The sequence below is a fragment of the Chelonoidis abingdonii genome, chromosome 2 (genome assembly GCF_003597395.2).
Source record: "Chelonoidis abingdonii isolate Lonesome George chromosome 2, CheloAbing_2.0, whole genome shotgun sequence".
Lineage (NCBI taxonomy): Eukaryota > Metazoa > Chordata > Testudines > Testudinidae > Chelonoidis > Chelonoidis abingdonii.
Window position 1 is genome coordinate 108,629,750 of NC_133770.1, and position 144,179 is coordinate 108,773,928.

Below are 144,179 nucleotides of genomic sequence, written 5' to 3' on the forward strand. Positions count from 1 at the left end.
GAAATGAAGAAACAGATTGAGAGAGCCATAAGGGTACCCAGAAGTCACCTACTACAGGACAGGCCCAACAAAGAAAGTAAGAGGACACCACTAGCCATTACCTACAGCCCCCAACTAAAACCTCTCCAGTGTATCATCAAGGATCTACAACCTATCCGGAGGATGATCCCTCACTGTCACAGACCTTGGGAAACAGGACAGTCCTCAGTTACAGACAACCTCCCAACCTGAAGCAAATACTCATGAGCAACTACACATCACACAACAGAAACACTAACCCAGGAACCAGTCCCTGCAACAAACCCTGTTGCCAGCTCTGTCTGCATATCTATTCAAGGGACACCATCATAGGACCTAATCACATCAGTCACAGTATCAGAGGCTCGTTCACCTGCACATCTAACAATGTGATATATGCCATCATGTGCCAGCAATGCCCCTCTGCCACGTGCATTGGCCAAACCGGACAGTCTCTATGCAAAAGAATAAATGGACACAAGTCTGACATCAGGAATCATAACACTCAAAAACCAGTGGGAGAACACTTCAGCCTATCTGGCCACTTAGTAACAGACCTGAAGATGGCAATTTTGCAACAGAAAGACTTCAAAAATAGACTCCAAGGAGAAACTGCAGAGCCTGAATTAATTTGCAAACTTGACACCATCAAATTAGTCCTGAATAAAGACTGGGAGTGTCTGGGTCACTCCAAAAAGTAATTTTCTCTCTCTTGATACTCTCACCTTCTTGTCAACTGTTAGGAAAGGGCCACATCCACCCTGACTGAATTGGCCTCGTTAGCACTGACCCCACTACTTGGTAATGCAACTCATCTTTTCACGTGCTGTATATTTATACCTGCTTACTGTATTTTTCACTCCATGCATCTGATGAAGTGGGTTATAGCCCACAAAAGCTTATGCCCAAATAAATTTGTTAGTCTCTAAGGTGCCACAAGGACTCCTTATTGTTTTTGCTGATACAGACTAACCTGGCTACCCCTCTGAAACCTGTTTGTTTTAAAATGAGGCAACAAAAATGTGGATTTTCCTTATTTTAGTTTATGAAGAATGAACATAGTTGAACCATGTGACATATCTATTGTACTTAGTACAAAAAAAGAAGTGTAGCTGGTTCATTCCATTGGAATTACTGTTTTCACAGGCTTTTACATCATCTGTTAACATATAGTCAAAGCCTGCATGAATATGTGGTATGACCTGGACTAGAGCTAGTAATGCAATGTGTACCTGCAGGTAACATTTCTGACTGTAGATAAATAGTATGAAGAGTGATGACATGAGCATCACTGACCACTGTGAGTTCATTACCACTTGCCATTATTTCCAAACAGATTCCCTAAGTCAGCTATCACAGTCCTTCCCATTCAAACTCTGATAACGTTGCAGCATCACGCTGGCTGCTTTTACCAAGCCTGAAGGAAGCATGAGAATTTCAGAGCAGTGCAAATAAAGTGACAAACCTGAGCAAATGTGGCTGATAGCTAATGAGATTTGGGCATGCACTACCTTTTGTGCGACTTTGACAAACATCTCCAAAGCTACATGTGCATCACATTAGATCATGCCTGAACCCAGTGCTATTGCCTCCAAAATTTATTATCACAAGGCAGCAATGAATAGTAAGGGGTCTAATTGCCTTCCTTCTATGCAACCAAAAAACCTGTTAGACAGCACACAATATTACGATGAGACTATCAGAGCACATTTTAATCCAGGATATACTCACTACATATAATGCTTAGGCACTACAAACAGAGTCAGAAAAAAATAAGATGGTTTTCACTTCTCTCCTTAAAGTCAACCTAGAAGAAAAAATGTGTGCATGTGCGAAAATAGTTGATTAATATTGTTTAAATCTTAAAACAAACCTTGAATATTGGGGATTATGAGAAAGCTTTCCCTGGTTCTGGTTATCTCATAACTGCTGCTGCAGGTTTTTGGTTTTTTTTTGTCTGAAGAGCCTGGCCACTGTTGAAGACAGGATATTGGACTAAACAGACTACAGGTATCATCCAGTATGGCAATTCTTATGGCAATTCTGTCTCCCTAACCCCTCCTTCTACATCTCCAAGTTCCGGCAAAGAAGTGTGCCATGGCTTTAAAAGACCCACATAGGGCTGACACACAGGAGGGGTTGGAGAAGTACTGGGCTGGGAGGGCTCTGCCTATCAGGCACTGCTGAGCACACTTCTGGGGAAAAGGCCAGTATAAAGAAAGCTCTAGTAGCCCTGGCAAGTGGGGGAGAAAGAAAAGCTATTTCTTGGAGGAGTACAGCTCTGACAAGATGAAACCCCTACCAAGGAGCTCTGGCTGTGAGTCTTCTTCCCCAATCCCTTTTCAATTTTACCTTCAAGGGAGGGAGAACCATATGCAGGGGCACCAGAGGGTCACCTTTACTTCAAACCTCCCCCCCAGACTGTGGGGGTTTGAAGTAAAGGACTTTAACTCATAGTCAGCCACACCCTAAATGGAGGCACTGGCTGTGGTTGCAAGTGGCTCCAGGGGAAGAAGGTGGGATGAACCCAAGCCATCAGACACTGCTACACTTTCAGGGCCTTAGTCTGGGACCCAGTGGAATGGGATGTCCTGGGTCTCCCAACCTTCCCCTCCCAATTCCCCTACCTCCAGGATGGATAAGACCAAGCGTTAATGGCAAGGAAGTTGACCTAGCTGGGACTTCATCCAGAGGGTGTGAGATCCATTGAACTGAAATAGAGACTAGAATCAGAGGCCCAGCCCACTAGGCCTGCTGACCAAGGGAATGATCTCACTACAAAAGTGCCAAAATATTTTCACAAGGACCTATGCTCACAAGGCCTCAGGTCATTCTGCAAACTTTGGAGATTCCAGAAAAGATTCCCATAAACAGCCAATATATTAATCTTTCTGTTACTGGAAATTGGGCCAGCTAGTAAGCTTAGGGAGGACTAATGACCCACCAGAGTTTGGCAGAAAGTAGCATGTTTATTATACTGATAGCTAAGCTCAAAAGGAGGGCAGGAGGGTCACACCCACACTCGCATACTCATGCTTCCCGGCCAGGCACGGCACTGGAAATGTCAGGATCCTTGAAGATAAGTGTCCCACAGCGCAGTGATGGATGGTGTGATGAAGGTAAGTCTTCCCGAGGCATGAAGAATGCAACATGGCAAACCACTAGCTAGGCAGTCCGGGCAAAGGGCCTTCACGGAAGGTACAATCTTGTGGGTGCACTCCTGAGCACATGGCCCCTTCCCTTTTTAAGGACCTGCTACTCATGGGCTGTGACTAGAGATGACTTGGCCACTTCTGGTTGGTCACACTCCACCTCAGGCAGTGTCCATACAGTGTCCATACATTGAGTATGTGATTGCTGCCTAATCAGAGTGCCAGATACCTTGTCTATCTGGGAGATCTTCTGATCTTCCAGCTGCTCAAGCAGCCCATTCATCCCAGAAGCATTCCAGGAGGGAGGTGGAGGAGGAAAGCCACTTCACAGGTATTCAAAGAGGGAGAGGAGACAAAAGGGGGCAGGGGAAGGTGTAACAGACTTTTTGAACCTACAGGTTATACAGAGCATAGTCATAAAGAGCATACAGATCACTGCTGCTCCTACAACACTTTCATGGATATGATTTAGGTAAGTGTTCTTCTGTTTACCCCTGCATGGCTACCTTGGACCACGCACAGGTTGAGAGAGGTGGGGTAGCGGGAGTAAGCAAGCACTGTATTTGCTATCCCGATGAGTAAGCAGGAGCAGTATGGGCAAGCCTTGAATCTGCCCCCCCTTTTCCAGAGAGCAGGTGGCAATGTCTTACTGTTATGGGCCAATAGCAGATTACTTGCTCCAGAGGAGTAGTAAGTAGCAAGGAAGGAATCATACAGCTCTCACAATTCCATCCCTGGGGTGTGACTGGAGGAACACTGCTCTCCTCTACCATTTACATAGGTCAGATTATATCAGCACTGTCTAGCCAGGTATATGTGTTACATTAATACAGACTACTTTTATCTCCAAAGGCTATCCTTTCTTATGAGCACCACATTAAAGGTTTGAGTAGTAGAGACCATGAACTCTGTTTTCCCCTTCACATGTCTTGGTTGACGAGAAATAGAGTTGCATCAGAGCCCTATATGCCATTACCCTGGTCTCACTGTCCATCATGGATGTCCTTCTAAATTGGAAGTTAGTAACCCAATAAATTTTTAAATTTAATTTTGGGCTGTGTCTGGTCTGTGGCTGTACGCTAGCATTTAGTCCACAGAAAGTATGGTAATAATTTTGATTAAATATAAAGGGCAACATATTGGAAATATTCTTTATAATGAGACTTTGATTTATGCCACTGGCAATGTGATCTCTTCTAGTAGTGAGTTATTAGCAAATATTTAGTAGCTAAAAATATCCTGAAACCAAACAACTAAATCCATTTATTAAATGTCTTCATATATTTGTGAGGCAGCATTGTCAAATGTCTCATGGCTCAGTTCCTAGCATGTTTGGGCCAATGCTGTTTTCTGTATGAATATGCATCTCTTCCTATTTTTGCATGTTATATTTTATTAACCCTGCATACAGAATTTTTTGATAGTTTCTAAAATAAAATTTAAAAAATCTGAATTTTTAAAATATTTTTGCTAGATATTTTGGAGGGTAGACACAGTATTATTTTGAATATATTATTGTAAGTGCTGGACCCAGTGCTGTCATTGCTCATTAACTTCATTGCTCTAGTCGTAACCCCATAATACACTTCTCTTCCAAACGATAATCCATAGTATTTAACACAGAACCACCCATAATAATATGACTAAACGAATGAAGGCTCTATAAAGAAATTTTCCAACCAGCCCAGATTACCATCTGAAATGAGAACAAGGCTAGAAGGGAAAAGGAAGACTTTATTCCCAGATCTAAACAGAGAAGGAAACATGATAAGAAGCTGTCATCAGTGGAAAGATCCGTGGCCTGGGGGGAGAGGTATATGCGCTGCAGAAGAAGACAGCTTTTATAGACGTAAGTATTTATGTAATGTGATGAGGTGAAGAAAGGCATTGCTCCTGGGGACAATCATCCTAGCTGCTTGCCCGGTCATGGAAAAACATTTCCAAACAACAAATTAGCCCAACAGGAATTGCAGGAAAGAAAAAGAAAAAAAAAAAAAGCATGCTCAGCAATAAGCATATACTGGCTGAAGCAAAGGGAAAAAAAGCCCAGAATCCAACAACTCACACTTACTCAACATATAGAAACCTCCTAAAGCAGATACAGGGAAAGGCCTATGAATATCTTTGGCATTACAATCACTTGTTTTTCTTATCTATATTTTCTGTCTTCCTACCCCTTTCTTTCAACCTCACATACCACTCTAAGGTCCTAATCCTGCAAAGATTTATGCAAGTGCTTAACTTTATGCATGTGTGTAAGTCCACTGACTGCAATGGGAGTTCTCAGTACATAAAGTTACACATCTTTTAAAGCTTTTGCAAGATCAGAACCTTAGTAAAGAAACCTGCACATGAATTCTTATTTGGAAATAAAATAGACAATATACCCAGGACCTGATTTCTTCAGTATAATTTAGGTGTGATTATGTGGTATAATAAATAGAGCAGTAGACTGGGACTTAGGAGATCTGGATTTAATTCCTGGCTCTGTCACTTACTTATTATGTGACCCTGGCCAAGTCACCTCACATCTCAGTTACTATTTCCCCTCCCACACTTTGTCCATCTTGTACACTTATCTTGTTAGCTCCTCAGGGAAGAGACTATATGTCTTACTATGTGTTTGTGATGCTTCTAGCATAATGGAGCCTTTATTTCATAATGCGGCCTTTTATTTGGGTTATGGACACTACTGAACTATAAATAATAATTGTTCACCTACTTTGCACATGCATTACCTAAAGGCTGCATGTAAATCCCCGATTTGCATGTGCATGTGGCTAGATAGGCACCAGAATAGATAATAGTAGAGACCCTGAACTCTGTTTTCTCTTTCACAACTCTTAGTTGATGAGAAATAGAGTTGCATCAGAGCCCTATATGTCATTATGCTCGTCTCACTGTCCATCATGGACGTCCTTCTAAATTGGAAGTTAGTAGCTGTAAGGGACTGCGGAAGATTTTGTTACGGTTTAGCTAAGGCTGTTCGCCTTCTCAAGGACAGGTTATTAAAGGTTGCTGTATACTAGCCTATGCTGTTCGTAACTGGTTGGAACCGCTTAGCCTGGGAAGCCCGGCGTGTTTAGAAAAGCCTGGCCCTTTGCCACAAGAGATAGCCCAGTTGTGGGAAAGCTCCCACATGCCTATGTATGAACTGCTTTACATGCTATTAGCATAAAGTTATATTTATCAGAATTTGTTTTGCTGCTTTGGACTCGCTCCCCGCTTTGAGTTAGCAACATGCAGAGTCCCCGTTGCGGGTGTGTTTTCTTTACCTTCATTAAAAGCCATATCACTCACTGTGTGTGTGTGTGTGTCTCGTCCCTGCAGAGCACTTAGGCACGTAACAGTAGCCCAATACATTTTTAAATTTAATTTTGGGCTGTGTCTGGTCTGGGGCTGTATGCCAACATTTAGTCCAAAGAAAGTATGGTAATAATTTTGATTAAATATAAAGAGGAGCATATTGGAAATATTCTTTATAATGAGGTACCAGAATAGATAATAAAGGGATTTATGTGTGCTTTTCCATTTGCAAAGTGTACATACTATTGCAGTATTTTTCTCCTTACCTTCCTGTTTGTCAAAAACCATAAGGGAGGATATCAAGACTTTTTGGTCAAGGTTCTTCGTGGTATTTGTAATAAAAAACGCAATCTGGCCAGCCTGATCTCCGACATGTCTGCACTTCCCTGTTGCCCAGGAGCAGATAAGCCTTACTTGGGGTTCCAGACAGTAAGAGAGTGCAGGGTTGGTACTGATACACAAGTGCACCAGAATCTCTTTTAAATTAATGGATTGGATGTACCCACAGTATCAAGATGTATTTTCAGAAATGAATGGGAGGTTTTCTGAGTAAGAACCAAAAGACTGAACGCTTGGGTGGATGTGGGAGATTGTCATGATGAAGTAATAGGAACTGATGATAAATTAAAGTTAAATATGGCTAGCTTTGCTATGAGACATCTTAGGACCCTATGTGGGGGAGACAGCAATTTGTAGGTATTTGGAAGTGTAAAGACCAGCGAAAGAGAGAAATTAATTATATTTAGCACAATAAGAAGCAAGTATTACTGGAAATATTGGGATTAAATTCAAAAGGGAACATTTAGGTTGTGTATCAGGGAAAACCTCCTGACAAGGAGATTCATTAATCTGTATCACCCAGGAGAAATGATGGAAGTCCTGCCTGTTGATTAGAATTAGACTAGATAAACCAGGAAACCTTCTTGCATTAGCACAGAGAGAGATGTGATCATTTGTACATTCTGTGAATATCAGCCCTGATGCTGTGCACTCCTTTTATATAGTCAAGCCTTCCAGTAGTCCTATGCAAACTGGACCCAAATTCTACTAAAAGATTTCTTGTTTACTCAGGGAGAAGCTATAGTTAATGGCAGCTGGACAGGGATCAGCTACTGCTTTTCGCACCTTGAAAGCAATAGGAGGCATTTGGGGGCTGCGAATATGCACTTTAGGTGGGTTTTTGTTTGTTTGTTTGTTTTCTAAAATCATCAGCAGTGGAATTGTTAACTGTTAAATAGTCATCCTTAAATTTCAGAGTTAATAATACAGTAAGAAGAATGGGAGAAGTTCAAATAGTTATGGTTTCAGGCTGTGTGCAGACTCAACATTGGCACTACATTGTTTTACACCTGGTTTAGATTCCTAAAGTTTTCTTTGTAACTACAAGGACTAGAAACATATCTCCTTTTAAAAATGGATTCTAGAGCACAGTTTTATATTACTGGCTGGACTGTGCAACAAATTTGGCAGCTGTAGACTGCACAGACCGTACGCTATTACACTAGTCTTCATTTTTTAATTATTTTGTGACTTCAGTGCTAACGGGCAGTGACTATTTGACCGGCCTGGAAATTGAAATCCTCTTTACTTACAGATCAGTTATAACAAGGACAGCAGCAGTGCATGCTTCTCTAGATGTCTTGCCAATGTGCCTCACCTTATGGCCAGAGCTGATGAATAGTAAGTTCAGCCTCTGCATCTACTAATTCTTTGATCTTTCTCTCGAGGATGTCTAACAAGGTGCTGATTATAGTGGTAACTTTTGTGATATGAATATTTAACTACTGGGAACTGGACCAAGACCACTTGTGTACTTCATGCTGGCCACCAAACTTCCATCAAAAGGTAATAAATGTCCCTCACTGCTGTCCTGGGCTGGATTTCAGTCAGCTGTTTTCTGTAGTGGCACAAGACTCAAAGACCGCTATTAATCCCACGAACCACTCTTAAATGTCTCTGCATCTTTTCTTTCTTACACTCAGCATTTGTACCGGGACAGCAGTTTGTATTGTTGTAACTGCAATTTCAGTCTGTCCATTTCTGGAGAGTGCAGTTGAATGCCATACCTTCAACGTGGCATTTCTTTTTAATTGTTTTTAATTGATTTTCATAAGGAAACAGGCAATGAAAAGTACAAAAAAATTAAATAACTTACAGCTTGTCTATGTTTCCAAATTCCCTACACTTCATAGGATCACCAAGAGAATTATGCAATTTTACAACTTGTCAAAGCTGCAAGCCAGGCCATACAAAGCCAGACAATACTGCATAGATGCAATGTGTTGGGGTGGGAGCAACAGTAATAAAACAGAAGGCCTACACGGATAGGGAGGGGAGGGAACGCGGAGGTAGTGGGGAGGGAAAACGAAAAGGGGTTAAGCGCAATGGAGGTCTGGCGTTCTTTGAGCCATCTCAACTTTTTGTTATCCTAATGTACCTAGAAATGAGGTCTAAATTTCATTGAATTCATCTGCTTGCTCTCTACGGTGATAAGCTATTATTTCTTTGGCTGCTAACTCAGACAGGTCCGATTAACCTACTCCAGGGATAAGCCTACTCTTTCATTTTTGTAAAATCTTGAGCTTGGTGATCATTGCAGCCCTCAAGAACCAACATCTTTCTGACCGAGATAAACCCAACTTTGCAGGTAAATAACAGAGGATGTAATTTAAGGCTGAGGTTTGGCTGCTGAAGCCAAGCACTAGTCCTGTGTCCCGTACACAATATCTAGCTATCAGTGATTACTCTGCATATACTTAGGTTACTTATCCAGCTTTATTTCTCCTGCCTTTTGATTCCATTTATTCTGAGGGAAACTTTACTTTTTTTAAAGCTGAATTTATTATATATGTACAGTTTTTCTAGCAGGGATCATGAAAAAAAGAATTGCAACAGTTCAGTATCATACTCTGGGATATTCCTCTCTGTTGGTGCCAAAGTCCAGGTTCTCAGCTGCACTGCTTTTTATACGCTCCCCCATTGTACAGTTCCTCTCCCTGAAAGTTATGATGACCCAGCTATGTTGCTCAGAGGTGTGAAAAATCCACACACTCCCCCATTAGCAATGTAGTTAAGACAATCTAACCCCCGGTGCAGACAGCACTAGGTTAACAGAAGAATTCTGCGTTCAATCTAGCTACTTCCTCTTGGGGAGGTGGATTAACTATGCCAAGAGGAGAACCCCTCCTGTCACTGTAATGAGTGTCTACACTGAAGCGCTACTGCACCACTGTAGCATGTGAAGTGGAGACAAGCTCAGAGCTTGTTCAGAGATCCCATTCTCACTCAGTAAGATTTCCTTGAACTCCTTCCAAGTCATTGTCTGCACATATCGAAGTCAATTATTTAAATGTGTTCAGAGTCTAGCCATGACAAAAATTAATGAGAGGAATTATATTTCTCCATGGCCAAGGTGTTGAGCACAGTTGTAACAAAGAAATGGTAGCACCATTGTTATCACTGTCACCACTAGACTAGCCTAAACTTGAATTTTGGCCCAAATTGCTTGCGCAAGGACACAAAGTATGTCTACACTATGAAGAAAAACTCTCAGCACTGAGACTCAAAGCCCAGGTCAGTTGACTCAGGCTTGTGGGGCTTGGGTTGCAGGGCTAAAAATACGTGTGTAACTGTTCTAGCCCAGGCTCTGAAACCCAGCAAGTGGGACGAGCGTCTCCCACCGACATAGCACCTCCGAGGACAATGCGAAGCTTGCGTCACTCTGGGGTGGGGGCTTTTTCAAACCCAAGAGCAATGTAAGTTAGATCATCTTAACTAGTAGTATAGACCTGCCCCCAGTGCCACAGGTTTTCTTTGCAGTGTTCATCCTATAGTGGAAACTTGTGGCAGATCTAGGAACAGTACCCAGGGTTTCATTAGTGAAGCAATGTAGCAAACAGGCAGAGTAGTAAGAAAATAGACCTTGAAGAAACATACTGAGAGGACAGTGTTACATGTAAAGACTCTGTTTATCTCCATACCACAACTGGGAGCAACCCCTCCAGGCTTACATTCCTGATCCTATAGCCCCACACCCAACTATTTCCCTCCAGAAACCTGTTCCTCTTTCTCTAGTTCTACTCATCATACTGCAGCCAGTCTTTTGATGCTCCATCCCTTGTTCCATGCACTGGACCATGCTATCTCTTAGTTGTCATTCATTAAATAAGATTTTAAATTACCAAAAATGTTTCCCTAATTACATATAATTCACCATAATAAAATTTTAAAGATTGACTCCTTCAGCAAATTGATACTTATGAAAATTTTAACTTAAATAAAATGTTGAACATCTGATGGGAATAAAAGAGTAGCTAAATATTTCATGTGTATAAAAGGCAAGTTATTTTTCTGCGAGGTATTGGGATCCAGTGGTCTAATTATTGAGCTTTATCAAATCACAATATTGTTGCAAAGGTGAAAAGATTATCAATAAACCCTGAAATACTCCCTAAATAGGTGTTATATTGAGAAATTTGGAAACTCATTGTAGAAAATGACATAGAGTTGCCATGGAAGCAAGTCACCAGAGACAAAGAAAAAACGGTATGAAAAGGGACCATGTTGTTCATTGTATGTTTCAAAAATAACACAATCATGTATTAAAAAGAAAACTGTGGATTATTATAGTTAGAGTTTTAGAATAATGAAACGAGTCTTTGATTGCTAGGAACTTTCAGCAGATTAATGATTGCTAGCAAAAATTGTAATAAAATCCATGTCTGCCTAACCACTTGATAAAATGCTATTAAATATAGTCATTTGAAATGCTTTGTTTTCATTAGCACTTTATCACTTTACTTACATTACAACTTGTGCTTGAAAGAAATTTGGTTTCCATACTTCAATAAATTGCATAATGAGGAGATGTCCCGATTAAATGGGTCAAAGCCTATGCTGAATGTCTACCTTATTATACTTTTCCTTCAAATTTGCACTTTTGAAATGCTCTAGTAGCTTTTAGTAACATGTGCTAGTTCATAAGGACACTTAATCACAGGAATAACATGTGTGATGGGGCAGTGGTTGATGAAAGATATGATCTTAAACAGTTCTTCAGAAAATGAATGTTGAAAGTTTCATGATTTATGGCAGTCAGCACAAGGTTTACCATCAAAAGTTGCAGGCTATGGCAAGAAACACTGACAGGCTGGTGAAAAGCAGAATTCTCTTCCATTTCTATGCTATTTATTGCACATAGAATAAATAGTGGTGGCTAGAAACAAACAGGTTGTGCATTTGCAATGCACCATATAGCTGATCCAAATGAGGTGTGTGAAAACAATTTATTGTAAAGTAAATTTTCAGTTTAAGTGGCTCACACTTAATATAGACTATATAATTCTTAAACTACAGAGACTTGCTTTAATGCAATTTTTACTTTGCTAATGAGATCTAACTCAGTTGCACTTAAAAGGTTTTCAGTGGTGCTTTGCCTTTATTGAAATTCATGGGAACAAAAGTGTGCATTTTAAAAGTTATATTCTTCAGACAAATTGGGTTAAATCTCATTAACAAAGGCATTACTTCATTGCAAACAGATTCTATAGTACTGGCTAACCTGCTATTCCTTCAAGAGACCCAGACCAAATTGATTGAAAATGAATATAGGAACATGCCCCTATTCATTTGAAAAAGCAGCCAAAAGACTTTATTATTTTACAGTAAACAATCAGTAGTAAAAAATAACCAATGAAACCATTCCAGGTGAATCTGACTGAAACAACATGGCACAGGAAAGTATAATGTTTGATCCCTGATCAGGGGCAGCTCTAGACATTTTGCTGCCCCAAGCACGGCAGGCAGGCTGACTCCAGCGGCTTGCCTGCGGAGGGTCCGCTGGTCCCGTGGCTTCGGCGGACCCCCGCAGGCTTGCGGGACATCCACCAAAGCTGTGGGAGCAGTGGACCCTCCGCAGGCAAGCCGACGAAGGCAGCCTGCCTGCCACCCTCACAGAGACCAGCAGAGCGCCCCCCGCGGCTTGCCACCCTCAGCATGGGATTGGCATGCTGGGGCCTGGAGCTGCCCCTGTTCCTGATCCCTTACAGCTGACATCTTAATCTAAAACCAAATTTTAATTTTATTTAACCCTGATGCTAGCACTCATTAAAGATTAAGAGCCATCGATGCTGAAATCCTACCTACAATGGAAAGGTCTATTTCTAGAACAATGGAGTGAGTGGCAGATCAGCCTTCCCCTTACGGCCCTGATGTGGTATGCCTGAGCCTGAGCCCTCCTTAAGCCCGATATGTTATCAGAATGCAATTACCTGCAGGTCTTGTGATCGGCCCCATGCTGTCCAACCAGAGTTCATCCAATCCACCAGTGAGGACACACCCATGTGATCCCATGGGAGGGCACTGCTGGGGAAGTCTCAGTGAGTTCCTGCCACACTACCCCAATCAGGGGAAATGGATTAGGGCTGGGTAAATAGCCTAGTTTTTGCCTAATCACTGACTGCACCTGCCAGCCTGATTAGACAGGAGCTATAAGGCTGGGAGGAAGTGACTGAAAAAGGGGCAGAGACCAGGAGCAAAGAGTTGGCTACTCTATTGCTAGCCAGGCCTGTGTTAGATTAAGTTCTTGTAAATAGCCTGTATATAGCAGGACACTGGTGGTGGGAAGTGGATACAAATAAAGAGCATGGGAGTTGCACCAGCTTGGGGTATCCCTGAGTCTGTGAGGAGTAGAGCCAAGGGGCTGGATATGCAGGGGTGCAACCATCACCCTGTTACACAGGTATATAGAGTCCTAAAGGAAGCAGTCTCTCCAGCCTATTTGAAAAGGGACACTCCTATTGCTAGCAGTTTCAACAGAATGCCCTTGCTCCTACTTCAACCTTCTCCTCCTGCTCCACCTCTAGAAGAGCATATTTCAACTCAAGCCAGCCTGTGTTCCACCCTGCATCCATGCCTGCCTCAGCTGTCTGCCTGGTAACTCTGACACCTGACAGCAGGCCTGGTTATGTATGATGCTGTAGGAGAAATCTTGGCCCCACTTGAAGTTAATGCAAGTTTGCCATTGATTTCAGTGGACAGGATTTCACCTTGTGTGTAGGGAGGGAGTCCGTAAGTTAGCATACCCTGTGACCTGCACTGTGTGCATTTCAGCCAGACCTCAGGCCCAGAGAACTTAGAAATAAGTAAACAGAAAGGGAGGGATAGCTCAGTGGTTTGAGCATTAGCCTGCTAAACCCAGCATTGAGAGTTCAATCCTTAAGGGGGCCATTTAGGGAAGTGGGGTTAAAAAATCTGTCTGGGGATCAGTCCTGCTTTGAGTAGGGGGTTGGAATAGATGATCTCCTGAGATCCCTTCCATCCCTGATATTCTATGAAACACTAGTGTATGTAGAACTCAGTAATTCTGAGGTGGAGTGGTTACTAATGGAAATAGTAAAATGCTTTTGCCCAAAGTTACTGAAAATAATATATTATTACTATTATGTACATTTACACACCCACTACCATAGTGTCTGGTCATAATTTATGTACCTTGAACCAACAGACAGATGCATTTCCCCAAATATAGGGGCTGATACAAAGCTGACTGAAATCAAAGGAAAAATTCCTTGGGTGAAATCCTGGTCCGATTTAGGTAAATTGCAAACTCCCATTGACTTTAACGGGGCCAGGATTACTTACATACACACACTCACTAGGCAGGTTTTCAATGCAATGTAATGCTAAACTCCCAGTTCGGTTTGGAAAAAAAATGTTTATAAGGATTTATTATAAGCAGGCAAAGTGTAGGACATTAAATTATAAACATGTGCATTCAAGGAGGCAGATAAGGATATTAACTCTTATGGGAGCTTATCCACTTCACTGAGGAAGCTAATATAGCTTTCAAGAATGTTATGTAAGGAAAGAGAAGTTATGATCCTGTGATGGGCACGCTGCCTTTAACTACTCTCAAAGTCAGTGGGAGCTAAGAAGAGACAGAACTTTCAGGATCAGGATCAGAAATGGGGAGAAAATGGTAATGGGACATCTGTGCAGCCATTCTAGGGTAGTATTTGGGCCATATTGTATGCCAGGCACTTTTAACATATTGCAGCTATGTAAAAAACCTGCCTTCAAAAAGATGGGGCCTTGGGATCTGTGTGGGACCTTGACATAAAAGGATCAAAGTAAATGTGATTGCTAATTACTGGTGATCTTATTTAAAGTTTGGTAAAGCTTCCTAGTGCTGTGTTTGTGCATTTGTGCTATTAAATTCTGTAAGCTCAGTGCTGACCGTTCCTCATTGTTTCTTGATGGCTGGCTATCTTGTCATCTTCCAAGCATAAATAGCCTGCAAAGCATTTTCTAACATGCTGAATAACTATTTTTCGTTCATTTCCCTCTAATTAATTTATTGGCATTCACACATTAGTAACAGCATATCTTCCAAAAACATGGAGACTAATTTAAGCATTTTGGGAATGTGTACAGTTACATGAGGAGGGGTAAATATTTTCCACATAGCTTTATTTTTTTGATTGGCATCTGAGCAGTAGAAAGTTTTACAAAGCTTGATCACTAATTAAAATCAAATTTCACCAGTGTTTGCTGTCCACATATCATATATTAGTTTTCCACTTGCCATATATTCATTTAATTACAATTTTGTAGTAATGTTCAGTCTGGAACTACATGTATTAACCTACAATTTCTTAACCTCAGCTCTTTTGCTGGAGACTTTCAATAGGTAGTTGGATAGCCATCTGGGTTGGATAATTGAGACACAGCACTTCCTTCATCTGGGCAGGGGGTTAGACTAGATGACCCTTGTGGTGACTTTTAACCCTGTGATTCTATTATTCTAACCTCCAAAGACTTGAAATTTAGATTTTATGTAGATAAGCATTCAACAAAAGTTTGGATACGTATCTGAAGTTTATCTGAACTCTTTGTCCCCTCTTGCATCTGCATAATTATGTGGGAAATCTTAATAGAGCAGACTTAGTTATGATATTTCTAGTACGAATTGATCAGCGTGAAACTACCATGGGTGAATTCCTGGTCTCACTGAAGTCAGTGGGATTTTGCCACTGACTTCAATAAAGCCAGGATTCTCCGACTATCTCTTCCAGATGTGTTTCAGGATTTGTGCTTCCACCTCATCCCAGAAATATAGTGGTGTGGAATAATAATTAAAATAATCTTTACACACCTCATCATTTTGTTTTGAGTTTGGTTTCAGTTTTGTATGGATAGAGTCAGCCCTTATTTTTTCTGACACATTTCATCCTGGCCTTTATCTCCAGTAGAGCTGTGTGAATAGTGAATTTTTTTTGGAGGACTGAAAATTTATTTTAAAAAAAGGGGCATATGTGACTGGGTTTAATAATTTTTTGGAAATGTTTGACAAATAATTTTTTAAAAATATTTCAGGTTGAACAAAATGTTTCATTTAAATGTTGACATCTTTAAAAACGTTTTTGATTTTTTTAAAATAAAGGAAGTGATGAAGTAAAATCATTTCTAACTGAAAAATCAACATATTTCAGTTCTGAGGAAATTTTGTTTAGGAGTTTTTTAGCTGAAACTATTCAGCGAAACCAGCACAAAGTCGGAAAATGTTTCAGCGTTACTGAATCTGCATTCGTAGTCAGAAAAAGTTTTGTCCAAAAAATTTGGCCCAGCTCTAACCTGAAGCCTTTCGATTCCTACTGTAATGATTTCATCTCTGGAGGTGCCACTCTTTTGGCTTATGCAATACTTCAGGGTATTTGTAACATGTCACTTGTTCTCAGTGTCACAGTCAGTCAAGTTATCTATTGTGAATAATGGATACAAAGAATTTTGTCACTTTGATGAGCTAGAGAATTCATTGTCAAACAGACTGATAGATACTAGGATGATCCCTTTCCTTATTTGGCTAGCTCTGTTCAGTTGGCCTGATTCATCACTGTGCTAGTCTGTGGAGTTACAATGAACTAATTCAGTGGTGAGCCAGGATAGACACCTTCATTTTCAGAGATACCAATACTTCTGTGGGATGTTGGACCCTACTATATCTTTATAGTGAGGCATGAGGTTTGGGTGGGATTTTCAAAAGCACTCAGTATTAGCCTGACTCTGCTCACCTGACTCTGCTCACTCTGAAATCAGAGGGCATGTCTACGCTATGAACTTAAGTTAAGTGGACATCCAGCAGCTGCAGTAATAAAGTCAGCTGTGCATATCCACACCACGGTCCTTGTGTTGGTGAAGCACGACCTCACTAGTAGAACTTGCATCAATCCAGAGAGCTGTGCACCGTGAGTAGTTATCCCACAGTACAACTTGCCCCAGGGAGCTTTGGGGGAGGACTTGCACTGCCTCATGGGACCAAAACATTCTCACAGGGGTGAGTAGGAACATGGCTTCAGTGTTCATTGATGCAATTTTCTCTCTCCTCTGATTTCATCTGCAACCCATAGTATTTCACATCTTTTTTTTCAAAAAGCTGGCATACACCATCTGCAGAGAAGCATGGATCCTGCTCATATGAGCTGTACTGTGATGAGTGTTGCAAACACCACGTGCCTTATCTTGCAGTATTTCCTGCAAGAGGAACCACCAGGCAGATAATGGCAATGTCCTCCAAGTAGCCCTGCTGGAAGCCATGGAATGAAACAGTTCCTGGTTGCAGTTGGCAGTTGTGCAGCAGATGAATACAGTGGAGCGCTGGTTCTTGCCCTCAGAAACAAGCACTGAATAGTGGGATCATATTGTTGTGCAGGTATGGGATGATGAGCAATGGCTGCAGAACTTTTGTATGCACAAGGCAACTTTCCAGGAAATGTTTGCGGCACTCTACCCAGCCCTTCAGCACAGCAATACTAAAATGAGACCTGCTCTGACAGTGGAGATGCGAGTGGCGATTGCTGTGTGGAAGCTTGCAATGCCAGACTGCTACTGATCAGTGGGGAATCAATTTGGAGTTGGTAAGTCAACCACGAGGGTTGCTGTGATCCAAGTATGCAAGGCCTTTAATTGCCTTTTGCTAAGAATGGTTGTGACTCTGGGCAATGTGCAGGACATACTGGATGGTTTTTCCGCTATGGGTTTCCCTAATTGTTATGGGGAGATAGAGATACGCATGCTATCTATCTTGGCACCAGACCACTTTGCCAAAGAATATCTTAATGGAAAGGGATGCTTTTCTATGGTGTTGCAAGCGCTGGTGGATCATCAGGGACATTTTACTGACATCAGTGTGGGAGGGTCCAGGAAAGTGCATGACGCCTGCATCTTTAAGAACACAGATTTGTTCAGAAAGGTGCAAGCAGAGACTTTCTTTCCAGAGTGCAGGATCACCATTGGTGACATTGAAATGCCAGCCATGATCCGGGAGACCCAATCTACCCCTTGCTCACATAACTTATGAAGCTGTCCATCAGACACCTGGATGGCAACAAGTTCAGCAATAGGCTCAGTAAGTGCAGAACAGTGATTGAATGTGCCTTTGGCCATTTGAGGGATCACTAACCTAGTGAGCAAACTGCACCAGACCTCAGTGAAAAAAAAATATCCACATGGTTATAGCTGCCTGCTGGGTGCTTCATAATATCTGTAAACCAAAGGGTGAGAAGTTTCCGCAAGGGTGAGGTGTCTGCTAATTTTGAGCAGCCTGATACCAGGGTTATAAGAAGAACTCAGCATGGGGCAATGTGTCTCAGAGAGGCTTTAGTAATGACCCACAGTAATATGAGCTGTTTTTCTGTATTATGCTTACCCATAGTTTGAATGTTGCTGAGACAGCTGGGTTGCTTTCTTGTGCACATTCTCCCCAGTGCCTCTGTTTCCCTATCCTTCCTCCCCTGCTTTGAATTAATAAATATTTCATTTTCAAAATATGGACTTTTATTGCACACGGATATAGACATTGAAAGATCTGACAAAGAATTAAAGCTTGGAAAGACCATGGAATAAAAGTGGGAGGGGGAAAACACATTCATCTTGTCTTTAAAAGCTCAGTGGCCTTGCCTGTCATACATCAGTGCATGTATGGCTGTTCTTCTTGGCACCATCCCCTGGGACTGAGTGCAAGGAATATTGCATTGGCCCCCCTTCCCTATTCGATTGTTTGAGAGGGGGAACATTGAGAGGTTGGAATGCCATTCTGCAGGGGCTGCGGAGGGAGTCTAGCCTCAAGGTGTTTCTTCTGAAGGTCAACCAGATGCCTCAACATGTCTTTTTGTTCCTTCAGAATCCCCAGCGTCTCCTGTGTGACATGCTCCTTCTTCTGGGCTGTTCTCCTGCTCATAATGTCCATGTGTCCACTGTCCCAGAGGCATTCATTATCTCATTAAACATGTTATTACACGTTGTCTTGCACCTTCGTGTCATCTGGGAGATCCTCTCCACCAGTATAAAAGAAGAGCTGAAGGCCATGCTTATAGCTGTAGACCATGCAAAGCAAAAAGGACCCATTGTCAGTGCAGAACCAGGGTGTAGTGCAGAGTTTCTAAATAAAAATCACTCCCCTGAATCCATACAGGTGTAAAGCAGAACATTTTCATTTCTACTAGGTATACATTGAACCAGTTTGCTGTCCTAGCCATGGTGTGTATAGCCTGGGGGCACCAGACCATCTGCAGTATCAGGTGGGCAACCTGCAGTGGAACTGGAGGTGGTCAGGGAGCCATGCCACCTCCCTTTTGTAACATGGACATTGTTTGGAGGTCAATGACTAGTGTTCCCCTTCCAAACTGCAAGCTTCAGGGGAGCATGCCTGAAATGGCATGTGGCCACTACAATGTTTTCCTTCCCCTCCACCATCCCTTCCGTTGTTGTGGCTGCTCTCCAGTGCCAAGACTCGCAGTTTCTGAGGTCAATGCTGACCTTTGCAACCCAAACTATGACCATGTTTTGTAAAGCATGGGTGAAGGGGTGGAAAAATCACATTTGTGGGGAGGGGAGCTACAGCCACTATTGTTTGTGGTTTGAACAATTGAAATTAAAACTACCACCATCTTTTGAGGGTAACAGAGGATGCAAGGGAACAGCTGCTGCAAGCATCCAGGTACAGACTGGATCCTTATGCTGCCATGCTGTGTATTGCAATGATGCCAGCCAAATCAATACTGGATTAGTATGGGAAAGTGTCCTACCGTGGTGGAAGAAATAAGCCAGCCCTCCCCAGAAACCTGCAATGGATTGCAGAGTACCTCCATGCATGTTTCCTGGGGATCTCTCTGGAGGATTTCAGAGACATCTCTGGGTTCATAAACAATCTTTTTTTGCAGGGAAACCTCTGCCCCACTGGTGTGGCCTCTGGGATGCAGACAGCCATGCTAACTCAACTGGTTTTTAAAAATAAAATAGCGTATAAGAACATGACAAGACTCCAAAATATTGCTGTTGTGCTGTGACTGGCTGGACTGCTCTGTGGTTACAAACAGCTCCTACTCTCTGGGACAATGGATCCTCCACTCACCTGTCTCCTATTCTCCTCTTCAGTGTTGCCTGTAGTGGCCTGGGACTCTGACTCCTCAGAGGTTTCCACGCTGCTCTTGAGGGGTCATAATGGGTTCATCACTGAGAATAGCATGCAGCTCCTTGTAAAAAAAAAAACAGTGGCAAGTCTGCAGTGCTGAAGCAGAGTGACTGCTCACGTCCCTTGCCATCTGGTACTCCTCACACAGTTCTTTGATTTTCACACCGCACTGCTGCATATCTCTGGTGTAGCCCTTCTCCCCCCAAGCCCTGAGCAATTTGCTCATATATATGTCTACATTTCTACATGAAGGGTTAAAATCCATGTGCATTTTATATAACAATCTGATATATGGATTGTGCCAGCTCTTTTCCAGACCCAAATTCCAGTGTTTGATCAAGAGACCAGAGGCCTTGCAAATAATGATTAGCTAAGAGAAAAGCTAGGGTAAACAGATAACATTGCCATTGCTAAGATATGCTTGGTCAGTAGAAATGCCAGATGTTGAAGCAATAACTGAATAATCATGAACAGGTCTGACTACCAAAAGGAGGCCGCCAGACAACTCTCCAATACCAAATTCTACAGGCCACTTCCCTCAGATCCCACTGAGGAATACACTAAGAAACTGCACCATCTACTCAGGACACTCCCTACATGCAACACCGGAACAAATCAGCATACCCTTAGAACCCCGACCGGGTTATTCTATCTACTACCCAAGATCCATAAACCCGGAATCCTGGACGCCCCATCATCTCGGACATTGGCACTCTCACTGAGACTGTCTGGATATTGTGGACTCTCTACTCAGCCCTATGCCACCAGCACTCCCAGCTATCTCCGTGACACCACTGATTTCCTGAGGAAACTACAATGCATTGGTCACCTCCCAGAAAACATCATCCTAGCCACCATGGATGTAGAGGCTCTCTACACAAACATCACACACACAGATGGAACACAAGCTGTCAGAACGTATACCTGATGATGCCACAGCACAACTGGCTGCTGAGCTCTGTCCTTTATACTCACACAACTATTTCAAATTTGATGACAATATATATTCCGATCAGTGGCACTGCTATGGAGCACGCATGGCCCCACAATATGCCAATATTTTATGGCTGACCTGAACACGCTTCTTCAGCTCTCGTCCACTCACGCCCCTTCTCTAACCTATGCTACATTGATGACATTCTTCATCATCTGGACCCATGGGAAGGAGACCTAGAAAATTCCACCATGATTTCAACAACTCCACCCCACCGATCAACCTCAGCCTGGACCAATCTTACACGGGAGGTCCACTTTCTGAGACACCACGGTGCAATAAGTATGGTCACATTAACACCACCTATAATCGAAAACCTACCGACCCGCTATGCCTACCTTCATGCCTCAGTCTCCACCGGGCACATCACACGATCCATGGTCTACAGCCAAGCAGTGAGGTACAACCGCATCTGCTCTAACCCCTCAGACAGAGACCAACACCTACAAATCCCACCAAGCATCTCAAACTACAATACCTGCACGAGGAAATTAGGAAACAGATCACGCAGAGCCAGACAGTACCAGAACGCCGCCTACTGCAAGACAAACCAAGAAAGAAACCACCAGAACTCCACTGGCCATCACATACAGCCCCAGCTAAAACCCTCCAATGAATCATCAGGATCTACAACCCATCCTGGACAATGAGCCCACACCTCACAGGTCATGGTGGCAGGCCAATCCTTGCCCACAGACAACCTGCTAACCTGAAATGTATTCTCACCAGCAACTGCACACCATACATAGTAACTCTAGCTCAGGAACCATCCATGCAACAAACCTCGACGCCAACTCTGCCCACAATCTACACAGTGACACCATACAGGACCCAGATCAGCCATGCATCACCGTTCATTCACCTGCACGTCCACCAATGTAATATACGCCATCATATGCCAGCATATGCCAGCAATGCCCTCTGCTATGTACATCGGCCAAATGGACAGTCACTACGGAAAGGATAAATGGACACAAATCAGAATATCAGGAATGGCAATATACAAAAACCTGTAGGACAGCACTTCAACCTCCCTGGCCACACTATCGCAGACCTAGGTGGCCATCCTGCAGCAAAAAACTTCAGGACCAGACTTCAAAGAGAAACTGCTGAGCTTCAGTTCATCTGCAAATTTGACACCATCGCTCTGGATTAAACAAAGACTGTGATGGCTTGCAATACAGAACCAGTTTCTCCTCCCTTGTGTTTTCACACCTCTACCTTGCGAGAACAGGGCTCATCCTCCCTGATTGACTAACCTCGTACCTCTACGCTGCTTGCTAGCAATATATACCTGCCCCTGGAAATTCCACTACGCTGAGTCTGACGAAGGGGGTAGCACCAAAGCTCACGCTCCAAAACGTCTGTTAGTCTGTAAGGTGCCACAGGATTCTCTGCTGCTTTTACAGATTCAGACTAACACGGCTAACCCTCTGATACTTGACATCATAAGGGTAGTGGAAAGACACACAACACCAGTAGGATCTCCTGAAAGTCCTGTGTTTGGGTTGGGCACAATGTTAAAGGGGCCAGTGCACTATCTTTTCCAAAGTTTTATGGTTTGTTTTCTCACTGATTGCCGTCCCTGCTTCTCCTCTCACCTGCCCTTGGGAGGTTTGCACTAGCAGCCTAGTGAACCCCGGGAGGTCTGGGTGCAACCCAACCCTGCAGTAAAAAGTGTAGCTTGCTTCAGCTAAAACTGAGTTCCAAGACTAAACTAGACATCTGTCATAGTGTTCAGAATTAATTAGTACCCTACAGCTGTCCAACCATCTACCCTCCATTCAGGACAGGTCATTGTGCTATTTTCTCTAGAAAGATAGGGAGAGGTTTAACCCTCCCCTATTAACCAGTGGATGAGGACTACGCATCCTCTTGCAATACAACATTACTTGTTGAGCAAAGCAAATGATATTTTCCTGAATATATATGGTTGTAAATTCTACTGAAAATCTTGTCCCTAATTAGAACACATTTATAAGGAAAAAAAGTGGGCTTTTTCTCTGAGGGTTTATCCAATAATTAAATCTAAGCTTCCAGATGTCTTGCCCTTGATCTCTCCTGGAGGAAGGAAATAATAACTTACTGAGAGAAAAGGACACCTTAAAAATCTGCAATATTTAAAGGACTAGAAAATAATTGAAATGCTTCTCATGTGCAGATGGGCTGCTGACCTTGTAAATCCCATGAATTTTAACAGAAGATGCATTATGCACATTTTCAGGTATCATTTCACAAGACCATGCCATTTTAGCTTCTAAAAATGGGTGCAGACTGATCACAAATTTTATTCTCACTAACAGTTTAGATGTATCTTTACCAAATGCTGATGATGATGCCTGGCTTCTAAATTCAAGAACATGCCTGACTTTGTTTTCTACTTGGGGCTCTGAGAAGAAACCCAAATGATAGCCTCCATTCATTGGCTGTTGCTAATGCATTCATTAAGAACAAACTGAGGACATTAGCTGTGGTAATAATATGACAGACATCAACAAGAACCCTCTTTTGAGATGTGGCAAATCGGAAGTACCGGTCTATTAGCTATTCAATTTACCCAGTAGCCAGGATTCCGCATCCATAAATACTGCATTGTGAACAACAAAAAACCGGTCACAGAAGTGTAGGTGAAAGTCAAAAGAAATGTGTGCAAAGTGAACCATAGTTTGCTATCAGATTGAGGGTATGTTTACATAGCAAAGAAAAACCTGCAGATTGGGAGGGTCCCACAGTCCAGGCTCCAGCAGGAGCCCAGAAATCTACACAGCACCGAAACAGCCCCACAGTCCGAGTCCAAGTTTTTCTGTGCTATGTAAACATACCCTTATACTCTTGCACAGGTTTTTATTATTTACTTGCCATGCCATGGCCTAAACAAAACATTTTGAAACAAAATTCATAGCATTTTTTAGTGTATTCCACATCCCAAGAATGGGGTTTTGGGAATACTTCTGCAACCAATCTTGATTTCTTCAACAGGATTCGAAATAACAGGAACATGCTGACAGTCTGGGTAGAGGGATCTTTGAATAAGATTGCATTGCAACACTTTTTAATGCTGTGCTGCTTATTCACACCTCTTTTAATATTCAGCATTGGCTGCTTTTTCACTGTATTATATATCTTTAAAAGAGCTGTAAATGAGCAGAATTAAAATTTACAAAATTGCTAAACAAGGCTAGTATTTTGCTTTGTTCTGTAGTCATGAGTTCATTAGCAACTGTTCAATTTCTAGACAAGATACTATTTAGTTGTTAGATTGGAAAGGTTTTATCTCCTTCTCAATACAGCCAATCTTCTAATGAAGTATCTTACACAAATAAAACCAGTGGTCTGCTCCTGAAAATGTTCATTCTCCTAATTCTTTGGAGTTTGGTTTATATTTGTTTAAGCTCTCCTGTTTTCTTTTTGAGATTTCCCAGGACATTAAAGAACTGCACCACGATGCAACACTGAGCAAGGGATGATAATAGCAATGTTGTATTTATGAATTACTCAAAACAATCAATGTAAATATTGAAATAGGGTTCCCCTGTTTTGTGATTTTGTTGTTGTTGTTTCTACTAAGGAATAGAATAAAACAAAAGATCATTTCACCCTCAGTGTTTTACTTATCGTTAATTGATGCTGTTGCAGGTGTCATTTTGCTTTGTCTTAGATTTTTATCACTTTATAATAAATAAAAATATACTTTGCATTCCTAGTGTGTAGCATCTTTCATCTGATTTTCTAAAAGCAGTCTACAATCACTTATTCATGAAGCAGCATATCTTCTCTAGGTGTAAATATTATTATACCTAATAATAAATTAATAATAAATACAATAAATTAGTTACAGAGATGGTAAGTCCACTGTTGAGTTTGGAACAGAACCTGGCATTCTTGCCTCTCATTTCTTTGCTGAAAGGCACCTGATGTTCTTTTATCACTGCTTATTACGCTAATCATAACAGTCTCACTGTTACCTAGCACTCTGCTGTCTGTCCTGTTGTATCCCTCTATTGTGTCTGATTTTAGCCTTAGATCCCCAGTCTATCTTATCTATGAGCTTTTTGTGACTAGGGTTGTTTTTCTTTATATATTTTCACAGTGTTTTTCCCACTGGGGGATCTACAGCAAAACAAATAATATATAAAAGACATCACCACCTTCTCGAATGACAACTTCCAGATGCAAACATGGGACAAATTGAAAAGAGCTAATACCAGATCAAATACTTCTTGATATACTCACGCCAACATCCTCATTGCAATCACACGTAAAATGAGCAGGATTCAGACCATTATTACGATTGTCTCTAATGGGACTACTCGCATGTTTAAAGCTAAGGCTGTGTGTAAGTGCTTTGCTGGATCAGAGGCAGTGTTTTACCTGCAGGAATTACAGAACCAAAGAAGAAACAGCAAATTCTGAACTAAGTGCTGACTGATAGAAACATTCTTTATTTTCAAGGGGATCATTGTGGTTTCAGGTTCCTTGGTCAAAAGTTGTGCCAGGAGGATGGCCAATCAGCCTGGGGATGGATATCCTTTTTTTTCTTTGGTAGATTCTGTAGCTCAAATAGAAGTTACAGGCTTGATGCAGAAATTATTGGGTGAAGTTCTTGGGTCCGTTTTTCAGGAGGTCAGACTTGATCATAATAGTCCCTTCTGACTGTAAAATCCATAAGCATATGAATCAGGCTGGGCCATGCAATCAGAATCATTGCTGAGGAAGTTCTGAGAGGCAGAAGTTGGAGCTGACATGTCAAAAAATGAAGAGATTCTCTTAAAGAACAAATTAATACTTGGCTAAAACCATGAAAATATATTCATAAAAAATAACGTGTTTGTACTCATATTTAATTTTTGCACATTAGAGGACTGTTATGGTTCAGGGGTGAGCTATAACTGTAATCTGTCACTGTCTCTGCACAGATACTTTGAAGTGACAGCTTTACACCTGCACTTCTTTCAGAATGAAAGCCTGCAATTTACCTCACTTTTGCCTGGACCACCGGGCTATAAATGCCTACTGCTTTTCCAACTATATTATCTCCAGCAGAGTCTTTCAGTTAGTATGAGTCTCTGAGTTCACAAGAAATCTTTTAACCATGTCAAGGTACTACTGTCTGTCTTTGGGGCCCTGGCCCTGATCCAGACTGGATTATGCATCTTCACCAGGATGGTAGAGGTAGTCTTCATAGAAAATACTTGGAATCCACTCTGTTAGAGCACCATAAAACTAGACTCTGTCTAAAGTCATTGTTTTGGGTTCCTGTAGGGCTTACCCTTTGCTACCTTTCAGACAGCAATACAATAATCACCAAACCTTGCCAACCAATGATCAATCAGAAAAAATGGTGCTGTTAAGTGGCTTGTCAAATACATAGCACGCATAAGCAAAATTCTGAAATTTAGTTTCTGGAAGGTACATCTAGCAGGTTGCAGAGCACCAGAGACATGGATGAAAATCACCACTGTGCAAAGATCCAGCCCAAGGTTTATATACCACTTAATCCTATATAAGCCATAGTGCGTGTGACCTTGCACACCATATGTTTTATGGAAATATGCTTATGAGTGTGAATATGATGTAACTGGAATATGCTTTATGCAAAAGGTGTCTTGTAAGGTATCATTACAAATCTTATAATCTACTGAGTGTGTTCATCCTATTTGTATGCATGTATCATTCTTGTATCTGAAGCTAGAAATATGAAGTATAATTCTGAAGGTCTGCTGTAATTATGCAAAGTGTGGGCCATTAATGGTGGCTTAGAATTTTGATGGGTTCCATTAACTAGGACAATTGGTTGTGAATGGGTTTATTTTCCTGCAAGCCTTCCTGTGTATGGCCAGCCCATGGGTAGTGAAGAATGAGGTCTCCCAGGACATGTGATCATGTCACCTGATACTGGAATCCATCTTAAATCTGGTGCTTTTCCATTTAGAAGGAGGGGGGGCGACCCAGAGAGACAAAAGATTCCTGCCTCGTGCCAAAGCTATAAAAGCGGGTGGGACAGAACAAAGGGGGCTGCCAGTCATGAGAAAACCCCTAGTTTTCACCTAAGATGTCTTAGGCAACTAACAATTACTGTACCAGGGGAAAGGATTGGGCCCAGACTAGGAAAGAGTCTAGTCTGTGAAAGAAGCTTATTGGAACATCTCTGAGGGTGAGATTTAACCTGTAATCAGTTTCTTAATGCATTAGGCTTAGACTTGCGTGTTTTTGCTTTATTTTGCTTGGTGACTTACTTTGTTCTGTCTGTTATTACTTGAAACAACTTAAATCCTACTTTCTATATTTAATAAAATCATTTTGGTTATTAATGAACCCAGAGTAAGTGATTAATACCTGGGGGAGCAAACAGCTGTACATGTCTTTCTATCAGTGTTATTGAGGGTAGACAATTTATGAGTTTACGCTGTATAAGCTTTTACAGAGTAAAACGGATTTATTTGGTGTTTGGATCCCATTGGGAGCTGGATGTCTGGGTGCTGGAGATAGGTGACCTGCTGAGCAGTTTTTGGTTAAAGTCTGCAGCTTTGGGGGCATAGACCAGACCTAGGTCTGTGTTGCAGCAGACTAGCATGTCTGGCTCAACAAGGTAGGGTTCTGGAATCCCAAGCTGGCAGGGAAAACGGGCTAGATGTAATTCTAGCGCATCAGGTGACAGTCCCAAGGGGATCTCTGTGACTGAACCCATCTCAGTGAGGTCTAAGTAGTCTAATGTTTGTGCTGGCACTCTGCACAACGTGAATTTCATGCATGACTGTAACACCTCTATAAAAATGATGCGATTATTTCAAATCTTGAATGGCTAGCATTTACTGCTACTTTACCCATTCATTGGTTTACTCTGATCTCACTGATTAGTTACCATGGAATTATTCCTTACTTCAGACTTTCACCTTTGTAACTGGGAAAAGAATCAGGCACCATAAATGAAAATGACATTGATTTAAAGAAAAAACTCCAAACAAATATTTCTATGCATTTAAAATTATTAAAATACACATGCAATTTTAAGTTCTTTTCTTCTTTTACAATGCAAGAGATTTCCCTATGATTCAGTATCAATCTTGTTAATCCCTGACAAGCTGACAAATTGTGAAATTCATCCTTACTACCATGATAAAGTCATGAAATGCTTCATCTGCGTCCATGATCTACACAAGGCAGTGATTATAAGAATTAATTAATATTAGAGTTGCATTGAGCTATTTGAAACTCTGCCAGATTGACTCCCAGACATATGTAAAAAAAGAAGAGTGAGTTCCTGCACACCTTTCACCCACTGAATGTGTGCTCTAGAATAAAGCTTCTTTGAAATTTCTCTTATTGCTTAGCTGAGTAAGACAGACAGACAGGTGCTAACTTTAGCCAAGTCTCACTCTGAAATTTCTGGTTAAAATTAATAATACTATTATTTTTAAATCAGCCATCTAGCCTGCCAACATAATAATACTAAAAATGAAATATTAAAATTTACCTTAATGAATAATAAAACCACCCTCATTAATGTTAATAATTCAAACAGATTTGATGGGTGTAGCAGGAAGATTCCATCTGTAAGCAAAAGGGAAGAATAAAAATAAAAATAAAACATTTGAGTCCAAGGATGGAATGCTAACATAAAAATAAAATCCTTTAGGTGGGAGGAAGGTTTTAAGTACCCTTTCCAAGTGAGGAAACTTTTCTTCTTCAAACTTAGTACCTACGTATGCAGGTGCTATTGCTCAAATAGAGTCAAATTCATCCCTTCTGCAGTCTCACAGACTATGTTGCACTTAAATCCTACTTAAGCTGTATTTTGAGAGCTTAAGTTGTTTTTAAGGCCTTTGTGGGCTCTCTATATAGAGGTTAACTTCACACACAATGTGCATGCATACAAATGCAGGCCACAGTTACAAAAATGGTGTCCCATAATGTTTATTAGACCCATTGAATTAATAAGACCAATGAATAAATTGACTAAGTATTCATTATATTAATATTGTAGCTAACACCAGCTCTATTTGAAAAGTTTTATAATAAGAGATTGTCTTTCTTTGACATCAAAGATGTTAAATTTTGGTACGGGAGTTTTACTACTTAATTTATTAATTCCTAAGTTGTAAATGGCTTTGTATTCCCAGTTGGAAGATACTATACATGTATAAAGTATTATTACTGAGCATATAACAACAAGTCACACATATAAATATTTAAGACGAGAAATTAAACCCGCTCTATATGGTGTTTATCCTGGAGAATTAAAAGCACCACCTGGCTCTTTCTCATTATGAAAAATATCGCAGAAATAGAAATCCCATAGAATATATGACAGATTCATTTTTACTCCCTCTGAGTTTACCATCTGGTGTCCTTTATTCATTAAGCTGTTTATAAAGGCAGAGGATTAATGTAAAACAATTCCAGTAAAATGTATGACTTCTGATTTGTCAACAAGATAGTGAACTCCACCAATAATGTGCCAAGAGATAGCACCCTTGCTGTCCAGAATAATGTGTGAGCTTCTTCACACAGATTCCACAGACTAAATTGCACTAACACAATTGCTATTTAATGGCAAAGCCCAAATCTAATGGAATAGAAAAGACTCAGAGCTGCTTCCTATTAATCTCTTTTCTTCCTTCCACGACAACCAGGCCTTTCTTCCTGTGACAGGTTTGGACACAGTAACCCCCTTGGGACTGCCACCTGATGTGCTGAGACTATCTCTAAGCCCGCTTTCCCTGGCAGCTTGGGACTTCAGTATCCTGCCTTGTTTGAGCCAGACACGCTTGCCTGCTGCAAATACAGATCCAACTCTCAACCACGTCCCCCACAAGCTGCAGGCTTCACTGAAAACAGCTTAAGAAGTGTTCCTGTCTCCGGCACCCAGATACCCAGCTTCCAATGGGGTCCAAACTCCAATAAATCTGTTTTGCCCTGTATAAAGCTTATACTGGGTAAAGTCAAACATTGTTCACCCTCTATAACACTGACAGACAGAGATGCACAGCTGTTTGCTCACCCAGGAATTAATTACTTGCCCTGGGTTAATTAATAAGTGAAAAGTGATTTTTTTAAATATAAAAAGTAGGATTTAAGTGGTTCCAAGTAATAACAGACAGAACAAAGTAAATTACCAAGCAAAATAAAACAAAAACACACAAGTCTAAGCCTAATACACTAGGAAACTAAATGCAGGTAAATCTAACCCTCAGAGATGTTCCGATAAGCTTCTTTGACAGGCTAGACTCCTTCTAGTCTGGGTCCAGCAATCACTCACATCCCCGTAGTTACTATCCTTTGTTCCAGTGTCTTTCGGGCATCTCTTTGAGGTGGAGAGGGTATCTCTTGAGCCAGCTGAAGACAAAATGGAGGGATTTCCAGGGACTTATATAGTCTTACTCTTGTTCCACATCACAGCCACAAGATGGAGTCTCTAGCCACCTGGGCAAGTCACATCTCTATGAATGATTCAACTTTTTGCAGGTCAATGCCACTGTTTACATGTTAGTTTGACTGTTCTCAGGAAAGCTCAAATGTGGATTGACATCTCCAAAGTCCATTGCTAGTTAAGTACTCCTAATTACTTGAATAACCCAACTCCTTCACACAATGTTGACCAAATCTGTCTTATGTGCTTCCTCCAGCAAACACTTTACATACAAGCATAGAGCCAACACTCATAACTTCAGATGTAAAAATGATACATGCATACAAATAGGATGAATATGTTCAGTAGATCATAACCTTTGCAAAGATATGTTACATGGCATATCTAACATAAAACATATTTCAGTTATGTCATATTTACACTCATAAGCATATTTCTATAAAGCATTATGGGGTGAACGTCACACTCCCTTCAGTACCAGCCTTGCATTCCCTTAATAATTACATCTTATTGAAGCACCAGTAAGACCACTTTCTTTCACTATCCTAATTCTTTTTCCTGACCCAAAAGAGGTCATCAGGCCAACACATACACTCCTAATAGGCCCTGTAAGACCCTGATGCCCCATAGGCCCTCTCTGGCCCCCAACAGGCTGTTAGATCTGCTTATATCACATGCTCAAGTGCATTGCACCTAGATGTCTATTCTACTCAAATCTCAGCTATACGCAAGAGTCCTTCCATGGTCAGTGATATCACAGAATGCATCTACCCTCCTTCTCCATTCCTGCACCAGGAAAAAGCCCACAGTTACAAAATTTAATCACCATCAGCCCAGTAGACAGCTGAAACTGAGAGCTCAACTCCCTGCAAAATAAGCAGCCTGTTAGGGAGTTCAGAGAAAGGCATGAGTCTACTTAATGGTTTAGATTCAGTTTGTTTCAAGTTTTAACTGAGGTTCTGGTCTGTTCTTATTGTATTCTGAACAGGCTCATCCTTCACTGATAGAAATGTTGGAAACAAAATACCACATTTGATATTTAAGATATTAAATCAGCTTGTTCCTGTATTTTATTATAGTGACAGAGGATGCAGTGATCAGTCACAAGGGTACAGAACTCATCTTGCTATCTTGATAGTAATTATTAATTTCTTTATTTTTGCTCTCAGTCATTGTTGGCCATTAAATGTTGAATCTATCGTGAAGAACATCACCTTTAAAACTGGAAATTAACCAATCTGTCTATCATAAATTCATTACAGATATGTATAGATATTGAGAATAAGCTCTTTCCCTTACAGATTTTACAATATTAGTGCACATTCTCTAAGCCAAGCACATCATCATCTGTGTTCCTCCAAGTGATGGCAAATTAGTCATGAAATGCCAGAATGACTAATTTTTCTGCACAACCGCTCCAGCCACAGTACAACAAGCTAATTCTTTTTTAATACACTACTGCTGTTATAAAAACTCAAGCCAGTCATTAACTGTCTGTAACAATTTGTATGGATTTATTGCTTAATTAGATTTTTACTTTTTTTTGACAGGGGTTATTGAATATATCTTATATTCCTCCTATAAAGTCAGTGTAAAAGTCTAAGTAAGTTTTTATATGAGCTTATATTAAAATACAATACAGGAAAATACATTAACCCACTTCAGAGGGTTTTTATAGGGCCCCTTTTAACACAAAGTTATTTACATGTTTGCATAATTTTCCCGGTCATTTTGCTAATTACCAAAGATATGTTTGTAAGGTTTAATGAGGATTTTTCTCCTTTACAGCCCATCCGCTCTTCCTTTGTAATGCTGCAATTGAGCTATAATGCCGAATTTGAAGTATTGTGGCAACTTCCAGAATGAAAGACAGCAGGTTTCAACCATAGAGACCTCTCACTTCCATTCTAGGGCCAAACAGAAGGTGAAGGTGAAGCTATGTTTAGTCACATATCTTCAGTAGTTAATCATAAGGATGGGAGGAAAATAAAAAACTCATGAATATTAGAGCTATCTTTTGGGGAGATATTTCCAAAGCAGAGCAAATTTGATCCTTAATTTAACTACATTGACTTTTGTATGTGGAATTTAAATATAGCTTCATTTTGATAATTGTACTCAGGGCCAAATTCTGATTTCCTTATTTGGGTAGCATCATTACCAAAAAAATGGCAAGCAGACTTGGTCCTTTGTGTTCACATTTCTCCGTCCTCTGTGCAACCCCCCGGCACGTCTCCTGTGCTCATTGTTTATGTGACCCTACCATGGAATTAATCCAAAACTTTTGCAGCAGATTTAACATTAGCTCACTGCACTGTCATTGAGCACTGCATTAAAATCACTCACATTCACATTCAGCAGTCATTTCAGGCCTGGAATGTGGGAGAAGAAATGCAAGTCTCATAAGCATTTCTAGGTCTCCTGAGATCATTATAGCCAATCAAACGTTGCGGAACTAAATTGCTATCTATTAAAATGGAATGCCTTTCAAATGGATTTTGTTTGCACCATTATAAATAACCGTTAATAAAACTTTAGAGAGGATGAAACCTATAAGCAGTAACATAAGGATCATTGATATAAACCATTGTAAATCTTCAAAGAGGCTCATATGCCCAGACTCTGAGGAAAATTCATCCCTGCACAGAGGGCCAATAAAAACTTATTCACCACTTAAACCTTATATTGAGGGTTTACGAAAAAAATAACTAATTCTATGTAAAAAGAGATACTGCAAGTTAAGCTCCTCTGAAAATCCTGGCCTAAGTAAATAATTCTACAAAATGTCAACAGAAATATTATTGACTATGAGCATGACTCTGCTCCCATTGAACCTGTAGCTGTGATTAGACATATATGAAAAAAGGGAAAGGTGGCTATAGCTAACTAGTGAGCAGATTTTTCAGGGAAATGCTGTGAAGAAACAGGAATCACACTTTTCAGATAAACTATGGAAATGAGATGAAAACTGGTAAAGTTTTCAACCATTTTCCAAGTTTATTCAGCCTGGCAGGGCTTTCCAGGAGTAGAAAACAACTAAGGCCTGGTCTACACTATGAGTTTATAGCGAATTTAGCAGCGTTAAACAGAATTAACCCTGCACCTGTCCACACAACGAAGCCCTTTATATCTATATAAAAGGCTCTTAATACTGATACCTGTACTCCTCCCTGACAAAGGGAGTAGTGCTGAAATCGGTATTGTCATTTCAGATTTGGATTAGTGTGGCTGCAATTCGACAGTATTGGTCTCTGGGAGCTATCCCACAGTGCACCATTGTGACCGCTCTGGACAGCAATCTGGACTCGGATGCACTGGCCAGGTAGACAGGAAATCCCCACAAACTTTTGAATTTCATTTCCTGTTTGCCCAGCATGAAGCGCTAATCAGCACAGGTGACCACGCAGAGCTCATCAGCACAGGTAACTATGCATCTGAGAATCAAAAAAGAGCTCCAGCATGGACCGCACGGGTAGTACTGGATCTGCTTGCTATATGGGGAGAGGATTCTGTGATAACAGAACTTCATTCCAAAAGATGAAATGAAAAACCATTTGAAAAAATTTCCAAGGCCATGATGGAGAGAGGCCACACAGGGACTCAGTACAGTGCCATGTGAAAGTTAAGGAGCTCAGACAAGCCTACCAGAAAACCAAAGAAGCAAACAGGAAGGTCCGGGGCAGGGCCGCAAAACATGCCGCTTCTACGCTGAGCTGCATGCAATTCTAGGGGGGTCCGCCACCACTACCCCACCCCTGTCCGTGGATTCCGAGGTGGGGGGTAATCTCAGCCATGCCTGAGGATTCTGCGATGGGAAGATGAGGAGGAGAAGAGGACGAGCTTGCAGAGCACACAGCACTCCGTTCTCCCCAACAGCCAGGAGCTTTTTCTCAGCCTGACAGAAATTACCCTCCCAGCCCTCCCAAGCCACTATCCCAGACAATGAAGCCATGGAAGGGACCTCTGGTGAGTGTACCTTTGTAAATATAAAACATGGTTTAAAAGCAAGCGTTTTTTAATGATTATTTGCCCTGAGGACTTGGGATGCATTCGCGGCCAGTACAGTTACTGGAAAGTCTGTTAACATGTCTGGGGATGGAGCGAAATCCTCCAGGGACATCTCCATGAAGCTCTCCTGGAGGTACTCCAAAAGCCTTTGCAGAAGGTTTCTGGGCAGGGCAGCCTTATTCCGTCCTCCATGGTAGGACACTTGACCACGCCATGCATGTAGCAAGTAATCTGGTATCATTGCATGACAAAGCCTAGCTGCGTATGGTCCCGGTGTTTGCTGGCATTCAAGCAACATCCGTTCTTTATCTCGCTGTGTTATCCTCAGGAGAGTGTTGCGTCACAATCGAGTGTCGGGCCAAAGGGTTCCAGGCTGGTTCTATACCAGTTCAGAGAGCTCCCAGACTGTCCTCCACAGCACAAGGGGCTCTCGGACTTTTCCTCCACAGCTGTGGGGTTCCTGGACCTTTATTCCCAATGGCTGGGGGCTCCCAAGAGCTCCGGCGCGGGGGGCGACAGGCTTCTCGTACTGAGATTGTAGAGAGACTAGGAGAGCAGGGAGACAGCATGGTATATATCTTACACTATTTCATTCCAGTCTTTTCAATACTTGACGTTACAGATATCAATTATATATATATAATTGGGCATCATTATGGTTGATGGGGTATCCTCTTTCCTCCACCATTCTTGTTCACCAATGACCTGTGCATCACTTCTCATTTCACATGATTGGTCCTCCATGCCCCGTTCCTTGGGGACTAGTCAACAATGGTTGGTCCCGTGCCTTCTGCCCTGCATTGAAGAGCATGCAGGGGTACTGCCCGGAAACTGCCAGGGCGCAGTGGACATCGGGGAGCAGGGCAGGGCATGAATGGAGTAGGGTCTGGCGCAGGCAGAGGTGTGGGCTGGGTTGGAGACAGGGGGTGTGGGGCAGGCTGGCTTCAGGCAGGGCCACAGGGGGGTGCAGCAGGGGTTTGTAGGGCTGGAGACAGAGGAGTGGGTGACTGGCTGGCTTCAGGCAGTGGGGTGCAGTAGGGGTTGACTGGAGACAGGGCAGGCAGTGCGAGGTGGGCAGAGTGTGCAGGGCTGGTGCAAGCAGCAGTGTGTGTGGGGGCTGGCTGGCTTTGGGCAGGGCTGCAGGGGTGTGTGGCAGGAGTTGGCTAGAGACAGGTAAGGGGGTTTGGCGGGGGCTGGCTGTGGGCACGGGGTACAGAGCTGGCTGCAGACGGGGGGGGACAGACTGGTGTGGGCAGGTCAGGGGATGCAGCAGAGGCAGCTGGAACCCCAGTCCTTTAAGTAGCCCCCAAACCCCCTTCTACCCTGCCCCAGACCTTTTAAATAGCCTCACTGCCCCAGGGCTCTGGGGGCTATTTAAAGGGTCCAGAGCTCCAGACGGGAGAGTGGGGCTTGCCGTGCTTTGGCCAGCGCTCCAGCTGGAGCGCGGCAAGCCCCGCGACCCCGCTGTCCCAGCCAGAAGAGCGGCAAAGCCCCACTGCCCCGCTCTCCCAGCTGGAGCCCCAGCCGGAGAGCACCAAAGCCCCGCTGCCCCGCTCTCCTGGCTGGAGCCCCGGCCGAGCGTGGCAAGCCCCGTGACCCCGCTCTCCCGGCTGGAGCGTGGCAAGCCCCGCCGCCCAGGCTGGAGCTCTGGCTAGGAGAGTGAGGCCGCTCCACGCTTCTGCCGGCGCTTTGCTCAAAGGAGCAGGACCATGGAAGACCCTGGAGCAGACTGTAGCCAGGGACCAGGGTAAGTGTAAAAAAAAAAAATTAAAAAGGTGCCTAAGGTGCGGGGCCCTCTTAGGCACGGGGCCCAATTCCCCAGAATCGGCGGAATCGGCCTAAAGCCGGCCCTGCTCGCCATAAAAGTCTCCCCCTTACTCTCACAGAGATTGTGGAGCACACAGCAAGCAGCAATAACAATGGGGACATTAGTTTGGCTGAGGTCTGAGCGAGTCAGTAATGTGTGCCAGCATGCCTTTAAATGTCCAAATGCACATTCTACCATCATTCTGCACTTGCTCAGCCTGTAGTTGAACAGCTCCTGACTACTGTCCAGGCTGCCTGTGTATGGCTTCATGAGCCATGGCATCAAGGGGTAGCCTGGGTCCCCAAGGATAACTATAGGCATTTCAACATCCCCAGCTGTTATTTTCTGGTCTGGGAAGTAATTCCCTTGCTGCAGCCATTTAAACAGAGTAGTGTTCCTGAAGAAGTGAGCGTCATGAACCCTTCCTGGCCACCCAACATGGATGTTGGTGAAAAGTCCCTTGTGATCCACCAGTGCTTGCAGCACCATGGAAAAGTACCCCTTGTGGTTTATGTACTGGGTGCCCTGGTGCTCCGGTGCCAAGATATGGGTTCCATCTATCGCCCCACCACAGTTAGGGAATCCCATTGCAGCAAAGCCATCCGCTATGACCTGCACATTCCCCAGAGTCACAACCTTTCATAGCAGCAACTTAGTGATTGCTTTGGCTACTTGCATCACAGCAGCCCCCACAGTAGATTTGCCCACTCCAAATTGATTCACGACTGACCGGTAGCTGTCTGGCATTGCAAGCTTCCAGAGGGCTATTGCAACTCGCTTCTCAACTGTGAGGGCTGCTCTCATCTTGGTATTCTGGCATTTCAGGGCAGGGGAAAGCAAGTCACAAAGTTCCATGAAAGTGCCCTTACACGTACGAAAGTTTTGCAGCCACTGGGAATCGTCCCACACCTGCAACACTATGCGGTCCCATCTGTCTGTGCTTGTTTCCCGGGCCCCAAATCGGCGTTCAATGGCTAGAACCTGCCCCATTACCAGCATGACCTTCAATGCGCCGGGGCCCGTTGTTTGAGAGAATTCTGTGTCCATGTCCTCATCACTCTCGTCACCGCTCCGCTGTAGCCACCTCCTCCTCACCTGGTTTTTCAGGTCCTGGCTCAGCATAGACTGCACAAGAATGCACGAGGTGTTTAAAACATCCATGATTGCTGTCTTGAGCTGAGCGGGGTCCATGCTTGCCGTGGTATGGTGTCTGCACAGTTCACCCAGGAAAAAAGGCACTAAACGGCTGTCTGCCACCGCTACTTTCATGGAGGGAGAAGTGAGGCTGTACCCAGAACCACCAGCGACAATGTTTTTTGCCCCTTCAGGCATTAGGATCTCAAGCCAGAATTCCAATGGGCGGGGGAGACTGTGGAAACTATTGGATAGCTATGGGATAGCTACCCACAGTGCAACACTCCGGAAATCGAGGCTAGCCTCAGTACATGGACGGATACCGCCGAATTAATGTGCTTAGTGTGGCCACATGCACTCGACTTTATACAATCTGTTTAAAAAAACGTTTTCTGTAAAATCAGTATAATCCCATAGTGTAGACATACCCTAAGAAACTGCTACTGTTATAAAAAGGTCTAAGGATATGCTGGAATAGGGCACAAACAATGAGATATCAGTCCATTTACCTTCAGCAACCATAGCAATTTAAAAGATTAGATGAGAAAGCTTGCAGACAACAAGGAGTCCAGAAAAGAACCCTATGTCTGCCTGCAATAGAGTAAGATTATTTCAGAGTTATTAACTTACCATAAACAATATTATAAGGAATATCTGACTGATTTCCCATTTCTGAGCTGATTTGCCATTTCTCAACAAGAATCTCCTCGGTGATCTCTTCCATATTGTTCCTGTGTGAAGTGGGATGGGTCTACTAATACCATGGTCTAAGTTGCTATGTACCTCTCCATACTTGAAGAAGCCTAGAAAGCCAGGGCCATCAATGGGAAGACCCTGCACCTCCTCAGGTCCTCTGGTTCTGGTTAAGTAAAGCTGTGCAAATAACTGATTTTTTTAGTTTGCTGGCAAGTTTTTGCCACTGGAAAATGGAAATTCGGGTCAATTTCACCAAATCATTTGAGTCAGAAACAAAACAAAACAAAAAATTCTAAAATTCTAAATTAAAAAATATCCCTGGGTGCATGGCTCCAATATTTTCCTAGGAATTTAAATGGGGGATAAAGTGTATTCCACCCATCTCTGCCATTGGGCCATCCTCCATACCCTTCCCAAGCACTGAGCTTGGACCTATACAACAATCACCATGAAGTCCAGAGGAAGGATAGATGGTGTTGCAAAGGAAGAAGCTCCATGAATGGAGGGTCCCGTTGTGTTGATGGGAAGATAATCCCACCCTATCTATATGTTTATGTTCTCATATTGTATCTCTACTCCTATTTTAATTCAGTGGAACTTTACTCACATGTGCAAATATTTGCAATCCTAAATGACACAAGGATACTGTGGAACACAATTGCACGTGCTAATATAATTAAGGACTTGACTGAAAAAGCATTTAGAGAGGATGGAGGTAAGGTTGCATGTGCAACATAAGTTAATTTTAACTTTCCTAGTCTTTTCAGTGATTCTTTTTGCCACCTTCACATTTTACCATTCAGTATAATCTATTATTTTGTTTGAAAAATTTTATTGCTGGAATGAGCAGATTTCAGAGGATGCCAGTGGATCATTTTTTTATGTTTAGATTTTTGAAAATAAAGTTCAAAAGGGGCCCAGTTTTTTTAATGTGATTTTCACTCTACTCTTAATAACCCATTTTACTATGAGCCACGTGGTTTAAATGCATAAACTCATCAAAAATGCATAGTCTACTAAGAACCATTGCACCAGCCAGATTGACCCTGGTTGATGGCATCATACCAGACATCATGTAGTCAAGCTCCCAGATCTGGCTCAGTTCTGTGAATCCATGAATCTGTGGGGCAGCCTCACAGGTGGCACCAGGTAGGGTCAAAGTGTGTATCCTTTTGTGTGGCAGTGGAGAGTTTGAGAGCACAGTGTACCAGAGTGTTTTTGTCCCTTCTGGTGACATGGCTGAAGAACATGCAACCCGGCTTTTCAGTATAATGAGTGACTGAAAGCAGGCCAGATCTTCACAACACTATGACATTTCACACAAAGTCAAGCCACTTTATGCTCAGGATTTGGTACTGACAGCACATATGGAACACCTCTAGTTGCATCAGGTCTGCCTGCAAGAGGACCCAGGTTTCTGAACCATATAGCAGAACACAATACACAGATTTGATAAATCCTGAACTGTGTCTCAGAGCAAAGACTTTTTTGTGTCCATGGAAGACATGGAGGCAACGAGACATCTTCACTGAAGAACATCTGGTTTTCTGCAACCATTTGAACTCTGCTTGCAGCCTAGGTAGAGAACTTGTCAATACTCTCTGAGGCACTTGACCCTCCAGATGCACCGGGAGTTCTAGTAACCAAGCTTCAATGTTCTGGACATTGGTCTTCTAATAATGAGATGTTCAACCCCATAGTGGTTTAAATTTCTGCATGAGAATTTCATACAAACTCTTTTGGCATACAACATTTGACCTCTATGAAGAGATCATAAAGGAAAGGTATTTGGAGTCCAACTCCAACTGGATTTGCCATCAACAAGGCATAGACTTAGAGTTCCTCTTCAAGAAAATGTAAATATAACAAAGGTCTAATTCAAATGATGCATAGGAAATGCATAAAGACCAGAGACAAGAACTAAGAATAAGGTAACAATTTCTGCAAATGAAGCCCTCCGAGTCTTCATTCAAGAATATAAACACTGCACAACTTTCGTATTGGATTAGCTTGGTTCCCTATTCAAACATGCTCTATTCCAGTTATTTGTAGCATTGAAAAAAAGTCAGTGAATAATTTACTGAATTAATTTAACATGTTTTTTCTGCTCATGGAATGTCCATAAGAATACTAATTTCTAGCAATATACTTATTGGAAGATACTTGGCATATTTTTGCAAATATTTTCTTAATCTCTGGATCGTGAATAGATCAATGGGAATAGCTGATAGTCAAAACTGAAGCTATATTGATTTGTTGTAAGTAGTTACATAATCCACATGGTATTATTTCTGTTCCCTGATTGGCTGAGTGCAATTTATAATCAGGGGAGGCTTCAGGGAGCCAATGGAACAGTGAATATCTTAAAGAGGGATAGCAGAAAAGCAACAATAGAACTTCTTTTTGAAAAAGTTATATCTTTTCCTTTTCATTTCATGCAGCCCTTGCCACAGGAATAATTCCTAGAAAAAAACAGCCTTTTGCAAAATGTATTGGCTAAGTTAGAAATTTAAATTTAATTTTGTCTCATCATATTCATGCAAGGTAATTGTGCATGCCTGGTCCTAATTGCAAAGATGAGGTCCGATGCTTGTCTGATTCATTTATTTGTCAGAGCCATGGAATACTGAAAAGGGGCTTTAGAAACCTTGTGCCCCTGCCATTTTAGGAAGCATCTGAAAATGAGTTTAGGGCACATGAGATTAAAATTCACTATCAATGAGTAGTTGCATATGAAAGTTTAAATTTTCGCCCTGTGCCCTATATATTATTTAACTATTTATATTTTAGAGGAAGGTGCATACAAATTAGATGCGAGTGTAACACATCTTTTCTGTTCTATTAAGAATACACGTCAAGGTTATCATATCATTTCTTAGAGTCTTCTTTTCCGGAGAATACAATCCTACTTTCACTAGTATTTTAACATAACTATATTAAGAGAATTCTTAAATAATTTGAGCTGCCATATGCTGAGCCTTCTAATTCTCCATAATGTCATCTTTATTTGCAGTATAATAAAGCAGCCTGAAATCAACTTCATATTTTAAATGTGGCTTCAATAGCTCCCTCATTTAGTGTCAGAAAAACTTCCTGCAACTTGTATTCAGCACTTCTCATTATACCTTCCAGAATTATGTTTGTCTTGTTTTACTGCTTCTAAGCGTTGTGCTGATTTTGATTGTTGTCACTCTAACCCTGTAATCCTTAGCCGGCTCCGTGATTTATAGCTATGACTTTTCAGTGAATATTTATTTTATTTGTCCCCAGATTTATTACTTTGTTTGCTACAATGAATTGTATAAGCAGCTTACTCCTCTCATACTTTCCATTCTGTTGATTCTTCTGGACCTTCTTAGTTGAATTTTGCATCACATTTGCAGTCATAGGCTAGAAGAACAAAATTACTTACACTTGTGACTTCCATCATTCACCTACCCACAAACTCACTGTTTCTATACATCAGTACTAGAACTTGTTGAAAATTTTCCATCAAAATATTTTTTCAATGGAAAAATTGGTGGGGTTTTTTATTAAATGATTTTTTTCCCCACAAAGTGTCTGCTTTAAAGAATCATTGGATCATAGAAATGTAGAGCTGGTAGGGACTTTGAGTGGCATGACCAAGTAAATCCAGACTATCCCTGACAGTTGTTTGTCCAACTTGTTCCTAAAAACCTCTTATGATGAGTGCCCTATCACCTCCCTTGGAAGTCTATTCAAGAATTCAACTACCCTTATAGTTTAAAAGTGTTCCCTAATATCTAACCTACATCTCTTTTGCCACAAATTAAGCCCATTATTTCTTTTCCTACCTTCAGCGGGCATGGAGAACAATTAATCACAGTCCTTTTTATAACAACCCTTAACATATTTGAAGACTATCAGGTCCTCCTCAGTCTTCTTTTCTCAAGACTAAATATTTTAACCTTTTCTCATAGATCAGGTTTTCTAAACCTTTTATCATTTTTGTGGCTCTCCTATGGACTCTTTCCCATTTGTCCACCTCTTCCCTAAAGTGTGGCACCCAGAACTGGACACGATACTCCAGCTGAGACCTCATCTTTGTTGAGCAATGCAGGGACAATTGTTTCCTGTTCCTTATATATAATTCTTCTGTTAATACATCCCAGGATGATATTAGCCTTGTTTGCAACTGTGTCGCATTGTTGATTCATATTCAGTTTGTGATAATCCCTAGATCCTTTTCAGCAATACTACCAATTAGCTGGTTATTCCACGTTTTGTAGTTCTGTTAGTTATACTGTTAGTTATGTAGTTATATTGTAGTTTGTAGTTATACTGTTCCTTCATAAATGTGTACTTTGCACTTATTTGTATTGAATTTCATCTTGTTGATTTCAGACCAATCCTCCAATTTATCAAGGTCATTTTGAATTCTAATCATGTCCTCCAAAGTGCTTGCAACCTCTCCAAGATGAGTGGCATATGCAGATTTTATAAGCACACTCTCCACTCCATTATCCAAGTCATTAATGAAAATATTGAATAGTACCAGACCCAACAGTGACTCCTGTGGGACCCCACAAGATACGCCCTCTCAGTTTGACACTGAATCATTGATAACTACTCTTTGAGTATGGTCTTTCAACCCGTTGTGCGCTTACGTTCTAGTAATTTCATCTAAACCACATTTCCCTAGTTTGCTTATGAAACTGTCATGTGGTACTATATTAAAAGCCTTACTACAGCAAATTAAATGCTTTCATTAATATCTTTCAATTTTTGTTCAAAATTTTGTTCAGATTGTATCATACTCTTTGTAATATTATACAAACAAACAAAACAAAGCAAACAAAATTAATTTCAACATGTGATTCTCCACCTACCTATAAACTCACTGTTTCTGCTCGTAAGTAGATTTTTCTCTGGTCTCCACTCTCTTGGCCAGTTCTTCTTCCATTGATGCATCTCATCTTCTCTGCCATTCATTGTTCCTGTAAAGCTAGTAAACTAATAAAAGTAATTACCACTTTGTTTTTCAAACACCCTGTACAAGTCTTATCTAATTAATCCTTACAACATCCTACTGTACATGGTAATAGTGAAAAGACTGGTTTATTTCAATCAGATAAGCAGTTAGTACTCAAAAGTTTAAATGTTGAGGATTTATCCACCTTTCTTTATTTCTGCCCCCTCCTTCAAAGTCCTTTCTCTTCCTCTCAGTTGCTTACAGTGCTGTGACCACCTATTACTGTCTAATTCCCTATCCTCCTCTACTTCTTCCAATACATCTGCTACTGACAGACTACCCAGTCTTCATTCCAAGAGATCTATGACTTTTCCCCTGTTCCTCAATTATGCTAGAAATTTCCTTTTCCCCTACCACCTGAAGCTGCTTTCCAGACCTATCCCTTCATTTCTTTTATCATGTCACACACATGTCCATAGACCCAATACCTTGGAGGAGTTGCATGCTTGGGGGTTTTGCTCATCTTCAGAAGAGTCCAAGAATGTCTGGAGAACCTTTGACTGTGAAATTTGAAAGGGGAGACAACTTCAGATCCAGATTTCATAGGCTTGTCTGAACTCATAGGTCAATTTACTGGCTGTACTGCCTCATGCAAGAGAGAGAGAGAGAGAAAGAAGGGATAAGCTTACTAGGTTGACAAGGAATGAAAGGAAGGAAGGAAGGATCGGAAGGCCTAGTAGAAACACAAAGGAAAGCAAAAGGGGTATAGTCCTATTGTCCAAAATGATACTGTATCAGCCACTGTTAAGAGGTCAAGGATTGACGGGAGTCAAAATCCCTTTCTTAGTAACAGTAGGGAATTTTTTGCTCATCGTGATTTCCCCCATTCCTTGGATTCCGTGCAGGGATCTTTCTGTTTCGTAGGCTTGCTTGCAAGTTTGGTTTAATGAAAATGCTTTTATCTTCCTCAAACACACAAAAAATGTAAATAGTTTAATTTTAATTTTTGTAAAGTCATATATATAGACAATGACATCAGACAGTCAATTCCAGTCATGAATAATCCACTGTCTGCTTCTAGCACTATATATCCTTGATACAATCTAAAAAATAGTTAATGACATTATTACTGTGTTTGTTTTCAAGTTAATTAGTTCATCCAATTCAAGTTGTAATATTCTTAGAACATGTGTGAATATAATGAATTAAGACTATAAATTCTCTCCTTCATTTTGGGAAATAATTCCCCTAAAAGTTTAGTATACAGTAATCATTTTGTTTGGTATATTTTCCATTTGGAAATTTATGCAGTTCTAGGTCAGCTCCATGTAGCTCATGACTACAATAGAGCTACAAGAATTTAAACCAGCTGAGGATCTGGCCTATTGTTTTTAATCAAAGTGTATTGTATCCCCTTACCTATTCCTCTAACTGTGTCTGATCTCTTTTGTAGTCTCTGTTGCCCAGTGAGTAAATATTTAACAATTGGAATGCTTTCCATTCCATTCCCTTATGTGTTAAACCAGTTGTTTTAGCAGAAGAACAATATTCCTTCTAGCTCCCTTCAGTTTGAGCTCTGTATCTCTCTAAATATTAAAGGTGAAACCCTGGCTCCATTGAGGTTAATGGCAAAACTCTCATCAGTCTCAACAGGGCCAGGACTTCACTCTAAAATGGCACCAGTGGTTTTCTTGTTTCCCGGTTCTGTACTATAATGTGAATTGCACTGCATTAAAGCTAGACACTTGCAGCTGAGCAGCACCATCAGGAAACACTAACTGCCCTCCTTTGTTATATCTTTTTTGGCCCTCTGGCCCCTGGGATATTTGTATATTAGCTGTTGATTCTGAGGTTCTTTCATACCAGGACATATGGCTCTCTCCAATGGAAAACCTACTCTTCACATGTTAAATATCTCTTTAAGTAACATATATGGATTATTCTTTTCCTTTTTATCCACTATCCAAATGATCTAAAATGGTGATATATATAAATCTGATTGAATTCTGTTGAACAAATTCATTATTTGATTAACATTACTTTTCATCAAATAATTTATGCAGGGAATACATTTTTGTTGCAACAACTTGAATTTTTCCGGGTTTTCTTGAATAATTTATTCCAAGAATCTTTTTTATTTTCTCACCAGCCAGCGATGCAGTCATTTCTAACATCTACGTATAGAAGCACATATTTTCCCCAATTCCATGATAAGGTCCTCAACTCCTATTCTGAATCTCTCATGAAAAAGAACCCATGTGTTATTAGCTCTGGATTTCCTTGCTTTTGTGGATGTCTGTCACGACCTTAATATATTTTTCTTGTTAGTGCATTGAATTAAAATTGTAATCAGTACAGTTCAATTGGCTTATTCAGACACTATATGATCAATGAAGTGCTGCTGCCTTTAATATACTGCCATTACAGGAGCCCTATGTAACCACATCAGTATAACTGAATAGCATTTATTCCAACTCAATTTCTCTTGTCAGCATTATTTACTGTGATATGACAGGAAAAAAAATCCCAAAAGGTCAACTGCAGTTCTGTGTAACATCGTGTTACATTGGTAATATAGAACAGCCATATTTGCAGTAAACTGGCATACATGGAATTAGATACAGAAAAAAAAGTTAGGAGATAGAGAAATATAGAACAGATGAGCTCTATCGGCAGGATGATGCTGGCCCCACATATGTTACATTCGCCTTTCATATATAAGAACAGACAGGGAAGAGAAGTAGGTTATAAATATTATGGGCATTATTTCCATATTAGCTTTTAGCCATGAGCAGCATATCTAGTGGTTCAATCTAAATGTATCGACTAACAAAGAAGTTTGGAAATTAAGTCCAGTCAAATTGCAGGAAAAGGTCCTGTCTTTACACTGGATTTACACCAGAGTAAGTCTAGTAACTTCAATGGAGTTTTTCCTGATTTACGCTGATGTGGGATCAGCAGCAAGCCCAAACTGGGTAAGGATTGATAACGAGTAATGAATATACTTATATTAAATTATTGAGCAAACTCAGTGTCAACTGGATGTTTCCAGGACTCCAAATGAGAGGACTGCTTATACACATAATCAAAGTCTCCCCTGAGAATCCTGGCTCCTTGTTACTCAATATTACAAACGGCACATTCATTATGGTTATAGAAATGTTACAGAGGCTCAGATTCCTTTTCAATAGCAGAAAATACTGCTCTAAACATCACTAGGTGGCATTTCTAGTTCTTAACAGAGGAATGACAAACCAGGGAGATGTAAATGAGCCAAGCTACTCATAGTAAATACAGAAGGAAAAGATACATTATGCCACCTTGTCCATCCTGTCCCAATACAGATCTCTTCCCTACAGTGTATTCTCCAGTGCTCTCATATTAAGGTCTGGGTTAAGGCAATTGGCTGCATTTCTGGGTATTAAACCTATTTATTGCAGTGATTTTTACTCTTAGTTAATGGAGATTGAATGGCTCTTATGAAATATAGTGCTGGAGAAGAGTTCAAAAGAGCCAAATTAGTGATTTCTCAGTGGAATATTCTGCAATGTTACCAGATTTGCTGCTATACATATTCTGGACTTTATACATTAACTGGGTTTCAAATTATGTTTATATTTATTTTTCCCCCCAATTTTGGTTTCTGGTTACTTTTTCACAACACTCCAACTTAAAAATTGATGACCAAGATGGTTATAAAATGAACACGGTCCCAACACACTATATGAGTAAGGTCCTATCATATTCCTGGTCCATGTTGATCAATTTCATGGACAAGGGGTTTTAAAATTGGCCAATTGCAGGATTTCAGATGTTTACATCTGAAATTTCATGGTGTTGTAACTCTAGGGGTCACAACCGAAAGGGGGGTTTGGGGCAGGGGGGGGTCACAAAACTGTTTCAGGGGGATTGCAAGATTGCTACCCTCTCTTCTTTGCTGCCTTCAGAGCCCAGTTCTTAAGGCAGTAGCCATGGAGTTTCTTGCAGCAGGAGACTCCTGGAGGTGGAAGTGAGTCTGATCTCCCCCTGCTGCTGAAAGCACTCCAGCCAAGGGCTCCTTGTTGCTATTCCTGGCTGGCTGAGGAGGGACAGGACTTACCCATCCCCTGCACGGCCCTTCTCAGAATTGTTATAGAGGAATGCCTTTGCATATTCTGGCCAAATGGTAAGTGTGTTAATAAATATAACCAACATTTTCAAAAGTGATCAGTAATTTTGAGTGCCTCAGGTTTGGGATGCCCAATTTGAGACGCTATCAAGAGGCTTGATATTCAGTGGGTGAATATTCCCCTCACCTGTTGGTGGTCATTGTTTCAAACTCTTACAACATTTGGAGAGCCAGAAATTCGCACAGGAATTTGCTCTAATGAACCGATCTAAGGGTGGGAATTCACAGGACTCTGAGAGAGTGGGGATGACCAAAAGCACCCCTGTATTCACACCTTACACACTCTTGTAATAAACATTTTGCAAAATATGCCTTGTGAGGTATCATTGAAAAACTAACAACAGAGATCATCAATATTTGTGTGTAATGTATATACTATGCATATTAAGAGTTATGACTATAAGCTGAAATTACGACTGGAATGTGTTTACCAGCCAAGACTGGGGAAGGGGTAAACTGCTTTCTCAAAGACAAAGGACAAGCTGATGCCTCTAACCAAGTGTCATTGAAGTTGATTGGCTATGTGGCTCTTCTTTGGCAATGAAGGGAGGCAGGAAAAATCACAGAATATGAAGGGACCTCAGGAGGTCAGCTAGTTCAACCCCCTGCTCAAAGCAGGACCAGGTCCAATCCCCAGACAAATTTTTACCGCAGTTCCCTAAATGCCCCCCTTAAGGATTGAACTCATAGTCCTGAGTGTAGCAAACCACTGAACTATCCCTTGCCCCCAGTTTACATTTTGGCAAGAAACAGCATGGAACCCCTTTCACCACTAGACTCCATGTTTCCATCTTCACAGTTGGAATGAACTTTATCTAGGGGTAACCCTCAGGAAAATGCATTTCAAAAGGTGACAGGACTATAAAAGTGAGGTCAAAACCATCCCAGGTTCTCTCTCTCTCCCTCTTTCACCTAAGATAACAAAGGAACTAACCCTTTGACTTTGTGAGGAGATCCTGACCTGAAAATTTGGTCATCCCTGTTGCTGGGAACACATGGTAAGGATTTTACTTTGAATCACATCTAGCTCATTAAATTTTAGCAGTTAGATAGCAATTTACCTTAACCATTTCTGACTTTAATACCCTGTATTTGTACTGACTTAAAATCTCTTTGTAGTTAAATAAACTTGTTTTATTTTTAATCTAAACAAAGCCAGTGTTGTGTTTAAAATAAATTGTTTGGTAATCCAGTTACAGTAGCAAATGGTTCAATATTGGCCCTTTAGAGGGCAACAGACAGACCTTAATCTGAACTATCCAGGAGAGGGTTGGACAGTGCAGAACACATGTTTTGGGGAAAATTCAGCACCGGGAGTGTGTTGGGGTCACCCTGAAAGCAGTAACCAAGGCTGATGAAAGTCAGAGTGTGGCTGGTGTGTTGCTGACAGGCTGCTATGGTCAGAGCTGCTGGTCAGGGCCTGTACCTATACACAGACACTCAGGATGTGACCTGCATGTTGTTTGGTGGTTTGTGAGTGGCCCAGGTTGGGAGCTACAACAGCAAAGCATTGTGAGGCACCCAAGGTTGTGGGCCAAGTCGTAACACAAACCCTCGCTGGTCTTATTACACCCAGAATGTGACAGGGTATATATGGAAAGGCCACTTTCTTCTCCAGTCAAGGTTGTGGGGGCAGAGGAAGCCTTCAGAACCCCACTTAATTTCCACACTGAAGTCCTCACACAGCAATATGTGATGGTAGCAAGAGAGGAGCAGGAAAGTGGAACCCTAGTACTGTTCTGAGAGTGCTCCATAAAAAAAAAAGCTGTACACATGTAGCTAGAGCATATGAAAGAGTGCTTTGTATTGGTTCATATGATTATGTAGCATTGTCTATGAGTTAGTAGGTTCAAGAAAATTGTGGTTGTTATTAGGTGAGCAGCAGACACCATCGATTTGGTTGACTTAATGTATCCTCTCTACACACCTACACTTCATACTTCATTTGAAAGCTGATTACGGCTACTAAGATGAGGTCAGCTGTGGAGCTCTCAAGTGGTCCTCTTGCCATAGAAACAAAGATAAACAATGACACTGTCAACATGTTAAAATGACTACTTGGAAATATATGCATTCGTTTATCTTAGAGTCATTAAATTATTATTATTTCAAGACATAAAATCAGATTTCTTTGTAACCCCAAAGCATAACAATACTAACAAAATGTGCTAATGAATTTGTACAGGCATCATTGAAATATAATAGTGCTGGTGCCATTTCTGGTACATATTATTATCATCATGTTGTTCATCGTTATGATCTCTGAGTGAGTGGGTTACCACAGCCTTCACTGCCTTGGCATGTATACAATTCTTTGCAGGGAAGATTGTTCTGACTACAGACACAGTTGATTGTGAAGCAACTTATATTGATACTGGCACAAATAAGGTCTTGTAGAAGCTCAGATGCCTTTGGGCCTTTGAAGAATACAAGAAGTAGTTCATCATCCACATTTTTCCCTCCATGTTGCAATGGTGCTCCCCTATCTGATGTGAAGACCTCCAAATCTTAATGTGCTAAGATGATCTTTGAATATGCTCTTCAAAATTGTTGTCACGTGGTGGGAGTTTGACCAGTGACTTGTCCTTTTTGATGATTAAAATGAGGCACTAGCAATTCAGGTCTCTGTGGGTGTCCTTTTTTTCTCCACTCTGGTCATACATCACTGCTACCAAATTTCTTGCTGAAGAAAATGCAGCCTATCCAGTACTCTCTCCCAATTTTGCAAGATCTCTGAAGTGGTAAGCTCTCTCTATTTTGAGAACACAAAAACACAGATTTAGGGAAGACAGAAGATAGCATGTTGCCAACATAAGTTGTAGCAGGCAAGAGTGAGTATGTCATAAATGTCATGCAAGGTATGCTTGTCCGTTTTGGTGGTAATGGTGCCTGATTCAATTCATATATAGTCTATGTGTTACGTTTCTGGGAAGTAGTGGACAGCAAGGATCAAAACATCTGTATCCAGTGACCTAATTACCATGATTCTTTTGACACCAAGAGACCCAAAAGCCATATTAGCATGTACAGCACAAGAACGGCCATACTGGGTAGGACCAATGATCCATCTAGCCCAGTATCCTGTCTTCCAACATAGGCCAATTCCAGATGCTTAAAAGGGAATGAAGAGGACAGGGCAATCATCAAGTGATCCATTCCCTGTTGTTTAGTCCCAGCATCAGGTAGTCAGAGGCTTGCAAAAGCTGCAGAAACATCCTTGTGTCTAGTTCTTCTTGAGTACCGTACAAGCCTTGTGCTTCAGTTCGCCACTGGAAAAGTCTTCAGCAAGGAGTGTTTGTGTTGGGTGTGTTTCTACACTCTTAGGTGCATTTTGAACCCTATATTCACAGAGGAATTTTACAAGTGACTACTTGTTCGATGCCAGATTTAGAAACTTTTTCTAAATTACCGGCTATTTCTTGCATCCAACCTTACATGCTGTCCGGCACTGTCTTTCTGCAGTTTTCCAAGAGTTACAGTTGTCATTTCTGTCAGAGTACTGAATTACAGAATTAGCATTGTCAGATACTTTTAGGAGCTGCCTCGAGTACTCAGCAGCCAATCCATCAAATGTGTGGAATTTGTCTCCAGTTATCATTTGTATGACAGCCACAGCATCTCTGGTGTACACTGTTGCATGCTTTTAGCTCATGGATTCTTTCTACTTGAACTTCCAGCTGATCTCCTAATTCAGCTTTGTCTGTTCTTCAAATTGGGCAGGTCTACACTACAGTGTATGTCAATGTGATTTATGTTGCTTGGGGGTATGAAAAAGCCACCCTCCTGAGTGATGCAAGTTACAGTGACCTGAGCACTATCCACACCAGCACTACATCGACTTACTATTGGAGAAGCATTCCATTTGGAATTCCCATACATTTTACATCTACCCACTCTCCAATACAAACTGTGGGCATGCAATCTACAGCTACTGGTGAACAACCTTCAGTATGAGACCAATAAAGTCAGCAAATTTGAATTGAAAATATAGAAAACTATTATAATAACTTATGAGATACTTTGACAATTAACAACATACAGTGTGAAAACATTTCATGTTAGTATATTGCAAAATGTTGATATTCACTATTTTTATAATATGCTAAATAGCTTCCTCATTTCTGGAGAAAAAAATGTGCTCATGCAAAACCAATAAAAATCTTTTAATACATTGTCATTTGGCAGGTATGACTAATAAACACCAATTCAGGTGTTGAAATTAACTTAAACGCTAAAAATTGTAATCATAGTCATATTGCAGTGTTTCTGGTATTGTTCAAAAAATGATACTTTCTCATTGTGGGTTCCATTGTTTCACCTCACTTACGGCACCACTTGACAGCTCCACATTACTCCTCATCTAAACATCCATAAAATACACTTTCAATGATTTATATGATATCTGATGTAGGTGTATGTAGGACATAAAACAAAAAAATATGGCCCTTTTCAGATAATTGGAACATGCTAAAATGCATTGCAAATGTCTTTTAGTGTGCAGCTCTTAGCAGGCAGCTGCTCACTATCACCAGGGGAGACTGCTGCTGCTCCCAATGAGGGTGGAGATAGGTTTGGACTGTGGACGTGAATAGCAGTAGAGTGTAATGTGTGGTTTGTATCGTGGAATTTTTTATTTTTTTTACACATTAGGATTTTCCTGGACTTTTGCCACTCCCAAAAGAAATAACACTCTTATTTTCAACTTTAAGTAAGTTTTGCCTGTCTCATTGGAAGAAATAATGGAGGAATAATCTGAAATATAAGAACATGCAAAACCCAGCAGCAGCACTCCAGGCAAACAAAACACATTATGTATGTATGTGTGATTTTTAAACCAATCTGTTGCTCAAAGATTAAAATCCATGCCATTCTGATAAAATATTAAAAGTAACAAAGTATACAAAAGAAAACCCTATTACTTCCTTCTCCTAGGTATTCACCTTTGCATCTAAATATAAGAAAATGCACAGACCCCGGCATTATATTTGCAGACACTATCATGTGTCCTTATTAGGACAGTGCATAAGGAAGGAGCGCAAGGCACATTCTGAGTCCCAAGCTCCTCACACGGCTACTATTCTCTCATTCTGTGCTGGTGCACAGGGAGTGGTTGGCCCAGTAGAGCTGAGCCTGTGCAGATGGGAGAGTTAATGCACTAGTGGTACAGGCCAGTAGTATATTATTTCCCCCCAAGACAAGGGAGCAAAGGCGGGATATTATGACTCCCTAATCTGCGACTGAAGTGGTGCCCCTATGTTTCACGCCAGGCTCAGGGCAGGTTGGAATAACGACAACAGATTCAAGTTTGGTTTTGATAAGGAACGAAATGTTTGGAGGTAAAATCCTGGCCCCTTTGAAGTCAGTGCGAATTTTGCCATTAACTTCAAAGAGGCCAGGATTTCACCTGGATGTTTATTTAAGACTGTGGAGCCATCCCCTCACCTCCCACTTCACTCCAAAATGCCCACACACTACAACCCAATAGATCTTGCAGGATCCATCTCCTCCCATGATGTTTCCTCCGTACCTTCATTTCCCTTCCTCCATAACAACAATCCCTTTAAACAAGAGGTAAACTATTTTCCCTCTTAAAGTGGGGTCTGTGTTAGGAAATAGTCACTAGAATAACAATCTTCACTGACAGCCCCATTCCCTGCCCTGGCTGGAGATGATAAAATAGTGACAGGTATTTCTAAAAAAATTACTTACAACATTTGTTTTAGTCTATTTTTAAAAAAAAAAATAGTAAATAGGCATTTAGTATTACAGCAGAGTCTCAGAGTTACGAACATCTCGGGAATGGAGGTTTTCCGTAACTCTGAAATGTTCATAACTCTCAACAAAACTTTATGGTCATTCTTTCAAAAGTTTACAACTGAACGTTGACTTAATAATGTTTTGAAACTGTACTACGCAGAAGAACTATGCTGTTTTCCCAGGAGCGGTGCCAGCTCCGGTGGACCTCCCGCAGGTGTTCCTGCAGATGGTCTGCTGGCCCCGCGGCTCCGGTGGACCTGCGGATGCTCCACCGGAGCTGCGGGACCAGCGGACCGTCCGCAGGAACGCCTGCGGGAGGTCCACCGGAGCAGTCTGCCGCCCTCCCAAATCCTGGCTCCCTAGGCAACCGCCTAGGTCGCCTAAATGGAAGCCCCGGCCCTGTGTTTTCCTTTTATTTATTTATTTTGTAGTTTACATTTAACACAGTACTATACTGTATTTGTTCTGGGGGGATTTTTAAGTCTCTGCTGCTGCCTGATTGCATACTTCCAATTCCAAATGAGATATATGATTGACCAGTTAGTTTGTAATTCTGGTGTTTATAACGCTAAAGTTCTACTGTATAACTAATCACAAGAGTATTCAATTAAGAGGAAAAGGGCATTTCTTGATAAATTTTGTCCCCACACTTCTAGTGTCATTCATCCCTTAAGGTTGTTTTGCACAGATCGTACAAAGGATTTGTTTTACCAAACTAACAATTTTCACCTGGTTTTTGCTAACCCCTTAGGACTTGAATAACCTCAACTGCTAAGGCAATTTGAGCTGTAAGCCAATGATCAGCATCTGTTATTTCCCAGTACTGGAGAGTCTAAAGCTGTCTCTCAAAAAATGAGAGCATGGGAAGACAGGGCTATTTCTCTCGACATTTTACTAGAATTTTGTGGTAACTTCTCATTTTTCTATTTTAAATTAGGAGTGGCAACAGTGCAAGGCTGTACTTCACTCACACAAAGTGGTATGGAAGATGACTCTCACCACCCATAGCACAGCCACAGTTGACTGTGTATCACTTTAAATCTGCACCTCTGGGCAAGATTTGACCTTTAGTATAATAAATAAGTATTTCCTGCTTTTGAACTTGACTTATCCAGAACAAAATCATATAATAATGATATCCTACGTGTGATGAGTTAGATCACAAAACCCCCTTGGGAGCTGCCACCTGATGTGCCAAGACTACCTCTGCCCCTGCTTTCCCTGCCAGCTCGGGATCCCAGCACCCTGTCTTGCTGAGCCAGACAGACATTCTCATCTGCTTCAGCACAGGCCCAGGATCTGAATTACTTGCCCCAAAGCTGCACACTTAACTGAAAACAGCTAACAGAAGTGTTCTTATCTTTAACACTCAGATGCCCAACTCGCAATGGGGTCTAAACCCAAATAAATCTGTTTTACACTGTATAAAGATTATACAGGGTAAACTCATAAAGTGTTTATCCTCTATAACACTGATAGAGAGATATGCACAGCTGTTTGCCCCACACCCAGGTATCAATACATACTCTGGGTTAAGTAATAAGTAAAAAGTGATATTATTAAATACAGAAAGTAGGATTTAAGTGGTTTCAAGTAGTAACAGACAGAACAAAGTGAATTATCAAGTAAAATAAAACACATCAGTCTATGTTTAATCCAACTGAATACAGATAAAATCCTCACCAGTTCCAAAATGCTTCCTTTTACAGACTAATCTCCTTTCAGTCTGGGTCCACCAATCACTTACACCTCTTGCAGTCACTGTCCTTTGTTTCAGTTTCTTTCAGGTATCTTTGGGGGTAGAGAGGCTCTCTCTTTAGCCAGTTGAAGACAAAATGGAGGGGTCTCCCATGGGTTTAAATAGATTTTCTCTTGTGGGTGAAGACCCCTTTGGAGTCACCTGGGCAAGTCACATGTCCATGCATGACGGAGTTCCTTACCAGCCAACCCGCATTCCTGGGACAGCACAGATGTGGATTAGTGTCTCCAAGTTCATTGTTGGCTTAAGTGTTTCTTAATTGGGTACTTACTGAGAATAGTCTTTTTTCAGGAAGCTGACCAACTGCTTCACTACAGCCTACTTAGAATCAAACAATTATGCAGCCCATATTCATAACATTGAATAAAAAAATGATGCAAATAGGATTAATAGATTCAGTAGATCATAACCTTTACAGAGATATGTTACATGGCCTATGTAGCATACAACAACACATTCTAGTTCTGTTATATATATACACATACATAAGCATATATCCATAAAGCCTTATGGGGACCGCCAACCGTCACACTACCTATGGAGCTTTACCTTTCATCCTTAAGAATTCCAAAGAGATTTACAAAACTGGGGATTTGTGCAAGCACACAGAGTAGGGTGAACACAAATTATTTGCACCATACAATGTGTGCCTACAGATTTATGGCCTGGTTCAGTTCCAATTAAAATTAATGGTAGGAGTCCTGAATGAAAATATGGCTGCAAATGATATCCGTATATGACAATCGGGCTGTATGTATCCAGATACCTAATAGTTCTTCCTCACTACTGCAACAGAAAGGACAAGGATAAATCTAGACCAGTGAGATGTCAGGACATAGTAGCAGTTGCTGTTTTCATTTCCTTCAAGTGGGCAATATTTAGCTCTTGCATCAGCAGATATAATTTTGATTGATGGGAGGGTGCTGTGCCTGCTTACAGCAGCAAGGAACTAGATAGTGAACCTCTTCTTTTCTCCATATATAATATTTAGTTGAATTTTCTATTACAGAATTGGAACAGCATTCAGGAGAAAAAAAGGCAACATGTAACTGTAGAGGCTGCCATAAACCAGTCTTGGTTTCAAGGCTTTCACTTTGTTAAGAACTCCAAGTTTGGTTAGCTGAAAAGATCAAACAAATCTGAGAGAACCTGTTTCATCCTAAGGTAGCTAGTTGCAAGAACAATAACCTTCCCTGACAGAGATCTACCCAACTGAGCAACTGGACATCCTGAAAGTACCATATGAAATCCCACCCGCCACATAATCCACCAGTGGTTAGTGAATGCCAGCAAGAGGCACCTGGGTCTGCTGTGGAATCTTGGTAATGCCTCTTTCAAGGAGGGCAACCTTCCAGCCACATTGAAAATGCAATAGTTTGTCCAGTGCATAAAAAGCATTTCTTAATGCAAAATACTCTTGCCAGCTACCATCTTTTATCTAACATTCCCCTTCTAATCAAGATTTGGTAGCAAGCTGACCCGAGCAGCACCTCACCACCACTATCTTACATCTTTCCCAGCCATACTTCAGTCCAGGCTATGGTAAAGAGAAGACACTAGCAGACAATCTCCATACAACCATGGATGAAAGAAAGTAATCCATGTTAGCTGATATCAGGTTGTCCTTTTTGGTTCATCTTTGAGACAAGATAGGGGTAATTGGACTTACACTATGGGCCTTTCTCAGAAAGATCCCAAAGAGCTCTGCTGAGCTAGTCTTCCTTTTCACCCTCTTCTGCTCTGAGGTCACATGGGAATGAACCTTGTGCAACACCAAGCTAATTTTTCCAGTACCCAAGTCAGATAAGCACTTTGGCAAAAAGCAGCTGGTTCAAGTTCAGTCTAAATAAGGAAGAATGGATGTTGGTAGAAAGGGGAAGGGCCAGGTTAAGGGGAAGGCACTATAAGTCCCTGCCTAAGGTCCTTGTTCCTGGAGTCATGTGATTATACAGGAATCTCAGAGAGGGCAATTTAAAATAAGCTTCTAGATCTCAGCATAGCAAATAAAAACTTGGAACTGGACCTGAATTCAACCAATGCAGAGATTTATGCCTGAGTCTCAATACAGGCTGAAACAATAGTTCTGAGAGGGGTGAAGTGCATCATCCATCTAATTAGGGTGTTATCTCCAAGACCCACTTCTCCGTGGAGCCTGGCATCATCACCCTAGCATAAGGTTCTGTGTGTGGTGGGAGAAAAGAGTGTAATTTCCCCTGACCCATCCACCCTAGCACATACACTCTGTTTCTTAGGAGGTACTGGGGGCTGTCCTGCTGTCACACCTGCCTCTCTGAATCTGGGAAGAAGGGAACCTTGCTGGTATTCGTGGGGAGAAATGGGCTGTATGCAGCTGCATCTGTCTTTCTGGAAGGGGTGGGCATCACTGCTATTCCAAGTGGGATCAAGGCTATGGTGTGGAGGCAGAGCCAGGGTAGGGGAGTGTAAAGGAGTTGGACTTACCCCTGCAGTGCCTCCTGCTGGTGACTTCGTGAATTAGCTCAATTTCCAGCATGGAGCACCCTCTGCAGGCCAGTGATCCACCTGTCCTCTGGCTCCAAGTCCCTCCCTGGACCCTGGTGCCTCTTTCAGCTGGGTCTCCTCCTGCCAGGGGAACCCCCACCCCACTATCCCCACTTTGCCTCAGTATTGGCTACTGCCCAGTCTCCATCTACCCCCTGTTCACTGGGGCAGACTGCAGTATCAGCCACTTATCATAGGCAAAGGGGTTTGGACCTGCTGCCTTTACCTATCCCTGGGTTGCCCCTTACAACGCCCAGTACCTCTTGGCCTAATGCTAGGCGGCAGCCTGGGGCCTTCCAGGCAGGAGCTCCCAAGCTCCTCTGCCTTTCCCCAGCCCTGCTCCTCTCGAGGTACCTTGTCTAGCTCCCTGCAGCCAGACCCTTCTCCCTCTACAGCCAGAGAGAGACTGACTGGGCTCCTGGATCACTGCCTTTTATAGGGGCCAGCTGGGCCTGACTGGGACCCAGTCAAAGCTGGGCCTGCTTTCTCCCAATCAGCCCAGGCTTCTTGCCCCAGCTACAGCCCTCTCCTGGGCTGTTTTAAGCTCTGAAGGGCAGGAGCAGGGGATCACCCTGCTAGAGGGAGCCATGTGTAATCCCATGTTTTCCATGCCTGGAGCTCCATTTTGTCTTAATCCAGCCTTACAAAGAGCAAAATACTCCAAGGATGTAGTACGAACTCTGAACTTACCTCCTTTGAATCTAGGGTGACCGGGTGTCCCGATATTAGGGGCTTTGTCTTCTATAGGACCCTATTATGCCTCCATCTCAACTTTTCATCTTTACTATCTGATCACCCTATTTGCACTATGAGTGTCTGAAGCAAGTCAAGCTTTTTAAAGCTGCATATGGTACCAATATGACTATACTTGCAACCAGAGCTAAGTGAATTTTCAAATTTCCCTCCCACAGGAAATTCCACCATTTCAAATGTTTATTTTCACCCAGAAATGAGCCAAAAAGTTGTCATTTCAAAATTTTCTGTGGAATGGAAATTCCTCAAAAAATTGAAACAGAAGTGTCAAAACATTTCATTTTCACGTTTGACATTCCTGAAATCAGCATTTTTTGGTTTGTTGAAATAATTCAGAATGTTTCCTTTTGAGTCAATTCAACATTGAACTATATTTTCCATAGGCTTGTTGCCTTGTGGGAGTTGTAGTTCCAGTCTCCTGTTCATTTGCAAAAGTTAAAAAAAATCTATCAATAGTATTGGATTTTCAGTGTCCTTTTCTGAAAAATTACTTTTCTAAGATTTTCAGGAATTTCTAGGTGTTGCTAGCTTGGCAGGCACAGGGTTAACAACCCGGTCCCGTAAAAAACAAAATATGTTACGGAAACAGCGGTGGAGAAATCAACCATTACTGTATGTGATGGCCTTCAGGAGTCAATGACCCATATGACTGCCAGTGGTGAAAGCCAAAAGGAAGCCACTGGCATAAAGACTGAAGTGCTTCACACCAAGACAAAAACCAATGTACAAAACAGGGAAGCTAGCTCAGGTCACAGCAGAGATGAGATGCTACAGCTTACACATCCTGAGTGTCAGTGAGAGCAGATGGACGGGATCAGGAAGATTAACAACAGCCTCAGGAGAAACTGATTTCATCACCAGAGTAGCAATAAGATGGACACCTGAAGGCAAGTGAAAACAAGGCAGATCAAAAACAACATGGAGAAGAGCTGTGGAAGCAGAGCTGAAACACCTAGGGCAGAGCTGGGGAACCATTGAAAGACTTGCCAGAAACAGATAGGAGTGGAGGAGCTTTGTCACTGCCCTAAATGCCAGAGGCATAATAGGAATGTGAGGTGAGGCTAGCTTGGCAACTTCAGAAATGTTTGATTATTGGACATGACTGCTTTCAGGTGTTTTTTCCTTCTCTTAACAGAGGGCCTGTTTCTTCCTTCACAGTAGTTATATAGTGGTATTACTCCACTGACTTCAATGGAATTACCTCAGATTTACCCCAGTGAAGGGAAGAGGAGAGTCAAGCCCAGTGTATCTAAACCTATATTCTTGAGCAGACATTTTTCTTTCAGGAAAATATTACTGGTCTGTCAGGAAGGATGTATACAAGCTAGTGCCTTATCCCATCTTCTTGTTATTGGATGCGGAGCTGACAAGCCAATTGTAGCAGCCTCAGCAGTGAAATGCAAACCCCTCAAACCACCATCAAATCTGGTCAGAGGGCAGACGTTCATTGAGAAAGGTATTGAGTTCTTCAGCTGCTCTGGTGTTGTAATGATGGAATATTCTCAAAATTGAATTGGTCACACTTCCTTGTATATGCCACTGACAACAGCCATCTTAATCAAACCAGCATTTAGGTTGTCTTTGTGTTCTGGGAATGACCATGCTGAGACTCCAAAAACAAATGCCATCTGTGTACATGAACTTGCAGAACTGGGTAAGTGGAAAGTCATTTGTGTACAGGTTGAAAAGCATCAGTGATGGAGTAGACCCTTCGGGTAGACCATGGTTTTGCCTTTTCCATGTGCTAACTTTGTTTCCCATGTGCACTTGGAAACATGTTGCAGAGCAAAAGGCCAATGAAATTGACTACTTGTGCAAAGAGTGCTCTTGACAATCTGACTAAGAGCTCCATGTGCCATACTGTGTCACAGACATATGGCTCCCATTTTCAGGTTCTTCTGAAAACTTTTTTTTATGTTGTCAAAGCTAGCACTTGATCACAGGTGCTTCAACCTCTCCAAAAGCCTGGATGCTCTGTGTTGTGTATTGATTCCACTTGTGGAGAGAGACACTGAAGAATGAGATGCCCAAGCACCTTGAATGGCACAGACTTCTGTTGATATCTCGTAAAATTATGTGGGTCTTTCCCCAGTTTCAGGAGAACAATGACTTTTGACATTCTCCATGTCTTCAGAAGTTGCTCTTCATTAACCACTCACATGAAGAACTGCACCAGCCTCTGATGAGCATGAGTTTCAAGGTGCTTCAAGAAATCTGGCAATATGTTGTCATAACGAGCAGCAGTCCTGCTCCTAATATCACTCAGAACTTTGTCTAACTCTGTGGTTGTGAACAGCCCTGTGAGCTGCCAAGTGGTGTTTCTCCAGTGGAATTGACACCATTTGTCATGGACCTGTCATCTAACATGCTTCTCATTTGGGGCCTTTGACACATTCAGCAGATGGCTAGCAGTTTGATTTGGCGTGACAGGTGGTCAGTTTAGTGCTGGTTTTTACTGATCTGTGCCGAGATGATGAATCAAATTCTAGCATTTGCAACTTGAGTATAGATTGACATCTAGATTGTGAATCATATCTTCTCATTGTGCCCATCTAGCAGCATCCAGTCACTCAATTAGATCAGCAATAACTGAATCACCAGAGGATTCATATTGACTGAACAGATAAGCATCAGATTTTGGCAAAGTGTCAATATCATTAGAAAGCCAAGATGCAATAAACGGACTCCGGGATGCCAGGTGATAAATGTAAAATTTTTAGACAGTGAGACAGCCATCATCTGAAGGACGTCATAATCTTCAAAGACTCTGGTTCATACACTAGCCCAAAATAAAAAAGCAACAATAGAATGTTTGTTCTCATGGCATCCCCCATTTTAAATATTGGGAATAATGCTAAAACTGAAAGGAGATGTTTAAGTGTGTCTACTGAACATGTAAGGTGGTGTAGCATTACCACTATAATTGTATTGACTTTCCCAATTAATAAATGAGGCATTATAGCTTAATGGGAGAATTCCTGTTTTGTTTCTGGTAGAAGTAGATGAAAATATATTGGAAAAAAACCAACAATATTTTTGTCTTTCTAAATCATTATCTCATATGAACATAAGAACATCCATACTGGGTCAGACCAAAGGTCCATCTAGCCCCGTATCCTGTCTACTGACAGTGGCCAATGCCAGGTGCCCCAGAGGGAGTGAACCTAATGAGTAATGATCAGTTGATCTCTCTCTTGCCATCCATCTTCACCCTCTGACAAACAGAGGCTAGGGACACCATTCCTTACCCATCCTGGATTATTTATCCAGTTCTCTTTTTAATGCTGTTATAGTCCTAGCCTTCACAACCTTTTCAGGCAAGGAGTTCCACAAATTGACTGTGTGCTGTGTGAAGAACTTCCTTTTAGTTGTTTTAAACCTCCTGCCCATTAATTTTATTTGGTGGCCCCTAGTTCTTGTATTATGGGAATAAGTAAATAACTTTTCCTTATCTACTTTCTCCACATCACTCATAATTTTATATACCTCTATCATACCCACCCCCCTTAGTCTCCTCTTTTCCAAGCTGAAAAGTCCTAGCCTCTTTAATCTCTCCTCATATGGGACCCGTTCCAAACCCCCGTTATCTCCAAGTATTTAATAGACTCCCTCATCTTATTTAGTAAATCTTGAGAGAGCGTGCATGAGGGAAAGGTGCCAAAAGTAAGGGTTTTGTTTTATTCAAATTAAAAGAAAGAATGGGTATTTCTTTCAATTATTGCTTAACTGGAAAATATAAATTGAGTTTATGGGGCTGAATTATACTGTATCATAGCATGAGTTTATATTTAGTAATATTATGTAATAAGTACTAATTTTAGTATTTCAGTACTTTACTACTTAGGTAGTATTTGGGGTTCATTTAGTACTACCAATAAGTAATAAACATTTTAAAACTGATATGCTGTGAGTTCAAAAAAGAAAGAAAGAGTTTTGATTACAATGCTGGAAAGGGAGGCAAATCCTGGGAATCCTAGTAAACTCAAGAGCACAGAGGAATATAAGATGATGTGAAACAATTTGTGTGTATCTAGCTAACTGGTTTGATATATATTTCAATCAGGGTCCAGACACTAAAGGGAGAACAGGGGATTTGTACCCCAAAGAAAAAGCTGTTGAATCAACTGATTGTATACGATGTTATTGTGCATAGGTGGTGCATGAATTTCTCATTTGGAGAAGCTACTCCCAGCAGAGTTGAAAGCTCCCTAAAAGTCGGGGGACCACCGGACCTTCATCAAGGCCCCACCTATGCTCCACCCTTCACCCCAAGGCGCCACCTTCACTCTGTCTCTTCCTTCCCCTGCTTTGCCTCTTCCCTTGAGGCCGTGCCCATTTCCTATTCCTCTCTGCCTCCTCCACCCCATCGCTCGTGCTTAAGACAGGAAAAAAGGCATAGCCTCCCACTTTTAAAAGTGATGAGGCCAGTTCCAGGGTGCAAAGGTGGTGGGCTGATGTGACTCCAAAGGGAAGTGACACACATCTGGCATTTGCCCCCTACATGGCCAGCCTTTTTTATTTGAGGGAGGCTTAGCTTCCCCAAGCTTGTTATACACTCCATCCATATTATTGTGCTATAAAAATATGTTAAGGTCTTTTATAAAAGCTTGTAATGCTCTAAATTTAAATTCATAACCATAGCCTGTGTACAAAGCTCATAAGGATGGTTTGTGTGTTTAGAGAACTGGTCTCACAATCTTCAGCATCACCTCACAGCAGGACAATGATATAATTGTCAGAACTGGAAGGGCTGTTGGTGTCGTCCTGCGAGGAGTAACTAGGCTGGTGGAAGCCAGTGTGAGACTTTATGGTTGTGGGCATGCTACTAATGTCAGGGATCAGAGCCATAGCAGCAAAATGTTAAGGCACCCTAAGGTAACAGGACAGATGGTGACAGAACCACTTCCTGGTCTGGGTAATCCCAAAATGTCACAGAGTCTTAAACCAGAGATCACTATTCTGACCTTACTTTCTAATACAACAACACATCATACTATTTAATCAAAAGAATTTAAAACAACCAACGGATTTTAGACAGTTTGGCAATTTTTTTGAAAGTTTCTGAAATACAAATTGGTTCTGTTATGTCAGGGCACCTCCTACAACCTTCACTTCCTGTTCATTGCAAAAATACCACCAGAAAGATTTTTCTAACATTTTCTACCATCCAGCCACAGCAATTCTCTTGATAGTTCATCTGACTTCAAACTGGAAGCGACCATTTCAGTTTGGGGACAGGATCAAAACCAGTGGAGCTGATCTAGCTTTGGATTATAGTCAGTCAGAAAAAAAATTCATTGGAAAAAGGTGTTTTGGCAAAATTAACTTTTGTTTCATGAAGTCATATCAAATTTGACATTTCCCACAAACGAAAACATTTTTCAAAACAATATTTCATCATTTAGGAAAAATTTCATTTTAGAAAATTTCATTTACAATTGTATTGCTTTTTCACTTTTATATTATTGTTAGGTTTACATTATTTCATCCTTCTAACATGTTTTAATATGACATTATATAATAGTTGAAATATATTATTTTTATTTTAATTTTAAAATGAATGGTAGCTGCTATTTAGCAGTGATTGAAACATATCTTTTCTATCTCAAAATGTCTCCTATTTGTGTTATATTGAAGTAATTTGACAATGTGTTCAATAACGGACTATTTCAGCTATTATACTATGTCATGTTACGAATCAGTAGCACACACGGTAGTAGTGATTGTGCGTATTTAGTAGTGGTGCATAATTACTGATGTCATAAAACAATGTAAAATAAAATATGTAAAAATGTAAGTCAAAGTAAAAGTCTAAATGAAAATTTGAAACAAAATGTTATACTTTTCTAAAATGAAATTTTTCCAAAATCAAAAACTTTGAAATTTCTGTTTCCATTTTGGTTTTGTTCCAATTTGGAATGTCAAAATTTCCTGCAAAACAGGAATTCTGGCTTTCTAGTTTACAGCTCTAGTTTGGATGAATACTCTGTAACTCAGCAATTTTCATCTGGTTTGAATACTAAGCTATAGCTTTGTCCCATTTCTATCAGTCACCCTCAAAGATTAGGATAAGAGCTACAATGGGAAGAGGAAACAGAGTACCCATTCACCTCCTGAAAACTTGACAGCACAGGCTGGCTGTATGGCCATGCCTTCATGTAGTCCTACTAATAAGCATTTAGAAGATCATTGTCAAAGCATAACCAAACCTTCTGAGATTCAACCCTCTGATGAAAAAAATCCTGTGCCCAGCCTACTCCTCCTTCTCTGGATTCCTAGGGAAAGATATGCTGTGGTGCAAAGTTCATCCAGCATCAATCCACTTCTAATCTGAACAAAAAGTACTTTAAAAATACATGCTTGTGTTCATGCTTCTTTTATTTGTGAAAGTGTCAATCCTTTCAGTGTTCCCTGCAGATTTACAAACCTTGGTATCAAAGCCCCATAGGCTGATATTCCTGAGACTTTTCTGCCCCTTAGTAAAGGAAATTACCTAGAGAAAATTAACTACAGAACATAACAATTGAACCACAGCAGCTGGCAAAGGTATTTATACATATTCTGGTGAATAGATAGTAGTTTCATGCACTGAACTATGCAAGCCTTTTCATATAACTGCCACAAATTCTATGGGTGGTTAGACTTCTTCCTTAAAGTCAAGTGCCATTTCACTGTCACCTTTTTGCTAGTGAGTGATGTCTAAATTTAAACTGGGGATGAACAAAATAGAGCTTATTTTTCCCTAGGGAGTACAAGGAAAGCTAAAATGGAATCTGATGAAGATAATATGCAGATGTATGTACTATAGGTGGGACTGGTAGCTCTGCCTGCTGCTAAGGTTGCCCGACACTTCTCATTATAAGATCCAGTTTTCAGTGGAATCTAACTTTGCCAAACTTCAGCTGTTTAAATGAAAATTTTCCTGCTTTGTTTTTGCCTCTGGATGAATTGTTTTGAAACATTTCAGCCAAAACAGTCCAGCCATTTCCAGAAAAGAGCCTAGGGGAAATACATTGTTTGGTCTACATTAAAAATTTCTTGAGACCTTTTTTTGAAATGCTTTGGAACAAAATCTAAAAAAATTATAAGTCTTTGAAAAATCACAATGTGCATACGTTCAGGGGAGACTTACTAGACCTTAGCAGCTAAAATCTCTGAAGATTCCAACCTTGCTGAGGAAGCCCATCTCTCTTACGGCTCCTAGTGCTGACCTGTCTGTGCATGTGCTATCTCCACAGCATGCTCCAGCATAGGGTTACAGGGCAAAACTGGACTTTCCCACTAATGGCTGTTTAGGGCTGGGTTGGGACTTGGAACTGGAACTGAGAGCAAAGGAATCTGCTTCTCCTCTACTTTCAGTGATCTCTGTGCTCTGTGAAGTCAGCGCAAAAGAGAACATCCTCTGATTCAAATGCAAAAAGGACAAAAACTGGACCAGGAGGAAGGGAAATGATTAGATTGGGAAAAAGAGTCTTAAGAGACTGGAACTGGAGGGAGGGGAAGAGAAAATGTGACAAGAAAGTGGAGGGGGGAGATTAGGACTACCTGGGCAAAGAAATTTGGGGCTTGGGTGGAGGGGAAGGGAGGCTGGGACTGGTTGAGCCAGGAGACTGGAAGAGTCTAGGACTCAGTGAGGAAGGACCCAGCACTGAGACTGGACTAATAGGTATGGGGAGGTGAAAGACTGGAACTGGCAACCAGTTGTGGGGAAGGTAGAGACTCATTTGACAATAAACTGGAATGTGAGGGAAGATCTGGGTGAACAAAGAGTGTGGGAAAGGAACTAAGAAGAGGCAGGGAGAGACTCAGACTGGATGTGAAACTCAAGGAGGTAGCAGGGAGAGAGGCAGATTGGAAAAAGGGAACTAGCAGTGTCTGGGTAAGATATGGTAAGGGAGAAATACTGGATGTTGGGGGGAGATTGGAGTTTGCACACTGAGCCCAGAGGAGAGACTGGGGCTGGGTGGACAGATACTGGGATGAAAGGCCTTATGAGTGGGAAAAATAGCATTTGATCACTTAATTAACATCTATATAAAAATGTGTCACAGAAGCCAAATTAATTACTTCTGGTATTTCCTAACTTTTGAGTGCTCGATGTTGCAATCTTAATAATGTTCCTTTAATGTATTTTTGTGTAATGTATGTTATATGCAATATCTAGTTCAGAAAGAATATGCTGCCAATAGCAATTATATTAAATAACTCCATATAGTAAATGTAGGTCGGGGAAAACCTGTGACTAGATAATCATTTGAATTAATATATAATGAAATACATCAAGATAATTCTAGCTTACTTTAGTGGCAGTGTCCCATTGACCTCTCAGACTTGACATGTTTAAAGCTAGATATTAAGGTTTGAAGAAGAATGCATGAATAGTGATACTCTGTCTGAGTGAGACTGAAACAAAAAAAACGAGTTATGTAAAGGGTGCAGAATAAGGGGGTTCATATGGGAGCAGGCAGCGGGTCTCAATAATTGAATGGATTGAAAAGTTCTGCCTGAGGTGGTTAGTTCGTGCTTTCCAGACAGACCCCAGCAGTCGTTTGTAATAAGGAATCAAAACAGTGCAGGAATGGTAAGCTAGATATATGAGGTGAATGAAGACTTGCCGAAGGGATAAGAATAAAAAACCTCTAGTACAGAAGCAAGTCTGGGGCTGAGTGCTAGCCAATAAGACTATGAGTAGGAAGGTGGATTGTTTTGGTACAATTAGTTTGGGGTTTCCTAAATGTTTTATAATTTATCTATATTATAATTTATGTGTAATCGTATTCATTAGTAAGCAAGGGCCATGCCCTGTGAGTTGCTGAACTCTCAGCTGGAATTGTGGGTGATCGAAGGCTTGCAGGTAACATTCAATCTTTGCAAAGTCAGGCCATATGTTACCATTTATAGAATCAAAACTGAATGAAAGAAACAATCAAAGCAGCACCATGGAACTATATATGGCCTTTCCTTCCAGCCCTACAATGAAAGATAATAATCCTAACAATGAGGCAATTTATCAAAAAACCTTTTAAAACCAGTCGGGGAGTTCAAATGGCAAGAAAGTCACTGAGACAGAATCACCACAACTCAAGGAATAATTGGCAGAACAGGAAGTCTCTGTTCAAAAGGATTCTGAGAGCTAAATGGGCAATTTTACTGAAATTGACTTTACATTCAACTAGTCCTTGCCAGGTACAGTTAGGAAAAATTATCGGAGAAATGTCATTGGTTTGATTACATTTATACACCAGATGCTGCCTAACCTGCAAGTTCACACTGCTCCAAATTCCCCCTCCCACCTCCAAGTTCTAAACTTCATCTCATTTTTTATGAATCATTTGTAGCAGGACTTTAGTAATTTAACTTGACCTACAGTTCAGGTCTTCCATTTTTTGTTCTTTGCCTCAATTTTATATGGGACCTATTATTGCTTTCCTCAGAAAGTGCTACACCACAGTGATTTTTTTTCTTATTCCAAGTATAGGGAAAATGCTGAGGGATAGTGACTGGATTACACTCTATGTGCAGGGAAGTAAGAGGAGTAGGACCCACACACTCATGTGTCTGCACAGTTTACAAAATTTTGGTCCAAAAGCATGCTTGCTTATTGTCCTGTCCTCAAAGCAAGTAAGACTTCACCCCACCCCCTCCCAATTTGCTATCAGCACAGCTGACTGAGCACAGGGCTATTGTAATAGGTTGCTGATATAGGCCAGCAGTACATTATTATTCCCCTAGGTCAGTGTTTCCCAAACTTGGGATGCCGCTTGTGTAGGGAAAGCCCCTGGTGGGCCAGGATGGTTTGTTTACCTGCCGCGTCTGCAGGTCTGGCTGATCGCGGCTCCCACTGGCCACGGTTCACTGCTTCAGGCCAATGGGGCCTGCTGGAAGCAGCACAGGCTGAGGAACGCACCTGCGGATGCGGCAGGTAAACAAACCGTCCTGGCTCTCCAGGGCTTTCCCTACACAAGCGGAATCCCAAGTTTGGGAACCACTGCCCTAGAGTAATGTGGGAAGCAGGGAAGGAATTATGCCTCAGAGGCAAAAATTTGGAAACACAATTTGTGGCTTCTGGCATTCTAAATTACATTCTTTACAAAAAAATAGGTTTTTGCCCTCTGAACTTAAAGACCAAAATACTGTGTTGCCCTGTCTTCCTGAAAGACTTTGCCTTCAGAATCATTAGGGGATAGATTATGCCTAGGCCTACTATGAGAAAGGGGAGTAAGTAATGCATCCACCCTATGTACAGCTGCAATACGGCTACTTAGATCTAGGTAGTTCAGAGCTGCCCCACATCAAAGAAATACCAGGAGGCACTAGGAACATGCCTGCTGAACTAATCCTTAGACGGGCACCGTACATGATACCATCAGCATTTGGCTAGCTTCACCAGCCAGTGAGGAGGACAAGGGGATGGATGGCCCTGCCCCTTTTCCTCCCCGTTCAAGGTATCTAGCTCGTAGGGGAAATGAGCAGGGAGTATTCTCTGTGTTTTAATATTACAATAATAGCTACACATCCCAGTCAGCATCAGGGCCTTATTGTACTACCTGTCCATATATCTCTACCCCCAAAGGATATATAGTTTGAAGGCTTGTCACTGTGAATAATTAGCTGGGGTGTAAATCTAACTTACACTAGCCTGCCACTCATTATCTCCCCATGCATGAATCTATGGCCTGGTCTACACTACACGTTTAAACAGATTTTAGCAGCGTTAAACCGATTTAACACTGTACCCGTCCACACTACAAAGCCCTATATTGATATAAAGGGCTCTTTAAATCGGTTTCTGTACTCCTCCCCGGCGAGAGCAGTAGCGCTAAAATCGGTATTACCATATCGGATTAGGGTTAGTGTGGCCGCAAATCGACAGTATTGGCCTCTGGGAGGTATCCCACAGTGCACCACTGTGACCGCTCTGGACAGCAATCTGAACTCAGAATGCTGTGGCCAGGTAAACAGGAAAAGCCCGCGCGAATTTAGATTTCCCTTTCCCTGTTTGCCCAGCATGGAGTTGATCACCACGGGTGGCAATGCAGTCCCCAATCCAAAAGAGCTTCAGCATGGACCTACAGGCGATACTGGATCTGATCACTGTATGGGGAAACAACATCTGTTCTAGCAAAGCTCCGTTACAGACGGCGAAATGCAAAGCTTGAAAAAAATCTCCAGGCCTACACAGTGCGCGTGACAAGCGTTATGGGAAACCAAGAACCCAAATGGCACACTCCCTGGAGGGAGGGGTATTGAGGCCTCCCGCTATCCTATCAGTTCATCAGCAGTCCTCTGAAAAGTATTTGCATTCTGGCTGAGCTCTCCAGTGCCTGTAGTTCAACCCGATTGTCGGTGTGGTTCATGGATACTTCTCATTTACCCCCAACCACGCACCATACGTGAAAGAAAAGGGAAAAGAAAATCATTCTGACTTCTTTTCAATGCACCCTATGTCACTGAATGCCGCTGGTAGAAAAAGCGATGGCGCAGCAGTGAAGCGCAATATCATTCCCTCGTTCACCCCCCGGTGGCAGATGGTGGAGTAGGACTGGTAACGGTCTTATCACCAATGATAGTGCCTCCAATGCTTGATAAACTGCTGAATACCCCTGCTGGCTGAGGTGAGGCCCGCGGGGGGACGCCTGGGTAAAATAGGAATCGATTCCCGATCATTCCCCAGTAGAGGGACAGAACGGCTGTAAACCATCTTTATCATAGCAACTGGGGCTGAGCTTCAATCAGCCCCCTCCCTTTCATGTATAAAGAAAAGATTCTGTACTGCCTGGATATCATAGCATGCTGGGCTCCTCTCCCCACACCGCTTAATGTCCTGCCTGGACTATCATAGCACCGGGAGGCTTCCTCCCCTCATTTTTATGTCACTAAAAAAATCAGTGTTTCTTATTCCTGCATTCTTTATAACTTCATGACACAAATGGGGGGGACACTGAAACGGTAGCCCAGGAAGGTTGGGGGAGGAGGGAACAACGGTGAGTTTGTTGCCCGGGCACCCCCCTGAATGGCATGTAGCTCATCATTTCTGCGGGTCTGACACAGAGCAGCTGTGCTCTCTGATACACCTGTTCTCTGTACACCTTTCCATATTCTAGGCAGGACTGAATCTATTTTTAGAAACCATAAAGGAGGGATTGACTAAGGGAGTCATTCCCAGTTTTGCTTTTGCGCCCCCAGCTGATCTCAGCCAGGGGCACCCATGATAGCAGCAGACAGTACAGAACTCATTGCCAATTTACCCCGGCAGCAGACAGTACAGAATGACTGATAACCGTCTCTGCTATCATGCAAAAGCAAATGAATATTGCTGTGTAGCATAGCGCTGGATTATTGCCTCTGTCCGCAGCATCCAGTACACATACGGTGACTGTGAAAAAAAAAGCTGCATGGGCTCTATGGTTGCCGTGCTATGGCATCTGCCAGGGCAATCCAGGGAAAAAGGGCGCGAAATGATTGTCTGTCGTTGCTTTCCCGGAGGAAGGAATGACTGACGACATTTACCCAGAACCACCTGCGACAATGATTTTTGCCCCATCAGCCAATGGGCTCTCAACCCAGAATTCTAAGGGGCAGGGGAGACTGCAGGAACTATTGGATAGCTATGGAATAGCTACCCACAGTGCAATGCTCCAGAAATCGACGCTAGACTCAGACCATGGACACATCGCCAAATTAATGTGCTTAGTGTGGCCGCGTGCACTTGACTTTATACAATCTGTTTTATAAAACCGGTTTATGTAAAATCAGAATAATCCGTTATGTAGATGTACCCTATGAATCTATGTAGATCCTGCTGCCATGCACTAGAAGTTCCATTGTGTGCTTTGATCATGTCCTGTTTCAAAGCAGGGAACTGTTAATTCATAGCAGCAGTATCCACATGGATAGTTAGTTAGTGGCAGCCTAGTGTGAAGTGGATTTACACCCCAGCTTGCCATGAACTAACTTTGTATAGACAAGCCCTGAGAAATGGATCTTGAGACTAGCTGGATTTATTTTATGATTATGCTACATGTTTCTTGCAAGACAAGTGTGCACACATATGTCTAGTATTGAATGACTGTCAAAACTGTATATATTTTGGAGGAGTCTTGGACATCTAGAGGGGTTGACAATCAAGAAAAAATGTGGATGAATTCATGAAGGATAGTTCTGTCAATGGCTATTAGCCAGGATGGGCAGGGATGCAAAACCATGCTCTGAAGTGTCCCTAGCCTCTGTTTGCTAGAAGCTGGGAATGGGCAACAGGGGATGGATCACTTGATGATTACCTGTTCTGGTCATTCCTTCTGAAGCACCTAGCATTGGCAACTGTCAAAAGACAGTATACTGGCCTAGAAGGACCACTGATCTGACTCAGTACAGCAGTTCTTAAGTTCAAAATGACCATTTACCACTTTGTTTGTAGTGTTGTTGTAGCAGAATTGGTTCCAGGATATGAGAAAGAAAAGGCAGGTGAGGTAATATCTTTTACTGAACCAAGTTTTGCTGGCGCAAGAGAAATGCTTTTGAATTCTGCAGAGCTCTTCTTCAGGTCATTTACACACAGTCTAAGTATATAGTAATGCTGTGATATCTGAGATATACCTCTGCAGTAACTGTGGGTGATGGTGCCTGCATTACGTCCCACAAAGACATCTAATTTGGAAATCTGATTGCTCAGAATGGGCTAAGTACTGCTTTAAAATATACAAGTAATGGTTCAGAATTCATTAAACATTTGATCAAAATATTTATCATCTTAAAAATATCATGTTGCATAAGCCATTGTCTTTACTGCATCATTTTACTATAAAGTGCAAAGCTGATTTCAAGGCACTGAGGAGTGTTTTAGATCTTGCAAATCCAATAATTAGGCTAATTATTCTTAACTGGAAATAGGCTCAGTTTACACATGGAAAAGTATGTCTTTCTCTTGTCTCTCAAACTGTTAACTTACAGTACAGGAACTTGCACTATTTAATTTATCTGACCAGAATGTGTGTTAATGGTAATAGTAGCCTATGTGGAGATACTCTTCAATGATGCAAGCAATTGTAGAAATTTACTGTTTTATTTCAATCAGTCCATATATAGTTTAAGACAGAAGAGATACTGAGCTGGATTCTCTGGTATGATCAGGCCGTTTTGTGCAGAAGAACCAGATTATGGTCCTGAAATATCCAGCGGAGACTTCTTCATGAAGGCATAAAGGTGGCAGAGTCAGCTCCTGAATTAGCTAATCCACATTCATTCCAGCATAGCAATTGTGCTGGATAAAGGAGGGGTCGTTGCAGAGCTCTACTCTGCTATGCGAGTCCTCTACTGGTATAAAAACAATTATGGACCTTATACCAGTGCAGAGCCCTAGGGCTGCTCTAATTGAAGCAAGGGTTGGGCCAGCACAGAAGCAAGGAATTGTAACTGTGATCTCAGATGCAGAGTAGAATCAACCCCTTTGTACTTGTGAAATAAGTCATGTTTCCTTTGGTGGGCTTCTTTATTTTTAATAGCCTTACAAATCATTTTTGGTCTTACTTTTCACTAATTACTCCTGCCATTTATATGTCTCTACAATTTGTAGAAAGGCACCACATGAAAACAACATTTCCAATGACCTTCCTATCTGAAAAAAACCCTAATCCAACTCACTAGTGATTTATTATCTTGTTTACAAGGTAGCTAGGCTCTGCTTTTAAAAGGGAGAACATTTCGCTCCATTTATGATTTTATAAATTATGTTTGAAGGTGTTTTTTGTTTCTGTCACTTGGTGCAACTGTGCAGGGACTTTGTTGGGAGAATTTGATATATTATTGACATTATTTTATGAAAGTAGTGTCAGGTTTTATTTGTGCAGATGATCGCTGAGAGACCCAAGTGACTGTCAGTTATTACTGGGAACATCAAAGAAAATAAGCAGAAGGGAATGAAATATATTCAAGCATGGGACAAGAAAGTTATGCCAATTTGTCATACAGTATGTCAAGATGTAGTGCACTTAATCATATTGCAGTTTTCCAGAACAGGTGACCTCTCTTACACTGGCTAGCCTTGTTAAATGGGAGAAATGGGACAATGTATCGCCTGAGAATCTCTACATAGTTAGTCTTGAGATATCCGGTTATTCTGAAAATGCATACCTTAAAATTAAGACCATTCCCTAGAATAGACTGACAGGGTCTGCATAGTCTTTCATGATAAGAGGGCTAGGTCGTTTAGTCAAGTTATTTTCACAGAAGTAAAACAAGTCTGCAGTGGTGTCAGCCTGGTAATTGCATGGATAGGATACAAGTTTGTCAGATATTTGGTTTATGTGACACTGCCCCAGCCAACCCATTTATCTCCCACACATTTTAACCTGGCAGCATTTGTCCAGTAGTACTTCAACATTTGGTTGATTATGTCTTTAATATGTTCCTCGGTTCTTCCAAATATGGCTAGGTGACCATCTGTCCAGACCTTATTCGGGTATATCTTTCAGGAGTTGCAGCTACCTAAGGAAGTGCAAAAGGAGTGTGCAATATAGCCTGATGATGTTCAGAAGATATTTTTCATATTCTCAATGCTGCTGTGTTAACAGAACTTTGTGTGTCCAGACCTTGGTCACACATAGTTCTGACTTTATTTGCCCCCTCCCTAGGTGTGCACATAAATCCTTGAAAATAGACACAACACACCTACAACATTCACTGCACCTGTGTGATAGAATCCTTGAACATCTGGATCTCAGTCTTCTGCTGTTGATTCTGCATTGCAGATGCCGTGCAGCTGTATTCTACCTGCATTCTATTAAAGCCAGCATAACATTCATATGTAATCAGTGCATTCAGCTACATTCACTGGGTGCATTTGACCTGGAGGTACCTGAATATTCAATAACACTCACATATTTATTTTTTTATATTTATGTACAAGAACCTCACAAGACAGGAATGAAAATGTACCCCTCCAGGCACAAAATATACTTGCCCACTGTGACCATGACCACTGCAGGGGCCACACGGAGAATGCTCAATCAGGGCAAATGACAAAGAATAGGGCGGACAATCGCCAGAACTGGTGGTTGATTCTTATAATTAGATTCACCAAGCCAGTAAGAAAACAGTTTCTGTAACACTTTACTGGTTACCAAGACGCTAAAATACACTTCCCTTCAAACAATCCACTCTGGGCTCCCATCCAGACAGCAAAGTCGATATAGTGAGGTTATTTAAAAGCTTATTCACCATATGTAGAGTTATACCAATCCAAAGATATTGGACACAATTAACCATCATGTCAATAAATATTTCAGATCTTATCCAAACACACACAGCCAATTCTCATTAATTAATCTAAGATTTACTTTAAAAAAAGAAAGTGTTACAGTGGCTAAAAGATCATTATACATACAGTTATGAATAAAGTTCTTAGGTCAATTTTATAGTAGAGATGGTGAGGATGCTGATTTGTAAAAGCCCTTCCTGTATCAGTTCAAAAGTTTACAGTCCAATAGGCAGTCCAACTGTAGAATTTGTTCATATTTTTCCATAAGAATTTACAGGGATAATCAAGGGTACACCCGGAGACCTCAGTCTTGTGACTTGAACTTCCCCTGACAAAATTTAACCAGATTTGAGATAAAACAAGATCAAGCCCAAAGCTTACTTTATAGCTGAAGCTCAGCTGATCAGCCTCTTGTCAGCAAATGACCACAGCAGGCACTCCTTGGATGAATAACAGGTAGTGCATATTGTTGCTTTGAAGTAAATCCCTATTTCCTAGGCATATACCTGTAACTAGTTGCATTGAGATGATTACGGTGATTAACCTTTTAAACAGTTCATAGGCAGTTTATTACAAACTTCAAAGAGAAATAAAGACAATGATATTATTACATCACAAGTTTCACCTAAATGTTAATATTCTATTTTGATCTCTGAATCAATAGAACATAGGAATGAAACATTACACAGAGGAATGGAAGTTTAGCATCTACAAGGAAGAATAGTAAATATGGCAGGCTTGGCTTAACAGTGAAATCCTTGCTGATCTTAAACACAAAAAAGAAGCTTACAAAAAGTGGAAGATTGGACAATGAGCCAGGGAGGAGTATAAAAATTTGCTCGTAGGCATGCAGGAGTGAAATCAGGAAAGGCCAAATCAAGCACTTGGAGTTACAGCTAGCAGAGATGTTGAAGTAACAAAAGGGTTTTTTCAAGGTATGTTAGCAGACAAGAAGAAAGTCAAAGGAAAAGTGTGGCCCCTTACTGAAATGAGGGAGGCAACCTAGTGGTATAGAGGATGTGGAAAAAAGTAATGTATCAATGATTTTTTGCTCTGTTTCACAAACAAGCGTCAGCTCCAGACTACTGATGGGCAGCACGGTAATGGGGAGAAGGTGACCCAGCCCTCTGTGGAAGAAAGAAGTCCTTCTGGATAGTAGAAAAACTGGACAATCACAAGTCGCATGGAGCTGGATACGCCTAGCATCCAAGGATGATAAAGGAGTTGGCAGATGCGATTGCAGAGCCATTGGGTCATTATCTTTGAAAACTCCTGGTGAATGTGGGGAGGCCCGGATGCACTGGAAAAACGGCGACTGTAGTGCCCATCTTAAAAGGGAAGAAGGAGATCCGCGGGAAGCCTTCACCTCAGTCCCTGGAAAATCATGGAACAAGTCTTAAGGAAGCATTTTAGAGGAGAGGAAAGTGATCAGGACAGTCACAATGGATTCACCAAGGGCAAGTCATCCTGACTAACCTAATTGCCTTCTATGGGGAGATACTGGTTCTGTGGATGAGGGGAAAGCAGTGGATGTTTATTCGTTGACTTTAGCAAAACGCTTTTGATGTGTATCCCACAGTATTTCCTTGCTCCAAGAAGTATGGGATAGGATGATTGGATGTAAGGTGACTGAAAGCTGGCGCTAGATAATCGGGCCTCAACACGGGTAGTGATCAACAGCTCCAATGTCTAGTTGGCAGCCGGTTTCAAGTGGAAGTGCCCCCAAAAAGGTTGGTCTGGGTACAGTTTTGTTCAATATCTTTCATTCAATCTCTGGAGGATGCGTGTATTGCACATCTCACCGAAAGTTTGCAGATGACACTAAACTTGGAGGAGTTGGTAGATACACTGGAGGGTAGGGTTATAGGATACAAGAGGGACCTACACAAATTAGAAGGATCGGGCCAAAAGAAAACCTGATGAAGGTTCAACTAAGGACAAGTGCAGAGTCCGGCACTTAGGATGGAAGAATCCATTCGCTGTTACAGACTAGAGGACCTAATGGTAGGAACGCAGTTTCTGCAGAAAAGACCTATGGGTAAACAGTTTTGGGAAACCCAAAAGAAACCTGGATTTGGAAAATCAAGAGTGTGTGCCTAGTTGCCAAGAAGGCTAATGGCATTTTAGGCTATATAAATAGGGGCATGCCAGCAGATTGAGGGATGTGATATTCCAGCTCTATTCAACATTGTGAGGCTCTCATCTGGAAGTAACTGTGTCCAGTTTTGGGCTCCATCACTACAAGAGGATATGGAAAATTTGGGAAAGACAAGTTCCAGCGGAGGGCAACAAAAATGATTAGGGGGTGGAGCACATGACTTACTGAGGAGAGGCTGAGGAACTGGGATTGTTTAGTCTGGCAGAAGAAGAAGAATGAGGGGGGATTTTGAATAGCTGCCTTTCACTACCAGAGAGGATGGATTAGACTGTTTTCAGTGGTACCTGATGACAGAACAAGGAGTAATGGTCTCAAGTTGCAGTGTGGGAGGTTTAGGTTGGATATTAGGAAAAACTTTTTCACTCAGAGAGTGGTGAAGCACTGGAATGGGTTACCTGTGGAGATGGTGGAATCTCCTTCCTTAGAGGTTTTTGAGGTCAGGCTTGACAAAGCCCTGGCTGGGATGATTTAGTTAGTTGGGAATTGGTCCTGCTCTGAGCAGGAGGTTGGACTAGATGACCTTCTGAGGTCCCTTCCAACCCTGATATTCTATGATTCTATAATTGGATCACAAAATGTTAAACTTCTAGTAAGATATAGGTAAACACACATAAATGCAATTAGTATCTGCTTCTAATTTTCTAACAATACAGGTTTACATTTCAAGAGCTCTGGTCTATTTAACGTGGCTTTGCTAATTACCTACAAGTAATGGTCATGTTAAAGATTTCAATACTTTTCTAATATGTCCTTATAGGTTGTTTTTGTGTCACCCAGCCTGCTGGTTGCTTGACCTTGTCTGGCTCAGCATCACACCCACACTTACTAAAGTGATAGTGCTAATGGAAAAATGATTGTGTATTTTTTATTGCAGCTCCAAAAAATTTCCCCACACAATCCCTAAACAAGATACTCTCACTAGAGGAGCAGCTGTACTGAATTTTGAAAGTTTGGTGTTCAGTATTGTTGATCCTATTTTTAAAATCTTCCACAGATATTCTTTGAACAGTCTGCTTTTCAAACAATCTGAATACTTCTGACACAGTGGAAATAGAGGGCTGTTTCAGTAGATCCCTTCACATGGAAAGCAAGTGGAAGGAGCATGCACCAAATGTGCTGATGTTTCATGCATTGTAGTAAAGCCTAACTTGCTTTGTAATTTTCAAAGAGAGACAAAAAACAGATTCTTAAAAAAATGAAGCTAAGCAGATTTCATTGATATAACAGTGAGTATGAAAGAAGTGCTGGAAAAACAACTGCTTTTAACTATTTAGATCATATACATGTATCCAAGAAACAAAAAGATGGACAAAAAACAGGACGTACTATTACCTGAAAAAGGGTTTAACTAGATATCGTTAGAAGCTATGTTAAGGGAAAATTATTTCCAACAGCTCAATACTGTATCATTCACATTTATGACATTTTAAATCCAAGCCATATATATTTATTACATTATATTTGACCATACCCTCTATATGAAACATGTCTGAGATAAGAAAAACATTACAGTAGAGCCAACCATAAGTATTCAAAAATTATGAATCAGCACCCCCAAAATCATAAATTTGGCTTACAAATCACAAAATGTTTGGATTGTTTTTATTTACCTTCTAGTTTTTAATCTTTTGAGGTTCACATTTTCAAGCTTTTCTCTGAAACCATAAGGCCTAGAAACCTTTTTTAATGAAGTCTGAGCTTCTTATGCAACAGCAGGACTCCTGGAGCTAGGACTTTAAGAGAAATGCCAAATATCAGGAGACCCATAATAAAATCTGACACTAGCAATAATTTTCTAAGGTTAGATATCTAAAAATGGTGCTGAATTACTAATTTCTGGGCTAGATCATCTGCTGATATAAATCTATGTAGCTGCAATGACTTGAAATTATTTTGATTTTCATCATCTGAAAATCTGGCATTATGTATTTCATGTTTATCATTATTGTAAAATATGTGGTAATAAAATACAGGATTAAGGCCCAATCCTACTCTAGATGAAGTTGACTGGAGTTTATTGGCTTCCAACAAGACTAGATGCAAGCCCTCACTAATTAACAAATTACTTTTTCTTGAGTTGTCTAATATAGCAACAAGCTATTTTCAATCTAGTTTGGTTTCTCGTCTTCCTCTGTCTACTTTCTTCATTAGTTTAACAAATCACTTCTTTGATGACTGATGTCTAATCCCATATTCAGCTGCATCCATGCTTAAAAAATTGTAATCATATATATTTTTATGATCATTGTAGATAATTGCCAAGCCAGAAAAGTTGCTTTTTATACTGAGAAGTGATTTCAAATACCATGACATTTAAAAAAAAAATATTGCCTGTATCTTTCATATCAAACCTGCAAAATACATTTGATTTTCAACACCAAATTCTTTGCACATTTGTAATGTTTCACCCCAATATGAAAAATGATATGACAAAAATATTGCATAAATTACATACTGTTAAGCGTCAAAACCACTACAAATAATCTCTATATTTTTCTAATTTATACTATCTGTAGATTATCTGAGCATCATCAAAATGGGAATTTTTCTAACACCCAATTGTAAATTTAGTCTTGCATGTTTATATTCATCACATTTTCGGGGGGGCTCAACAATGAAGACGTCTGTGTGCTTTATCTGCTCACATAAGGCCAAATTCATCTGGGATAAAAGATGTCACAAAGTCATTAAAACAAGTGGCGTTACATACACTTAAAAGGGGTGTGAATCTTCCATACGGTTTATTAAAATCTTGAATTTAGCATCACGTTATCAAATAGTAATTGTAGTTTTTAACTCATGCATATATGTGTACACATAGACTCATTAGCATTCACATTTGAGTTCCTTTACAGTTTATATGTTCTGTAGCGGCCAGTTGCTTCAAGGCACAGGGTTCCATACACTTGATATGATCTTAAATTTCATCTGGTAGAGATAAGTGTTACATTAACTTGTGATAAGACAAATCCAGAAACATAGCTTATTAATACCTATATATAATCTTTCCGTATATTCAGCCTAAAAGATTTCCATCTGTGTCAAATATTTAAGAGCTAAAATTGGCAGAAAATACGCTGAAGTGCAGATCTTGCAGTAATGCCTAGCAAAGAAAATGGTGAGATCCCCAGGTCCACACTCACAGGGCCCAGGGCAAGGACAGAAAGGTGGTTCTAAATGGTCATCTAGGCCAGTGGTTCTCAGCCTTTCCAGACTACTGTACCCCTTTCAGGAACCTGAAGCCTGAGTCCCACCGCTCAGGGGTGAAATATGTAACAGCTTTGTGGGGTTCACTTTAGTGTGCGGCCACAGGCAATTTCCCTGTTTGCCACCCCCCTAACACCAACCCTGCATTTGTAACCCCCCTAAACTCATCCTGCAACCTCTCTGGGTCTCACAACAGCCCAGGTTGAGAAACACTGATTTAGATGAGTTGATGTACCTCTGGAACAACTCTGCGTACCCCAGGGTTACACATACTCCTGGTTGAGAACCACTTGTCTACCTAAGGATCACCAAAGACCAAGGTACTCCTCCCACACCTGCAGCCCTTTCAGGAATATTCCGTTCAGCTTTATGCCACCTGGAGATTCCTCTGCACTTGGAGAATCCACAGATACCCTGTTAGGGCATCTATCTGTCTATTCTTTGTCAGTACATCAGTTTAAAGAGGCTGAAGTGGACCAGGATCTGGATGACTAAGGAAAAATTGGTGCAATGCAAAGTAACACCATAACTGGGAAGGGGAAAAAACAGAAATGTATTAAGCACTGTGACATTATCCAGGATACAATCTAGATTCTCCAGTTCTCCAACTTGTGGTGACTTCTGCATGACTTTGCTGTGAGAGCAGCCACTTCTGATCTTCTCATACACAACCTGCAGCATGTCAATTACTCCGAGCTATACTGTATGAGTGCTATGGCCAGCCACTCTTGAATTACACTGTAGAGCAACACCATCAAATTGCCAGTCCCAGAGTTATCCCCAGAAATGTGCATCGTATAATTCTCAGCTCTCTCCTGGACAACAGAGACTCATATAAAGTTTGTTATTTCATTAAAAGAAAATGATATGAACAAATCCTGTTACCACATATGAAGTTTCTCAAACACCTCAATCCAAACATACATTGGTTTATATAAAATAAAACAAGTTTATTAACTCCAGAAAGACAGATTTTAAGTGATTATTAGTAATGAGACATAAGAGTCAGATTTGGTTACAAGAAAATAAATGATAAAATGCAATTAATATTTAACTTAACAAGGTAAATGATTTTAAAACAAAGCTTTATTTTATCAGATAGTTCAGATGTCTTACTGGCTGGATTCCTTTCAGCCAGTACTCTCCCCCAGTTCAGTATTAATTTCCTTGTCCTTCAGGTGGTGTTGATGCTATGGGCAGAGAGAAATGGAGGAGTATTTTGAGGCATATGTTCCCCTTTCTTATATTTCTCTTTTTTCCTTGAAAATCATCTGCAGCTGAGGTTCAGGAAACTGCCAGTCTGTGGAGATAGGAACCTTCATCTGTTTTGTTTTTTTTCCCTTTTTTTGCCAAGATGTAAATTTCTCACTCACAACCTTTTTCCTACCAAAGAATGACCACGTAACCAGGTGACAGTACATTTGATTTTGCTGACACCTGGCTGAGTCAGTTTGTCTTTTGTTTTTGAGGAACTGGTTTGTGCCTTTTCTAAACTTGGAACATGTCTCAATAATATTATACAGTAGAATCTTATAACTTTACATATGATGTTCCCACACATAGCTTACCAGGACAATAATGATCAGCAAATTATGAGTTTTTGAATGATACCTCATGAGGCATACTTTTTACAAAATTCATTACAGTTTTGTAAAAAGGTTGAGCATAGGGATACAGACTGTTACAAGCACTCACTCTCAGTGTTTCTGTCTGTGTTAGTCACTCAAGTATAACTAACAGCCTTCTTTCTGCTTCCGAGGTGCACCATTCCAGGATTTTTAACAGAAACTGGAAGCCTTGGCATATCATTGATGCACAAGAAAGAAAGCAACATATTGATAAACAAACACTGGCAGAATGATGATGGTCTGTGGAAGGTGTTGAAGGGCTCAGTGGAGAAGAACAAAGGTTTCTGAGGAGGACGGGGGGATACTGAAGTGAGAGAGGGGACATAGAAGTAAAGAATTTCCATTGGATCAGGCCATTCTGTTGTAGTACCAAATAAAACAATCTTGTGTCATTTATCAGATTTTGGCCAGATCCCCAGTGGGTGTACCCAGGACCGGCGCTAGGGTTTCTGGTGCCCTAGGCACCAGGACATTTCGCCGCCCCGCGCACGGGTCTTGCAGCTCCAGCGGAGCTGCCGCAGGCGTGCCTGCGGCAGGTCCACTGGAGCCGCGACTCCCTGACCCCGGGGGCGGGGTGCCCTGGGCTTCCGGGCTGCGGCGGTGGCTCGCTGACCCTGGGGGGGGCACCCTGGGCTTCCGGGTTGTGGCAGCAGCTCCCTGACCCGGCGGGGGGTGCCCTGCGACGCTGGCAGTGCCTGCGGCGGCGGCTCGCTGACCCCGGGTGGGCGCCCTGGGCTGCCGGGCTGCGGTGGCGGCTCACTGACCCTGGGGGCGGGGGTGCCCTGGGCTGCCGGGCTGCGGCGGGGCTCCCTGACCCCGGGGGGGGCACCCTGGGCTGCCCGGTTGCGGCGGCGGCTCACTGACCCTGGTGGCGGGGGATGCCCTGGGCTGCCGGGCTGCGGTGGCCCTCATGATCCCGGGGGCGGGGGCACCCTGGGGCCGGGCTGCGGCGGCAGCGCACTGACCTCAGGGGCGCGCTGACCGGCAGCGCCCTGACCCAGGGGACACCTTGGGCTGCCGGTGGCAGGCAGCTGCTGCTGCCAGCAGCTCAGCCCCTCCAGCAGCAGCGGCTGCAACCATTTAAAAAAAATTTTGGGGGCGCCACTTTTTGGAGCCCCCAAATCTTGGTGCCCTAGGCAACTGCCTAGTTCGCCTAAATGGTTGCACCGGCCCTGGGTGTACCCATTAACTTCAGTTAATAAGGCAATTTGCAGCTCCAGGGATGAGGCCTTTTTCCTGTATTAGTGAAAAATCCTCATGAAATTGGCTGGAAAACCCAGCCCCACAAAAAATAAAGTCATGATGAGGGTTAAAAAAAAAAAGAGTAAGAAAAATCTAGATGCTACAGATTCATAGACTTCAAGGCCAGAAGGGACTATCATGATCATTTAGTCTGACCTCCTACACACTGCAGGCCTCAGAACCTCACCCGCCTACTGTAAATAGACCCATAACCTCTAGCTCAGTTACTGAAGTCCTCAAATCATGATTTAAAAACTTCATGTAACGTAGACTCCACCATTTATTCTAGTTCAAACAAACTAGTAACCTGTACCCCATGCTGCAGAGGAAATTAAAAAGCCTCCAGAGTCTTTGCCAATCTGACCGAGGGGACCCCAAATATGGTGATCAGTTGAATACTGAGTATGTTGGCAAGACCCGCAAGCCAGACACCTCGGAAAGTATTCATTGTAGTGACTCAAAGCCATCCCAGTCTAGTGTCCTGTCTCCAGCGTTTGGAAATATTTGCTAGTAGCAATCACAGATGGGCCATATGCCACTGTAGGCAATCTCATCATACCATCCCCACCATAAAATTATCAAGCTTGGTTTTGATGCCAATTAGGTTTTTTGTCCTCACTGCTCCCCTTGGGAGGCTGTTCCGGAACTTCACTCCTCTGAAAGTTAGAAACCTTCATCTAATTTCAAGCCTACATTTTTTGATGGCCAGTTTATATAATTTGTTCTTGTACCAGCATTGGATGTTAACTTAAATAATTCCTCTCCTTCCCTAGTATGTCTCTCTCTGATGTATTTACAGAGGCCAATCATAGGCTTCCCATACAGAGGCTTCCCATAGCCTTCTTTTGGTTAGATTACACAAGCCAAGCTCTTTGAGTTTCTTCTTATCAGGTAGGTTTTCCCATTCCTCTGATCATCTGAGTAGCCCTCCTCTGCACTGTTTGAGTTCATCTTTCTTAAACATTGGAGAGCAGAACTCCACACTGTATTCCGGATGAGAAATCACCAGTGCCTTGTATAATGGTAACCACACTTCCCTCTCTGTACTGGAAATACCTCGCCTGATGAATCCTAGGATTGCATAAGTCTTTTTCATGGCCATATCATACTGATGGCTCATAGTCATCCTGTGATCAACCAGTACACTCAGGTCTTTTTCCTCCTCTCTCGCTTCCAACTGATATGTACCCTGTTGCTTATAGCAAAAATTCTTGTTGCTAGTCCCAGGTGCATGACCTTAGACTTTGCACTATTAAATTTCATCCCATTTCTTTTACTACAGTTTTCAAGTTCATCCAAATATTGTATGATATTCTCGTCTTCCTTCATATACAGCACATATTCATCAAAATAAAAAAAAGGCTAATGTCAGAATGTGTTAAGGGAGCCACTTGCACTTCCAGGTCATGATCTGATATTTTACAGTAAGTTGAACATGAGCTATGTTTGTTTTTCCTGAAGTTGAAGATATTTCCAAAAATAAAACAAAATAAAAAATAACATATTTCTCTTGCTTATGCACAAATAACCCTTGTGGAATTGCAATATTCTTGGCATTTCTTATATTATAAGATGATCTTCAGATAGAATGAAAAATAAGCATATCTAAAAGAACAAATTTTGACAGCCTGAAGCCACATTCATGCAACTTTAAAAAAACAACAACAATAGAACTACAAGTTTCCAAATAAAAAACATTGTGGACAGAACTTCTATCACATACTTCCGAAACTATCACTACCAGCTTTGGTTGAATGCCATTTGTTGAATAATATATTTGAAGAAGAGCTCTTTAATTCCTTGAATAAATTATTTAATAATTTTTTTTTGCATTATTCAACTAGCTCTACAGCTGATCCAATACTATTGGACAGACAATATAGTTAATGAATGATACATCAGTCATAAACTATATTATTTGATGTGTGATTGGCTATAGTGCTCAATCAGTTCTAATTGCCCAAACTCACCAATATGGGATGAAGATACATCAGCTTAATGCATCTTTTTGTAGCTGATATGATGCAATAGGTAGCAAGATACTTTTGCAATCCATGAACTACCCAAAAAGCCAGATCCTTTTTGAACTAGGCCATGCTTTCCAAACTGTGGTCTATAGAGCATATGGAAAGAAAAGCCGGAAAGCTATCTGGCCACATGGTGCTAGCTCTCCTTGTTTCCACAGGTGTGTAGACTCCAGGATCCAGGAGTTGCGCCAGGGTTTTTGGCGCACTAGGTGGGGGTCCTTCCGTGCTCCTGGTCGTTGGCGGCAATTTGCTGGCGGGGGAGGTCCTTCCGCGCTCCTGGTCTTCGGGGGACTTCAGCGGCGGGTCCCGGAGCGAGTGAAGGACCCGCTGCAGAATTGCTGCCGAAGACCCCAGAGCGCGGAAGGACCTTCCACCGCTGAATTGCCGCCCCCCCCCAAATCCTGGTGCCCTAGGCAACCGCCTAGGTCGCCTAAATGGAAGCGCTGGCCCTGTCAGGTTTTTCACTGAAAAGAGGAGCTCTGGAGCATGTCAAAACAGTTAGAGATAGGGAAAGAGGAGCATAGATCATCTATTACTGTTCTGTACACAGGAGGAAAGGAGACAAAACCTGCCCCCAGTAGCTGGAGCCAACAGTAGGACTGAAGCTTCCAAATAGTAGCTGAAGAGGAATCCTCAAGAGAGAAGAAAACAAGGCAACCTTGGATGGTATCCAAGGGAGCAGGGGGTGAAGAAGACCATGTGGCCAAGCAGCATGGTCCTAGGGAAAAGGGAGCCAACCATGTTCAGAGGGAAGGGGGACCAGACAACAAGAAAGCATATGCAGGTGGAGAGAAGTAGGGAATCAAGCTGCAGAGGTACATTTCCAAGGATGCAGGATGAAAGAAGATTGGAACAGATAGGGAAGGAGATGAAATGAAGAGCAAAACTAGATAGTGTAATAAATTTACAAAAAACAAACAAACAAAAAAACTAACATGAGTCTCAAAGTATGGACACAGAGAGATGGCCAAGCTGCTAATCAGTTTTTCCTCTCTTTTTTGGTTAACAGAAAGATGTATTCAGTATCTGGGAGTAAGACTCCTCATAGAATTTCAGGTTTGTGGGTTTATAATAATGGAATCCTTTCATTAATCCACAGAAAGGATGTTGATTTCTCAAGGCGGTAGGCATTCCCTCTGCCTTTATTTGGAAGGATCGGTCTCTTAAAGATGATAAAATAATTTCGGGTTATGGATCAGCTACAACTGCTGCCAATTATATTGCAAAGGAAGGCTGGAAGGGACACAGGAAGATTGTTCTCTCAGTTTATTTGGAAGTGGGAGGAAATGCTACACATGCAAATGAGCAGTCTTAAAAAATTCATGTCAGAAGGGAAATTGATTTTCCATGCACCAAACTGTAGTGTTCCCTGCCAGCTTTGCTTAACGATGGATTGGCTGGACATGCAAAATCATTTCATTCCTTCTGGCATGGAGTGGACGATTTGCCTTCCAAAATTGCTTCTGATACTTATTGTCTCAGAGATACCCAAATATATGTTTTAATATTATGATGGGGACCCAGTTTGGGCATGGACAGGAGAGTAAGAGCAGATAGGTGAGCTCCTAACACCACCCCTGTTGTGAGCCATGCACAACAATAACCTTTTGTCCAACCACAATTTAGCTAATCCTGATTTCAGATTTTGGAAGATGAATAGATTAAAAGTTTGTTTGTGCTTTTTGGTAGACAGGACATCACTCCTCTGAGGAGTTTCTATCCTTTAGTACTAACAGACCATCTTTTTTTGCCTGTACTCAACTCAGGCGTTTGTGGACAAAGCACTGGATTGGAATTCAAGGGGTCTGAGCTTATTCAAAAATCTCCCACAGACTTCTTATGTGATCTTGGACAAATCACTTAGGGTTGTGATAAACTCAGGTCAGGACAGACGGTTGAAAGTGGGATGGTGGCAGAAAACAGTCCCAGAAGATTAAAAGTCCCTCCTCCATATCAACTGAGGAGGGGTGACTACAAGTCAATCGGGTTCAGTTGAGAAGGAGTTTTCAGAGATCAGTTAGGATCAGCTGAGAGGGAGTTAACTGAGGTCAGTTAGGATCAGCATATTCCAACTAAGGACTGCCTGAGACCTTTTTAAACCCTCCCCTGTTGGGAGACACTGGGGGAGGGTGGAAATGGGGAGGAGGAAGGAGTTAAGCTTCCAGTAGGTGAGTAGCAGCAAGGGAGCAAGCATCTCCAGGAGGGGAGCCTGCATTCCCTCTCATAAGGGAGAAAAACAAGCCCCAAACCCTGGCTGAGAGAAGGACGGACTGCTTCTGTGCAGCCAGGAAGGACTGTTTTACTCCAAACCCCTCTCATCAAGGCAAAAAGCAGCTGAGGCTGGTGAGAGCGTGAAGGTACCTTGCCACAGGGCTCAGTTTTGCCGTGGTGTTGGGTTGTGTGGAACTGTCCTATTCTGGAGAGCCACTAGGCACCTGTATACCCTCTACCAGACCTCTTCAAAAACTGCAGTTCACTTCCTGCTGTGTGGCTAACCAGATCTGGTGAGGGAGACGCAGGACTGTGGCCCACCTCTTTAGAGTGCACGGCTCCCCCAGGGATATAGTACAGGAACAATCTCAGCTCTCTCCCAAGCACAAGGGGTGTACTACTTCCTGGCCCTTATGTGGGTTTCTCAAGCAAAGGACATAAATGGCTCCTTATGTTTTCTCTCCCCACTCTACACCTGCATAAGAGCCTGGCAGACTCTGGGCTTTTTATCTCTCAATGCCTTATTTTCCCCACAGGTTAAATGGATGTGAAAATAATAATCTCTTATAGAGTGTTGTGAGGACAAATCCATTAAAGTGCTCAGATATGACAAATAAGTAATTAGAATTATGAGAAATGAATTTCGCAGTCACCTCTATAGAAGATTATACCTAGTTAATGCAGGGTGGCAAACTGTATGTTACTTAAAACGTTAATCAGTATAGATGGCTCACTGAAGGAGAAAAGGTGAAAATAATGTGGGAAGGAGGTAACTACAAGAGGAGAAATGGAGATGAATGGTCAATGACCATATTCTACAACTATTATTCATGCCAAGTCACATTTTTTCCTCTGAGTAGTCCTATTGAAGTCAGTGGATATTTGGAATAAGGTACTAACTGTGAGTGAGCATGGAACAACCTGCTCAAAAGGAATAAAAAAATGCTTCTAATGCAATCTTTGGCTACGTCTACACAGTGTGCTAGCGATGTGATTCCCAGCTCACATATGTGTACCTGAGCTCGCCCAGTGAGACAGATGTGTAGCCACTGGTTGCACAGGCAGTGGTGGGTATGTTTAGCCATGTGGAGTACAAACCTGCCTGAACCACATGGCTATGTATTCAGCCCATGGTACTAGCCACTATACTACTATCTGTAGTTGCACTAGCTCTCAGCGACCTGGCACGAGTAGGTGCACATATAATAGGAACCACACCCTAGCACTCAGTGTAGACATTGCCTTTATGAGACTCAGTGTAAGATAACTGATGTATATTTATAAATGTATAATTCCCTCACCCTAAGAAATAATTATTTCTTGACTCCTCTCCCACATCCTAAATGCAAGGCAGCAAAATGCTTTCACTTCCGGTATCCCTCTCCCTTAACTGATGTTTTCTGGTATAAGACAATTTTATCCCTGATAAGATGGTTTAACAGGACTACAGTGCTTCTTGATCCCTTGTATGTGTTTCTCGGGAATTTAACATCTGTTAATGACTTTCTGAAAGGTGTCGGTCTGTGCATATTTACAACAAGGAAAGTTATCTTTATTTGCTCAATTCAAAGCAAATTTATGACTTTAAAAAGATCTACACTGCTGGATATTCTGCTTCTGGAAATCGGCCTGTTTGTGGACAGAAATGAGGAACTCCGTCTTTGTGACATACAAAGACCGCTCCTGGATTCCTTCCCTAAAAGTGTAAACAAGAACCAGGCCTTCTCTCTGGGAACTTTTTTCGTACCCGCTGGAGCACTTATAGCTGCCCAGGTCTATGATGCTGTTCTTGATCATATCCTACGTTGAGGGGTACATAAAGGGGTGGGATTTTTTTTCTTTTGAGAATATGGGAGTGTAGTTAAAGTGTCAAAGAAAAAAGAATTGATTCTCAACTTCTCATCTGTCCTTTTCTGTAAAGGGTAATTCAGCAACAAAAAGAATGTAGCAAAGGCTAGTTTTATTGTTATGTTTGTTCACATATTACACTTTTATGATACACATTCCCGAGCCAATAAAAATGCTTTTACAATTTTTTTGTGTATTTGATATCTAGGTCTGGGGAATTCAGTGAGATTGGGTAATAGCAGATATAAAGTAGAGATAAAGGGTTGCATTCTGAGTATCAGCATGAAAACACAGGCTAATTTGCAAACTATTGAAATATTATTGAGGGGTCATAGAAGTCTGGGACCCAAAAGAAGGGTCTTTGAGACACACCCCATGGTATATGGAAATCGCCTGAGAAGATTATTGAAAGCTGTTTCATCTCTGGAAGAGGGATGGCCAGAGAGCAGTCTGTGTGAGCTGTAATCATCTCAAGTGGAGCTTGAGTATGACTGTGTTCTTAGCCATAAAATATATCTTCTTTTCTGACTGATCAATAGGCATGACAGAGGAATCCTGTGTACTGGGGAAAGAGGAGTCAATAAGTTGCTTCAAAGTACAACCACAGTGCAATCCCTAATTATTGTTTGGGAAAGGAGAATGAATAACCCTCCAAACAGTGCTTCCCTGGCCAGGGCTCATGATCAAAAATTCCCCTTGACTTCAATGAGCTTTGGATCAGGCCTATTGAGCACAATAAGTTTAGGACTTGCTTACACGTATTCATATGATGATAGGTAAAATTGTCTGATATGTTCCTGTGCTGATGTTCCAAATACTGCTATTTCTGATACTAAAACCTCCCCTTCTCATGCATATAATACATGGAAAAAACAAACTAACAAAAACCTGTCACAGTTGTGGCTGAAGAAACAATCTTTTTTGTGTGTGTGTCTGATTTGCTGGAGAAATTGTTCAAGAACAGTTCATCCATGTGAAAATATAACCCCTCTAAAGGCTGACATTGTCAGTGAGTTACATATGTTTTAATCACTCAGGTTAAAGCTGCCTTTGGGCCATTTTAATCCACAAACCTAATTGTCCTAAGATTTCAAAACATTGTGAAGAAAAAATATTTGAACTGTATTCTCTTTTTTCTTCTTTCTCCGGCCATTTGGGGAAATGTTAACTTTTCTTTGCCTATCTGGCAAGTTTCCTAAGACAAGATGTACATCAAATTCTAAGTGGGAAAAGAGTGCCAATGAGTTATGTAAAATGAAAGTGATCCATTGAATTAATGTTTAATTTCAGTTATGTGGAAATGTAATATAGCCAGGACATCTGTGAAGCTGCACAGGGTCACGAAACAATACTTCATACAACTGAACTGCCTTATAAGTTAAAAATGAAACTATCATATAGTCATTGGGATTATCATTCTTTGCGTTATTTCTTTTCTAAACACTAGACAAGCTGTGATACAATACAGTCTAAAAAGAAGTCAGTCCTCAGACTTTCATCACTAATTTATATATATTGCTAAATACTCATGACATTGGTTATCTGGTCTTCTTAACCAGTGTGCCCAAAATCAGCATAACAAATTTGTTGGCTTGGGGAGAAACCCTCTTTAAGCTTCTGTTCTACCTTTCCTATATAATATGTAAACATAGCTACACTTTTCCATAGACATGCACATCTGTGCCACTGGCCAGCTACTAACTCAAGCTATCTATTTTTCTCTAAGTCCAAGTTCTGATTCCCTTCTCCTCAGGACTCATTTTCTTTCAAGAATCCTTCTTTGGGACTCAGTTTGGTCAGGTAATAAACCCCTACCTGATTTCTCTATGGCCAACAAGGAAAGTGGGAACCAGTAGGACACAGAGTTATGTACTCTCTTGATGCCTCACGTATACTTTGCAATAGGAAGATTCTCCTGCTTAAAATGTCCAACTCTCCTTATGTTTTATTACGTTTCCTGAATAGCAAATGAACTGTGTGGTGACCAAAAAAACAGGTTGTGGTAGCAAACCAAAGGCCTTAAGAAAGTTGAAAGCAGAAATGGTACAAAAGTGGCAAGACTTTTGTAGCCAATAAGCATCAATTGCCCCAAGAGTGGCTAGACTTTGGGATAAGAAATTCTAATATAAAACTATTGATTGCAAATTCACTTCAGCCCTTGATATGAGAAGTTACATTCTGATCTATCCTGTATGCAACAAAAGGGAAGTCCCTTAGCATGGAAGAACAAGAAATTGGAACATACAACATGGAGAATTGTGTACTGGTAGAAATGTAGTTATGTGGATGAAGCCTAATCTTTGTGCTCATTGTACAAGGATGCTCAATGAGGATTTAGATGTTGATGAGGACATTTAAATACTCAAGAGCAAAAACATGATGGGGGAATTTTTCCAAAGCACAAAAGGCAGGTAAATTTTGCTGCAAGTTAGTCATCTAACTGCTATTGAAAAGCTCAGTACAGAGGAGAGATAGATGTGGGGGACATCCCACAAGGACATATGCTTAGGGCTGATGCAACCATTTAGGCGACCTAGGTGGTCACCTAGGGCGCTGGGATTTGGGGGGCGCCATTTTCTTCGGCAGTGAGCGCGGCAGTCGGATCTTCGGCCGCCCCGGTCACTGCTGGCATTTAGTTAAGTAGCCACGACGTGCTCAGGGAGAAGGCAGGGCATGGCTGAACTGCTTCAGTTCTCCCGCCTCCTACGCTTGCAGCGCCAATCAGCTTAGGCACTGCAAGCCTGGGAGGTGGGAGAAATGAAGCAGCGATGGCATGCTCGGGATGCTCGTGATCGTGCGCAGAGCAGGAGTGAGCAGGGGCAGGGGGGTGCCTCAGGGTGGAGTGTGGGGGTGGGGAGCTGCTGTGGGGGGGGGGGAACCTCAGGACAGGGGTTTGGGGGGGATGCAAGGTAGAAATTTTGCCTAGGGCGCGAAACATCCTTGCACCCACCCTGCATATGCTATCAGCATAAGGCTCAGGAAGAAAGGAACACCAGACAGTGAGGCGAAGCTAGTAGTCTGTGTGAGGAGATATGGCAAAGCAGCCTGTATTGTCCAAGATCAGAGAGTCAGAGACTTTTTTAGAAATCTAGCCAGAAGCAGCCAAATGAAAGCTGCTGGGTGCTGGGCAATTTCGAAAATCCCAAGCCCTACTAGGCCAGATACTTAAACACGTGTGATGATGCAAATCCAAAGATATCAAATCCAACTTGTTTGCAAGCAAAATATGTAGGAGATGTGACATTTTCAAAAAGTAAGGAAAATTTTAGAAATCTTCCTTCATTCCTTTCAAAATATATTTATTATGTCTTTGCAAGTTTAGCTAGCAAGTGCAAAAGGAAGTTTGGAGTCTGACATGGCTAACATTTTCACAAATGATATCTACAAACTGATGTGACAACAACAAAAGCAGACATATGAAAAGAGAAAACAATTATGCCTGCTGTGCCTGTGAGGCATAAGCAAGCTTCCTGGTCTGAGAAAGAAAATTCCTGCCTGTTAAAATGAATACCTGACAGGTGGCAATCATTAATATTTCTGATGTTGTTGTTCAACAAAGTGTTTTTTACTTTAGTGCGAGTTTCATCTCAGCAAGGTCTCCAGGATTTAGCTGAATGTTTCCAAACTTTGAACATTTTGGGCCTTGCTTTATAAAAGATGTAATATCCACTAACTTCACTAGAGCCACGAGGATTAAGGAAACATGGTTCTATTCCCAGCTCTACCACTGGCCTGCTGGGTGACCTTGGGCAAGTCATGCCACTTGACTGTACCTCAGTTTCCTCATCTGTAAAATGGGATAATAACAATGACCTCCTTTTGAAAGTGCAGTGTGATCTATGGCTGAAAAGAGTTTTATAAGATCTAGATATTATTACATTGATGTACACCAGCTGAGAATTTGACCCAAAGATTTATTAATATGGTGTAAATTAAATAGATTAAAAACTAAAAAGTTAACTAAGTCTCAATGTAATTGTAAACAGGAAGTCATCATTGAGAGAGGGCAAGTTATTACTAGGGTCTTGCACAGATAGGTTTAGCCCAGCGACAACTGATTGTATTCTGGTTGCCTGCAGATAGGTCAGTGTATTGTGGCTGGACTCCTCGCTGATCCCAGTGGTGGAACACTCCAGCACTGTTAGGGCCCTGTGTGGGACCCGGTGGAGTCGGGTGGGCCTGGGTTCCACTATCCTCTGCTACCCCACCCCTGGGGTGACAGCCTCCCCTCTGTAGGCCAGGAGTCCTGAACTCTCTACCGTCTGCCAGAGCCAGTATGATAGACCCTTTTCTTGCTCTGCCCTGACTGCAGGTCAGGACCCCTGACTATTTGCTGTCCTGCCCTGACTGCGGGCCTGGGCTCATAGATTCATTCATAGATTCTAGGACTGGAAGGGACCTCGAGAGGTCATTGAGGCCAGTCTCCTGCCCTCATGGCCCCCAAATACTATCTCACAGACCCTTTTGCTGTTCTGCCCAGGCCAGAGCCCCTGACTGTTTGGTGTTCCACCCTGCATGAGGGCCTGGGCTCCTGGACTTTTTACTGCTCTGTCTGGCCTGAGGGCCTGAACACTAGAAGCAGCTAATTCACCCATGTTGAGATCACCCTTAAAGGTGTGTGCAGCAAGGAGGAGTAACCTCCCATGGTGATTGATGGCGGGGACAGCTACGCACTCCTACAGCATACATCTAGGAACAAAGAATGTAAAACATTTTTAAGGATGGGATATTCTATCCTGGAAAGTAGTGATTCTGAAAAATATTTGGGGGTTATGGTGGATAATCAGCTGAACATGAACTCACAGTATGATGCTATGGCCAAAAGGTTTAATACAATCATTGGATGCCTAAACAGGGGAATCCTGAGTAGGAGTAGAGAGGTTATATGGTATTGTTGCAACTGTTGCTGGAACATTGTGTCCAGTTCTCATGTTTACAATTTCAGAAGGATGTTGATAAATTGGAGAGGGTTCAGAGAAGGGATGTGAGAATGATTAAAGGCTTAGAAACATGACATAGATTCAAAGAGCTCAATCTATTTAGCTTAACAAGGAGAAGGTTAAGGAGTGACATGATCACAGTCTTTATGAAGCTACATGGGGAACAACTATTTGATAATAGTCTCTTCAGTCTAACAGAGAAAGTTATAACAGAACTCAGTGGCTGGAAGTTGAAGTTAAACAGATTCGGACTAGAAATAAGGCATATATTTTTAATGGTCATGGTAGTTAATCATTGGAATAATTGACCAAGGGTCATGGTGGATTCTCTATCACTGAAAATTTTTAAATCAAGTTTGATTTAAAAGAAAGAAAGAAAGATATGCTGTAGTTCAAATTGAACTGTTTTGAGGAAGTTCTTTGGCCTGTGTTGTATTCAATGATCACAATGGTCCATCTGTCTTTGGAAACTATTAATCTATGAATTTCTGATAAGACATTTAAAAAAAAATAGTATATAGAAATCTTTTTCAGGAGTGACAGGGCTAATGAGTACCAGTTCTCCATATACTTACACTGATGTAATTCCTCTTGATTTCAGTGGAGTCACTTCTGACTTACTCCAGTGTAAGAGCAAAGAATCACGCCTACGGTGTACAATGGTTTTAGACTTGATGCCACATTTTAATATGGTTTTATCTGAGGCTGTAATCATACAGAGGTGGTCACAGACATATCTGCAATTTTTCTATGGGGATAAAGTATATACTTACTTATGTTAATTCATCCATATTTTCTTGCTCATCTTTTTCAGCTACTGTCTCCAGTTTGTGTCAGCCAATATTGTGGCTAACCAGGAACAACCACTGTAAACGCTTGTTGTATTAACCAGACCTATATGTTCCCTCACACTAGTGTTAAGTCAATGAAGCTTTACTTTACCTGCTACTACAGTCAACAAAATTAACTCTCCTTTTGGTGTGTAGCCACTGAAGCATTTAATGCTATCTGTCATATAACAGGTTTGGGTAGCAGAAAATCAATATCTTTGGGAATGAAGAGTGATACTTCCAAGAGACCAGCTGCAGAAAAAACATCTGCATTAAAGAAATGAGTAGCAGGATGTCCGTGAGAGTCTGACAGAAAATTTTATCTAGGCAACATCCCAGGATTCTATCTGTCAGTTTCCAGCAAGATGGTAGCAAGTATACATAGAAAATATAAAAGTGAAAGAAGAAGAAGTTTTAGCCTGAGGTTTGTTTGCTTGTTTATTTATTTATGTATTTATTTATTATAGACCTCACTACTAGCAGGACTGAAGTCAAACTATTGCAAAATAGGAGATGCAATATATAGTTGAACTTGCACTAGCTGTGATGAAATGCAGGCGCACTCTTGAATTGTATATTTTATTTACATTGTATTGCATTTTCTCTTTTGTGAAGAGCTGTCATTCCAGGGCGGGAAATCAATTATGTAGCTACAGTGTATTGTGAAAAGGGGTGCTGTTAGATACTAAGATTCCTCTCTATCAGAAAACTTCTGAACAACATGGGGAAGGGGAACATATTGTGATTTTAAAAACTCCTATGGGATTATGAGGTCAGATGAAATAATTACTGTGAATTTTGATCTAAAGTGGGCTTCATCCACTTTTCCATTAAAATTGTTGTGATCCGAAGAAATGCTTGCTTGCTCTTAGCTTTTTTTTAAAAAAAATGCATCATATTAAAAGCTTTCCCTGTTAAATTTTTATGAGTCACTAGTAATGGAATATCAAGGAGCTGGATTATAAACTGTGCACCACAAGTGTATGAGTCAAAAGTTTGTACAACTATGGAGACCCAAATATACAAATTCAATCTTGTCCACAATCTATAACCCCAGGGTTTATCTTAGATGGGAGTAAGGAGAGAGATACCATTCTGTCTTTCAGTGTATAATCATAGAGATGAATTTCTGATTTTTTTCTGAACATTTCCAGTGCACTTTATTTGATAGTTGTCAGCACAGCAGTTTTCCCTCAAACTGGGTTTCCTCCTTAGACTTTTGTAGACTTGTTTTTTTAAAAATGTTACTTAGGCCTCGTCTACACTGGCAGGGGGGATTGATCTAAGTTATGCAATTTCAGCTACATGAATAACGTAACTTAAGTTGACATGCTTGGATCTACTTACCTCGGTGTCTTCACTGCGGTAAGTCGACTGCTGAAGCTCCCCTGTCGACTCTACCTGTGCCTCTCGCTTCGGTGAAGTACCAGAGTCGATGGGAGACCGCTCAGTGGTCGAAGTATCATGTCTTCACTGGACGTGATAAATCGACCCCTGCTAGATCGATCACTCCATAGGTAAGTGTAGACATGCCCTTACTCTTTGTAATTACTAGGGAAGTACTAGCAGCAGAATCTTGTATGTGTATTCTATGGAAACCAAGATTCCAGCCCTAGACCTGACTCTGACCTCACAGGAATCCAAGCTGTAAGGGGCTGAACCTGAATCCTTGTCCTGAAGCAGCACTGAACCCCTGAATGCATAGCCTAATCTTTGTCTAGTCCTGGTTTTGGAGCTGACTACCTGCTCTTTATCCATGGCAGCTCCTTAGCTAGCATACATAAGAGTAGCTCCATAGATGTCAAAGATGCTTAGCCAGCTAAACTCAGCTGAAAATCTGGCCCCTCATCTCTAGTTATTAGTTCACACTCACATTTCAGTCCAAGCTGAAAAGCAAGGAAGGGCAAATGCATCATTCCATGTTGTGTTCATTTATTTTAAGAATATGCTGTGTCACCCAAAAATAGTTTACACACTGTATTTAAAACATCATAACATGTAGATCTGACTAGCTATCAATATCTATAAAAGAAAACAGTCACTCAGCTGTTCTTTAGATCCAAAATTATTTTGGATGGGATTTTATCTTCTGAAACATTACTTTAGAATATCGTTTATCCTTTATGCATTACTCTCTGGTTTATCATTTTTGTTTTGATGACATATGTCTTCATCTATATAAATATCTTTCATGTCATTTGAAATTTCATGTGATAGCAGGGAGCCAAGTTCTGTGGTGGAGTAAATTGGTGTAGCGCCACAGACTCCAATGGAGCTGAGCCAGTTTGCACTATGAGAGAATTTGGCCCTGAAATAATGCAGCTATTTTTTCTACCTTCTTTCTTTTAAAGATCAAAATAAAGACAACAAAAGGAAAATGTATTGTTCTTATACCAGAAGCTGAATCTTGAGCCCTCTTAAGACAAAGGAAGCTTTATTATTGATTTCAGTACAAGCAGGATTAGGCCCTGAATGGAACTCCATAAGGTGGTTATTATGTGCAATTTCTTTCCCCCAGCAAAATGTGTTCATTCTCCTCTCCCTACAATCTAATTGCTCATTGAATCATCTTTGTTTTTCCAATGCAGTCCACAAAGTCACTCTTCATTTTTGTGTCCACTAGAAAAGCCATTTAAAGAAGCCATATGAAATTGTTTAATAAAATGCTCTCCCATCTCTCCTACTTGTGCTTCAATAATCACATTGACTGCCTCTTTGTCACCTTCCTGCTCTAGCCAAATGCACTCCACAAGCAGCTGCCTTTGTTCCATTTACATGCAGTAAGGCACACTGACTGACACAGAGCTCACTTCAATTGGTGATTGTGCCTGTCATAAACAGATAGTAGGAGTTAATAGAACAGAAGTACTTTATATCTCTTTTGACTGTAAAGGGTTAACAAGTTCAGTAAGCCTGGCTGTCACCTGACCAGAGGACCAATCAGGCGAAGCGAACTCAAGCTTGAGGGAGGGAAGTTTTGTGTGTGCTGGAGTTTTTGGTTGTTCTCTCTGGGTCTGAGAGTGACCAGAGTGCAACCAGTTTCTCTCCCAATTCTCCGATACAGGTTCTTATATATCAATAGTGAGTACTAGGTAGATAAGGCGAGTTAGCTTACGTTGTTTTTTTTATTTGCAAATGTGTATTTGGCTGGAAGAGTTCAAATTTGTATTTTGCTGCAAAGAATTTTAATTATACTTGTATACTTAGGCTGGGAGGGTATCCCAGTGCTTATAGCTGAAGACCCGTACCTTTCATCTTAATATTGCAAATGAATTTTAATGTTGTTCTCTCTTTAATTAAAAGTTTCTGTTTAAGAACCTGATTTTTTTTTTATTTGGTGTGAACCCCCAGGGGAGGTCTGGATCACCAAGGAATTGGTGGGGAAAGGTGGGAAGGGGAGAGAAACGCTTTTCTCTCGTGTGTAGGATTACTGTTTCCCTCAGGGAGAAGTTCGGAGGGGGAGAGAGAAAAGGCGGGGAAAGTGCATTTTCCTCTCTGTTAAGATTCAAGAAGTTGAATCACAGTGATCTTCCAGGTAACGGAGCAAGCCTGGAGAGGCCAACCGGGGGAAAGGGTTTACTTTCCTTGTGTTAAGATCCAGAGGATCTGGGTCTTGGGGGGTCCCCGGGCAAGGTTTTGGGGGGACCAGAGTGTACCAGGCACTGGAATTCCTGGTTGGTGGCAGCGCTACAGGTTCTAAGCTGGTAATCAAGCTTAGAGAAATTCGTGCTGGTACCCCATCTTTTGGACGCTAAGGTTCAGAGTGGGGAATTGTACCATGACAGTGCCAATCAGGAGGGGCTGCAATTGCCAGTTCCTGGAACAAAACAAAGCGTCTTTCACCCCAAAGTGCAGGTTGGGATGAGTGAAAGTATTTTGAATGGCCTTTATTATTAATTATGCTAAAGAAATTAAGACTGGTTTATACTCTATGTAAAAAGAAAGAAACAACAAATTGACACACTCTCCCAAACAGAATATGATGCCAGGTCAGTTCATGTTATTCAATTTTTTTCTATTAAAACAGGCTCAGAATTTGTTTGTTTGTTTTCTGAGCTGTTTCCTTGGTCCCAGTAAAAACCACAGATCAGTTAGGCCCTTCTTCTACAAAATCTTACATATGTGCATAATTTTACATGCATTAGGTAGTTGCACTGAGTTCACTGATAGTACACAAAAAGTTACATATGTAAATATAACCCTATTTGATAAGATGCCTCTTTGTCCCCTTCTAGTGGTTAAAGCATATATAGAGGCTTGTTTCCAAGCTAATGCACCTGTTTCTCTAGCTCAGTAGAGTCTCATATTTTTAGATAAAGAAATCTTAGTCTCATTCCCTGCCAACAATTCAGAGAGGGGTATGACAGAAAGTTATCTGCATGTGAATTATTTGCAGGTCTGGGACCTTAGTTTCTTCTTTTAAAGAAGATTTATTTCCCTTCTTAACTGAATTGAACTTAATCAATAATATAAGGGTGATGTTATGGCACACAGTGGTGTAGACAAAGATAGTTTTTTTTCACCTCTCATAAAGACAGTCATAAGTTTTCAAAATTTGTTATACTATAACTAGTGAGAATTACCATCTGACTTCCACCTCTGGTCCTCCAGGACCATCTTTCTTCCTGCTTCATCTGACACAGGTTACCACTATGCTTTAGTGATGCGACAGGACGAAACTGAGAAAACCATTCCTATCCATAGCTGAGGATATAAGAGTGTTGCAATAGACTACCTGCCCATCTTTAGAATATTCTGTTAACAGAACAGTGCTCTCCTCAGTAGTTATCTGAAACCAAACAACTTACATCAGCCTTTGAGGGTAAACTAATACAGTAGCTTCTTTGCTCCCAGAGGATCTTATTTCCCAAAGCAGCTTACAGTTTTTATCCTGAAACCTTTGCCATCCACTCACTGTCAGAACAATGTATCATAAATTGCAGCAAAATCCTCTCAAAGGACAAAAAATAAAGTTCCACTGACTTCACTCTAATCCAAAATTGTCCCAGTAACATCTACAACATTTACAGCAGCAGTAATTTTGCTAAACAGAGATCATAAATTAGACTGCATATGAAGCATAATGCTATATAAAATTCAATTACTTTAGTGGTCCATTCTCTGATGAGCCTAAATGTTTCATGGGAACACAAGAATTCAAAACTGAACAACTGATCACTCAATTTAAATAAGAGATATGCTCATATCTACATAAAAATGGCCAGACTAAGACCAATTGTCTTCCGGCAGTGGTCAATGCCAGGTGGAATGAACAAAACAAGGAAATTATTGAGTGCTCCATCACCTGTCATCCAATACCAACTTCTGGTAGTCTGAGGTTCAGAGAAACCCAGACCATTAGGTTGCGTCCCTGGTCATCTTGCTAATAGCCATAGAAGAACCTATCTAATTATTTACAGAACCCAGCTATACTTTTGGCCTTCACAACATCCCATGGTAATACATTCTACAGGTTGGCTCTCCGAAGTGTAAATAAATGCTTTCTTTTGTTTGTTTTAAACCTGATACATATTAATTTCCTTGGGTGACCCCCTGTTTCTCATGCTATGTTAAGGGGTGACTAACACTTCCCTATTCACTTGTTCCACACCATTCATGATTTTATAGACTTCTGTCATATCTCCCCTCAGTCATCTCTTTTTTAAACTGAACAGTACCAGTATTTTTAATATCTTCTCCTATGGAAGATATTCCATACTCTAATCACTTTTGTTGCCCTTCTCTGAACTTTTCCAACTCTAATATACCTTTTACAAGATGGGGGTGACCAGAATTGCATACAGTATTAAAGGTGTGGGCATAGAATGGATTTATATAATGGCATTATATTATTCTGTGCCTTATCTATCCCTTTCCTAATGTTTCCTAATATTTTGAGGTTTTTTAGACTGCCAAAGCACACTGAGCAGATGTTTTCAGAGAACTATCCAGAATGACTCCAAGATCTTTCTTGAATGACAACAGCTAATTTAGCAAAGAATACTGTGGCACCTTATAGACTAACAGACGTTTTGGAGCATGAGCTTTCGTGGGTGAATACCCACTTCATTGGATGCATCCGACAAAGTGGGTATTCACCCACGAAAGCTCATGCTCCAAAACGTCTGTTAGTCTATAAGGTGCCACAGGATTCTTTGCTGCTTTTACAGATCCAGACTAACACGGCTACCCCTTTGATATTTAACAGCTAATTTAGACTCCATTTTGTATGTATAGTTGGGATTAAGTTTTCTGATGTGCATTACTTTGCATTTATCAATTGTGAATTGCATCTGCCATTTTGTTGCCCAGTCACTCAGTTTTGTGAGATCTCTTTTCAACTCCTCACAGTCACCTTTGTACTTAACTATCTTGAGCACCGTATATACTCGTTCATTAGCCCATTCGTTTATAAACCAACCCCCGCAAATGGATAGATAAACATAGCAAAAATTGTATGACCCTTTCACAAGCCAACCCTATATTTCAGGGGTTGGAAAACTTTGGATCCCAGCCCATCAGGGTAAGCCCCTGGTGGGTTGGGATGTTTTGTTTACTTGCAGCATTTGCAGACATGGAGCCCCTCAGCTCCCTGTGGCTGCGATTCACCATTCCAGCCAATGGAAGCTTAGGGAAGTGGCGCCACTTCCAGGTAAACAAAATGACAATGTATTAGATATTCAATTCAATGATTCCATAGAGTTTAAAATCATCAAATTTTGGTGTAGACCCATTTATAAGCTGACCCCCACTCTTTGATGTGTCACTTTTTTACCAAAAATATTTGGCTTGTAAATGAATATATACGGTAATTTAATATCATCTGCAAAGTTTGCCACCTCTCTGTTTAACCCCTTTTTTCAGATCATTTATGACTATGTTGAACAGCACTGGTGAGGTACAGATCCTTAGGGGAATCTTACTATTTACCACTTTCCATTATGAAAAGTGACTATTTATTCCTACCCTTTGTTTCCTTTCTTTTAACCAGTTACTGACACATGAGGGGACCTTCCATCTTATCCCATGACTGCTTACTCTGCTAAAGAGCCTCTGGTGTGGGACCATATCAAAGGCTTTCTGAAAGTCCAAGTACACTATGTCCACTGGATCACCCTTGTCCGTATGCTTGTTGACATTCTCAAAGAATTCTAGCAGATTGGTGAGGCATGATTTCTTTTACAAAAACTTTGCTGACTTTTCCCAACAAAATGTGTTCATCTATGTGTCTGATAATTCTGTTCTTTACTTTGGTTTCAACCAATTTGCCTGGTACTGAAGTTAGGCTTACTTGCCTGTAATTGCCAGGATTGCTTCCTGAGCTTTTTTTTTCTTTAAAGAAAGCAGCATTACATTAGTTATCCTCCAGATATCTGGTGCAGAGGCTGATTTAAGTGTTAGATTACATAGCACAGTTAGTAGTTCTGCAATTTCACATTTGTGTTCATTCAGAACTCTTGGGTGAATACCGTTTGGTCTTTGGGATTTATTAGTGTTTAATTTGTCAATTTATTTCAAAATCTTTTCTGGTGACACCTCAATCTGGGACAATTCCTCAGATCTGTCACCTAAAAAAATTGGCCCAAGTGTGGGAATCTCCCACACATCCTCTGCTGTCAAGACTGATGCAAAGATTTCATTTAGCTTTCCTCCAATGCCTTGTCTGCCTTGACTGCTCCTTTAGCACTGATTGTTTGGCAGGCTTCTTGCTTCTGACCTACTGAAAAATAAATTTTGCTGTTAGTTTTTATGTGCTTTGCTAGCTGCTTTTCAAATTCTTTTTGGCCTGCCTAATGATATTTTTACAGTTGACTTGCCAGAGTTTATGCACTTTTCTATTTTTTTCAGTTGAATTTGATTTCCAGTTTTTAAAGGATGCCTTTTTGCCTCTAACCACCTTTTTAACTCTGCTGTTTAGCAACAGTGGCATTCTTTGGTTCTCTTACTGTTAGTTTTTTATTTAGTTTGAGCCTCCATTGTTTTAAATAGTTTCCTTGCAGCTTGCAGGCATGTCACTCTCATGACTGTTCCTTTTAATTTCCATTTAACTGGCTTCCTTATTTTTGTATAGTTCCTCTTTTTGAAGATAAACGCTACTGTGGTGAATTTCTTTTGTATTTTCCCCCATTCAAGGATATTAAATTTAATTACGTTATGGTTGTGATTACTGAGAGGTTCAGCTATTTTCACCTCTTGGACCAGTTTTGTGCATCACTTATTACTAAAGCAAGAATTGTCTCTCCCCCTGTGATTTCTAGCACTAGCTGCTCCAAGAAGCAGTCATTAATGGTGTCTGGAAATTTGATGTCTGCATTTCATCCTGAGGTGATGTGACATACCAGGCTGCAATCCAATGGCTGTGTCACCCCTGCCCTGTAACCTGGGGTGCCCTTAAAAATGTTTTTCTGCTCACAAACAGTCTCCAGCATGTAAGTCACTTCCAGATATGTCTGTGTGTGCTGCAGCCAACCAATCACACCGTGGCTCTTACTATCCTTAATGTTTACCACAGGGTGACCCCAACACACTCCTAGCCTCAGATTTTCCCCTAGAACTCTATGTCGTGTACTGCCCAGCCCTCTCCTGGACACTGAAAATATATTGTGTCCATTATTCCTTAAGGGAATAACATGCACACAAGTTGTTGCCCCAAATAGGGTTACCCAGATATTTCAATTTGAACACATTGGATTAGATAAAACAAGTTTATTAACTACAAGGAGAGATTTCCAGTGAATACAAGCAATGAAGCATAAAAGTAAAAAATGGTTACAAGAAAAATAAAGAAAAGATGTTTATTAATGTCTAACTTAACAGGCTATATTAGATCTAAGCAAAATTTCTCACACTATGCTCTAGCAGATTACTGACCAAACTCAGGTCAGGACCCCACCCCCCGAGTCCAACGACTGCATCCTTTGTGTCTTCAGCTGCAGTGAATGTGATGGGCAGGGACTGGGTGGGGGAGACCACTGAGCTGTTTGTCCCTCCTTTTTATAGTGTCAGTCCCCCTCTTGAAAAACATTTCCACTTGAGACCCTGGAGCAAAAAAATCTATTTCCTGCTGTTTCACCTTTTTGAATTTCCTTTGTCTTCCCTTCTTGCTTGATGACTCTATACTGCTTAAATGCAAATTAAGCAGAGCAAACAATCCTTTGTTTAGAACAGACCTGTTTGCCATCTTTGTTTGGGCAGGGATGTGAAGTTTGGAACATGTGTTAAAAACACTATACAGGAAATCTTATAGTTTCACATACAATGTTGCCACACATATTTTATGAGGCAATACTGACCTGCAAATTATGAGTTTTCAAATGATATCTTACAAGGCATACTTTATACAAGCATTTATTACAAGAGTGTGTAGTGTGTGAAGAGAGGGATATATTCTGTCAAAGGTGATGTACCTAGACAATATGGGGATAGTTGAAATCCCCATTATTACTGGATTTTCTGTTTTTCTAGCCTCTCTAATCTATCTGAGCATTTCATAGTCACCATCACCATTCTCGTCAGATGGTCAGTAGTATAATTCTACTGGTATACTCTTATTATTCAAGCATGGAATTTCTCTCCATAGAGATTCTATGGTACAGGTTGATTCATGTAAATATTTTATTGTATGTTCTTAATTGGACTGATTGCCAAATTTAAATAAAAGGCTGAACATCTGCTCATTTCTAGGACATTGGAATTTCAATTTGAAATTAAAGTCAATTTGAAAATGAAGTATTCCAACTCAAAACCTAGTTAAAAAACAATTGTGGTTGAATGTATGTTTCTATGGAGCTTAGCCAAACTGAACATAAAATTTTACATTTTCTTTATGACAATTTGAAACCTTAAAAAAAATGTTAGAATATCTAGAAATGAACAGTACCTCACTGCTACAGAATCCTTCACTCACTATTATTCCAGCTGACTTTATTCCACTGAAATATTCTTTCAGTTTTAACTTTTTAAAACAAAGCTTTGTCTGTATATTTCCTAATTTTTTGAACAAGCACCAAAAGTTAAAAATGGAATGGTGGATGAACTCCAGCAGAGGGGAGCCATGCTCTAATGAATCTTGTAAAGTCAATCAAAGTAGAGCTTCCCTCCTGCAGACTTAAGCAAGTCTATAAGAAATGTGTGGGGAAGGAGTAATACCTGGTTGGATAAGGGGGCAGTGGAGATGGGTAGAGCCTTTTTATCTACTCTGAAATCTTTGAAATGCTTAAACTTTTGTATCCAGGGATGTTTAAGCATTTAAATTTTAAAATAGATACAAGGTTCTACCTTTCCCTGTCACTCTTAATGTCCTCTGTCCATTGTACCTCCAGGGCCGGTGCAAGGATGTTTCATGCCCTAGGCAAAACTTCCACCTTGTGCCCTCCCCCACCCCACACTCTTGCCCTGAGGCGCCCCCCAACGGCAGCTTCCCCCCTACCCCCTGAGGTGCCCCTCTTGCGGCAGCTTTCCCACCCCCGCCCCAGCTCACCCCTGCTCTGCCTACGAGCACGAGCACCACGAGCATGCCATGGCTGCTTCACTTCTCCCACCTCCCAGGCTTGCAGCACCTAAGCTGATTGGCGCCGCAAGCCTAGGAGGCGGGAGAAGTGAAGCTGCCATGGCCTGCTCGGGGAGGAGGTGGGGCAGGAGTAAGCTGGGGTGGGGAGTTCCCCTGTGTGCCCCCCCACTTGCTGCAGGCAGTCCTCCCCGCGCTCCCCTGCCCCAGCTCCCTCTGCCTAAATGCCGGCAGCGAGCAGGGCGGCCGAAGATCCGGCTGCTGCGGTCGCTGCTGAAGAAAATGGCGCCCCCCCAAAATGCCAGTGCCCTAGACGACCGCCTAGGTCACCTAAATGGTTGCACCGGCCCTGTTTACCTCTCATCTATGAACCCCAGTTCCCTACATCAATTATCCATGACTTTCCCAAACCTTGGCATCTTTCCTCCAGACTCTCCTTCTCAGCTCCTTGGTGTGGCCAAGGGAAGGAAGCCTGCTACACACTGCTACATCTCCATCTGTCACAATGGCACTGATCTACAACCTTAGCAGCATTAACATATATTCTGGATTGAGATGCACAGTGGCTAAGGACTTGTCTAAATAGCCTTGCTGTGTGCACTACAGGGGTATGAATTGCAGCACACAGTAAAGAGTTCTGCTGTAACTGTTCCATGTAGATCCTGCTAGTGCAAACTAAAAGGTTCATATTAATATAGTTCTCTTTGAAATGGGAGTACATTTATGTAAACTAGGTACCTTTTAGTTCATACAAGCAGGATTTACATGGAGCAGTTATATCATAGTACTTCAGCGCCTGCTGAAATTCACATCCCTATAGTCTGCATTGTGGGGTTGTGAAGACAAGCCCTAAATGGGTAATCTGTTACGTGTCCGTGGGAGAAGTATGAGGCTGTAGTTTAGGAATTGTGTTATAAGTGCAAGGTACATTAATGTTGCTTGGGTTGTGTTTCTTCATCTGTTTGGAAGCAAAAGGGAGATTCTTGTGGAGGTGCAATGGCCCTTGTTGAAGTGATGCAATTATTATTTGTATTATCATAGGGCCTAAGAGCCCAGTCATGGACAAGAACCCCATTGTGCTCAGTGCTGTATACATACAGAACAAAAATACAGCCCCTGTCCCCAAAGAGTTTACAATCTAAGTAAGTGCTTTGGCGCAGTGTGGATGAGAAAGTATAATTAAAAAAATATCCTTTAACTGTGTTAATGACTTTTTGGGTCAGTTTTGCCCTTAAGCAACTTTAACTGGCTTTAAATTAAGTTTGTTTATGGGAATATTGTTTACTGCGCATCTTAGCTTTAAAGTCACACTTCTTTTTTAAAGATTTATAATACAGCATATTTTAATACTCGCTCACACACACTTGTGGGTTTTCCGTGACATGCCTGGATCCATAACAAAATATTTTGTTCTTGTTATCTTAAATTCATTTGAGAACCCAGTGTTATCTTGTTCCTTAAGCCTGTAATACAGCACTACATCTACAGAATGTATAAACCTACTCCAGGATTACCCTGAAACTACTGAAGATGGTTTTGCACTAAAGATCAACCTTGCAAATATACAGTTGTTCAAACTGGGTGAATTAAAAAAAAATCAACTATATTCACCAATACAGGACAAATTTCATGTATTGCTGCTATCCAGGGTATTATACTACTAGATATTCACAAATATTCGTATGACAGATGAACATAAAAATGTTCAGAAAAAACAAAACGTCACAGCTTTGTACCAAGAATGCATTATTTGATATTCAATTTGCTATTCATCACTCATAATTCTCCTCTTAAAATGCTTCAATCATTCAATTAATCATACTTAGCTCTTATACAGCACTCTTCATCTGCAGATCTCAATTATTTCTATATGTAATATGATAGCTAAAATTCAGAAATGGGTAATCAAATCAGATGGGCTCACTTAAATTTACCAGTGAAAATCAGACCTTTAACAATAAGGACCGTGTTTCATTTTTCTCCATGTAAAGTTATATACTGTAGTATTCGCTTATAAAAATCAAGGATTTATTGGGACACTGCAAGTAACAATTCCAGCATACACAGGCAGGAATAAAACTTCCCATCTCTTGATCAGATTCAATAACATAAGATCAAAACAATAAGCAATTGAGCACTAGGATAAAGACACATTACTACCTATTGGTGGAGGTGCTGGATTATTTTAATATATATAATAACAAAAACTCAATATTCTGTTCCATTTGTTTATAGCACAGAAATTACTTATTTTTTTTTTCTTTTCTTTCGGGACGCTATCTTATGATGCTGTCAAAGTACAATATCAGAAAGAAAAGAAAATCTCTCTCTCTCTCTTAGTTGTGATATACTGTGTATTATGATATCAGCCACAAAATCAAGTTTTGTGTCACAAAAATGGAGGGACTGCTAGAAATTTAGCCAAATTTAGTTGAGGTTAGGAGTTGGTTAAAGCAGATTTAGAGAACAGTAGAGAGATTGTGATATAGAGATAAACGGATATTAGAGATTAGAGGCAGAAAGATAAGAGATTAAATAGAAAGGGATATGGTTAGATAGACAGAGGTTAGAAACTAGAATCTTTTTCTTTAGGGAAGACATGAAAACAGTACAAGTAAATAAACAGCAACACTCTGGCTCATTTAAAGTTAGAATCATGTCTAGGGAATATTGAACATCCTGGAGTTTAAGGTTTTGTAAAACTCGTGAATTATTTCTTGGTTTGCAAAACTAGTTGGAATCTGCAAACTCTCTATTTCTACAATTTAATTGAAGTGGGCTGGAACCTTCATGAATGGATTGAATTAAATGGAACTACACTGATTTATACCAGCTGATGATCTGACTGATAGTATATTTTCAAGGAAGAGTCCATTTACTTTTTTAAGCTAAAAAGGATTTCCTACCTAAAAGAAACTGTGCAACTGTGCATTAGGATCAAAAGAAGCCCTGTAAATCTAATGTAGTCTTGCACAAGTGATGTCCTGTATATGGTTCATATACGGTACCTATTTTTTTTCAGTAGAAGTTTCTTCTCACTCCTTTTCCATTCCCTTTTTAACAGCCTCTCTGTATTGGTTTTTTACTCTGCAAGCTTTTTGTTTCACTTTCCCACTTTTTTCACTCAGTTTTTCACACTGCCCCATTCATCTTCTTTTTCCACAGATTGTCCTCAGTACAATGCTAACACAATGTTGGAGCTCTTAGTCAAACGTTTGAACTCACAGTGCATTCAAAGGACTTCAGAAACAGGCAAAATTATTTCCCCTATCCCTAATAGTCCATATGGAGAGTCTCAGTCACTCTGGAGCATGCACAACCTCCCAGCTTCTTTGGTACAGATCCTCAGCTGGTATGAATCAGTATTGCTCCGAAGAAGCCAACGGAGCTACACCAATTTCCACCAGCTGAGAATCTGGCCCTTTATTATAATTCATTTTACTCTTTTTTTCCCCCTTGTGAACTGGGATTTAATGCTCATGAAAGTGCCAGATTGTCAGCCCTGGTATCTAGTATTTGTGCACAGAGCAAGTTCAGCTTGCCCATTCTGCCCAGCAATGTCTCTCAGCCATATTCTGGAGGAGTTATGTTTCAGGCCATTTAGTCTGACCTGGTGTCTATGTACAGTTCAGACATTTGGAACTGTGGTGAAAATTCTTCCTAGTTGTTCTCAGATCCATCCAAACCTGGAACCATTTGTCTTATTAAGGCAAGGACAGCTTGTGTTTAACACTACATACTCTATAACTCTAACACAACAGCAAGACCGATATGACTTGGGACCTGGTTATATTACGGATCACCTGTTTCCCTGTGTGGTGTTATAACAGCTGAGGTCACATATGATTCATATGTTTGTGAACTGGAGGCTGGATTTTATCACTTGAGATAAAAGAGCCATGGAGCTCACTTCATCTGGAAATCAACTAGAATCTTTGTTTATTTGCCTTCAACAATAGTTGAACTATGTATGGTTGCTGGAGGGTGGGGGAGAAGGAATGGGCAATGTTTGTCCTGTCTATTATGAGCAATATATTAATATTTAATTACACTTGTTGTCCTCCATATTGTGAGCCCATTGTGAGCAATTAAATGTGATATATATTTAATTTACATCGGCTGGATGAAAACTTTGTAGCAAATAATGTATTCAATGAATTTCACCCTCGTTTCTGTTTGTGAATTGTTGTAAACATCAAGTATCAGAGGGGTAGCCGTGTTAGTCTGGATCTGTAAAAGTAGCAAAGAGTTCTATGGTACCTTATAGACATCAACATTCTTGAATTTGCTTATTGTTCGTAATCATTTAAGTGTGAAATCTTTGGTCTGTAGCTTGTTGGTGATCAGTTCATCCTGAATATTAGAAATCCTAAACTCAAGCTGTTTTCACTGGAGGCATGAGTCCCCAAGTATGTTTTTCTTCCTCCGTTAGATGAGCCTGTGAGAGTGTGAACTGTGATATGGGGAGGAGAAAAAATAACATATGTATTGACTCCAGTTAACCACTCTTCTCAGAGGTTGCTAGGAGTGGGAGGAGTCTGAGGGACTATATAAACTAGACCAAGCTCATTCCACAGACAGAGAAGAGGAACAGAGACAACACCCAAGAAGACTGGAGATTAAATGAATGGTAGGGGAAAACACAGCTCTGGAAAGGGGGAGAAGGAGAGAAAATCACCTTGGGAAAAAGGTATTGAATTTGGGGAGAGTTGGGCACAGGCTGGGCCCTACCACCCTAGGAAACTCTGAAATTACCTGAGAGGTATGAGAACTTTATAGGGAAATGGGACTAAAGACTTCGAATGTGACTAAGTTTGCTCTTATTTTTCTTTCCCAGTTCAATGACCCCAAGTTTCCCCATCTACTTGGCGATGCTATGAACTAATGTGCTATTAGAAGTTAATACATAGAAAAGCCCTATTTCCTTGAAGTAATTCCCAGGGTTTCACAGGATGAATAACATAGTCATGACTAATATTTGAATCCAGGCCATTACTTACTCCTGCTCCTAGCTGTTCCCAAGGGGTTGGGCTTATGACATTTTTAAAATACTGGCCAGCTACCTGAATTGATTCTAGCTAGCCCTTTAAAACAGAACAGGGGCAGGTCCTAGTACCGTTAACACCAGTTGCCAAGGGACCTTTCAGGAGCCAGATGATCTGCCACCCAGGACTTGCAGGGCCTCAGCAAACTGCTTACCATTGCTCAGCACACCTCACAGAAGTAAGTGTGACAATACAATAGCATGCCATCGTTCTGCACTGCTGCTCGCAGCGACTCTGCCTTCAGAGCTGGGCTCCTGGACAGCAGCTGCCCAGCTCTGAAGGCAGCACCATCGCCAGCAGCAGCACAGATGTAAGGGTAGCAGTACCACAACCCGTCCCCCATACAATAACCTGTGACCCCCCCACACACAATTCCTTTTTGGGTCAGGACCTCTACAATTACAACACCATGATATTTCAGATTTAAATAGCTGAAATAATTAAATGTATTATTTTAAAAATCCTATGATCATGATATTAACAAAAATGGACCTTGAATTTGGTAGGGCCCTAATAATTGGTGTCTCCTACCAAGGCACTCACTATCACTGTGCTACAGGGTAAGTCCTCCAGGCTAAGTAGCAATGCTGCACTTCTTGTACACTCTTCATATAGACTCTGATTCCTTGGATGACACACTCCCTGTTGGGGCCAGAAACAATGCAGCTCAGGACAGGGCAGTTGCAGGCTCCTGCTACATGGAGCAGAAAGATATTTTGTTACCACATTTCTGCATGTAGTCCCTGTTCAGAATAAAGGTTGTATCTAGACTTGTCTACTTGTCAATGAGATTCTACATGGTACCAGTAGTGGAAGGTGCAGCATGCTGGCAGACCTAGTGAGAGATCATGCTGAAATGACTGATACAGAGCCTCTACACTTGATAGTAACTCTCCCACAAGCTGTGAGACTCAGGGGACGTGCTGAATGTGCCTGGAAACTGTTCAAACAGCAATCGGAGCTGTATATGAAAGCCACGGGGGCAAATAAAGTGGAGGCTGAGCAAAAGATTGCTCTGATCTTAACACTGGCAGGCACAGAAGCCCTAGATGCATACAATGCATACTGTACAGATGGTGCTGGGGAAAAAGAGGAAAGCTTTGCAGAAATAATGAAAGTGTTTGAGGATCATTGTGTCCCTAGAAAAAATGTTTACTTTTGCAAACTATATATTCAAGGTGTGAACACAGAATGAAGAGGAGACAAAAGAGTTTGTCACAGACTTCAACTTGAAAGTCAGACTTATGAATATGGAATATCAAAAGATTCTTTCATTAAAGACAGATCATCCTGGGATGTAACAATAAAAAATCTGTGACCTGTTGCTAAATGAGATGGATCTGACACTAGAAAGGGCAATATGTATACCCCAAGCAGCGGAACAAACAGAAACACAAATAAAAATCCTAGGGAAAGGCACCAAGCATGTGACTGAAAGTATCATAGCTGAACCACCAAGGGAAACGTCACAGAAATTAAATTGACCAGAGACTGAAAAATGGAAAGCAGGAAACAATGTCAGCAATATGGCTATCAGCATGAGTATAGGAAATAACATGCATTCAGGCAATTATGTAAGAACAGTAATAAGTCCAGCCACTATGCTAAAATGTGCAGAGAAAGCAGGAAAGTGTATGTATTAAGTGCAAAAATGGATTCCCCGAGTGAAGACAAATATCTGTTCTTAAACATAATAATGGAGAAGGCTGAATACTCCAGTGCTCAGCTAATTAAAATGTTCACAAATGGCACATTTATGACATACAAGATAGATACTGGGGCACAAATAAACGTAATAACAGAAACTGAAAAAGAGAGCTGTTAAGTGCTCATAGAAGTGGATGAGTCAAAAGAACCTGTGTAAGACTGTAATGGAGGTACAATTCCAGTGTTGGGAGACTGCACACCGACACTTAAATACAAAGGGAAAACAAGAAAACAAAAGTTTGTGGTGGTAAGCAAAGGCAAGCAACCAGTCTTGAGCCCACACACGAATGAGGTGTTTGGTCTCATTAAGAGGATGTCTGACATAGAGAGAGAGAGAAAAACAACATAAAACCAGATATGAAAGTATTTATAGCATCATATGAAAGTATAGTCACAGGAAATATACAAGATACAGTTAAGAAAAGATCCAGAACTTGTGGTACATGCTACAAGTTCTGCAAGATTTAGGAAGATGTTGCAAAACTTGACAGCAAATGGCACCATTTGGAAATTAGAAGAACCAACAGACTGGGTTCAGTCCTTAGTAACTGTAGAGAAAAAAGAGGACTACAGCTGTTTATGTTCCCGAAGGAGCTGAACAAAAACATAAATAAAGAACATTTTCACTTGATCACAAGATGTGAACTACTGTCTGAGATGGCAAGAGTCAAATTCTTCAACAAATTAGATATATTATCAAGATTTTGTCAGATCTCCTCGTATACTGAGAGCTCCAAGACCTGCACTTTCAACACATCATTTGACAGTTACTGCTTCCTAAGGGTATGTCTATACTACCCGTCAGATTGGTGGGCAGCGATTGATCCAGCGGAGGTCGATTTATCGTGTCTAGTCTAGACGTGATAAATCGACCCCCGTGCACTCTCCCATCGACTCCTGTACTCCACCGCCGTGAGAGGCGCAGACAAAGTCTATGGGGGAGTGGCAGCAGTCGACTCACCATAGTGAAGACATCGCAATGAGTAGATCTAAGTACATCGATTTCAGCTACGTTATTCACGTAGCTGAACTTGCATAACTTAGATCGATCCCCCCACCCCTAGTGCAGACCAGGCCTAAGAGTGCCTTTTGGAATATATTCAGCTCTATATGTGTTTCACCAAGAAACAGCTGGATGATAGAAAACAGGAATTTATATCTTAAAACCCAACAGAAAATAGAATTCTAAGATCAACAGAATATGAACCAGCAATAATGGAAAAGCAAATCTCCAGGTTTTCATTTGTATTACAACACGTTCCTAAAAACAAATTTTGTTCTCATCTACTAAGATGAAACTTTTTTCATTTGCGTCAATTGGAGCTGAGCCCATGTAACCGGGAATAGTATTTTGGCCACACTTAAGTAATGTCCTTAAGCACATGTCTGATACATGTAAATATTCCCATTGACTTAAAGTTAAACATATGCTTAAGTATCTTGCTGAAGAAACAACAGTGATAACTATTGAGTTAATCCAGGGACAATCCTTAAACCAGGGAAATGAACGAATTTTGACTGTGCCCCTTGAAACAGAAGAGGTAGGGAACAGCCCCTGATCACTGTACTTGCCCCATACAGATGCCATGCAATCTCTTTAGGAGCATCTCCAATTATTAAGAGTGCAGTGTTTTCTAGAGGTTAAAGCTCTGGTGAAGGCCTAGTTCTAGTCCTAGGTCTACAACTACCTCACGCTAGTGATTTCCCCTCTGTAGGTCTCAGCTGCCCCATCTGTAAAATGGGGATAATAATATTGACCATTTTTTAAGTGCTTTTTGATCTACTGAGAAAAACTTGACAGCCTAAATGTGTGGTGGGTTCTTTTCATGGGGTGTACAAACCTCGTGGGGGCCATCCAAGGGTTAATGAAACATCCTGGGGCTAAACTGCCTGGTCTTGCCACATCTGTAAGGCATATCCGGCCCGGAGGGAGGATGTAAATGGGAGCAGTCCAGCTTAGATGGCAGCAGAACTGGGAAGAAGATAGATTTTCAGTCTTCTGGCCCTTGAAACTGACTGACTGACTGAAGGCAAGAGCTGCTAGGGTGACTGTGCCTGTTGGAGTCATTTCTGAGAAACAAGGAGGTCCTGCTACTGAACCATTACTTTGGGACTATTATTAGAGACTTGCTTTTGGGTGCTAACTATGGCCTACCAGAGGCCTCTTGAAGGAAGGGAGGCCTGCTGTGGGCTTGTGTCAGTTTGTTTTCTCTTTTTCCCTCTTGTGCATCTTTAGTAGCTTTGGATGGGAAGATTCCTGTGAGACTTAGCTGGTGGGCTGGACCTGTGCTGCCAATCCTCTAGATCAGTGTTTCCCAAACTTGCGACGCCGCTTGTGCAGGAAAAGCCCTTGGTGGGCCGGGCCAGTTTGTGTACCAGCCACATCCACAAGTCTGGCCCAACGCGGCTCCCACTGGCCGTGGTTCGCTGCTCCAGGCCAATGGGAGTTGATGGAAGCGGTGCAGGCCAATGGACATACTGGCCACCACTTCCAGCAGCTCCCATTGGCCTGGAGCTGCCAGCTGTGGTCAGTGGGAGCCACGATCACTCGGACCTGCAGATGTGGCAGGTAAACAAACCAGCCCGATCTGCCGGGGGGTTTCCCTACACAAACAGTGTCCCAACTTTGGGAAACACTGCACTAGATAGTAAGGACTTGAGGCTGGGAGAGTACGGGGCCCTGCCAAAACACAAGGGAGTGCTGTGGGAGACCCAAGCTGTGATAGTTTTATTCTGTTTTCTGGTATATTTTTTAAAACCTTGAATTTCGGATGTTTGCCTGTGTTTTGTGAGAGATATAAGCAAATAGCTATAACTTATTGGAGGGTAAATTGCATTTTCAGATAAAATGGAACTGGCATCCTGCCCAGCAGTATGTCTCTCTGCTGTTCCACGGTTCCCCAAATGTGAGAGGAGAGTGAAACGACATTCCATCATCAAGCTAAACTTGTACCAAACACCTGGGGGTTTAGTTTAGGTTCCCTTGAAACTGTGATGCTCAGAGCAATAATTATCTAACAGGTAAATCAGATACTCTCCAAGACTGTTTCTAATGACATGTGGAGCCATCTTTTAGCCAGGTGAAATATCTCTTGGTTATGAAAACCATTGGACTTATTTCTATAAACATCTATTCAAATGTTTTGGACATTTTTATTAAATGTTAACAATTGTTTCTTTCTTTCTAATAGACATTTCATTATGCTGTGGCATTAAGAATTAAATACTGAGTGAATGTGACTGGTAAGATTTCCTTTAAAAAAATTAATGCATTTTCTATTATTTGGAATACACAGTAGTACATCTGGTTAACCAGGGAGTCCCAACCCATGGCACCCTCAAAGGCACCCACATTAGGCTTTCAGCTCCTCAGCCATCACCTCTCTCTCCCTTCTAACTGGGATTTTTTCAGGCTGCACAGTTCCCTGACTACATTATGATAGTCCCAGCAAGCTAGACAGCCTAAACAGGCAAGAGTCTTCACTTTTCTTTCTCTCCGAAGGCTATGAACAGCTGTAATTGCCAGAACTGAGGAATATTGAAAGGGAAAAGAGGGCATAGAATATGCACGTCTATAGGCCTGTATACAAGGCGCATCATGCTAACATACTTGAGACTCAAACTACATTATATCAAAACAACATTCACAATGACAAATCCCAGTAAGTAAAAGGTTAAAAAAAATCTGAAATGGAAAGCAATGGGATGATTTTAAATTCTGAGTCAGGAATTAGGTTAGGCTGCGTGTTTAGGCAAAGCATGAAGCTACAAGAGATCACAATGAGATTTTAGCAAAACTATTTGCTTCTTGACTACAAACCTGAGGCTTGAGCCACTGCCCAATGAAGTCAATGGGAAGACTCCCTTTGACTGAAATAGAAATTGGATCATTCCAGTGGGCCCCAGTCCTGGAATGAGATCCACACTGACTGTGATTTCATTGGGGCTCATTACAGGATCAGGGCTACCATGACAACTTAACAGTAGCTCACTTGTGCCTGATCAAAACCTCACTGAAGATAATAGAAGTATTTCCATTAATTTCAGTGGGCACTGGACCAGGCTCTTTGTGACAGCAAGTAAAAATAAGACTTTTATATTAGTCAGAGGTCTCTGCACTGGTGGTAAGTCAGTTGCACTCTAAGGAGCTGACCATACAAAAAGTAAATGAGACTCCGTGCAAGTGCAAGGATGTGACATAAATCTCTTGATAGGATTGGGGCCTTATTTTCTGAGGCTCTCTATCTGGTAGTTAGGAAACATAGTGATAAGGAAACATCACCAAAAACAGAGCCTTAAAAAATAAGACACTGAACCTGCAAAGAACTGGCAGACTTGCACCAGCACAGAGCCTCACTAACGTCCCATGAGGCTGGGAGTACCCATCTGTGTGTGTCTCTATAGGATTGTAGTAAGTAGAGGCCCTGAGACATAAAATTTGGTATCAGAGGTCCAGTATGAGGCCTGAGGCCTGAACTAAAGTAATGGTCAAGACTTTGCTAATATAAAGCAAAGTTAAGCTGTGAGCAAGAGGCAGGCCCTGCTCACAGAAGCTGGCAAGAAAAGGGCTGATGTTGCATAAAAATATATCCACATGGTGTATTGAATCATAAACATGGTACCAGGACACACTAATACTGTACATTCCACACAGATAACAAGGAACAGACTGACCCATCCCAATGACTGGGGCAAAAGGGTAATATGATGGATAGAGTTGTTTTGTTCCAACCAGCATGTACAAGGTGAGAGGTGGCACATATATAGTCCCTAATCCTGGAATTTGATCCACACAGATTTTGTTGGTTACATGAAACTCTGCTGAAAAATCACAGGGGGTTCTCCTTGCCAACCTCCATCCCCAACTACAAGGGAAGGGGGATACAAATCTGATATCTAGTACCATTTCAGCCCAGTGTACTTGCCCTTGATTTGTATTAGGGGGTGCTTTTTTGATGGGTTATCTTGATTGTTGATTGCAGCTCAGTTTCCTGAGGTGCTCTAGCTATTAACTGTTTGTCTATTGGTCAGGAAGAACATTTCCCAAAGTGTAAATTGGATTTAGCAGTCTGGGGTTTTCACCTCACGCAAAGCACCAGAGAAGCTTGGTTTGGGGTATGTAAAGTGAATTATCATGTTTATGATCAATGCTGTACTGTCTATATTGATGCCCAATATGGTGCCACAGAGGAGTAGTAAACCACAAGGCTATCTTCTCACAGCTAGTTTTATAGTGAGTTCAATAAAGTTTCAGCCTATAAATTGATTATATCAAATTGGGAGGAGGGGGGAATCTTATTTTCCTGTGCTGTTGAACTACAAATACAAACAGAGATGGTAGAGAGAAGAGTAGGTAAAGGAAGAAACAGGGACACATAGTGCTGCTCAATATACCATGTGCTACACTAATTCAGCATAGTATCAGAGGGGTGTGAAGATGCTTATTATCTTGTGTCCTAGAAGGGTGTCGCATACCAGTGAGTTGTGACCAGGCTCTTTAATACTAGAAGAGATTGAGCTTTCCAATTTTGATTTTTATTTGTATATATTGTATAAAATAATAAATCAAGTGCCAGCAAGAGTTTTTCCTTAGATATATTTGGCAGATTTATCTGTGGGATAATAAGTGTCAGACCTTGAATGAGAAGTGAGAAGCTTCTGAGATGCTGCATGAGGCCACTGACTGAGGTGCCCAATGGGATTTTCAATATTCAACTCTTTAAAATTACCTGTAAAGCCAGATGATTGGTTATGTTTAGTGTTGTGGATTCACAATATGTTTGCAGTGGGGGGGAGAAGAGAGGGTGTCTTTCACATTGTGGCACTGCAATCTCTCTTATATTAAATAAAAGAGAGGCTATTGGTCTGTACATGTCATACACCCCTGTCTTTGGGCTCTTCTTTTTGTAGTATCCCACCTTGTCCGCCTGTGAAACAATAATGTGAGGCAAAATGTGTGTTTAAGGGTGGTGCAAAACTTATTTTTCAGACAGTATAACCGTAAAAGCTTCATGACCCACCTACCAGCTTTAAATAATAGAATGCTGAAAGAATATATGTGACAAGAAAATAAAGCTCTTATCATTTAGTCATTGCTTGGCCACCCGACTGCTCTCTTAACACTTGTGTTGCAGCTGGGAGAGGAAAGCCACCTCATGCCTAACAGGGTTATCAGAATTTAATATACAAACAGAATAAGGCTTGTAGTAAGGAGGCATGGCCTCCCTCTGAGACTGATGGAGAAGAACCACCACCTACCCTTGTGGGTGGTGCCAGGAGATCCATGCCTGCCCTCCTGAAAGTATAAATGGTGGGCCCCGCAGCTCTTTTGGGTTGCAGCTGGTGAAGGAGACAGACACTACCCATCCACTGCTGGAGTGGGAGCCTGAAGGGGACCTCTGCAGTGCTGAGGACTCGCCAGAGCTGCCAACTGATCAGGATGCCGGGGAGCTGCTGGAACTGCCACTGGCTGTATTCGCCAGGGAGACGAAGGATGCTCATGGAGTAGGGGTTGTAGGAAGTAGTCCAAGGACACCAGACAGTAGTCCAGGTGTATTGTTACTTGAATCAAGCTCAGCATGTTTTGGCCGGATCCCCGCTGACCCAGTGGCAGAACCATCTGCCACTTGTTGGGGCCCTGGGCTGAGACCTGGTGGAGTAGAGAGGATCCAGCTCTCACTATCCCCTGCTGCCAGACCCACTCTGGGGTGGCAGCCTCCCCACCTCAGGCCAATAGGCCTGCATTTGTCTCCATCTGCCAGAGCCAGGACATCAGACTTTTTGGTGCTCCACCCTGCCTGAGGGCCTGAGCTTTTAGACTGTGTATTGCTCTGACTTGCCTGAGGCCAGAGCCCCAGATTAGTTGTTGCTTGGCCCTCCCTAGAAGGCCATGGCCTTAGAGATTGCTAATTCCCCAATAATCCTGGCCATATTAGGGACCGAGAGTGAGGGGATGTGGCGTCCCTCCAAAACTGATGGTGTGGGGGACGGACATGCACTCCTATAGGATCTACCCCTTCTGGGTGAAACCCTTAAGGACATATTAGCAGAGTACTGAAACGGTAAACATGGCCATTCCTTGTAGATAGTTATCAAAGCCATGTTAAAGAGACTAGAATCCTTGATATGTAGGCCAGTATTAGAGGATCAAAAGTAGATACTAATTGTATTTGTCTGTGTTTACCTATATCATCTTAGAAATTTAATAATGCAATCTAATTAGCCTGTAGATGCTAAAATTCTGTTCCTATCTTTAATGATTCATTACAGTATTCTATTGATTCAGATGTCAAAAGGGAATATTATCATTTAGCTGTGACTTGTGTTGTATTAATATTGTCTTCATTTCTCTTTGAAATTCGTAACTCCACATAGTAAAATTACCTGTGAACTGTTTGAATGGTTAATTGCCTTATGTTAATGAATACAACTAGTTACCACTGTATGTCTAGGAAACAGATTAGTTTCAAAGCAACAATGTACATGGCCGTCATTGGATGAAGAATAGATAATCTGTAAGTATTTGCTCTCAAGAGGCTTATCCACTGAATTTCAACTTGAAAGTTTTGATCCTTTCTATTTCAGATCTGCTTAAACTTTGATGGGAAAAGTTTAAGACCACAAGTTTAAGACCTGGAGGTCTCCAGGTCTACTCCAAATTAACACTGCAATTCTCATGGAAGAATTTTAACATGCTTTGTACCTGGACTGCCTATTAGACTATAATCCTTTTAATTGATTCCAGAAGAATTTTTACAAATCAGCAGCTTCACCATCTCTGCCATGAAACTTACCTAGGGAGTTTATTCTAACTATAGCAACTCTTTTTTTCCTTTTTATTAATAAATCTTAGATTTAGTTAGTAAGGTTTGGCACTAAGTGTGTATTTGGGTAAAAACTAAAATATTCTTTGACCTGGCAGGTATTTGTCTGATCTCTTGGGATTGGTAGAACTTTATATATGGTGAATAAGGTTTTTATTAATCTTCACTATATTAGACTTGGCTGTGTGGGTGGGAGCCAAGGGCTGGATTGCTTAAAGGAGACTGTATTTTGGATTCTGGGAACCAGTAAGGTATTACAGAAGCTGTTTGGGTTATTGGCTTGGTGAAATCTAATTATAGAATAAATCACTAGTTTGCCCTATTCTTTGCCATTTGCCCTGAATAAGCATTCTCAGTATGGCCCCTCCAAGCACCGTGGTCACTCAGGGGCAAAACCAAAGCTGCAAGAGAGGTAAAAATTGTTTGGACAATTGGGAATAACTCTGAAACTCTTCAACTGCATTAGGAAGAAAGAGAGGTCAGATGCCAAAAACTTTTCACTGGCAGGATTTAATAATCTCTGGTGCATAGGTTTATGTTTATGACTCCTTAAAAGCTCTAGAAAAGGGTTTGCTAGTATATAACACTACCATTGGGCTGATGACATGGCTAGCAATGATGTTCTGTCTCACCAAATTACACCATTTACCTGACCCACTTTGTATAGGAATAAACCATACTGCTGCTCACCTTGTTTTATCTGAATCTCCTGGAGTTTCTTCTTCACATAATCTTGCACATATATACGTTAATCAGCCATTTGGGGCTTTGACGAAAGACAGACAGCCTCTCCACAGATCAATATCAAAATATTCTTCTAACAATGGTGTCAGTGCAATTTTTTAGGTCTGACTGCACCTTTCCCAACTAGGACTTGTGCTGAAGGAGAATAAAGAACCATTGATTTTTGAAACATGAACTGACTGTTACTGAAATATGGTTAACTAACTTGCGTATACCTTAAAGCAGTGAGACAGTTTCTGTAATGAGTGGCTTACCTTATTTTCTAGAGAGCCTCAATATGTTCAAGTCAATTATTCCACCCACAGAAACAAGGTTTCTTTAATCAATATCTACTCAATTCCAAGTACATCAAAATCACCCAGTACAATTAAAACTGCCTTCAGCGCTACAGATTTGAAAAACTAGGAGTATTTGAGGCTAAGGGCCCAATCCAAAGAGATTCCTCTATAAATACAGAATACATAATTTCTGGGCCTAATTCAAGGCTCCATAAGGCACATTTGTACCTCTGGCAGCTTAATTGAGCGGCCTTAAACCAGGCAGAAATGGCTTGCAGGAACATCCCTGCATAAGGGATTCCTCATGTAATATACAACTTCTAAAATGGGTCTATGCTTGTTCTTTCTTCCTGAACACAGGGCGAGGCTGTAGCTGGAATGTGCTACACTCCAGTTCTTCTCAGCTGGTGGATGGCCCATTGGAGTCTATTACAGCAAACAGGTAAATTAACACAGACTTGAAGGTGCCTATTTACACCAGGAGCAAGGCAAACTCCTGGATATCTCAAGAATATGGAGAGCATAAAGGTGACTTAAAGCCTCAGTTGCCCCCCCAACCACCTTGTTCCTGGGCTGTACACAGGATTTCAAAGAGACCAATCACATGTTTAACTTTAGGCACATAGTTAAGTGCCTTGTTGAATCAGAGCCTCAAGGCTAATCTACAATACAAAAACTTTGCCAGTATAGTCATACCTGCAAAGCCCCCTAGAGATGTAGCTTATATCAACAGAAGGAGTTCTGCTGGTACAGTTAAACCTCCCTGAATGACATAACCTATACTGTCAAAAGGACCTTTTTGCTGGTAGAATTGCATCTACACTTTTTTTTGTTAGCATAGCTATGTCAGCTCCCGGCTGGATTCTTCTTTCCTGTCCCTTCCCCATATTACTAGCCAACATGGCTACATGAGCAAAACTTTGTAGAGTAGGCCTCGCCTCAGACAGTAAGCTCTCCATGTTAAAGACTGTCTCTCATTTTGTATTTTTATACAGTGTCAAGCTCAGTGGAGCCCCAATCTCCATTAGAGGTGTCTAAGTCCCAGTGATATACAATGAATAATTAGAGCTGGTTGAAAAATGGTATAAAAAATGTTCCTTTTCTTAATAGAAAATGGGTTCAAACAATAATTACTCATAAATATAGTGTGGAGCCAAATTTTGATATCCACTATTAATGGGACTATTCACATTAAGTAATGGTTCATGCTATGGGTAGTCCTATTAATTTCCACAGCAGTATTCGAATCTGGCCCCAAAGGAATCTGCAGTCTGTTTCCATTATTTTGACCATCTCTATTGGTAGCACTTTAAATGACAGGTTAGAGTAAATAAGCCAGCAAATGAATGCTTAGTACAAACTGAAAATGATAATGGAAGTTTTGACATTGAAATATGCTTACCAGTGTCAGCCCTTTATTTCCATTAGCAACAATGCCTTCAGGAAAAGTTTGGAAAAACTAGAGTAAATTGGCATTTTTCCACCATTTCAGTAATTACTCTGCATAACATTCTAGCAATTCATAGACGGTGGATTTTAGCTGTTATATTAATGTATAATTGTTAGATGTAGCATATTATTACCATAAAATCTAAAATACTATGGAAATGAACATAATAAACCTTCATTTTTTGCAGCCAAGAGATACTGCTTATTCTGGCTTGGTTTAAACCTTTCCAATTAGCATAAGTGAACAAGTGAGCACTCCAACAATTAAAAAGTAATAGGATCGGGACACTGCTTTATGCAGCAATAACATTATACACTGATAAGCAAAGAAGCATACCATGCAGGCAGCATAAAATAAAGTCCTTCACTTCTGCTTATCAAAGATTCTGAAGCTAAATTTTTGATGTTCCAGACAAGTCCCTATCCCTTTCCCCTGTCCTCCCCCACTATTCTCCTCCCTTGTAACTCTCCATGAAGGCTGATTGTCCGAGGGGAAGAAGTCATGAAGGATATTTTATCTTGTACGGTATATCTCAAAATCATGCTGTTATCTGCTGACTTTGTCTTGCATTTGCCAGACTTTTCAAAATGAGGTGGTTTTATACAGCACTTCACTAAACCTGGTTCTTGCTTTCCTATCTGAAAACAATTCAGTCAGCTCCTAAATGGATAAGTGATGAGAGTGGAGGCTGAGTAGCTTATCATTGTAATGAAATAAGTGGATTCTGGCTGAGAAAATAAACACGATGCCCATCCTGTTTTCACTTTTATGCTACAAGTGAGAGTAAAAACAGCGACATCTGATAGTTAATGAATATATATTGAAATTATTGAAAATAGTTGCGCTTGGCTGGATAGGTTTGAAAGGTAAGGCACAGCAAGAAGTTAAGTGTGAAGAAATTGCAGTCAGAAGAAAAAAAATGAAAGAAACATATATGAACTGTAAAGTTCACTAGGTGAAAATAAAGGAAGAAGTTTTAAGAAGCTGATCTGAAAACAATGGCAGTTCATTGTACATGTTGACATTTTAGGCAGCTGTGATGTTTGTCAAGGTCACTCATAAGCAATGTCATCATCACAATATCTGTCTCTATCCTTTATGAGAATCTTTTTATCAAGCGAGTGCCAGACTGACAACAAGCATCCTGCTTAGTTGTGGTGTCCATACTGAAAATGATATTACAAAGAGTGTTGAATACTTGGCCCTAAAATAGTAGGATTACTGAATTGCTGCTTTGGATCCCCTCTTCTCATTGTCCTGTCCTGTATCTTTAGCAGCTTTCCTCTTATTTCTTTCCTTTTAATTTTGGCTCCCCTTTCCTGAACCCTACAGCCTCACTTCTCCGCTCTTTACCCTCACTTACAATTTTTTTTCCTCCTACTTGTCGTCTCTTCTGCTTTCACCATCACTCTGTCCTTTATACTCCTCAGACTTGTCTGCCTTTATCAGCCCCAATGTTTTAGTTTGCCTCATATTCCTAATGCCTGTCCTTCCAACATATTGTTTACCTTTCTGTTCTGCTCCATGATCATCCCCACTCCCTCTTCATACACAACTGTCATGAAGCAGTTCAATAGAATGGAGAAGAGTTTTGTGGTGCATTAGTGGCTGTCATTGATTTAGACTTAAGTGATTTATTGAATGAAGAATATTGTCAGTCTGACATTTTTTGCAGATGAAAAAAAATATACAGAAGTGTGATCCATTTGCTGTTTTATTGGTCCACAAGTCTCCAGAGAGCATCACAAATCCCCACAATGTCCTTGAATGCTCGATTTTGCATTTAGATCTCTGAGCTAGATGTAAGATGTATAAAATCGCAAGTAGGCAAGCATCTCCCTATTGACTACGCATCTAAGAAGACTCAGTGCATTGTTTATTCCAGAAAAATCTGATGAAATATTTTCTGTTCATGAAATGTGACATACCATAGTTTTGGCAGAAATACAGTGAGTGCCCCTAGGAAGTTCCACAAATTTGCAAGACTGCACCACTTCTTGTAGAATTCCCTGTTTCAAAGACAGGGAACACCCTGTAGAATCTTCCCAAAATGCATCTTTTTAACACAGTATGTGACTAACTATTGTGTTAACTCAGAGGATTCACTATCTGGAAAGCAAACATCATGCCCCAGCACAAGTGGAGGCTGCCTCCCAGCACAGACAGGTATTCCATTAGCCTTTAGAGGAATAGTGAAACAAAAAAGTCCCTTGATTTCTCTCAGGGATGAGGCAAAATCTCCAGGGTTAAGAAAGGATGACTAAAAAGGACAATGTAACTGTATATAGTAACTTATGCACAGTAATACACCAACCACAGATTTCTGTAATAGAGCAATAGAGACCACTGCAGAAAAGTGCAAAGAAAATGTCTAGCCACAGTCTGTACCTTCCCAGCTCATCAAACTACACTAACTATCCCAAACTCATAATGTTAGAAGAGGATGGTTAGATAGTGCAGTGTGTAGGGTGGGTTGAGGGAGCAGAGGTATGGCTGTGGTGTATGGTAGTTGTAATGGGGGGGAATGGGGAAGTGTGCCTATGAGTGGTGGGCGACAGGATATTTATATGGATGATTTCTCTCTCCCTCTCCTTCCCCTCTCTCTCCACTCACACAGACTTACATCTACTGTACTGTATCTTACAGGCAATATTAAAAATGCTCCCTGGGATCTAATTCTATTATTTCATAAAATAGATTTTTAGTTTCTCCCTCCCCTCCAATTCTTTACAAAGATTGATTGGCCTTAGTACAAAATTTATCAAGGAATTTTATTTTCTGTATCGTATAATCATGCTGTGTTTATCTGCTGATATTGTCTGCATGTTACACACTTGTCAAAATTGATTTCATCATAGAGACCTAGACTTGATTCTTATTTCTCTGGCTGAAAACAATACAGACAGGTTAGTGCATTGATCATGCTGTGTCTTGGAATGTTTCTGGAATGGAATGAAAAGTTTGCTGAACAAAACTGCCAGGAATCCTGTTCCTTCTGCTTAGTACTTGAACATCTCTCTCTGCTGCCTATCTTATTTTGGAAGAAGAGAAGAAATATTTTATATACTTTCCATTATTTAACTCCAGAGATATAAACAGTTCTTTTCACACACTGATATTTCTCCTTAGTCTCTGTAAAAAAGTTGTCAGTACAATACATGACTTTTAATATAACAATAACCTTGCATTAAAAAAATGAGTAAATACCAGAGAAAGGAACTTCAAAGATCTACAATTGATTGCAACCTCAATGCCAAATGACATACTGGTTGGATATACAGAAAATGAAGATACAAATGTGTATATACTTGCAGATACAGATCTATATACCCAAGTGATAAATTAGAGAGGTAGGTGATAAATGTTCTACATACCTATGTTGTTATCCTCTACTCATTCTGACCAAGGACTTATTTTAATATTCCAACTACCTAAGCAGCTTTAAACAGATACCATTTTTTTTTAAAAAGTAACCCATTGAGGAGATGTTTCCTCTTTTCTTCATAAAATGGAATTTCTCATCTCAGTTACATTTGACCAGTTCCCAAGATAGGTATGATTCAGTCATGAATCTTTTCTGAATGCAAATACATCACTACTTTAAAGGAGGTTTTGGGGTTTTTTTCTAATTTAATTTTTCTCTTCCTTTGAGCCAAATACAGTTGGATTCCTGAGATGAAAATCTGGCCCCACTGAAGTCTTTAAACCATGATTTGAGGACTTCCATGGCTCAGACACAGGTTTGATACAGGAATGGGTGGGTGAGATTCTGTGGCCTGCATTGTGCAGGAGGTCAGACTGGATGATCATAATGGTCCCTTCTGACCTTAAAGTCTATGATTCTATAAGTCCAGGGGAATTTTGCTGTTAATTTCAGTAGAGGTAGGATTTCACCCCTAGTAACTAAGGCACCTGATATTACAGGTGGAGATATAGAAGAAATAATTCCAATTACATTTTTTAAAACTGATGAAAACAGGGGTCAGCAACCTTTCAGAAATGGTGTGCCGAGTCTTCATTCATTCACTCTAATTTAAGGTTTTGCGTGCCAGTAATACATTTTAATGTTTTTAGAAGGTCTCTTTCTATAAGTCTATAATATTTAACTAAGTATTGTTGTATGTAAAGTAAATACGGTTTTTANTTAAAATTAAATTAAAATGCAGAGCCCCCTGGACCGGTGGCCAGGACCTGGGCAGTGTGAGTGCCACTGAAAATCAGCTCATGTGCCGCCTTCGGCACCCGTGCCATAGGTTGACTACCCCTGGTCTAAAACATCCCTGAAATAGTTTTAGAGTGACATATGTAGCATATAAAGAATACAAGATAGAATGGTGAAATATAAACATTTCAACAGGTCTTATTTGGGATGATCTGCCTGACTCATTTATGACTTAGCCACTTTTGACTCACCATCTCAAACTCATACCAATGAAAGTTCAGTATCATACCACACCAACAATTATTCCATGTTTTACAGTTAGATGTATAGGGATCATTCCTACCAGTTTATGAAGAAGGAGATCAAGAGGTGACTTGATTAAAGTATATAATACCTTCACAGAGGAAAAATACCAGTACTAAAAGGCTCATACATTTAGAGGAGACAGACACAACAACAACCAATGGCTCCAGTTAAATCCAGACAAAAATCAAATTAGAAATTGGGCACAAATTTTTAACAGTTAAAGCAGTTAACTATTGGAACAAGCTAACAAGAGAAGTGATAAGTTCTCCATCTCTTGTTCTCTTCAGATCAAGACTGGATGCTTTTCTAGAAGAAATGCAGGAGTAACTGGATGGAACTATATGGCCTGTGTTATGCAGGAGGTCAGAATAGATAATCTGATAGTTCCTTCTGGGCTTAAAGTCTATTAATATATTAAAGATGGTGATTCAGAAAGATATTTAATAAGCATATGGTGAATTTTAAAGTATTGTGGTAAAATAATACTTTGCACTCGTATAAATTTCTTTCACTAGAGAATATGAATATTCTGTATAATATTCAATAAAGCTGCATGATATCCTTTGAGATGTTCATTATCCCTTCTCAACACAAGAGTACACTGAGATACAATAAGTTGTGACTTGGGCAAGGTCACAAAGTTAATCAGGAAAACCTAGACCCGTTTTGCAAATCCTAGTAAAAGATACAATGCATGGGAAATAAGATCAACCCAACCCATGCAATACCTACTGTGAATACATACAGTAAGCAAAGGAAAATATTTTACTAGCCTTCTGAATGTCTGCACTTTTTTACATTACATTGCTTGAATGTATCCTTTTTTGTAAAGGTAAAATGTTCTACAGTACAGCGAAGGTTCATTGGGCAATTTGAAATGAAAAGGTAAAACATGAACTCTATTCCAGATGAAAAACTGCCAAAGTGCTATTTTGCCTTGTCACTTTTGCTGTACTTGTCTATCTATGCTAAGCATTAGGGCTGAGATTTGCTAACTTCATGGCAAGTAACAGTTCTTTAATGATTATCGTGCTAATTTTCATTGCAGTTCATGGACTGAGGTCATACAAAGCATGTCTCAAAGCAACAGTGTCTCACCTTTTGGTTGAATACCATATCCTTTTTGTTTCCTGTATTGTTGTAGCCATGTTGGTCCCAGGATGTTAGACAAGTTGGGTGAGGAAATATCTTTTATTGGACACACTTTGGCTGGTGAAAGAGAGAAACTTCTGACCTTACACATAGCTCTGCTTCAGGTCTATGTATAGTTATAATCATACTTGTGTCTACTGTATATGGGCACTATAATACCAAAGGTTAAATACTCATATGGAAATAGAGCATAGGCAAAAGATGAAGTGTAGTTTTGATATGGGCCTTAGGTTAATCTACTGTTGTTTCAAGGGAAAATTGCAATGAATGACCTCAGCTGATGAACCACAGTGAAAATTATTACAGAAATATCAACTTGCCCTACAATTAGTCTTAGTGCATTAGATATATAGACTGTACCGAGAAGGAATGTCCTCCCTCAGAGATTGACAGGGAGGACTCCCCCTGGAGTGCAAAAGCAGGAAAGACCAGCTGGAAGCTGAGGGGCAGGATAGGAAGCAGAAGTACAAGAGGCGGGCACTGCAGCTCAGTTGGGCTGAAGCCGCCAAGGGAGACAGATGCATGCCACCTGCTGCTGGAATCTGCAGAGGAACCTTGCTGGGCTGAGGGCTGGCTAGATCTCCCCGAGCTGCCAGCCAACCAAGATGCCTGAGGAGACAGAGGACCCCTATGTTACAGAGGTACTAAACCCCAGGGATGCAGGAAGTTGCCCTGGGGAACTAGACAACCATCTGGTTAAGTGTTGGTCTGATAGTAAGTCAGCATGTTCCCACACCCCCTGCCACACCACCCCTGGGGTGGCAGCTTCCAAACCTTAGGCCAGGAGGCCTGTGTTAGTGTACTGTCTGCCAAGCTAGGGTGCTAGACTGTGTTGGTGCTCACCCGTCTGAGCCCCTAGATCACTGGTTCTCAACCGATGGGCCGCAGGCAGCTCAATTAGCACAGAGCTGCACCCCAGTTGTGTGCTAAAAGCTGCCTGATGCCAGCTGTACTGCTGCCTGGCGCGGTGGTGTCTGAGGTTAGGGCTGCTTGGCTGGCCTGCCTCCTGGCCTATGCAGCAGGGTCGGGGCTGCCCAGCCCTGAGTGGCAGTGGTTGGGGCAGGGGCCAGGGTCAGAGCGGGGTTGCCGGGCCCCATGCAGCCAGGTTCAGGGTTGGAGTCAGGGCTGCCTGGCCCCTTACAGAAGTGGCCGCAGCAGGATGTGGGGTCGGAGCTGGGGCTGCCCAGCCCTGAGCAGCGAGGTCAGGACTGGCCAGCTGCCCTGCTGCCTGGCCCACTGTGCTAGGGTCTGGGGTCCCAGCTGCCCGTACTTGCACCAGCCAACCAAGGGCTCTGCTCTTGGTCCCACTCTGGGGAGGGGTCTCTGGGCAGGGGGTGCTGAGCATAGGGGTCTGTGGAGAAGTTTGGGAGAGGTAACACACATTATGGGCCACATATTTGGCCCACAATGATAAATAGGTTGAAAACCACAGCCCTAGAGTGCGTTGGTGCTCACTCCTGCCTGAGCCCCCTAAGCTATTTGCTGCCCCACCCTGACTGAGGGCTGGGGCTCATAGACTATGATTGTGCTGCCCTGGCTGCAGGCCAGAGCCCCCTAGTCCATTTGCTTACCCACCCTGACTGAGGGCCTGGGACTCATAAACTGCTTTACTGCTCAGCTCGACCTGAGGGCCTGAACACTAGCAGCAGTTCATTCCCCCTTTTGAGATCAGTTTTACAGGTGCATGACAGCGAGGAGGCAAGGCATCCTCAGAGATTGACCGGGAGGGATGGCCACACAGCTCTACATAGACAGATAGATACGCTCATACAGGACAAGAGACTGAGCAGAATAACTAAATATGGTATTATGATTCTAGAAAGATCCTGAACAGATTTTTTTAAATGGCCAATCTGTCAAATTTCAGAGTAAAGAATCTTAGTGTGCTGTAATTATTAGCAGAATTTTACTCTTCAATACAAATACAGGCAAGACAATGAATTTCCACAGTTCAACCACTGCAGAATCAGCTGTATTTACCTTTTCAGAACAACCCCACTACAGAAGTCCTCTTGCCAGCTAGAGAGAGAAAGAGAGAACTGCAGTGTGTGTATGCCACAGTGACAGTTGCATAGAAACATATTCAGCAGGAGTTTTTCTTTTAATTACTTATTACATTTTTTATTGTTTTTCCTGTAGATCCTGATTCTGTCACCCTTCCACACACTAAAAAATACTTGGATTAGAGATTTGTCCCACTGATTTCAATGGAACTATTTACAGAGTATGATACTACTGGATATGACTAAAGGTGGCAGAATCAGCACACCCATTTATGTCTGCTAAGGCTCTATCCTAAAAAGTCCACTCAGACCTCCACAATACTGTGTAATGGAGTCAACATTGGGCAGATCATGAGCCCTGAAATGCTTATTTAGATGTTAGAGGATAGTCTTGATATTGTGTTTTGTACTATACAGCCCTTTGAGAAAACAGGAGCCAGGTGGGTGATTTTTATTATGTTTTGGCAGTAAGATGGGAATGAATTGAAATTGCCTCATGAGGGAATACAATTTTAAAGTCCAACTGTCACCTCAGAGACCTGAAACATATTGCTGCACATCTGGGGAAATCAGCTATGATGCACACATATCCTTAGCCTAGAATCAGGCCCCGAATTGCTAAGTGACTACTTTTTTGTAATAAAGTGGATCTTATTACAGTGGTGTTACTCTGAGAATGACTGGAGAAAAAATACCCTTCTTTCAAGTGGCATGCTGTCACCTTTTGCAATCACTGAACTAGGCAGTGCTTTAAGGAACAGCTGTGAGGAAGGAATAGTACATAAATTTTGCCATTCCAAAAGTAGCCCCAGAAAGCTCAGTGTTTCAGAGACAGCTCTCTGAGGGTATGTCTACATTCCAATGTAAGCTGTACTTCAGCTCGGGTTCAAGGCAGACCCTACCCACGTGTCTACACTGCAGTTGTGCTAACCCAAGGCTCAGACTCAGGGTCCCAGGACCCTGCAGGACTGGAGGGTCCAAGCTGGAGTCAAACTGGGGGCCTAGAGTCTGTACCCTATTGTTTTGCAGTGTAGCCGCAGCACCACTTAACTCAGGTCCTGAGAGTCACCTGAAAGTATCCCACAATTCCATGGGACAACTTCCTCAGTCCTCAGTCCTAACAATTCATTGAAAACAGATGCCTTCCCCACACCTTTGGTAAACAGCAGCAGGCCAGATCAGCATCAACCCTCTCTGTTCTGATCATTAATTTGTAAAAACACTATGGGTACATCTACACTATCTGCCAGCAGGTAGCGGTCGAGCTATCGGGGATCGATTTATCGCATGTAGTGTAGACACGATAAATAGATCCCCAATCGCTCTCCCATCAACTGCTGAACTCCAGCAGTGTGAGAGGCAGAAGCAAAGTCGACAGGAGAGCCACGGCCATCAATCCAGCACCCTGAGGAGCAAAGTAAGTAATTTTAATTTGATCTAAGATGCATCAACTTCAGCTACACTATTCTCATAGCTGAAGTTACATATGTTAGATCGACCCCCCTCCCCCACCTAGTGTAGACCAGGCCTATCAGAGAGCATCCTAGGTTTGCAATGGAGATCAAACCAATTGAAATTTTGCAGTGTGAGCCACTTCCTGGTAATGGTCAGTAAAGTTCCCCCACAGTACACCATGGTCCTAGGGTTAGAACAGCCACATTTCAGGAATCATAGATTATTAGGGTTGGAAGGGACCTTAAGAGATTATCTAGTCCAACCCCCTGCTCAAAGCAGGACCAATTCTCAACTAAATCCCCAAATGGCCCCCTCAAGGATTGAGCTCACAACCCTTGGTTTAGGGGGCTAATGCTCAAACCACTGAGCTATCCCTCCCCCTAAAGGAGTAGCTAGGAACACTGGAATAAGGCTACTTTGACTCAGATCTGTACACTGCAGTGTGGACACCAGAGCCTTGGTTTGAGCATGTTAGAAAAGTCTTACTGTAGGATTTAAATACAATTGTAGATGCTCAAGCCCAGGATTCCCTAACACAGATCAACTGACTCAAGTCTCGTTAACCGTGGGCTTACATTGCAGTGTAGACATCTCTTGATTCATAATCCCATCCCCTTGCTTCATCCTTACTATGAGTGAAGGGGAGAGGGGAGAGCTGGTAGAAAACAGAATTGCTATCCCATGAAAAATTTTGAGATTTTGAAAATTTGTTTCATCCTAAATCATAACAATATTTCAAAATCACGATTTTTTTCCAAAACAAATCTCTGAAAATATTTTTTCAATCAAAATATTCCATTTTGATAAAATTGGAATGTTTGCATCTAATTTTTAAAAATTGTGTGATATAATTTAGAATATAACATAAAATAAATTTCAAACCCAAGTCATCTTGAAATGAAAAATTGAAATGTTCTTTCCAATAAGGTCAGAACAGCACTTTTTGACCCTATACAAATATTTATTTTCATTTTTTGTCAAAACAGATTTTCAGCAAAATCAACACATTCCCCCAGAAAGTTTTTATTTTGATGAAACAGCTTTTTCTATTGTAAAATTCAATTGGAAATTTTTTGACCAATTCCATAGTGGACTGGCCCATGTTGACAGCAAATTATACCTTTTTTGTGTGGCTCAGCTGTGCTGGCCGGTGTCTGAGGACTTGTAAGTTGGAGCCCCTTCCAGCTCTATGGGAAGAGGAGTGGGCCACAACATCCTCTTACTCCTTCATACCCATACTCACGATCCAGGCAGCCCACGAAGGAACGAAAATGGAGTTCTCACTCCACTTTGTGTGGGTGCATAATCCTAATTAAAAATCTAGATTTATGGGGAAAACAATGCTTCAGTATTGTCTAAGTGCAGTGGTTGCCAGTGAAGATTCAGTATTTATTGCCATTCCCACAAAGAAGTGCCTGAGACTCTGCAGTCATTTCCTGTTATTTTCCAGCTAAAAAGTGACATTTTTTTGAGTACTTATGTACAAATGCTAGAAGTTTAAGATTGGTGAGCTTGAGTGCCTCATATTAAATGACGATATTTATATAATAGGTATCACAGAAACTTGGTGGAATGAGGATAATCAATGGGACACAGTAATACCAAGGTACAAAATATATCAAAAGGACAGAATAGTTCAGGCTGGTGGGAGAGTTGCACTATATGTGAAAGAAAGCACAGAGTCAAATGAAGTAAAAATCTTAAATGAACCAAACTGTACCACAGAATCTCTATGGATAGCAATTAAATGCTTGAATAATAAGAATATAGCAATAGAGATATACTCCCGACCACCTGCCCAGAATGGTGATAGTGGCTGTGAAATATTCAGGGGGATTTCAAATCTCCATATTGACTGGGTATGTCATCTCAGGATGTGATTCAGAGATAGAGTTTCCAAATGACTTAGAGCCATTGAACCAAACTGTAAACCCTCTATATAATGGAAACCACTTCAAGCCAGGAGGATGCGGCAGCACCTTCGACACCCCTCGTTCCAGCGCCTTTGCGCTCATGGATCAGTAGCTGTAAGGGTAAGAATAAGACCAGTTTTCACATTAGATAGAGATGAATAGTGATGTCCCACAGGGGTCTATACTGGGACCAGAGCTGTTCAATGTATTCATGAATGATCTGGAAAAAGAGGTAAACAGTGAGGTGGCAAAATGTACAGATGATATGAAACTACTCGAGATAGTAAAGCTCCAAGCAGACTGTGAAGAGTTACAAAGGGATCTCACAAAACTGGGTGTTAAATGTTGATAAATGCCAAGTAATGCGCATTGGAAAACATAATCCCAACTATACATATAAAATGATGAGGTCTAACTTAGCTGGTGCCACTCAAGAAAGAGATCTTGGAGTCATTGTGGATAGTTCTCAGAAAACATCCACTCAGGGTGCAGTGCAGTTAAAAACGCTAACAGAATGTTGGGAATCATTAAGGAAGGGATAGATAATTAGACAGAAAATATCATATCGCCTCTATATAAATCAAGGTACTCCCAAATCTTGAATAGTGTATGCAGATGTGGTCATCCTATCACAAAAAAAAGATATATTGGAATTTTAAAAGGTACAGAAAAGGGAAACAGAAATGATTAGGGGTATGGAACAACTTCTACATGAGGAGAGATTAATAAGACTGGGACTTTTCAGCTTGGAAAAGAGACAACTAAGAGGGGATATGATAGAGGTCTATAGAATCATGATGGGTGTGGAGAAAGTAAATAAGGAAGTATTATTTACTCCTCATAGCACTAAAACCAAATGGAATTAATAGGCAGCAGGTTTAAAAACAAACAAAAGGAAGTATTTCTTCATACAACACACAGTCAACCTATGGAACTCTGTGCCAGAGGATGTTGTGAAGGCCATGACTATAACAGGATTCAAAAAAGGACTAGATAAGTTCATGGAGGATAAGTCCATCAATGACTCTTAGCTAGGATGGGCTGGTTGCAAAACCATGCTCTGAAGTGTCCCTCACCTCTGTCTGCTAGAAGCGGGGAATGGCTGACAGGGGATGAGTCACTTGATGATTACTTGTTCTATTCATTCCTTCTGAAACACCTGGCATTGGCCATTGTTAGATGACAGGATACTGGGCTAGATGGACCATTGGTCTGATCCAGAATGGGCGTTCTTAAGTTCTGTTCCAAGACTAGGAGAAAACTCTACTAGAAACTGTGAACACTTGTTAACTGTTAAAATAATAAGTGCTTCAATCACATCACTGCTGCACATTACATGCTGTTTCTTAACTGGCTCCATTTTGTAAACAGTACAGTTTCAAGTGAACTTAAATCAGGAAACCCAAGGACAGGTGAATGCCAAATCCTGCGTGGTAATATTTTTCACAGAAGCTCAGTAAACCTTCCCTCTCCCTCAACTTGTTTCTCTTTTTTAAATTCCGAAAATCTCTTCTCCTCTGCAGGTTCCCAGTGAGAGAAATATAATAGACAGTGAAGTTATTTTGTTTTTCTTCATCTTCCTCCCCGCCCCCGTCCTCTGAATTCATTTTAGCTGTCCATACTGCTCTGCAGAGCATCACAATACCATTGTCCAGTAGGCAATCAATAATGAGACTCAAGCCTTGAAAAATGCAAAGGCAATGAAGATATGAAAAAGGCAAAGGGAAGTCAAAGTTTTCTCCATTTAGAGTATGAATTGATTAAAATTTAATGGAGTGGCATTTCTAAAGTCTTAGGACAAGTCACATCGGTTAACAGAGTAAAAACAATAAGTTTTCTCCTTGTTTGCATTTAAGAGATATTGGAATAATGTGCTAATTTCATCTTTCTATAAGAAGTCATTAATGTTATCTATCTGCCATTTTCCTGTTATGACATTGTTACTTCCCTGGAGGTTTTCATGCACTTTCCTTATTCTGTGGCTGGAAGCCACTGCATCACTGAGAAAATAATGTCAAAATGCTAATTATCATGCTGGTATTTAAATAAGATCATCTGATTTGTTATATTTCAGTTCTTTCTTCCTGGAGCACTATTATTAGAATGTCATATTTAATTCCTTAACTATTCCCTTGGATCTGTGATCTAATGTTAATGCTCTATTCACTGACAAAAAACTTGGCTAACACAGAGTTAAGATTGGCCAGTGGTGTCTCGTGCCCCTCCATAAAACTGAATTCTGCAAGACCTAAACTTTTGAAAACTACGAAATGGAGAGTTAAGTATACACCCTTGCAACCTTAACTCTGCTCCCCTGAAACTGGCAACAGCCACTGGGAATTATCTCCTGCTGTGCTAGGTGTATCTGCATTGGATGGCTGGGGGATTTATTGGGGCATCTTGGAAGAGCTGTAATTGTGATAAGTTTTATGGGGGATTGTGCTCCTCAGGGATGGGAGGCGATCAAAGGAAAGTGGTGTTTGTGTACCTTGACGCAAGTAGTTACTGGGTACTAAAGCTCGCCTTACTCTAGTGGAGAAAGATATAAGAAGAAACAGTGGCTGGATGCTGAATCCAGGCAAATTCAAACCAGAAGTTAGGCACATATTTTTAGTAGTGAGGGTGATGAACCATTGGAACAAACTACCAAGGGATGTAGTGGTTTTGCCATTTCTTGATGTCTGCAAATCAAAAGATTTAAAGAGAAATCAAGACTGAATGCTCTTGTGGAAGACATGATTTGGCAAAACACAAGTCCAGGGGTAACTGGGTGAAATGTAATTGCCTGTGGTAGACAGAAGGTTAGAGTAAGTGACCTAATGATCCTTTCTATGAATCCTTAGATTCTGTGAATCTGTCCACACCAGGTTATTTTCTCCATTGACCTGCCAGGATGGGAGTATTCTGTACGAAATATGTTCTGCTACTACTACTACCACTAATAATAATTATTATTATTATTTATGCATTATTAATAATAATAAATAAGTTTTATAGGCCCTTTCATATGTTCAAAATCATCATACAGGCCTTAACTAACTCCCTTACCCACTAATAACACCTTGCATTCACATAGCACTTGCCTTTTCAGAATCTCAATGCACTTTAAGAAAAAAAATTAATTTGGCCTCCTAAAACATTAGGGATACATTAGTATTGGTGTTTCCATTTTAGAAATGAAGAAACTGAGGCAAAGAGAAATTAAATAACTTTCCTGGGGTCACACAGTGAGTTTGTGATAGGGCCAGGGATAGAGTCCAGCTCTTCTTATGCCTAATCTAAAACTTCACTGGCTTTCTCTGGCAGACATTGGATAGAGGGGCAGTCAGATTATTTCAATTACTTCCCAGTTCTACAAGCCTTATACGGTATGTCTACACCGCAATAAAAGATGCAAGACACGGCTGCAGTTGGACCTGGTCAGCTGATTCACCTCTTCCTGCTCCTGCTCTTCCCCCATCCCGCCTCTTCCCACCCAGTTCCACCCTCTCCCCTAAGTGTGCCCCATCCCTGCTCCTCCCCAGAGCGTCCTGCATGCCGCGGAACAGCTGATCATGGCAGGCAGGAGGCACTGGGAGGGATGGGGAGGAGTTGATTGGCAGGGCAAATGTCAGTCAGGTGGCGCTGATTTTTTTCGGTAGATGCTGCAGGGCTGGAGCACCTATGGAGTGGGTGCTGCTCCATCACCGCTGGGACTTGGCTGTCCATCTCACGGTCCAGTGGCCCTTCTTCCATTCTCTTCCCAGGGTCTTCCCTGGGGAAGTGGGTTGCTTTTTCTCCCTGCTGCCAGTTGCAGGCTCAGCTCCCTGGAAGAAACATCTTCCTCCTTCCTTGGTCCAGTCACAAATGAGCTGCAAGTCCCTATTCTTATACTTCCTGCCCTGCCCCCATACTTCTTGTGAGGGAGCAGGGCAGGAATGGCAGTGCCCACCAGGGGAAGTTAACCCCATCTGTACTTGAAGGAGGCCACTCTGCCTCACTATACTTGGACTGGCTCAAAACAGTCCTGGAAGGGATCAAAAGGCTGCTGTTGAGAACAGCCTCACAGCTTGGATGTCTGTGTTCTAAAGTAACCAGCCCAAAGTATAAGCAGCTTATGAAGCATATCACATTTCACAGACTCCATGCATCTCAAACTCCCTGACAGATCTTCCTGTGTAAAATTAGAATTTTAAGTATTGTTTTTCAATTTGCGACTGTAGACTTTTCCCTGTCTTTATACTTCCTATTGTTTAAATAAAATATTTTTTTTTTAAAAAAAAGAAATAATGCAATTATGCAAACTCTCAGACTAAAAAAATGCAAATGAAGCTAGAAATTGAATTTTACTTCTCAAGAGTTTAGAAAATTCAGTTCTGGAAACAGATGACTCAAATTAACTCCTAAATGCTACATTTAAGTATGGACTAAATTTTCAAAGATGTTTCAACTTAGCCTCAGAACTTAAATCCGTGCAAAAACCTGAATCACGAATTCTAACTATCTAGCTTTCTAACTACCCAGCTTTCATGCACAATTGCCTTTATTGTGCACAAAACTGACAAGTATAATATTGCAGCTTGCCTTTGCATAAATTCATTTCATTATCCATCATGGTTATGTTTTGATATCCGCTCTGTTTTAATAAATATATGGTCTAACTTAGTTTTTCTATAGTGCTGCTATTCTACTACAGCTAATGCATATACCCTGAAGTGTGATGTGAAAAGGCTACCGGTATACTTCAGATCTGGTTAGTATGGTTAAGTTACAGCTGAGTAACATAGGCATCTATCTACTACGTAACTACCAGCATTTCAGTACTGAACTCACTTCATACAAATTCTTCTTGAAATTTGTCTACAATATATAACTTATTATGCCTGATCAAAGAACATGAAGGTTTTAGAGAGATTAAAGAAATTTGAGATAGCGAAGACCTAGCAGATCTTCTTGTTCATATGCCTGCCAGTGCAGGACACTTAGCTAGACCAAATGTTAAAGGGTCAAATTCTCTTCTCCCTCACACTGATGGAACCATAGTAATTTCATTAGAGTTGTGATGATGTAAATGAAATTAGAGTTTGGTCCTAGATATCCATCCAAACTAGACTTTTCAGCTACAGCACTGAAACATCATGAGCTGACAAAATTGGGCTAGAAACTTCCCAATAGCAGAGTTCCTCACAGTAATGGGGTACCTTTACTTCTGGTCTCAATCACATACTGCAAATTCATCACAGCGCAAAATTCTTTAAAAAGTTATGCACTTTTGAACCTCAGAAAGGTTCCATTCTGATTCAGTTAGGGTTTGCGTTGAAGGTTAAGGCTGGGTCTTATTTGATACAGAGTGATTCACCCATCCCTAGTCTTTTTAGTTTAATTGCATTATAAAGTATCAAGTAGAAATTGGGAAAGAAATTTTATTCTGCTGTTCATGTATTGTTAAATGTGAATGGTATCAGTGCATCCACTTTAGGAATTCATGTTTCCTTTGGTTTTTTGTGTTTGCATAAATCTTCTATAATGGTTTATTTTGTGTATCTACTGACTTGAAGCTATTTCTAAGAAGAGTAGTTTATGGAAGAATGATACTCAAAGGTAAAATCAATCTTGCAGCTGATGAAGAATATTGCACAACATACATCTGGCATTTTGCATTATTTAGAACACAGAGACTAAAATTCTGCTGGAATTAATTGATTTTACAGTTGGTGTATTGACAGTTAAAATGGGTATGGAGCTTGGAATGCTTCTTTGTCACTAATTTAAGGCTTACAATATCTAAAAGAGCTAGAAAGTCCAGAGCCACAAAACTTGTATTTAAATCCAGAACCAAACTTCCCCAAAATTTACGGGTTTGCTGATGATAAGATTTATATTGTTACATTACTGAGATAGATTTCAGCAGTGGAGTTTGGGTACAGTTGTACATTTTCCCCAATGTCCATGGATGTTTGAATCCATGAGTTTGATTTGGGTCCATTCCTAAATAGTATATAGAGAGTTGACTTGGGCATCTTTCTATGAATACTATAACTCCATTATATATTTGCAATAATTCTTACTGATACTGTCAGTTAAATATCTTCAGCCATCCTTTCTAGGAATATTCTTAGCAGCTGGTGATTTTATGTTTGGAGTGAGGGACTCAGGGTTTGAATATAATGGACCACAATGAGGCTGAGTCATAGGAAACACCATGGTAGATGGATAGTCTAGTATATCCAGCATTGGGCTTATATTTAGGTAACTGAGGTTGAATTCTTGGCTCAGATACAGACTTCCTATGTGACCTTGGGCAAATTACTTAATCTACTCTGTGTTTCACTGCCCTATCTATAAAATGAATATAATACTTCCCTTCCTCACATGGGTGTTGTGAATGTAAAATCCATTCTTGTGAGGGGCTTTTATTTCAATAGTAGTTGGAATGACCATATGACAGTAAATGAGGGTACATAAGTGCCTACATAGACAGCTATCTGTGGGTACATCTACATTGCAAAAAAAGACCCAAAGCAGCAAGTCTTCAGGTCTGGGTCAACTAACTTGGGCTTGCAGGCCTCATGCTACAGGGCTAAAAATAAGTGTTGATTGAAACCTGGTGAGTCTGAGCCCAAAGGTTGACACTGCTATTTTTAGCCCAGTAGCATGATCCCAGTGTGATGCTGGCAGACCAAGTGCCAGTTCATGCCAAGGCCCCAGGCCTCACAGAACACTGACAAATACATAGCTGGAAACCAATCTGGCTCACCTGTGTGTTAGTATCATTAAGCTCAATATTAGAGTTGTAAGAATGTGTTTTGTATCTATACCTTATGAATGATGTAGGATGTGGCATGTTTTGATCACACTTATAACCTCTGTAACTCATGGTATAAAGTGATATTGAGTGTTTGCATTGTAAACCTCTGTAACTGTGTAACTCACCCAAAAGGAAAAGAACTATTAATTAAGATAAAGTGCTCCGTCCTGCACTTTACCTTAATTAATGGTTCTTTTCCTATTGGGTGAGTTACACAGTCAATCTTGGCCCACTGAAGGCAAATTAATCATTGTGTAGCATCAAAGGTCAAAGGCCTTGTTGAGGGCATTCCTCACTCCTTCCAGGAAGGGGAGACTTACAAATGAACTCACCACATCAGCTTGGATTCTGGGGTGAAGGGGATAAAAATCCCTGACAAGGAGAAATTGGGATCTTTTTGCTTCTGGACTCTGGAAAACAAAGGTTCCTAAATGTAAGAAACAGATCCCCATATTGCTTGCCATGGGTCCGCCCTAAAGGACATCTAGAGCTGCTTATTATAGATGCTTATACTATCTTTTTTAAATCTAAGACTGTAACTCATTTACATGTGTGTGTTTCCCGTTTAAACCATGTAAATAACTCTCATTTCTTTTCTTAGTTAATAAATCTTTATTTAGTTCATTACGAGACTAGCTAAGCATTGTCTTTGGTTTTAGATCTAAGTACAATTCAACCGGGGTAAGTGACTGGTCCTTTGGGACTGAAGTAACCTCAATATTGTGATTTTGGGTGAAAAGTGACCCTCTATCACATAGCCCAGCTTGCCTGGCTGGTGAGATAGACTGGATGCCCAAGGGGAGTGTCTGTATCTCCATGTTACAGTGCTTTAAGAGTTCATGCTTGTTCCTGAGTTGGTGAAATCTGATTACAGAACATACAGTCAGTTTAGCATGTCTGCCCCGCTTTTTGATAGTCAGTCCTGAGCTTGGCACTCATGGTCATGAGCCACTCCAGACAGTGTGACACCCTGCAAGCCCAAATCAGTTGACCCAAGCTCTGAGACTTGATGCCACCAGGTTTTTATTGCAATGTGTATATGTTTTGTTCAAATTTTGGGAATTTAATACAAACTGTCTGGAAATAAGATTTTTTTAAATGGGCACCTAAATTGTAGTCTGATGCTCAAAAGTGCTGAGCACTAGTAATTCTCATTGATTGCCTATTGGACTGGTGTTTATATCACATTGCTCCACTTCAGTCAGAAACTTTGGGTCAAGTTCCTGCTAGTGAGCATCTCCTGCAAGGCGTTGAGTAAATTAGCGGTTGAAGGCACTCAGACCCATGGAAGTTGGACACTTAAATAACTTTAAGGATCTGGTCTTAAGTTCATCAAAGGATCAGGCCTTTAGCTGGCTCCTCCACCCATTCGTATTTTCATACTCTGCTTATCATTGTAGTATCTAATCTTCTTAAAAGGGCAACAACTAAATGGGAGCGGAAATTTCCCTGCCTTTTTTACCTCTATAAATTGTCAGTGAGGAGATGTATGCATTGCTATAGCTGGTTCTGTATCAATGTGTATGTCTATTTGCCACTATTCACAAACACTGTATTAATTTAAAAGAAAATAGCAGGCACACGAAGTTTTCATAGAATCATAGAAGTGTAGGACTGGAAGGGACCATCCCTGACAGGTGTTTGTCTAACCTGTTATTCAAAACCTCCAATGACAGAGATTCCACAACTTCTCTAGCCAAATTGCTTTTGTGCTTAACTACCCTGACAGTTTGTAAGTTTTTCCTAATGTCCAGCCTAACCCTCCCTTCCTGCAATATAATCCCATTGCTTCTTGTCCTATCCTCAGAGATTAACAAGAACAATTTATTCCTTTTAACAATCTTTTACATACTTGAAAACTGTTGGCATACTCCCCTCAGTCTACTCTTCTCCAGGCTAAAGAAACCCATTTTTTTCAATCTTTCCTTATAGGTCATGTTTTCTAGATCATTAATAAATTGTATTGCTCTTCTCTGGACTTTCTCCCAGTTGTCCATATCTTTCCTGAAATGTGGAGCCCAAAACTGGACACATTACTTCAGCTGAGACCTTATCAGTGTGGAGCACAATAGAATTACCCTCATGCCTTGCTAAAGTGAAGATATACCACTGTCATAAACAGATAGCTAAGGGTTAATATTTCTTTCACCTGTAAAGGGTTAACAAAGGGAACCAAACACCTGACCAGAGGACCAATCAGGAAAACGGATTTTTCAAAGCTCAGGGGAGGGAATGTTTGGCTCTGTGTCTTTGTCTGGCTCTCAGCTATAGAGGATTTTTTCTATCTTCAAGCTTCTAATCTTCAGTTCAAAGTTGTGAAGTACAAAGGTATGAAAAACAATAGCTGTTATGTTTTTTTTATTTACATGTGGTGTAAGTTTGCTAATTTAAATTGTATCTCTTTTTGAATAGACTGTTTTCGTATTTTTCTTTTAAGCAATAAAGCCCTGTGTATTGTCAAACTTGATGCAGAGATCATGTTTTATGTCTTTCTTTCTTTTATATAAAGTTTCTTTTTAAGACTTGTTTGAGGTTTTTCTCTCTCTGGGTAGGCCTAAGGAACAAAGGGGAGGAATTCTCTTCATGTTAGATCTACAGAGGTGATCTCTACAGCACACAGGGAATTTGTGGGAGGGGAGGAGAGATTGAACTTTTTGTTTCCTGTGTATTGGTTGTCTTCTTATGGAAAGAGAAAGAGACCATGCTTCTTGTATTTGTGATGTAAAGAAGGTTGCATCAGTAACTCTCAGCGTTAGCCCAGAGAGGAAATTCTGGTGGGACGAGAGTGGAGGGAATAGTTTTATTTCCCTTTGTTAGGATGACTCAGGGCGTCTGAGTATGGGTCCACAGGGAAGTTTTGGGGGACCACAGTGATTACCAGACACTGGGAGATTCCCTGGTTGGTGGCAGGCTATCAGATCTAAGCTGGTAATAAAGCTTAGAGGGGTTCATGCAGGCACCCAGATTTCTGGACGCTAAGGTCCAGATTTGGGAATGCTTATGATAACCACATCCACCACTTCCCCTCAATCTGCAAGACTTGTTACCCTATCAATGAAAGCTATTAGGTTGGCTTTCTACATTGTTTTCCTTTAGAAATATAGCTTGAAAAACTGTTAATTATTTTATCTGAAATATTGAGATCAGATCAGCTTGAGAGCTGATCATTTACTTTTACTTCAATAGGAATTGGAATGATCATGCAGAAAATCAGGTTTCAACTCTTTAGCTAGTTCTTTCACCTCTTGGAGATTTTCTCTTTGTGCACCAGTTCCTTTACTAAAATCCTAGAAAAAATCATAATTTTAGCTTTCTTCTTTCCTCTGAAGGACTCTTTTTTGCCTCTTGCTCTATATAAAATATGTCAGTTAGTGATAAATCTCCATATTTTTTTTTAATTATAAAGAGTTTTGCCTTTTTTTTGCCTGTAAGAATCAAAGCCTAGGAGCTAGTAAACATTTTCATTTCCGGTATAAGGCGATAAATCCAACAAGTCTTGCAACATTTTTTGTTTTGTTTTTTTAACGTTGTCCTTTTGTATCACTCTAGAGAAACTCACAGTATTGTTTCTCTCTGATCAGCTTTTCTGCTCTGTTTTTCTTTTTAATTTCCCAGTTGAGTTGAATCATCCACTAGAGATTTGGATTTCACCACATAACTGTCTTCAGATACAGAAGTCTCATCTTCTGCTTCAATTACTCCCTGAGAGCAAATAGAATATACAGGATTTTATCCCAGTTAACATCTTCAGAAATTTTATGTAATGCATTTTCTACCGAATTTTTGAGTTGTTCCCTTGATCAGTCATTGATATCATTAAGTGAAAGCAAAAACAGCAAGAAGTTAAAGCAACAACGACAACAACTAAAGATAAAGTAGGCACAGGTTAAAGAACAAATATATCAAAATAGAAATTAAGGATAAACAGAGGTTTTGGGTAACAATATCAAAAGCACCTATGTGACTTGGGAATGTAAGTCCCATAAACTTTCATAAGATTTAGATACTTAAGCGCCAAATTCACTTTTGAAAATGGGATATAGACTACTAGGCCCAGATCCTCAAATCTATTTAAGGGCCTGAAATTCCTTAGGTGCCTCAATACAGTTGGGGATCTGAGCCCTAAATCGTTTAGATGCTTTTGAAAATGTTACTTTTTTTCTACACGCAAACTTTCCCTAATTTTACTAACTGTGTAATTTAAAATCGATTTGGTTAATGCAGTGCAGGCATTTTCTGCAGATATTCTTAAATCAGTTTTTAAAAATGATTTGTATCAATTTAGCTTAATTTAACAAGTCATTTAAGCTAGGTTGATAGAAGCCAGGTTTAAATTAATTTAAATGAGTCCTAGTGGCATGGGAACACTTTGAATAGTGGCCAACACCCTTACCCCATCAACCGAACCTCACCCCACCCGCTGCGAGCGGGGAGGAGCTAAGAGCAGAGCCCCAGGACGAGCAACCTGGGGGAGGGGCAGTAGCCAGCCAGGACCCTGGGTGCAGGGTGGGGCCAGCAGCCGGAACCCAGGCATGGGGCCTAGCTGCGGAGCCCCAGCAAAACTGGGGGTGATGAAGCACGCCCCACACCCCTAGTTTCTGTGCCTATGATGAGTCCATTAAGTGGCTTTGCGCCAGTTTAACCACATCTATTTAAAA